The sequence below is a fragment of the Genypterus blacodes genome, unplaced genomic scaffold, assembly GCF_046128005.1.
Source record: "Genypterus blacodes isolate CSIRO-AG114 ecotype Tasmania unplaced genomic scaffold, CSIRO-AGI_Gbla_v1 ptg000032l_1, whole genome shotgun sequence".
NCBI classification, from domain to species: Eukaryota; Metazoa; Chordata; class Actinopteri; order Ophidiiformes; family Ophidiidae; genus Genypterus; species Genypterus blacodes.
In genome coordinates, this window is record NW_027466845.1 from 5,365,641 (window position 1) to 5,489,432 (window position 123,792).

The following is a 123,792-nucleotide window of genomic DNA, read 5'->3' on the forward strand; positions in this document are numbered from 1 at the left end:
TGAGTGTCATTTCTAGTTAATTTAAACCACCAGCCAGTTTCTCACTCGAGATCTCTCCTGTCAACTACCAGCCAGACTGGAGCCGTTTGTGTCCCACTTTCCTGCTCCTCACCTACACTACACACTGCACAAACCTGCATCATATCCTGTTTTTACAATCTGAACATAATAAGCAGACATACAGTTAACTAATGGATTTCAACCAAACTTTGGAAAGCTTCCATTTTAAAAAATTGGGCCCAGTTTCGAGATCAGGGTTCATTATAGAACTGGAGCACAAAAACACTGCACGCACATCAAAGGTCCTGCAATGCCCACTGAAACCCACACAGGTGCATTTATCCGTTCATTTAGGCTGATAAGTCCTCCTTCTAAGGACCTTGTGGGCGTGCACAGTTTGGCTCCCCAATGTTTCCCACAGGACATCTCGCATCTTAAACTTAAAATATCTAATGCTCCCAATACATATATTCAGTTCTAGTTTCCATCCAACAGCCACATCACAGGTTTCACCTTTGTTGAACTCAATTGCAAGTTCACACTCGGCCCAACGAGCACCTTTGATTCTGGACGTCATATCACATCATCATATGCTTGCAGTCAAATACAGATCTTACAGACAAACAAAAAGCCTCCCAAATACAAAACCAGCTTCTTGCATGATAACAAAGTAACAGATTGAAGATGGGCACCTGAGCGATACTTAGGTTTAAGCTGTGCCCACCATGCAGAGTACATCCAGTATATCCCTCACAGGAAGCAGGTATAGCCCAGAGTACCAGTCTGGGGAGCTAATTGCTTCAGCAAAGGAAACTTGGGCAATAAAACCCTTCCAACACGTTTATTTATTGCCCCTGTAAAGGAGCTGCATGACCACGGCAGAATAGAAGGCAGAGCTCAATATGATTGTGGCTGAGTCATAGCTTATGAATCCTAATTATCAATGGCGCTGTGACAGGGAGGCCTTGTTTAGCAGCACAGTTGTTTTCCGTAAACAGGAGAAATAACAGCTTTGCTTCTTAAACTCAGAGAAGTGTTCTCCACAGAGGGCTGCAGCAGTCGTTATGGCCGCCGTGTTTCCATGGTGGAGCATCCATCAGACTCCCATATTCTCACAATTACTGTCAAGGGAGGTGCGCAATAACGTGCTGCGACTACTATGGCAAAACAAGGTCACATTACCCAGCCTCCACATCCTCGCCCGCCCGCCCCGAGACCTCACCTTAAGTCACAGAAGTGCTGACACATCATGCAAACGCGACCTAACCCTTAAGTACTGTAAACCCCAATAAGTTCAGGGCCCATTTCCATAGCGACACACACGTCAGTGCAAGTGCAAGTAAAAATTGTTACAATAATCTGTTAAGTAACACAACTCCTGCATTTAGAGCAGCGAGGGAGACTGGGGATGGTTGTCCCATTGTGTCATTGGTTATGTCGATGCAAGTGTCATGCTTGACAACACTTTGACAGGCTCTCTAGGAGGAGCACGGAATTGAACCAGGAACCATCCAATACCTAGACAACCACTCAAAAATATGTTAAGTGAATCTCAGAATCATTAAATACTGTATGAATTCTTCCAAAAAAAATAGTATGACGCATAAATAGACAGGTGTAGTAAACGCCTCCTTCCTTCAGTGGTTTGAAGATACACACTGAACACTACACCATCCTGTAGACTATGAGTTCCACTTTATCTCTGATTGTGTGATCAAATGACTGTCATGATGATTTATCCCTCTAGAGTTAAGAGCGGCAGCAAAAGCTTCAAGTTTAATGGCTGATGAAGCGGTTTGAAAATTTAAGAATTTAAGATCCATTAGCAATTTTGAAGGCATCTCCCTCAGAGTGACCTCACACACATTCTTGTATTAGCTGCATCTCATGAGTGTAACAATTCATATTCACATCAGTAGGAGGCGCTACAGAGGCGAGGTATTTATCTACAAAAACGTATTTTTCAAAAGGTTCCATGCTGTGGATTTAACGCTTGAAGGCTCATTTGTCGTGTTCTACAACAAAAAAATAGTCTTTGTTAAAAAAGCAATGAACATAGACTGTCAAGGGTGGACAAAAAGTAAAAATAAATTAGATTCTTGCAGATTGTGGCATTGTTGGATATGTGTTGGTAGTTGTTGTTATTCTCATGATCTCTACATTGGCGTTTCAGAACTCAAATCCTTAACAGACTCAAATAGTTTAGTGACAGAGACACATGGATGTGTACACTGAGGGCCCCATCAGCGCACACACACACACACACACACACACACACACACACACACACACACACACACAGAGTTACATGTCTGTTTATGGTGTTTCATGAGCTCTGTGTGCATTCATAGAGAGCATTGTTGCATTCTTCTACCCAATGATGGTCAGCAGACTTCTTTCTACTACTACTACTGCAACTACTATGTCACTGCTATTATCTCCTAGAACTTCCATTCACTCATTTGAGTTAAGCAATTCTTGAATTCCTTTTGATTACCAATTTAATTAGCCGTTTGATTAACCAGTGGTATGACTTCTTTCACTAACCAGTCCCATTGTTGTTTCCAGGTCATTTCAGTTCCCAGTTTTGGTTCAGATCTTGGAGGCACCAACACCTGATACACACATACACCTGATTTAGCTACAGTACGCAGATGTGTGTGGAGTGAGGAGAGATGGAAAATGTGCAATGTTGTGGAAGTGCAGGAAGATCAGACTTGAGAGCCACTGCAAACCATCGTTCTTGTTGTGATGAAATATATCTCTAGCACTTAATCTGTGTCGATTTGTGAAATCAGAAATTAAGACATTCTTAGAATCTTGTCTGGTCTCTTACCCTTGTTTTACGCAGAGACTCTCTAGTTGGCGCTGGTGTTGACGATGAGCACTTCCCCTCTGCAAAGCAACTGACGGCTTTGCTCGATCAGTGCAGGATGCAGCCAGCAGGCATCACTCCAGTCTATGTAAAAGCATGCAATTTCTCGAATAATGGGCATAAAAATAGAACACCTTAAGCAAGAGCGATAACAGCTGGGATCAGTGGAGTGTGGCATGACGTCATCTGTGCCTTCTCAAACCTATTTTCTCGCTGTTATCACTGTTGTCACCTATTTTCTTGGCTGACGATGGAGACACTGATGTAATCTTCTCACCTTTAATCTCACTCTGAACGACATCACCTTCCATGAGCATTATCATCTTTTGAATATTTCTGGATCAGGAGATGATACGTGTCTGAACATCGCACCCAAATGGTGGATTGGGTACAAGAAGTACTGAAGTTCCAGGGGATCTGAATTACAGCACCACCCTATTGCATCTTTGTAAGCTGTGAAATGAGATTGCCATCTGTATCACCTCAGGGAGTTATGCGCAGTACAACAATATTAGCGTTTAAATTGGATATTTAGTTAAATAAACTTGTAATGTTTCTGCTGATAGAATAGAATAGCAACTTTATTGGGTCAAATCACACGTGCAAACACGTCACCATGCAAACACGGTAATCTGAAATGTGTCTTGCGTGCCCCTCTTACACACACACACATGCTTTTCAGAGGGTCCAGCACAGGGCTGATCCAGGCAGCCTTCACTACTTATTGGAGCTGCTCTCTCCTCAGTCAAAGCTCAACGCAATCCAAAGCGCTTAGTCGCCAGGTTACACATTAAAAACAGCTTGTTGAAGTCAATTTGACAGCTTGAGGGAAGGTGTATGGTTGCCATGGTTTCACCTGTGTCCCCACAGGTGTGTTATCGCTATAGCAATTATACACTTAAACATCTATCTCCCAAATATACTGCATCAATTGCGTCATGCCGAAATTAAAGCTTAATTTAAAGCCGACTCTCGCTCACCACCATGTTTCCTGTGCATCATGTCATCTCTCAGCTTACTTGTGATTTCTATTAATACCACGGTGCTAATTGGGCTCTAGATGCAGCGCCTGCTAATTCGTGACTCTTGTTGTTCAGCGCACTGTACAGTGTTTTGAGGCCATTTTGCCAGGCTGGCTGTCTCTGCGTCTCTGCGTGTGACGTGGACTGTAAGCAAGATACAAACTATCACAGCGGCGGTGGAGGAAACAAGTATTTTTAGACTCAGATGTTTGACCTGTGATAACTTTCATCACGTTGAATCCTTTGTGACTGATATAGAAACTTACTTCATGCTGTGCTTGGCAAGACAAACACGCAAACCGATTCAGCCTGTAACAAGTCTGATTCTAAGTGATGGCTGATACCTGTGGAGTGTCCATTAAAGACTGTTTGAGTCTGATTTGCGTCACCTGCCATCAAACACTGACATGATTGAGGCTCCGCCCAGATGAAAAGCCATTTCACACCCACCTTCGGCTCATGGCAGAAATACATTGAACGCATACACACAACATGTGATCTCAACTAATCATGCCTGACTGATTGGTTGTCAATTTGAATGCTGGTAACCAAGGAGATAATTGATGGCCATTCTTTATCAAGCCTATATTCCAATTTAATCAGGCACATAAATGGACCACCTTCTAGTAAATAGTCTCTACATAAGGTCGTACATAGAACTTATGAATCAGAAGGTCAAGTGTGGCATTATAGAAATTCTAGTGGCGCAATCGGCTAGCGGGCGGAACTTATGAGACAGTGTCGAGCAGAGCAAAAGTTTTTGAACAACAAGACTGTGTGTTCCTGTCTTTGACTAAGGCAGGAGGAACACAACATCTAATATCATCTCTAGTCAATGGAACAGCTTTGTAAATGTTACAAACCAAAAAAATATTGTCCAATATGAACTTTTTCTTAGTCACATCACGGCACGTTGTTCATCCTGTAATGTCATAAGACTTCCCTCTAAAATTCCTGTGCGCCTTTGATTGGAGCAAATAGCACAAGCAACTGAGACCTGAGACGTCACCCTGTCCTACTTTGTCCATTTGCCTGTCCGTCTGATCCCCGGAGGAGAGGCAGCTTAAGCGCAGTCACCTGTCTAGATATTTCATTATCATTTTTCCTTGGGCGCTTGTGATTCGCAGCATTGTGATGCAGTCAAATCCAGTCCACCTGGGATGCATATGAAGACAGCAGTGCTCCTACAACTCCACTCCTGACACACAGAATCAATGAGTGTTTTATCTTGAAAATTAGGAGTAAGGTTTGTGCATTGATTCGGTAGAAATATCATTGTTTGAGGCATTGGGGCGACACTATGTTCCTGTGATTCCATAAGAAAAAGGTGAGATCTGTGGTTTGGCCCACACAGACACAGTAAAGCACATAGCTGCTTTGAATAAATCATGTATAGTGAGTCTATCCGAGACCGGACAGCAAGACTTCCTATGGAAAGTCCAGGCACTCCCCCACCCTGGAGATGGTCACGGCAGCCATGCATCAATAAAGTGAGTCTGGTGTCTCCTGTCAGTCCGTTGACACTGGGCACGTTATTAATTCTGGCTTGAGCTGCATCTCAGGTTATCATTAGGAACGCATGCAGTGACACATGCCTGCAGTGTGTGTGGTGTTTGATGTCCTCCTCACGGTTTGGGCTGAAGAAAACAGGACATAATGATGTTGTGGGCGCTTTGCAAAAATTTGCTCCAGAATAACAAATTTAAGAAACCACCTACACTGCTTTGCTCTGCGGTCAGCGATGCGACGGTGGCTGTAGAGCTGAACTTAGAGATGGAACATGCATACTTTATGTGTGGGCCTGCGTTTATTCATTTGAGCTTCTACTTTAATGCCTGTGACCCAGACATCATCACACAGAATCTAGGAGACTGTTGAATGTTATATATACGTGTAGAATTGAATCAGTTTGTAATCTAAAGGACATTTTCTGTAAACTTCTCCAAACTGTCTCCAGGGAAACCAATGATATACAAAATGATATTTATAGCAAATATGATTGGTATTCTTTGCAGGTTCATATCGTTGTAGATTGTGATATATTATTGCGAGTAAGTGATAGTTAATTTCCTGTGCCTCCATCTGCACTGCACTCCTCATACTGCATAAGTTGTTCCTGTCAAGATTTCATGCATTTCATTCATTTTTGGTGTCAGAAATAAAAGGCCACCACTTCAATAATAACACAGGGAATAAATGTGCCAACACTACCTGTACTTTGACTCACAGCATTCATGCTATGACTAATCCAGCGTTATTGAACAAGAAAGATGTTGAATATAACCGTTTCCTCCAACAAGACTCTTTCCCAATGACTATATAGTATATTCAAATGTAACAATAACAAAACTAGGAATAAAAGTCAAGCTCATTGATTTTATTCTGAGAGAATTACAAACCAGGATATGTCTTTCTTGTGTCACTGCATCAATGGAACTAATGAACGCGAAACCCTAATATTTTCTATAGATGTTACAAAGGGAATCGAGAAGGATTGCCTAGCAACACACACTACCAACACTGCAGGGTGGCCTGTTAGTGCAGGAGCAGCTAGAGAGGGCAAGAAGTTCTCTTTTCTGGAAAGGGAGGAGTGTGTACAATATAGGCCAAAAATTAATCCCTGTGTCAATCCGCTAGTTTAGTTTAGTTTAGTTTCTCATTTTTTGTTCTATGGGTGCAGTATAATTCTCAGCGGGATCTAGTACAGTCTGAACCAACTCAGAAATGCAATGTTAAGCCCTGGGGCACGTGTGTTAGCAAGACTATTACTGTGAACCCTGAAGTATTAAACACCATCGTCGTGATCTGCAGTGGCCACCAAGAGTACACACCCAACATGTATTAGAAAACTGTATGTGGAAACTAACAAACTATATAATGTACATCCATCCACCATCTATCACTGCTTATCCAATAGTTGGTCGCGGGGTCACTGGAGCCAATCCCAGCAGTTAACGGGCGAGGGCTGGGTACAGGCTGGACGGGTCGCCAGTCCATCACAGACCACACATAGACACATAGACACACCAACAACACTCACTCTCACATTCACAGCTTCGGACAATTTGGAGTCACCAAATTAACCTCCATGTCTTTGGACTGTGGGAAGAAGCCAGAGTACCCGAAGAGAACCCACACAGTCATGGGGTGAACATGCAAACTAGACACAGAAGGTCTAACTATATAAGGTGAGAAAGAATTTTTAAAAGTCATTCATATTAAATGATCTCACATAATATGAATTGTGACTTTCCTGAAACCGCACTGATGCAGTGACAGCTGTAGAAATGGCTGGTTTTACACTGCCACCTGCTGTAGAATTGTGGGAAGCTAATCAGCAGCCTCTGCAATGGAGATGAGTAAAGCTAAAAAATAAAGCTCTGACAATTTTAAATAAATCTCATATGTTACCATTGCAGGTTTAAACCAAATAGGATACCACTTGTATGCTAAATTCAGATTTGAACATGACCCTCTTTTGCATTATTTGTATCAGTGCTTTTATTTCATCCTGATTATATTTCTTATTATTATGAATAAAGGGTTGAAGTGTTGATGGTGTAAGAAAAACATCATCTCTTTTAGCACAGCTATAGAGGCATTTCCGGTTTGTCTGTGGTCCAGCTTCCGCCCTGATGCCCTTGTAGTCAGCGTGCAGGTATGCATTATGATATTTTGCCCTTAATCTAGTTTTACAGGCTGTCATTCCTTGTTGGTGGTTATTTAACCGCTATTAAGCTGTAAAATCATGATGGACTTATACACACAGTCCCAAAGTCCACGTTGTATGTTTGGTATTTCTAAGAGAAATAGCTTAAACAAATTAATCAAGCTTCAAATAAAAAAGGCCACAGATTGGAGAATGGAGTATTGAGTCTGTGTGTATTGCTCTGTACCGGTTCATATTTTGCTTTGTATGGACTAATTGTCTGTGTACCGTTACCTTTGCCTCAAGTAAATCTCGATTCAACCTGTTTTGAGCAGTGAGTCGTGCTTTTAAATCTATTGTCTGTTGCTACCAATGTCACATATTGTGTTCTGACACATAAACTAAACTGCAATATGATATAAACAAAGCAAAAACATTACAACCGATAATAAAAAAAACTCATATAATAATAACAAATAATTAGTAAATATGTCTTAAGATATATCTCTGTTGTGGTAATTTGATTGATAATACCAATTGGTATTATCATATTTATTCATATCTACATATGATATAGTCTAGCTCAGTGTGGGAAAAATAAATTAGGTAATTATTTATTATCAATACAAGTTAGTTAACTCAGCAAAAAAACTAAAACTACGTAAAATCAGTGTACCACTTACTGCCTGTCAGACTTCATTGAGGGCTGCAGACTCCCTCTTAGCACTCGTAGCTATGGAAACTCGTCCATGGCAACATCCAGCAGGGTTGTGCCCTCATCCCGGAGCTCAGAGGTGCTGAGTGTGTGCGACTACAGCTGATACATGACAGCCTGCAAGATGGCGATGGGGCGACTCGTGGCTTGTGTTGTTCTCTATTCCAGCTTAGGTAAACCATTTTTCCTTCCTTCACGCGTTTATCCTATCTGTAGGATTTTCTGCGCTTTAAATTAAACATTAAATCAAAGCGGCGTCCGATAAAGCAGCCCGTCGCTGCTAGCAGAGGCGTTTTTTGCTAGCTAGACACGAACAGGTGAATGGTGAAGATTTATCGCTTGTGTTTTCCGCGGTGTTGTGATGTGTCGGATCTCTGTGAGCGTTGGTGTTTCTCCGGCTGTGCTAACGTAACGTTCATGTCGCCATTTCATCGAGAAAAAAAATTGAAAACGACGCGAATTTGCGTTGTGATCCCGTTAAACTCAGTGTCAATGTTACACGGTAAACTTCCAAATGCGCTGCGTTATTTCTCTATTTTTGACGACGTTAGCGTGTACAATTTTCATTAAGCTTAGGAGAGAAAATACATACATCTCTCTTAATGCATGTGTGTTTGTGTGTGAGAAGACAAACGCTTGTGATAGCATCTTACACAGCCTGAATCCATGTACGTTTACATTTAACATGTAGTGTCAAAGACTCATCACATTATGTAAACTCACTCCAAAGTTAAAGAGGCATTTCTGTCAAATCTGGCAGGTGTCCAGGCTCTGTGTGTGTGTGTGTGTGTGTGTGTGTGTGTTGAGATTTAGTGGTCACACTGACTGACTGGTGGAGGTCACCGGTCAGTCAGTGTGACAGGAGTCTCCAGGGTGTCTCCAGCTGTCTGAGGGCGGGGACAGAGGACAGATGTATGGATGGTCTCATCACGTCTGCATATAAATATACACAACAAACACGGACAAAATGCATCCCAGCCTATCCTAGCCGGCTCATACTGTCTGAACTATGTCAAATTTAATGCAGGAGTCATGATAAACATATAAAGTGCAAGTGAAACCTGCAGGATATTAGAGTTTATGTCAGGATCAAACTTCACAGCCTGCTTTTCTGCCATTTAAGGGGATTTTATTACCTAATGAGACTAAGTCTGTCCTTGTTTTAATCTCCTGCACTCATATTGCTCACTTAATCTGTCTGTTTGACCTTTTTATCTCCTTATTTTACTCTATATATAACTATTACCGCCTGGTGTTTGACATGGCGTGTTTGTAGGGAACAGGCAGGCGAGCGGCCGTGTTTGTGGGAGCTAATGGGGATCGGACAGGACAAAGCCACCAGCTGCCTGCTTGAGGTCGACCACAGAGCTCAGCGTGGATGATGGCGGGCAAACTCTGCCTCCACCCTTGGGTGTACTAGGAGTGGAGTCAATATTGCATGAAAGGGGTCATTAGACTGGTCCACTTCCAACTGGCAGGACGGATTGGAAAGTGTTGAGCTCGTGACACAGAGTCAAATGATTAAACTGACAGGCCAGGGATCATTCATATGAGGGTCAAATACAGTTTAGGTGTCCTGTTCTTGCTTAGAACAACAGCAACGTGCTCATTGTAATGTAATGAAGTGCTTGGAGGCCTATTACACAGTCAGTGTATGATTTCCCTGTGGTCTTTGGTCCAAACACACACACACACACACACACACGCTCCGCTCCGCTCCGCTCCGCTCCGTGTGTCCTGCAGCTAAATCTCGCTGCAGCATATTTGCAACGACTGCGCTGGAATGTCTGGGAAAAAAGCTTTTTTTAGATGCACTGGATCAACACTTTTGGTCTCTGCGATGGGCACGGGGCTGCGCTCGTGTTTAGCGCATAAGAGGATTGGTGGATGTGGCTATTTAAGAGCACATGTCTGTCAGAGGGACACAGACCTACTTTGGCTGCATGTATTTGGTACTTAGATGAATAAAGAGAAGCCTGCTGCTCTCTAGCCTACATTGTGGCACTGTGGGAGTAGCCATTGTTGTCTGAAGGCTTTTGTTTTAATGCCCTGTGTTGGTAATTAGCCGTCCATCGTCTGTTTAATTGGATGTAGTGATTCTTTCCCACGGCCTCCATTCATTTAGTTTGGTCTGTGAGGAGGAGGAGGAGGAGGAGGTGGAGGAGGAGGAGAGCAAATGTTGGGAACCTTGTAAGATTCACATCTCCATCACTGCATCATACCTAAAGTACTTGTTTGTGTACTTGTTACACCTTTATGTCACACGTACATCAAACATCTTTCAAAGTGCTTAGAAAGAACTCAATAAATGTCTCCTGTGAACCCAGAATAACACAGTAACAGGTTATGTTACCGTTCAGGGAAGTGATGAATGTGTGGAAATGTGATACTATGCACTGCACTTTGATCACCTTGCATCTAAAGAACATTTACTTATCTCTTTACTCTTTCCTTTTGGAGTGAGTGGCACAATCCTCTCCTCTCCTCTCCTCCCGACCTCGTACGAATGATTTTAACAATTTTTTTCCACTGAAGCACCAAAGGCTGCGCGTGTCTGCATGCACGCCAAGGAAGCATTTGTTGAGTCCTTGGCTTTCTCAGGATGTCCAGTCACAGCCGGGGTAAAAATAGCTGCTGATGTTCAGGGTGGGAAAGTCAGCAACAGAGAGACGGAAGCTGAGACCTGGGAGTCACATCTCATCTGCGTCCACAGCTGTGCTTATTTATATGAGCCCACGCTTCTCCTCAGGCTGTGGACGATGAGCTCGCCGTCTTTGATCGCACCGTAGATCTCTGGGTTATATAGATAGATAGATGGACAGATAGAGAGATATGAGGATAGATGATATATTGGCACCAAACACAAGCCACTAAGCGTGTTCTTCCTCAGATAAACACTGTTTATTATTGTCTAATTCCAGGCCTCCAGTCAAACCCCTCATTGTTCCCACACTGGGAGTTGGAACGCTCTGATTACTCAGCATGGGTGCTGTTAGCGGCGCGTGTAACCGGCAATTATTGCGTTTGGAAACGTTTGGTGAAATTACGTGGGGAGGAGACACAATACGTTGAATAAAGAGAGAGGCCCGGCGTCGTGCCGAAACGTGCTTATTTTAGTCTCACTCAGTGTGCACAGTGTGGAATTGTGTGTACACTTGGAATTGTAATTTCCTCGTATTTACTGCTTAAACTTTGCTGCTTGGTCCCGGCCCGGTTTTGACTAAAAAAAATAGGAATTATGTCACTTTCTGTTATAATCTTGACATTTGCAAAATAACACGGATTGCTTGAAGACGAGCACTGAAGCAGAGAAGTCTCATGCTCTGTTTGTGCCTGAGGGAAAACAAATTTGATGAAAATATCCTGCCTCTCTTCAGCACAGATTTTGTTATTTTTATAGCTCTGATTTGTTTTGTTTACTTGTATCACATAACTCAATTCAAATTAGTTGTCATTGTGAGATATGACACTGTTTAATCTGCCACATTAACTGAACTCTGATCACTGACGCAAAGAAATGACACATTTACCTTTAATGCTGGACTTAACGATGTTGTGGAGAATATAAATGTCTAAGTGCTCCCTGGAGTTCACAGTGATGACGCCGCTGATGCTCACATTCCAACATCAGACTTGCTTTTGGCAGTAATCATGGAAACATTGTGTCCGTCATCTATCTTGGACAGTTTTCCTTAACCAGCGCCTCTCATGTAATCTATGTGCAGTCAACTAAATCCTAAAAACAACCTCATATTGACTATCTGAGCCGTTCTCCTCCCTTGGCCTCCACATAGACGCGTCGCGTTGTTGTAAATGCAGTTTCTTGATGTATTATTGAATTTCAAAATCGTGTCATGAACCCGTGCCAATTTAATATCAGCACGGAGAGAACATGAGGCCTTAAATTGGAGGAAAGCCAGTGAGGGAACGGTGAGCTGAGAGAACATGAGGCCTGTAATTGCAAAATAAATCAGAGCTGTGAGACCCAACAGGGCGGAGAAACGTGGACCACAGCTCACTAATGTACAGCCATCAGTCAATCAGGACAAAGCTAAAGACAAAAAGAAGATATAACTGTTAGTTCTTCAAGAGAGAATGCGTCCAGTGAAGTGAGGAGCATATTTAAGAGTAAGGAACTATTTGTCATGTTTGGCCTCCAGTGATTTAACATTCAGCCCGGTGTCTTTAAACATGAATCACTGCCAGCGTCATGATATGGATAAATGACCATTATTACCCAATTAGCTGCTGTGAAGGAACTAAATCACATTGTGGAATCAGGATATTTGTATTTAACAGTCAGTTTCTGCCAAAAGACTTTACTGAGCAGCACACACACTCATTAAAAATGCATCATTTCTACATTTTGACCGCAGGTGCTTATCTTTTAAAATAGAAAAGGGCAGTAATTAATACATTATGTTTAACCTGAATCTGATCCTGCAGCGCGCACACAGTCTGGTGGTCTATATTTATCACTGTAATGCACTGTTCTGTTTATTAGGCAACACGCCCAGATCTTAATGTCTGCTAATGAAAATGCCTGCGTGTGCTCAGCACTCAGCGCTCAGCATCTCATTTCCTCTTTTCTTAAAGGCCACATCCCGTCATCGCTCGGGGTGATCCTCCGCACCACCGACAAGACCGTGTGGGCCAACGAGTTTGAGCGTAAGTTGCTGGACTCTGACACTCTGACCTCTTTAGCCGCAGGATATTCCCTTCTCTCCCTCAGCTGCTCTCACATGCTCTGTTTTCTCCGCAGCTATCGAACTGACCTGTTTGATAGAGTCTATCTCAACAAACAACCCAAGGATTGAATGGAAGAAGATCAAGAATGGAGTCCCAAGTTATGTCTACTTCCAAAACAAGATATCAGGTAAGCTGCATGCAAAGCCTTTTCTTTAGAAACAGCCTTCAAAAGCCAGCCAAAGCATTTCAAAGAGACGTCTTATGAATGCTGATTGAACATCGGCACCTCGAAAGAACTTTGGCTTCGACTTCCTGCCTTTCAACTGTGGAGTCGCTCTGTAGTTTTGAATGAGCGATTGTGAGGCGTTTTCTCTCTCACACAGGGGACTTGTTACACAGAGCACAGCTCAGAGAGCCCGCCAACATTCTGATCTTCAACGCCACCCGCTCAGACACGGCAGAATACCGATGTGAAGTGGCCGCCATCAACGATCAAAGGGACTTTGATGAGATACTTATTAGTCTTGCAGTAAGAGGTATCAGATTGAGTCACTTTTATCTTATGAAGATTATTTTAAAACATAAAAATGACTGAAAGATAATAGTTGAATCGTTTAAAAAGTGTGTCAGGAGATGCAGGAATTGCTCATCGGTTGATGTCTGTATATTCTTTGTTTCATTCTGTGTCTGTGTGCAGTGAAACCTGTGGTACCACGGTGCAGTGTGCCAGACGCCGTTACTGTGGGAACATCATCGGAGCTACGCTGTCTGGAAAACGAGGGCTTCCCCGCGTCGCAATATCGTTGGTTCCACGACAACGAGGAACTCCCTCAGGACCCCAAGACCACCCCCAAGTTCATCAACTCCTCCTACACCATCAACACCGACACGGGAAGTCTGGTAAGCGTTAGCATTCACAATACCAATCCAAGGACATTACGAACGAGGTGATGGAAAAGAATGACATTTGAGACATTTTTCCTCAACCAATTCCATTCTTACTTCTTGTCGCTGTTTCTAAAAATATCTTCTCAGAAATTCCGGCGGGTGAAGAAAGAGGACGCAGGGGAGTACTACTGCCAGGCCAAGAATGACGCAGGACATGCACAGTGTCCCCCACAAAAGATGGAAGTCTGTAAGAGACCACTATACATGTTTAGAGCGTTTTGTGTCTCTACAGTTAACATGAGGGCATAAACCATCTTTGTCATGTTTACATGTGGTCAGGTTCAACAAAAATCCTACATTACCTTTGAGTTGTCGGGTCTCGTTTCTTTTTCCCCCCGGTTTGCAGACGATGTGGACATTGTCGGGATTCTCCTGAAGTCATTCGGCGGTCTGCTGGCGTTCATCTGCGTGACAGCAGGGATGTGTCACACCATTAAACGTGGATGCTCCCCCAGTAAAAATCTCTCTGAAAACACGTGAGTACTGTCTCATGCTGTGATTTCTCTGACGCTGTGTCAAAGACAGGAAGTGTGAAGCCATTTTGATGAAACTTGGCGGGAGGGCAGAGCATGGCCCAGAAAAGAACCCTTTGATTCATGCTGCTGAACCAAATCCACTCGGGCGAGACAGGAGTCGGAAAAATGGGAGGTTAATATTGTGGAATAGAGCATTTTCCAGTTCTCTCAAAAATTTACCATAACACATCCCTACATTCAGGAAGTTCTCCTGCTTCTCACAGTTCATTCCGTTTTCAGGTAGGACTTATGGTTTCTGTGTAAGAGCCAGTTGTTCCACATGTGTTTTTTAAGGATTCTCTGCCTTCAGACTGCCTCAGCTCTGTGTCTCTGCTTAATTGGTTGCACCTGTTGTTTAAAAACAATTGACAGCTTCAAAGGATTTGAGCTTTAGCTGTCCATCATAGTCAAACTGCTTGCAACTTTTTCATTCATTCAGGTCCAGAAACCATTCAGACATTTCTCAGGCCTTCAGGCTTCATTCTTTCAGGCATTTTTCAGCGTTTACAAATTTTCAGAGTTTGCAATCACAGCACATTTTCTTCAGGAAAGGCATTCCCAGTTCTTACTATATTTCTAATCTCTCTGCCAGAAGGTCCTCAGTTTGGCAGAGGTATAAGATAGATTTTCTTTAAATTGTAATATTAATGAGAGGGGCTTTTGTGGGTTTCTGTCACCATCACATATGAGGGTGCATAAACACATGGAGGTGAAACAGCGCCTCCCTTAGACAACAAAAACTGAACACCACAAGCTTGACAAAGGCAGTATTCAATAGACTTGTTTTGTATTGGATTAGATTAGGTTTGTACACATGTATCTATCAATTTCTCTCTCACTCTCTCTTCTAGCTACAAACGGCCAGCACAGGACGACGGTGTTGAATACGGCGATGCGGATGAGGTAAACAAACAACAGAAACTGTGTGAACAGCAAAGAAAGAATGAAACTGATAGGAGCAGAAGCTGTGACTGCAGTAGCTATAGTAGTAGTGCTGCATATTAATTTTCCCCGTTTTTCCACAGGGCCATTTCCGCCACAAGTCGTCCTTTGTCATTTGACGCCAGGAACGGGATGAGGAGGGGCAGAAGAGGGGGAAAAAAGAGCTGTTATGGTTATTTTGCAACAAAGAGGCTCCACACAGTAAAGTCTGAGGCGTAATATGGCACATTATTCTCTGATGCACATCAAAGTAAAATCAATCGATTTGCCAAAGTAATTTTAATACAGCACTCATGTTTCTTACCGTGTAAGTTTGTTGTCTTTCCGTTGCTGTTCTTTTACATCCACAAGATTGCGTTTTGAGAATTCTTTCAGTATTAAGACCTTTCCCTCCTTTTCTTACATATTTTTTATGACGCACTCACACACTCACGTCATTTCAAAGCTGTGACATCAGATCGTCGGCACATGGTCTCATCGTTAAAGATGCTGGGAGTCGCGTTCCTTCAGAATCTTTGGACAAATTCTCTTTTTTAGATTCTAAATTTTTTACTCTGAAATGGTTTTACAGAAATCTTTTACATTGTCTCTGATCACGGGATAAACACGTTCTATGTTCATGTGGAGGGAGGGGAATCTTGTTTTGTATATACTGTAGTTATACAGGCAATAAGTAGCAGACTGTACAAGGCTGAAGAGCTCAGACTTATAAGGCACAATTTATCAGCCTTTATCATGTTTTAAGTGACAACAGCGATGTATGAGTACAAAGTAACCAGTGAATTTGAATACTGTATATCCCATTATGCTGCAATTCAATATGTACTATAAAGGTGGTAAAGTTTGAATATTTGAGTGCTGTTTATGTGTATAAGTGACCTTCTGTGCTTTACTGATTATTTTGTGAGTATTGGACATATTGTCCAGTTTTGACTCTGTGTTTAATGTATATAAACATACAATTTTTATTTTTTATTTTCATACATTACCATGCCATAATGTTCTGTAAATACAGCAATAAAACTGTTTATTGGAGGTAAATTGACAGTATTTACAGTCTAACGTGTACCTGCAGTGTTGAACCTGTCAGTAATAACGGTGTATACTTTCACACAAGTGTTTTCATTAGAAGGATTTCTGTAATAACTCAGGAACTGTTGTACAATACTCACTGTTAATTTGATATAACTGCTATGTTTCTCTTCCTGTTATTTTGTTTCTATTAAATACATTGTTAATGTTTTAAAGTTTTCATGTTTTAATGTCACAGTCTATGGTCAAATTTCAACAGTTATTATTTGATGAAATAATAAAAAATACTTGAAATGTAATGAATTAATTTTCATGAACTTTGGTGGGATTTCTTGGACATGCTCACACAAAGAACCTCTTAGATTTTGGTACAGGTCAGCCTGGTGGCGGCGCTGTTAGTCATGTCTACACTTTGGCCTATAGATTCTTGGGTTAATTTGCATCCACATAGCTGGACTTGAGAAGGTGTAGCACATTCCACAAAAAGTGCAGTATCACCTGAATTAGTCTACTCTTTTGTAACCCAACTTGGCATACATGTGCACACACGTGATAATATAAGAAAGAGACATACATTTTTATCAATAACTTGGTACAATCAATGGTAAAATTGCACAATTAAAAGTCTATAGACGAGTGATCATGGTTGCGTCTTAAACTGTTAAATTTCCTCTTTAAGAGTCAGCATTACACTCGAGACTTGTTAAGCCTTGGCGGAGGAATGTGTGCCCCATCATTGACAAACAAACAGACGTATCATTAAATTAAATACACGTGTCAGTTAATGTTATAGCTCCTGTTTCTTGACACATTTATTTTGACAGCTGATCTCAATTATTTGCTCTATTTCGTGTTTTCCGGTTTGTACCTTATTTTGAAAATCTGGTGGTCTACCCGGAACAAGTTTATGGGACTCTGGTGTCGTACATCCTGATCATTTTGACAACATTCAACATTTGCTCTCGCAGAAAACAAACATGTAAAATTAATCAAATCGAAGCTCGGCGAACTGCTTCTCACGGTGAACTCAAGCTGACCTACGCGGGGTCCGTCTATATCCTGGAGACGGCGAATGTACCACGCAGAGGCTCGTCTTCTCATGGACATAGACGCTCTCGCTGGTCTATTGCTCTTTGCTTCGTCTTCGGAAACGAATTTAGACATGTAACGTAGAGTTTCTGTGAAACATCGTCGATTTTTCATTATAACATCCTTTTGTTTTGCCCTGAAACTGAACTGGCTTCACGGCGCCCGCAGGCCGTGTGGACATTTTCTACTTTTACTACACCAAACGCCCGTGGGTCGTTTTTTTTTTGCCAAATAAAGACGCGCCGACGACACACAATTGCTCAACAGGACAAAAGTTTACACAACAAAAAAACGTAAAATGAGTTTCTTTAGTTTCGGCCAGAGCGCAGAGATTGATGTGGTGCTGAACGACGCCGAGACTAGGAAGAAGGCGGAACACAAGAGCGAAGATGGCAAGAAGGACAAATACTTTCTGTTCTACGACGGTGAGACGGTCAGCGGGAAGGTGAATGTGACGCTCAAGAACCCCGGCAAGAGGCTGGAACACCAGGGCATCAAGATCGAGTTCGTGGGCCAAATAGGTGAGAAGTTAAAACACATCGAGGCGCGCCTGAATGCACCTGACAGCTGGAGGCATTCGGACATGTTTACTGATGGGCTGGAAGAGCAGGAATCCTTAGTTTGAGCTTTTAAGTGATGAGAAATGAAGAAGAATGTGACATTTTTGGCAGCATGTGTGCTTCCATATTTATCACAGTAGTTTTTCCTGATCAAAGTGATTTTCTGACGGTTTTATGTGCAAACTAGGTCACTGTTATGGTATTTTTTCTAGTTTCTAACATTCTGAGGGCCTTTGAATGCACCCTGATTGAACCTTTAGCCCCTCAAAGCTGCTTAGCAATTTATGAGCAGTTATATATGTAGTTGATACAACCATGTTCAGTTTGACCCCGTAAAACGTCTGTATTTTCAATGATGTATCTCACTTGGGAATCCACACCTTAACGTTCAGGCCTCTACTCTTGCTGCCATGTTTCATAATCTGGTGCAAAGCAAAGTGGCTCCAGCTCCATAAACTGAATGAACTGTGGTAGTAATGTCATGTGGCACGTTTGTTTCCCTCATTGTCCTTCCACTTCCCTTTTTTTCTAGAGCTGTACTACGACAGAGGAAACCACCATGAGTTTGTGTCCCTGGTGAAGGATCTGGCCCGGCCCGGTGAGATGACCCAGTCGCAGACCTTTGACTTCGAGTTCACGCATGTAGAGAAACCTTACGAATCGTACACGGGTCAGAATGTCAAACTGAGGTAAGGGGAGGGGGGGGCAAAGCTTTACTGCAAATAAGTGATTTTAAATGTCACTGTTTAACTCTCTGAAGTTACAGCTGTTATAAACCCGCCGGCTACAAGCTGTAATTAGTCACTGTGCAGACAAACACTGTTACTGTTTACTGATATACAGACGGAAAAAGGCAATTTCTCGTCGGAGTCGTGATGTGAGATCAGACATGATAAGGTGGACTGACACAGAAGAATCAAGAACATTCTTCCACACTTGATCCATTATAATCAAAGAAACAATAACGGTGTAAACTCTTTAGGAGGTTGTGTGGTTTCCAGGCAGTGAGCCACGTGACGTCAGGCTCCAGAGGGTTAAACCGTGTTTACCATTAATCTGGCTGTCATGTGGTGTCATTGAGCTTGACCTGGAATGGAAGTTGCACACTTGAACACTTGTCGCTATTGTGCATTTGTCACAAATAAAGCATACGCAGGACACAGATTGTGACGGATAAAGGTAAGCGTCTGTTCCCTCTGCAGATACTTTCTCCGCGCTACGGTCATCAGGAGACTGAACGACATCAGCAAAGAGATGGACATCGTGGTTCACACGCTGAGCACCTACCCCGAACTCAACTCCTCCATTAAGATGGAGGTTGGTATCGAGGATTGTCTCCACATCGAGTTTGAATACAACAAGTCCAAGTAAGGTTTCAGATTTGTACTAGATAAGTGTGTGACCGGTACGTTCCACTGCTTATTCACGGTCTGTCCTGACAGGTACCATCTGAAAGACGTCATTGTGGGAAAAATCTACTTCCTGCTGGTGAGGATCAAGATTAAGCACATGGAGATCGACATCATCAAACGCGAGACGACGGGCACCGGCCCCAGTGTGTACCACGAAAACGACACCATCGCCAAGTACGAGATCATGGATGGAGCGCCAGTGAGGGGTAAGGAACACACGGCGAGCATTTTACATCATCGTCTCAGCCTCTGCAGATGGATCTCATCCCACCTGTTCCCTGTGTGTTTGTGTGTGTTTCAGGAGAATCCATCCCCATCCGCTTGTTCCTGGCCGGCTACGATCTGACTCCCACCATGAGAGACATCAACAAGAAGTTCTCTGTGCGCTACTACCTGAACCTGGTGCTGATCGACGAGGAGGAGAGACGCTACTTCAAACAGCAGGTGGGCTTAGTGACGAGTCAGCACAGTGTAATGGAGGCGACATGGACACGGAGATATGAAGAGGCGGCCATTTGAATTAATTAAGTAAAGTGTGTATCAACTGCTTGTGCCAAAGATGAGCAGGAGGAAGAGGAGGTTTCCCTGGATTTGCACTTTGGCACGCAAATACTTGCATATCAGCAACCAGCAAACTCTTCATCAGAAAGCTTTTAGTACATAATTTTGCTCTGTCTCAGGCCAGAGGAGTAAGACTTTCATGGCCTAAACTCTGTCAGCAGTCTTGTTTTCAGTATTTCAGGTTGATATTTTCACATTTCTTTGGTTTTGATTTAATGTCCGACGCCCCGAAACATCTAAACCTCAAACCTTCTCTCCATCCACTTGGCAGGAAATCACACTGTGGAGGAAAGGGGACGTGGTGAGGAAGAGCATGTCCCACCAGGCCGCCATCGCCTCCCAGAGGTACGAGGGCTCGGCCGCCTCGGAGAGCGCGCTGGAGCAGTGCGCCAAGGAGGAGAGCGGCTAGAGCAGCCGCCGTCCCGCCTCCAACACCCTAACCCCCCCCTTGTCGGCGGCGGCGGAGGCTCGTCGCAAAACAACATCCGGTGAACACAACTGTTGCTATTAAAGGAGGAAGAAGAAGAGGAAGAAGGGAGACCGACGTACATGTGAACAGGAGAAGACCCGGCTAGCCTGAGCCGCTCTACGTGGCCTCGGTCTGCTGCTCTTTGTCCTTCATCATTAATCCACTTCTGTTTTCGTCTTTACGGGAATCAAACTAATCGCCTGTTTTTCCCATCGTCCTCCGTGTTAAATCCTTTCCCAATCGCCCGTCGTGTTTAATAATAATTAACGCTTTTTAGGGTAAATAAACCATTTGTCCGATTTGTCCAAGAAAACGTATTTTCCAAACATTCCACATTTAACGTCGGAGATTTCCTAACGTTGTGTAAGTTTAAGAAATGTTAATATAACTGCACTGCTATATCTAATAACAACACGGCGACGTCATCGCGTCCTTTTCTCTTTGTGCGTCTTTGCACCAACAAATGAGCAGAAACTGGAATGGGAATGGATTTCTCTTTTCTTTTGAAGTATTAACCCCACGTTTGTTTGATCTGTAAATAGGACCAGCTACCTGTTCTCCTGTTGTGCCGTTCCCAGCTCGTGTGCGTCGACTCGACAGTACACAAGTGCCACACAAACGACCCCGTTGGTGTCCATGCGCTTTACCTCTCAGCATTCCAGCCGTGTTTAGGAGAGAGAGAGAAAGGCTGTCCAAGTGTTTGTGTTCGAGCTCCGACTCTTTGAAGTCGCTCTGTGTTCTTCAGTAGAGACTTGAAGGTTGTGCCTAAGTGTATTGAGCAGATTAAAATCCTCCTTTGCCTCTAACATAATTTTATTATTAGTCTTTTAACCAGAGAACGTTAGAATCTATCTATCTTTTGCAGAATGCTAATCAAACTATTCCTTGTCCTCAAAACTCAAATAAATTGATGCCAAATGGGAAACGTTGGACTTGATTGTTTGTCAGGAACTTCCATCACTTGATTCCATGCAGAGCAGAAAGTCGTACAGCTTTAAAACACCTTTAATCGTCTTCAATACAAAAACAAACACTGCAGTAAAGTCAATAAATCACATTTCACAGGTCGGTTGTGTCCTGAAGCCTCATTGCCACAAATGGCAGACGGTCCAAATCCTCACAGCGGCTCTTCGTCCTCCAGACTAAGGACAAAGTCAAACTCCTCTGCAGAGAAAACGCAGAGAGTGTTATCGTCACCAAACTACACACACACACACTAACTACACACAGGCTTGTGCAGGTTGTGCGTGATTGAGTACCCGGGGTGAGAGGCTGGACAGAGAGCCTGGCCCTGGTGAGCAGAGCCACGTCCCTCAGCGGGCCTCCTTTGGCACGGTGCTGTTGGTGATACTGCTTGAGCTCCGACAGAGGGATGAATCGCTTCATCATCCTCTCGTACTGGACGTCCACCTGAGAGACGAGGAGACAAGTGTGCTCTACGTCATTTGGGATTCTGAATCAGAGTGAGAACAGTGTTTGTGTAGTTTGTTCTAGTCTTGAATGGTCTCACCATGCTCCACTTTGGGTTATCTGCTTTGCTCTTGGCGTCGTAGTGGACGTCTTTCTTGTCGAACTGAGTGTGATCCACATACGCTTCTTTCACGATCTACAAACAGACACACAACTTTGATCACTTCTAAACCGTTTCTGAGGAGATTTATGTGTTCATTACAGTTCCTTCCAAATCAACACTATTCTGTTCATGTTCTTTTCTTGGCTGGTCCCAAACAAACTGATATCCCATCATCTGAGGTAAAGAGGATTCCAGCTAAGCCGGCTGGGAAGAAGGAAAAGTCTGCGGGGGGCAAATCAGGTGCTGAACCAATTCAAAGCCTCAATCTGAGACGGAAGCTAGTAAGTAAACAGGCTGAACGCTGCACGCTGGCTTAGCTTGTCATCAGACAACCTGCAGTCTCAGATTAATGCTGCTACCACATATCACCTAGCTTGTCTACTCCGTCATACGTTTGGCTCAGAACTGATTCATCTCCCCTTGTGCATCTTACTGTCATGAGTCCTGCAATTCCCGGTTCCTTACAGTTGCTGTGGTAGAAGAAGGCCACCTGCCCCTCCTTCATCTGCCTCATGAAGTTACGTGCCTGTAGGAGATGAGAACTGTTTACAAGAACGTTCCCATAGAAAGCAGACAAAACATGTGAGTTCCCCCTCGTCCTCTTGCTGGAACGCAGCGTCTTTATCTCGTGACTTCACCTGATAATTGCGAACACCGTCCCAGCAGTCGGTCTGACGGGGCAGAGCCTTCAGATCCTCGATCCCAAACTGTGGCATGGGACAGATCAGATCAGATCAGAACCTCTGTGCAGACTTGCACAAGACAGAAACTGTTTAACACCCTTATGAGCCGTGTTGTCCGTGTTTACCTTCATGTCGATTCCATTCTCGAAGCGGCTCTCAGGCTCAGACTTCATCAGCCAGTGACTGTACTCTGGGGGACCGTCGCCTGTGCTCTGCTCCTTCACACTCTCCCACGGCGGTGCTGTGGCCTTCCTCTTCCCACCGGGTCTTTGACCCACTGCCCTCTTCCTTGTGGACAAGGCCACTTCATTGTCACCTACAACAGTGTCTTCATCCTTTCCTGTGTCATTGAGGCAATAAATGCCATTTAAAAGTCCGGGTTAGTATTTTTAAAAAAGCAGGAATAACTAGGAAATCAAGGGGCTGTCTGTAGTAAAATTCAAAATCAGGAATGACGCTGGACATCTGGAAACTAGTTTTGGTTAGATGTCACAATATTAGGTTTGTTACATGATGTGTTTTTTAAATGAAAAAGGACATTCCAGAACTTTCCTTGGTGTCTCCTCCTCACCTGCTGTAGCTGCTGGGCTCCTTCTGACCCTTTTCTTTGGCGGCATCTCTCAGTCTGTTAGCAGTCATGCAAACACAGATTTTAAGTTATGGATGCATACATGAGTAATACAGGAAATGAGATTTATTTACTTAAGAACACCTCCCTTACTACTTAAAAATTGCCGTTTTTAAAGCTGCTGTTGTTCCATCAACTCAACAAGACAGTTAGCTTGAGCTTCAAAAACAGTCAAACTAACCTGATAAGCACACACACGCGGTTACAATGTGAGATATCTTCTCCGCTAAACCACAGAGCTTCTACCCGCGCAGGAGGAAGCCACAACACGTGACGTGACAGTCAGAGGACCCACGTAAATTCGCGGTTTCACGGTTTTAACAATAAAACTACAATTCCCAGCAGCCTTAGCGTGTCCTGTGTCGTAAGTTACCCCCGTGGAGGTAAACATGGCGGCGCGCGGAGCTGTGAGCAGACTGACCAGACTGAGCTCGAGCATCTGCAGGAGCAACCGAGTCACGGTGACCAGGAGCGAGCAGAGACGAGGAGTCTCCTCCTGCATCGACCGTGAGTCCCGTTACACACTGATATAGCTGCTTAGTGTGACCCGAGTGTGTAAGGAAACACACCTCAGGGTGACCGGTGAACGTCATTGTGTAACTTTTTAACCCCAGTTTCTGGTAAACGTAAACAAAAGCAGATATTGTACATGCACACAGACTATCCGGTGGTTTAGTTGGTTGTCATCGGTTCTTTTGGTCCCTGTAATCCGCCAGCGACGAATCAGAGGAAACACGTACACACACACCCCTAACACCGCCTCTCCTCACTGTATGACAATGTTTCTGGACCTGACTTTCCCTTTGCACCTATCAAATCTAAACTGTCCAACAATCCCAGCTGTGGTTTGGTGCCATGCCCAAGGGCACATTGGCAGCATTATTTTGGTGCAGAAAACTGAGAGACTTAAAGCAGCAGGTTTCTTAAAATGATAATGATAACAAGATGTAAGCAAATACATCAATGTGCAGATTTGACCCCGTCCGTGTTTACAAAGTATGTATTAACCCTTAAAGGACAAAAATCCTACAGAATGTATCAAATGTGTTCATAAATGATTCTGGGGACTTTCTCGAAATTGTAATTGAAGACTTTTGAATTCATTCCTAAAATTTCATCATTATCTGTTCCCAAATTCTCCCAGAAATTTGACTTTTTAAGGGTTAATCCTGAGCAACGCTGTTTTCCAAATGATTCCAGTCTTTTCTCGTTTTATACGTTGTTGTTCCACATATGTTTATTCCTCTGTTTTCACAACTTTGAATTTTTGTGCCTGTGTGTCGTCTTCTTCCAGCTTCTCATGGACTCACAGACGAGCAGAAGGAGTTTCAGAAAGTGGCCTTTGACTTTGCAGCCAATGAAATGGCTCCGCACATGGCAGAGTGGGACCAAAAGGTACGTGGTAGAAGCGGTGCACGGGTCTCAGGACATCATGATCTATCACCCTGTCCATGAACATTTTGCTCCGTCTGCTTGCTGTCCCACCTAGTGAGACTGCAGAGGAGCATCTTAAACACAAATGTAATCTTCTCTTCCCCTCAGGAAATGTTCCCAGTAGACACAATGAAGAAAGCCGCCCAGCTGGGCTTCGGTGGGATCTACGTGCAGCCGGACGTAGGGGGATCCGGCCTGTCCCGCCTGGACACATCGGTGATCTTTGAGGCTTTGTCCACAGGATGCGTCAGCACCACCGCTTACATCAGCATCCACAAGTACGAGCCAGCGAATATACGGAAAAAATTATCTAAGTCATGGTTGTGAATATAAAGATGGAGTGAAGTGATTTAATTCTGACTTTTCAGTATGTGTGCCTGGATGATTGACACGTTTGGCAACACTGAGCAGAGGGGGAAGTTCTGTCCTGATCTCTGTGCTATGGAGAAGTTTGCATCCTATTGTCTCACTGAACCAGGTGGGACCTCACACACATTTAAGGGAAGAATCCACTCAAAAACACATCACCAGTTAATGATGTATATGATTTTATCTTGTATTGTAAATGTCTGTGTGTCCTGTTTGTGTTCAGGCAGCGGCAGTGACGCTGCTTCACTCCTCACCAATGCACAGAGGAAAGGAGACCACTACATCCTGAACGGCTCTAAGGTCTGAATCCTAGTTCTTTGTTTTAATGTGTGTAAAAAGGTCCCATTGTTGCACCGTCAGAATCGTTTGAACTAGAAGGGTTTGCTCTGCGCTTCTGGGCTTTCAGGCCTTCATCAGCGGAGGAGGAGACACAGACATTTACGTTGTGATGTGCAGAACGGGAGGGAAAGGACCCAAAGGCATCTCCTGCCTGGTGGTGGAGAAGGAAACCCCGGGGCTCAGCTTTGGCAAGAAAGAAAAGAAGGTGAAGTCTGCTGGAGCAAAGAAAACATCTCTAGGCTCGATTGCACATTTATCTTGTTTGACCACAAGATGGCAGAATGTGTGCAGTTAAAGCATGGGCTCCATTTCTCCCCCAGGTTGGATGGAACTCACAGCCCACCAGGGCCGTCATCTTTGAGGACTGTGCCGTCCCAGTGGCCAACCGGCTGGGCGAGGAAGGACAAGGCTTCAGTATGGCCATGAAGGGGCTGAATGGAGGCAGGATCAACATCGGTGAGGGGGATTAAAAAGATGATAAAGGGTTTAGGAAGCTGACATTAAGCACACGTGTCAGAGGAACAACCTGGATGTGACGAGATGTTTTATATTTCCGTAAATTGCCCACAGCTTCCTGTTCTCTTGGGGCAGCACACGCCAGTCTGCTGCTGGCCAGAGATCACCTGTTGGTACGGAAACAGTTTGGCGAGACTCTTTCCAACAACCAGGTGAGCGTTTCACAACCCCACTGCGCCCCCACATGGATCACAGATCAAACTGAAATCTCTTTAAGTAGTGCTTTTCTTTGCCTCCTTCCCTCTTTGTAGTTTCTACAGTTCAAACTGGCAGAAATGGCCACCAAGCTGGTAGCGTCTCGCCTCCTGGTGCGCGAAGCTGCGACGGCCCTTCAGGAGAGCAGAGCCGACGCCGTGTCGCTCTGCTCCATGGCCAAGCTCTTTGCCACAGACGAGTGCTTTGATGTGAGTATCAGCACTGATAATTGGAGTATTACTGGGAAAAGTGACGCTGGTTCGGACTCGTTTGCACCTTTTTTTGAAACCTCTGTGTGTCTGTTCTCTTTCCACAGATCTGTAACCAGGCTCTCCAGATGCACGGCGGGTACGGGTACCTCAAAGACTACGCAGTGCAGCAGTTTGTCCGCGATATCAGAGTGCATCAGATCCTAGAGGGTGAGTTTCCATAGCGATGAAGAGAGTTTTTGGTTCTGGTGAGGACTTTAAATAGGTCATCAGACTGTGGCTGTGTAAAGCTGCTGTCTGTGGGATTGTAGATCAGGATGTCATGAAGGTTTGACTGTAGCTTTGTTTAGCCTCTAAGTTCTCCTTCTTTGTTTCCCTCTTCAAAGGAACAAACGAAGTGATGAGGATGATCATTTCACGTAACCTGCTGACAGAGTCCTGATGAAGATGCTTCACCGGGGGCCATGTTGTGTTGGTCTTATTGCTGTGAGATTGATTTTTCTGAAATGGCTTCTGCGTCTTTTGGCAAAGTTAAATGGAGCGTCTGGGTTAAGCTGCTCAGTAAAACACTTTTTCTAGTTTGAAACTTGATATAAAAAGCTGCTCGTCATCACTATTTCACTAATCATTATCTCAGTTATTCTAGAGAAACTGACAACGGTTTATTTTGCTGTGAAACCTAATCATGTAAAGCTCATGCAGTCTGAGAACCTCATTTATATGTCCATTGTTACTGAATTATTTTTCTTTTGTGTATTCTGTAGTATGTTTAACGGTTAAACATATTGTGTGTCCCATATTCTATGTCATGCAATAGAACTTTGCACAGTTCCTTTCCCCAGACACACTCCAAATAAAATCATCTCATGTTTCAAACCCAACAATCAGCCTCTTCACTCCTGTGCTGACTCAGCGTTATTTCCATATTCTGTTGGTGTTCAAGTGTTTTAAACATTTACTGGTAATTAATTCAATCACAAAAATGACTTAACAACTGAACCCTTTATTGAAAAACATTGTGTCAGGATTCCAACACATTACAGAACCATTAAACGAGACCAGCAGCAACCTCTACAGTCACCTCATGGTCTGTGTGTTTATAGTAACGATACCAAGTAACTAACAAAACAACCAGAAACCAATCTACTTAAACATTATGCTTAATATTTTGGTTACATCCCACGTACCATTACGGGCAATACCCTCTTGATTCATAACGATGTATATAAAGCAATCCTTATGTGAACAGGAGAAAATAATGGGTATAAAATAATCAAATCTGCTGAAATTCCTGAATTGTAGTTTTGCTGTTTTTGTTCTGAATAAGTGTGTGTAGCCTGAGAGAAGTTGACTGGATATATTCCAGTTATATCCAACATGTTAGATTAGCTTTTGCATAAAACGGCAAAACGCATTAGAAAAGTGTGCGAACTGCAGAATATTGGGACGGATCATTATGGCTTACAGTGTCTTGACATCGGATCAGATCAATAAAACTTTGAATAGTTCTGTATAACTGACGTGACCAAAGTGAATCTGTTTAGAAGCTGGAGGATCTTTGTCCTTTGAACCAGAAAGCAGCAAAATGAAAACTTACAGATAAACTGTAGCAAACACAAGTGAGCAGTTTGTCCTCACAAATCAAATCAGTCAAACTAATACATTTTCTTCTTTGTTTGAAAAAAAAAAGTGACAATCCAAGGCAGTTTTTCTCCATTCCAGAGTTTTTGTTCCCATGGCTACACCAGCGAGCCGGCTTGGTTCTGAGCCGGCACCATGACGGCCACGCCGCCCATACGCATCAAAGCCGTGGTGCCAATTGTCTTGACCACGGTGTCCAGCGGCGGCGGCACCTGAGGCTGAGCCCTCTCAGTCCAGTTGGGGGTCCTGACCGGCGGGCCCTGGAACAGTTGCGGGGGGGCCCCGTTGGTAACGGGAGGCTGCTTGTGTTTGCGTGAAGGAACACCCCCGCCGTTGTACCCTGGGAGTCCCTGCAGGGGGTTTGGCTCCCCGGGGCGCAGCTGGTAGAGGTTGCTGCCCGAGCCCGTGTCTGGCGTGGACGTGGGGGAGTAGGGGTAGAGGAAGAGGGGCTGGTGTGGGCCTGGGGGACGAGGGCTGGTGGCTATGGACGACACTGTGCCATTCTTCGACACTACATCTGAGCCGGTGTTGCTCTTTGCCCACGACACTCGCTTGGGTGCCTGAGCGTCCTCCCTGCAGACAGAGACGGAATCAGAACAAGACTAATCAGAATAATATACCATATATAACAATATATAATAATATATCTCAAAATTCAAATACTATTCCAAACTGTGTCACTTCCACGACGCAATTTTGAAATTCCATGACCAATCCTGGATTTGCTTTATGTAGGAACTTCACCCAACTAGCATTGCTAAACTGTCCCACTTAAACACACAGGGATGATAAACCCTCACTTGATCTCGTTGGCGATCTCATCCTCCTCCTCCGCCTCCCGCCTGCACCACCTCAGGATGAGTATGAGGAAGAGGACCGTGGCCACCAGCCCCACTATGGACCCAAACATGGCTGCAGCCATCATGCCTGCATTGGAGGCATAAGAAGCTGCAGAGGAGCAAAGAGAGGATATTCACACTGATGAAGAAATAATAATGTGTGTGTGTGTGTTTGGGGCATAGAGACAAAATGGCGGCGGTACGCACAGGTGATGACCTCCAGGTTGATGGAGCAGCTGTCGGAGCCGGCGGTGTTGCTGGCTCGGCACACGTACTTCCCCGCCATGCTCTTGGTGAGGTTGGTGAGCCTGAGGGTGCCGAGTTTCTCATCTGTAAGAACAGTGACACACACTTCACTGCTGCTCACAGGCCCTGGTGATGTTACTCTAACGGAAGTGAAATACCACATTCAGGGTCAATAGCGCCAAATATATGATTACATATGTAGAAATCATCTTTTCTGCAAGTGATGCAGGAGCTGAAGTTCTTCTTTATGCATCAGATTTACTCTTATTCTCGCTCATAATCCAGACTCTAATCCAGTATCGACCCCACGTTAAATGCTCACTGTGTGCAGATTTGTGTAAGGATTCTGCGTTCGTTACGCAATCAAGGTCTGCTGTCATTTCCTTTATTACATCAAAGGTCACGACCCCACAGACGGTACATAACCAAGAGGCTTCACAATCCATCTAGCTTCCAGAGGCCTTTGGTCCCATGGATCCATAAGGTCCATTGAAAGGACCTACAGACTTGGAGGGTGAACACATCAAACACTACCAAAGCGCTCCAGCTTGCAGTGACCTCGTTTTGGACGCGACTTTGTGTGAAATCACAGGTGTAGAACTTCAATGTGAGTTGCTGCTGGAGTTTCTCCCTCAAGCAACCAGATGAGATCAGACAGATTCTTCATCAGTGAGCAAACCGCAGCTCAATCTGCCAACGCTCCACTAAACAGCAAATAAATGTGGACCTAAATAACGACAATAAGTCAGAATCTGTCTCCTCTTTAGTATGAAATTACACTCTGTATAACTGACAGATCCAAGCTAAATACCTGCTTCACCTTTCAGTCAGAGTATTAAAGGTCACGCCTCAGACATCAGCATTAACTTGGGTGACACGTAAACCGCTGCACCCGTCAGATGCCGATTATATCATCTAGATTTGAAGCTGCGAACCGAATCCTGACAGATTTAGCGGAGCAGCCGTCGCAGTGTCGGGACGAGAACGTTACTCACGTTTACGTCGCCGTCACCGCGGCAAGGTCAGTGAGGCGCATCTGTCAAAGCTCCCACACGTGACGCACACACACACACACTAGCACACACATACAATGGACGTCTACGTAAAGAGACAATATAAAACATAATGGCAATTAATAACTGCATTCATTTCACAGCGTTACTCTCCTCTGTGTGGGTGTTTTTTATTCTTTTTCTTTTCTATTGTTTTTGTCTTTTTCTTCAGATGATCCAAAGATTTTTATGTCATAGAAACACTTAACCTGTCTGAGCACACACGGGGAAGAAACTAAACTAAACAAAGGCTAACAGCTACAATCTAAGAAGACAATAAGATTTAAAGGAAAAATTCAACCCATCCTCACAAAAAAGTCTTCATTATGGATAGATTTATATTTCCTAGAGGAGGAAGAAAAATAGGCATCTGAGGATTTTACAGTGATTACTGTGAAAAGGTGCCGTCTGCTCTCCAGAGGGGCGTCAACCTGCTCACGTCTCTGAGCCGAGATGAGACGAGCCGCTCGCTGTACTCACAGCTTTGGAGGCTAAATGTGTCAGTATCACAGCTGTAAGTATCACACAGGAAGAGAAGCAGAGGCACTATTGTTATGATAGCAGAAGGTTCACACATGCGCCCATAAAGGCTGGGAATGTACTTAGGAATGGTGTTCGTGACGTACAACCACTGTAGTTCACTTTTATCAACTGATAATTATTCCTATCGCTCATTTGCAGCCGTATGGACTGAAGATGGGTTGGTGTTTTTTTCCTTCAAAGCTTTTCTACACTGCAGCGTCCCCGTCTTCAGGCTCCAGAGACTGGGACTCCTAGGGGGCGGCGGGGTGAGCAGGCGAGGCTCGTAAAACGGGAGGAAGGAAGTGTAGGAGTGAAAACCCCCCCTTACCCATGAACCCGAGGACAAACAGGGGCTGTGGGCAGCTCCTCCATTCTGGTGACGTGCCAAGGGGAGAGATGGAAGACAGACAAGTGACAGTGCGGGTGTGGGAGAGACAGAGAGCGGGTGAGTGAGAGAGAAAGAGTGAGAGGGAGGGAGACATGGAGTATGAACTGAAGTGCGACATGTTAATGAGTGGATGGTTGATCAACACATGAAGGCACGACCACCCGGATGTCAGTGTGGTTCTGGATACTGTGACATCTCTGTTGTCGATCTGAGGTGATTCCCTCTTGGTGCAGCAGGGGAGCGACAACTTACAAAAACTTTTTTCTAAACACTGAAACAGCAAGAGACGCTCACTCACTCTGCATTGGAGGGAAGTAGATCTCAGATGCGGGCGCCATTTTGGTCCATTTGTACTGAGGGAGGGGCTTTCCCTGGCTGGACGTACAGCCCAGCGTCACGTTGCCCCTCACCGCCGTCTGTCCCGTCACTGTGCACACCGGAGGAGACGGGGGGACTGAGGACAGACGGAGGGAGACACGGCAGAGACAGCAAATCAAAAACACAAAAAACTAGAGACGCGAGAAGAGGTACTGGAGCAGATCATCTTTGTATGAAAGGTCTGCGCGCTACCTTTGACGTCCAGGTGAACCTCTCCGTCTATACTGAGCTCCCCGTGTCTCAGGACGATGCACATGTAGCGGCCCGAGTCCGACTCCTGCGTGTGGTTGATGTAGATGGAGACGTTGGCCGAGGGCATCGTCACGGCGAAGCTCACCCGCTGGTTGAAGTCGTTGGGGCCGTGACTGACCTCACCCCAGTTGTAGCTGATCACCTACAGTCACACACACAAACACACACACAGTGACCAGCTGCGTTGTGTTGGTACAATTATGAGAGGAACATTTCTACATTCATTTAGTTCTTTAAAAAAAATCAATAAGATAGGTTCAGTTGCAGAAAATCAAATGAAGTAGATACTTATGTAGTTAAAATGTACAGATTAACAACCTTCATAAGGATTATACTGATTTGTGCAGATGGTGGAGGTTGAATATTTAGGCTGATTTTCTGTTTGAGATAAGCTCACAGGCAATGCGCCGTTTAAAGTGTTTAGATTATAATAATCACTGGCTCACATACACCACACACACACACACACACACACTCACACACGTTGAGGGCAGATATGTTGCAGTTTGGCCTGAGAGCAGAGCCGTCATTAGTGGCTTCCTCAACTTCATTAATAACATCCTTCACTCCCTCCACTTAGACTAAGAAATATGAGGATCAGCGTCTATTTCACCTTCTCACACAGTCACACACACATAGCATCACCATAAATATCACTTCCTATTACATAAGCTCAGGAAGGACTGGATTATACTTACTGTTAAATAAGCAAAGGCACGAGCTCGGCTTCATCGCACCAACTACATTCAAATTTGCATAAATCAACGTGCTTCCTCTTCTCGAACATTAAATAAGTAACCAATAAGTAAGCCAGTGCAGGTATAACTGCTTCTATTCTCAGGTCTTTGCTTTCTTCATCATTTGTTGAGACACAAATCTCGGCGTTTTACAGGCACAAGATTCTGAGACGCTCTACTCGACGTGTCTTTGTTTGCAGATGCTGGATAAATCTGGAGAGCAAAGATCAGTGAGCAAACGTATCGTCTCTTTATTAATCCTCCCTGCCTGCTGCACTGGGGTCAAAAGTTCACCAGAAGTTTTGACAGCGATGCACTAGCATTTACACACAACTCTGCTTTTCAAATCCAGGATCTGTTTTTCAATATTGAGCATCACATTTGTGACGTTTCCAACAGTAATTGAACATTAATGTCATATATCATCTTTGGTAAACAACAGTCTCCGTGTCTCCGCCCTGTGTTTTCGCCCGCTCACCGGCTTGGACTCCCTGGTTTGGGTTCCCTGGTTAGCTGTGAAATGCCAAACCACAGAGTTTCTGGAGATGTCTGAGCTGGGGCTGTACCAGCCTTGCAGCAGCGCCGTCTGGCCGCTGATCGACTCCACCTCCTTCTTGGGGATCTCCACTTTCTGGGTGTCACCTGGAAGGGGGAAAGCATGATTAACCCATTGTGAAGTTTGCAAGTTCAACTTTTCTTGGCTACTGTGATTTTGCTGCTTTCAAAGTAATTACAACTCAGCAAAAGTTTAAACAAAAGGAAAAAACGAAAAAAAAATTCTTGATGCATACACAAATATAAGTTGATCTCAGGGTCAAAGCTTTTGGTTGAACTCAAACAATTCAATGAAACGATTGTATGGAATTCCACAAAAATAAACTACAAAAAAAATAAAAATAAAAAAAGGGGTATTCCGGGTTTTCCCTGTGTTTTCTTTGTGTTTTCTTGAAAAAGAGAGTCAAGCATCCACACAAACACATGCAGCACACAATTGGTAGAATCATGATGAACACACTCCTAGGAATGTAGTGTGTGACCGCGTGTTTTGATGACATTTACAAGAGGGAAACAAAATGATGTAAGAAAACAAAGAGAAGAGGCTGAACTCACAGGGCTCCCAGTCGCCCGAACCCGACAGCTGCAGCTGGATCAGCTGATCCCAGCAGCCGGCGTCCGCCTGCGTCGCCACTTTGAAGTCTTGCATCAAAACTCAATGCAAAAGAGCGAAAAAAGCAGATCCGACTAAATCGTCCGACTGCAGACGGAGCTGAAGACTTTACAGAGAGTCCATCATGGACACACACACTCACACATACACGGGTGATGTGGTAGAAGGCTGGATATGTGGAGGGACGTGATCCATACAGACCTCTGCACATCTGTCCAGCCAGGCACGCCTTTCTACCCTTTTCAGAGAATTACAGTGTGTGTGATTGGTGGGAGGAGGGTGTATATGTGTGTGCGTGTGTATTAGTGTGTACAGATGAAAAAGATGAGAGTGTGACAGCTTATGTGTGACTCAACTTCATTTTTCACCTTTAAGTGACTTGCTTCTTTCTTTGCTCCCATCAGGACGATGCGACCCAACCCCCCTGACGCCCCGTTGCCATGGAGCTCCTGCCCCCCTAAAAGTTCTGCTCTGGATCCCTCTGGAGTCCTGCTGACTAATCCTGCAACAATCCCAGGCTCAATCCTCTCGCCTCACGTGAGCAAAAGAGCTGAGCCGGTCATGGATATGATGCAACCACGCGGCTCCCTGCAGCCCCACGGACGCTCATGTTTACATTCAGAAAACACCATTAGCTATAGCTTTAATCGCTCATGTCGTGGGATCTCTGCCGGGGCGTTCCTGTCTCCAAATGAGGCATCTGGAGAGTTTCATGTGATATATAAATCATAGACAACAAAATGATGATTGGCAAATTGATTTATTGTAGATTTAACTCAAAGTCACCCAACCAGCTTCATGAACGTCTTCTTCAAAACCACACCTTCATTAAATCACGACCTGAATCTTTTTTTAAATATGAATTTCATCCAACTGCAACACAAAAAGAAACAGATTACTAAAATGGACCCAATTAACCTAAACAAACTGTTGCCAAAGGGAGAGAGCGCGAGTGACTGCCTGCTTATAAAGCTCATCAGCCAATCAGAGCAGCTGAATCTCATCTCCCTGACGACCCAACTGGAAAACCAAGAGCAACAGCACCACTCTGCAATCTGTGACCCCCCCCACTGTCACTCACACACATACACACACACTGAACCACCATGTTTCCATTCCACATGCATGCACAAAATCAATATCTGCGTCACACACATCAGTCTGACAAATGTCAACACATCCTGTTTCATTTGCAACAAATAAATGAATGTGTAAAACAATACACTCACAACACAGATATGACCTCACTGCTTTCCTGTGATTGTGACGCTTCTCTGATGCTGTGCAGTGACACCAGATTAATATACCAGGACCCAATCCAGAGGGATCAGGTTTCCTGAGCGTTGATAAGACTCTGGTGTCTTTATGTGAACGAGCGACAGCTGCAGAGGAGCGACGGGTGCAGGCGGTGATTCTGAACGATACATAGGATAAATCCCTGTATTCCACTGCCTCCAGACGACTCCTGTGCTTCTTTGAGCAGGTTTATCCTCAGAACTGTGTCATTCGATTGTTTATTAAATCAAAGAAAATCTTCCCTAATCCGTGGCCGTCTCCATCTGGGACATGTGTGTGCGTGTGTGTGGCTGCAGACGCAAACCGACAGTAGAAATGTACACATCTTGAATTTGTCTCTACAAGTCAGCGTGAATCCCTCACAAGAAGAAACAAAAGGAGACGCAGACATCACGCGTCTCCTCTGTAAACTGCTTTGCATCCTTGTTATATTTTGCCAGAGGCCTCTGTTCAGTCTGGCCACGCTTTGGCTAATTGGATTCTTCTCTTTAGAATAAACACCAGCTTTGTTTTCCTGGAGGATGCAGCGGCTGGTGGCGTCTTGGCTTCCGTCCGCATCTCTGCGAGAGCAATTAAGGTGGCAGGAGAACGGCAGGCTCTGCAAACCTACGTCACATTATCAAAGGAGGTCAACCACTGCCACGCAGGTCTCGCTCGGGCACAATTATAGAAATCCACGTGAATTCGCTGTAGTAACCTGAATAGCCAATAGGGGGCAGCACATTCATACCATAGAACCATACCAAAGATCTCGTGTGATTATGGGTGAAAGTTGATCTCATGTTCGTTGCCAAATTGCAGGTTTGCATGTTAATTATGGCGTAATCAAAACGGTGCCAGATCTACAGAATTAATTATTATTTTTGTGTTTTTTTATTGATTTACATTTCATTTGTATTGCATTATTGACTTTGCATGTCTTAGAAGGCGTTTGTAGCCTTATTCCACTGTTTGTGTGATCAGGTGTGGGCTGAAAAGTGGGTCCCTCTCTGGAAACCCTCAGGGAGCCTGTGTGAAGATAAACTGATCCTCTTTAACCGGCGCCGCTCTATCTGCCCGACTAATCTCTCTCTCTCTCTCTCTCTCTCTCATGCAAGCTCGTCTCTGGGGCTGACGCTTTAGTCGGCGCTCAGATTTACTCTCCCCTTACTCCTCCTCCTCCTCCGTGCGACATGGAGGGTCCCAGGTGCCTTTAAACCTACCTGATAATACGGAGGAGGTGAAAGCATGCAGCAATGGGTCAAAGGTCACCATGGGTGGGTGAGTGAGGGGGTCCGGGCAGAAGAGATGCTGCTCTGTTCTCATGTGGTTTCATAAATACTGCACATTCCTATTACAAACATACTACAATACTATCAAAGTTTGATAAAATGTCATTTACTTTTTGAGTTTTCTTTGTATAGACGGTATACTGTAGGTCCTTTGATAGTTGGACCGTCACACACCATGTACAACACACACACACACAGAACAAATGTCAGCAAAGACAATTGCAATTGCCGTTCAGATTGGGGATTTTGAGGGGAATGTAGGACAACAAAACATCCTTATTGGCATGAAAGTGCACACAGGCCTCAGCCTACAGGCCTCAAGCAGATGGTGCTTCAATAATAAATATTTGGGAGAAGGCTCCTTTAAATTGGATCGCATTAGTTTGATCTCGGCGGCTATTTTAAGCCATCTGATTGTTGTATCTCATCACGGTGGCTTTAATCCCTCTTAACTTATGATTGTGGTTAAATTGATTCGCCACACACACACACACACAGTTCAATTCTCCTACAAACTCCCCCTTGTTCTTTCACAGGGACTTGCTGTGTCTTCCACCCACCCACGCACAAACATGAAACATTGTTCTGCGACCCGTCACATCTGAACTGAACTAGACGAGTGTGACATTTTGGGAAATAAGTACAAGATGCAGTTCCTTACTTAACAGCTCAAAATGAGACTCACTAAATGTACATAATGTCAGCCTTTGTCCTTAAACGACAGCTTGGCTCTTGTTCCATTTGTCCTACACCGCGATGAGGGAACGTAAAGGATTGTAATCGACTTAAAATAAAAGAAGAAGAGGAGTAGCATCGATCCTTCGTTCCCTCGCCAAGCTATCCAAGCTTTTGTCTCGGCTGAACGGCTGAGGTTTGCGTGGGAGGTAAAACCACTGAGGCAAACGTGCTGCCATATATTATGAAGCCTCATCTGATTAGAGATTTTTATCATTTCTGCAGCTATTTTTGGTGGCAGGATTATTGCCAAAGCAACCTTTGATAATGATTTTTCCATTGATCGGCCACAAGCTGTGGCCCAACTTATGGCACAACGTTCAAACTAATAGCTGTATAAGTGAAAAACAAAGTTCACATTCATGGTGGGATTGTGTGTATGTGTGTGTGTCTCCTCTCTATCTATAGGAGCACATGACTCCTCTGTGACCCTTTGAACCCTCTCACATGCCCGCTGCTTGTCCTTCGACTCTCCTTACAACTTTCAGTTTAGGTGAATGACTGTGACCTGGCGGTGGAGGTGGCATGTGTGCCTGCTTGTTCCTGCTGAGCGCCGTACATATTTACAGGCATTGTCACACATCGTCAACCGAACACAGCGACTCCAGGCTTCAATCGCATTCAGAAGGGAAACAGTGGGGAAATACTGTAGGTCTTAATACCCTCAATAAATAAACAAAGAGTTTTACTCAAACTTAAATACAATGTACAATGTAATAAAGTACTTGTTTCTTACTTTGATATCTCTATATGATGGGTTTACACAGTGTCATGATTTATATTCAGGAATTAGTTCTGCCAATACTCTTTTTTCCAACTCTGTATTTGAGTTTGGTGAAAAGCTTCATTTTTGTGATTGATTGATGATTTTACATGATTTATTAGTTATTGATTTAGGTTCATTTAGGTGTAATTTGACAGTGAAGAAGCCGTCAACGTGACTGCAGGAGTTTAGTGTCTTTTGGTGGTGTAGGGTTGTGTGGTTGTGCTGGTCATCCTGGCTTGGCCTGGTGGATGTCACTGGTCTGTTCAGCCCAGTTGTCCATCACGAGTCCCGCTGTGCCCTTCCTTCCCTTCCTTCCCTCCTTCCTCCCAGTGAACCCTTGGGCCTCAGTGTGAGGGACTGAAAGGCAAACTGAGAGCTTAAATGGGTCTGCAATGTTGCACTGCCACACCACCCTGCCACCCCTCACGCCGTCTCAGGTCTTTGAAGAAGATATTTATAAACCATTAGTGTAGCAGCGGGCCGAGCGTCGGCCGTTTCATCTCCCAGATCTGTCGCGTGTTACCATGCAAGAGTGGAGCGGCGCTGACAGAGTGACAGGCTGAGCGCTGATGGGTCTGACTCTGCATCTGAGGCCCTGAACGCCTCCCCACTTCACCACCTGTGGGACACGAAGGCTTAACGAAGTGCCACTGTAATTAAGAAGTTGACTGATCTGATTTTAGATATGTAGCAAACTCTCATTAGAGCGGTATTACAGGGCGAGGCCTGTAATCTGTATCCAGAGCCTGGTGCGCAAATGCATCCCAGCTCATCATGGGAAAATGGAATACGGCACAGTAACTTCAAAACTTCTCCTTATGAACTTTCTAGTCTGTTGATTATACACTTAAATAAGCTTAAGCTAACTGATTATGTGGAGTACTTGGGTATGAAAACTAAGGGAATTAATGACACTGTATACTTGTTACTATTGAAGCATTTGGATCTGTACTAATAGAGATATTGCAGTGTTTCCCCATCCAACCAACAGTGCCTGCAGCAGCCAGCCCAACAGGGGGCACCGCCAGGCCAGAGGATTGCCTTTCATTAGAGAAATATGCTGGCTCAGACACACACATACACGTCATGGGATTTCAGCGGGCGCAGTCACAATGATCGCTCCTGCTGGCTGTGCCGCTCGTTTCGTAGCGTGTTGCCGAACGACGCCAAGACGTCTGGCGGGTGGACCGATTTTGAGTTGAAACTTAAGGCTCTGGCACATCGGCAGCACTCAGAAGGTGCAGGGGGTTTCAGACTATGACTCTCTGGAAATGCTGCTGGCCTCGAATTTATCCACGAGATATCACAATTAGCTTGACCGCTTTGTGTAGCACAGCTCAGGAGCAACAACAGGCACAGTAAAATGGGATTTGATCATGCTGGGCCTGTACACTGCCGCTAATAGGTCGCCTCTGACTCCCACTCCTATAGATTGCCAGTACATTTGCAGCTTTATCGCAGAATTCTAGCATTGATTGATAGCGCTGACTGCCAGGCATCTGACAAAGCGGTTCCACTTCCTCCAAACAATCTGTGGTTAATTCTTCCTCTGGAAGCTTCTGTGTCAGTAGCACTTCCCACACTCAAAGCCCTCACATAGACTGTGTGAAAAGAGAAATCCAATCCATCTAACCGAGGTTTTAGGTCCTAATCGATATCAATCAGCAGGATTCTTTTCATGGATTGTGTAAATTTTTCTAAAGAACATTCTCACGCATCTGGTATCCTAACAACCAGAAAATGAAATGTTAAAATAAATTGTATACACACACACAATACACATACTGTATGATATTGTTCATACGTTTTCTTCTTCAAGTTCAATTATATGAAAGAGACTTTGAACCCAAAGATTAAAATAAATGTTAAGGTTACATTTTTATAATCATAAACATCATTTCAAAGACAGTCTAAATCGTTTTAAGTCAAATGTATCTGTGAAATTCAGTATAATCCAGTAATATCATTGCAGCGAGGCTTCAAGCTCTACCTACAGTATACCTTAACAACAGGAAATTAGGTCATTAAAAATTTACATCACCCATTGCACAGGCATTACATAGGCTAAATCAATATTTCAAAAAATGCCTAATTTTAGCACGACATCTCAGCATGTGTTCAGGACGACGAGGCCTATTTCATTTTGCTCCACATATCCTATAGGAGAGCACAGTCGAGGCGCAAGGCAGGCAAAGGTTTGTTGGACATAAGAGAGCACATTTAAACACAAGAGCCACTGTAGATCTGACACAACTATGGTTTTAAAAATGTACTACACAGCTAACCTCATCTCAATAGAGAACTGGTTAGAAATTTAACCTGGTGTCCACAAAATTCCTCACTATGGTCCAACACACTGCAATCCAGCTTGTATTTTTGGGACGATGGTTATTTAACAGATGACCTAATTATGATAACACGAATAAAACTTTAGTTTATTCGAGTTTATTCTGAATGTCTATTTCAAGCATGTAATCACACACACACACACACACACACACACAGTCCAGATTTGGACAAACATTGATTGATTTGTCCAAAGTGTACTAATGCCACTTGTTGGACATGCAGTAAACACATTTAGCATTTTTTGCGTTTTTTCAGTTGATAATTATACTTTTACATTTTGATTCCAGACCAAATCATGTAAGATGGAGATTTAGAGGATGCAAGTATGTGATGAGATCATCCAGTGTGTGCAGAATGAGGAGGGCTCAGATGGTCAGCGGTGCCCTGGCTCACACGGATCTGCAGTTACATTACATTTGACACACACTCACAGACACCCCAGTGACCCAAAGGACACCTGGGTGACCCACTCCCCACATGTCCACATACAGCGTGTCTCCCACCTGAGCCCGTGCACAGTAGTTCAATCATACAGTAGCTGTCACGTGGATATTGTGGTAATCCAATGTTGTTATTGATCAACATTTTGCAGACAGGCCAGCTTCGTAAAGAGATGTGGGAAAATCCGTAAAGACACCGACATGAATTGTGATGAATGCTGCTTTAGCCTGTTATCTACAGATCACACACATTATTACTGCCAAACACTTAAGCATGATGCACATTTCATTCATGTCTCACACAAGTTTCAGAGCTGATAAAAGTAAAGTGGCTGGAGACGATTAAACAAACACCAGGATGAATCTTACTCTAATGTCTTTTAGCATCACACAAAGAAGCCACACGATCAGCCTCCAGGGAGCAACTGGGCTCCATATAATCCCACCATCCAGGGGAGCACTTTGACAAAAGCACACTTTATAATGCATTCACGAGCCGACACCGGAGAGGCCTTAAAAGCCTATCTTGCTTAATCTATCATGTGAGGCTGAGGGGCCGTCGAAACCTTTTACACTTTCATGTCATCCATGTTGACTGCAGTCCTCTCACCTCTCCCAGTTGTGTGGAAAGCAAGAAGGTTTCATCTCATTTTTCACCTTTTCCATTGCTCAACCTCTACATTTCTCTCTCTACTGTGTGTGCATGACTCATTCCTTATACATTCATTCATTCGTTATATTCACCTTAACATAACTACATCAGTCAATATGATGATTTTGGTGCCATTAGGAAGCAGTCTAACCACCTCTGCTGTTGCTGATAAGAGACACTGCTAATGCAAGAATCGGGCTTTTGTCCTTCAAACAGAAGTAAAGTTGAAGCTCCTGCTCCTGCAACCATCCCTCAAAAAGACACACAATCTTTACAGCTGCTGTTCTGTTCCTGACCCTGCACTCAGGCCAGGCCGCAGAAAGGAGAATTTCCCCACTGGGATCCATAATGTGTCACATTAGAGCAGGGAACGCTCAGCGGGAAAGTAAGAGCGAAAATTACCTGAGCAAATCGCTGCTCCCCATTCATCACGGCTGCGATTTGTGCGCATGCCAAACAATGGACTTCGCTGGGCTGTAAAATATGTGACGAGCGCACGCCGCCTCCGCCTGCGAACCAAAGCAGCAACACCGTGTGGGGTAATAACCCCGACATCAACCCACAGTGCTGATGGACTCGTGATTAGCACAGAAAACACATTGCTTCACCACCAATGACTTCTTTTTGAGTTTTTACCCACAAATGCTTCTGAGCTGCAGTCCGCAAAGGCAAATTTGCATATAACTGTAATTAAAATACAATACTAATAACGGCACCATCTGCTTCATGGAGCCACAAACATGACAGCAGCAGGTCCATGTTTTTATGCAGAGGAAAAGGAAACATGCATTTCTCACGTGAACGATATTTAGAGGCAAACCAAACACTTTGCATAGAATTATAGTCCAAGTTGATTCTCAAGTCTTCATAAAGTCGCTCAGGTCTCTGAATGCTGACCATTTAAATGACAAAGCACAAGATCATTAAAAAAAATTAATTGGATTCATGCATTTATAAAACGGAGTCCCTTTGGTGCTTTTCAGAGTTTTATAAACTAAATGACATAGTTCTGCAAAGCCTTGTGCACCAAAGAAACTAAAGGCACTAAACAAGGACACAGAATTCAAATGTGGGCGTCAAACTGCTTCTCCCACCTCGTTATTTATTTCCTGCTGTTGGTGCCCAAATGCTCAATGACTCACGGGAATGAAATGATAGTGCTTGCATGGTTCAAACTGCAATCCTCCTTTAAAGGGTCATTCTATACCATCCTTAAGAATACGGCCATCTCTTCTGTAACATATCTTTACTCCAAGAATTAGGGCTCCAGGCATCTTAAGGCTATTTTCAGCTGGATATTCCATCATGAATCTTACTTTAAAAAATGTGTTTGTGCAACAGATGCGTTGTGTTTATACTTTAAACTCAAGTCAAAATTAAAAAAAATTGAATCAAAGCCTTTTCAGTATCAGACAAGTTTTTATAAAGAAATTTTCCAAGTTTCGGAAGCTCCTTGATCAGAGAATTTTTGTGCGGTCGTTCTGCGACTTGGAAGCAGCGGCACATGAGGCTTGCTGGCAAGTTCCCGCCTCTATATCTCTGGCACTGTTAAGATCTCGGTAGGCGGCTGGCAACCAAGGGGTTAAGCCTTTAATTCTGCCTCAGTTCAACAGAGCATTGATTAGTTTTGATGGATGCGCTGCTGTGATGAGCCCACTGATGAGGGGGGAAAGTTTGCTGTCTCGTGTGGAGGAGGCGATTAAAGGCGGACAAGTTCGGGCAGAGTGTTTGTTTATGTGCATGAAACAATGAGGAGTGTATCATGAGATTAGAGTGTGGTAGTGCCTACTGGTGTGTGTCGTTCTTCTGGGTGTGAATCATAGGGCTGGGAAGGTCTTGTGATGGACCACAGTATCTTTAATAATGGTCTGCGGTTACCTTGACAACAACTCTTCAAAGGTGGGATAATGGCGTAGGTACAACATCACAGAGAGTGTTATACTTTTATCGATTCAGGACCATGCGGGGCGAAACCTCCGTTTACTTACGCTGGAGCGACTGAGTGGATTAAAGCTGCTCTGTGAAATCAAAGAGGGGCAGAGCTCAAGGACTTTTAGAGCAGGGGTCAAACAAAAGCCACTACAGTATAATATGAGAAGGCTTATTATTAAGTTAGATATGTAGTAAATAACCGGCAATACTCCATGTAGTACAGTTTGTGTCATGCTTATTGTCGATTGGTGATGAAATCTTGATCATTTTGGGCCCTGAGTTAAGAAGTCAGATTGCAAACCAAAACTGCATACCTCTTACTTTCTGTTTTGTAATAATGTTTCTATGTTGACATATATTCATATTTGAGAATAGAGCAACAGTACCCTGACCCAATCTCACCTCCGAGGATCAATAAAGCACCCAAATGCATCAAGTGCTGTAATTACTTCCTCTGAACTGTGAAGTGTGATGTTGCAATGATCCCTCGAAGGCAGCATGTGAACTCGCATGTGTACATGTGTTACATGTGTATGAAGTATTGATTTGTCAGCGCTTCACGTTGTCGGTGTGTGTTAGATAAGCTGCTTTTATTACGCCACTGTGTTCCATTGAGCACTCAGGGGACGCAGGCAGAGACCCTGACACGGACTGGAGCATAAAAACAGTTTGCGCCGATGCGCAAGATGTCATCGCCTCTGTGCTGCTTTAGAGTTGTGGTCGTTCCTTGATCCATTTTGGTCAGCGGATCTGTGTCATAATACGTTTTGAATCGCCAACCAAATATTTGTTCAAGATAAAGCTGTGATTGTTAACTTTTGAAGGAAATAAATCATTTCTGTCTTTATGCTATTGTATTCCATTATATTGTACCTATTTAACTCCATCCCCTTGGCTCAGTGTATTGAGCAGCCCAATGTCATGCTGCTATGACAAATCTCACAAATTTCCCTTGAGGCATAAGTATCTGATGTTATCCTTAGCAAGTCTACAGATTGATTACTGGCATGTCAAATAAATCAAATCTATCCAAACAAGCAAAGTCTATCCAAACGTGCGATGACTGATTGGCTTTTGCTGCCCTTTTGCCCCGCCACTCTCTACTGTCGGAGTCCTTTTCCCAGTCATGTCTATCTGCAGCAGCCTGGGAGATAAAGGATGCTGCTTGGCTGTTTCTTAGTCCAGGTCGCTAAATCGCCTCTCCACACTCTAATCTTATTATCAGCCCAAGCTGGCATTAGAGGGGAGAGACAAAAGTCGTACACAAGAGGACATCATAATGTGACCACTGTGCTCAGGCTGGGGAGACAATTGCATTAGAGAGGGACGGAACAGTGGTGATTGTGTGTTTGCATGTGCGTTTCATTAAATAAGGCTTTTCTCAGGCTTTTCTCAAACTCTGCAGTTACGATTTAATCTGAGATGTAGGCAGGAAAAATAAACCACTTCCATTTGGTAATAAACATTACAAAAGGGACTGAAAAGTTGGACTAATGCAGTAAAATAAAATGAGTTCCCTCGAGTACACTTGAATCTCAAGTCCACAAAGACAAGATACTGTAGTTCAGTCTTGAGTCTAGGCACTCAATACACCAGGTAAACACTTCAGTTGAATTGCACTGCCGAACAAAAACCTCTTTCAAAGATGTCCTTCGATGGTTTCCTGAAAGATTTTATATTCTATATACTTTGTTTAACAGGTGTACTTAGGTACAGAGAGAGAGAGAGAGAGAGAGAGAGAGAGAGAGAGAGAGAGAGAGAGAGAGAGAGGTCAAGAACAACCGAGCCTTATTCAAAAATAGAACTGAAGAACAAAGAATACCTCAATCTCCCTGTACTTTGTTGTTATTCTGACAACAAACACATCTAAGCATCCAGCCTCAGAGCCTCAGAGCACTAACCTGATCAATGTCTAACCTTTGGCTCAAAGCCTTTTTCAAGCAAACGCTCTTCTGGGAAGTAAAGAGAGCTCCTCGGGCACAAACCATTGTCCAGGCCTTCATCTAAAAGAATTAGGTCTCCGCGTAGCTTAATTGCTGCCGTCCAGTCAACTCTGTCAAAACATCGATACACCTGTAACAAGGTAACAGCGTTCACGTTTAGTCTCAATGCCATTCCTACCCTTCGTTTGTCTGAAGCGGGTTGTGCACGCCCAAGATGCAACACCTGCAAAAATGTCAACTTTTACGTATTGATGTCAATAGCGTGATGACTTTGGTCTTTGGCCTTTGTTAAAAGCAGATCTCTTCACTGTCCCTTCACCATCTTTGTTTACAGTGTTGAGTGACCACAGAAGTTGCTTTTCAGAAAGCCTTAATAATATCTCTTTACATATTTGAGCTCTGTATCTGCGGTTACAGTCATTTTCCCCAAAAAATCAGTGCAGCTGACAACCGCTCTGATTAAAAGATAGAAATGCATGAGGATTTCATTGAATGTTCCAGTAGAATCTCTCTCGCCATTTTGTTCTATTTTGGTGCAATTAAGTCTCAGCAAGCAGGAGAATGAATAAATAATGAAACACGGCTTCAAACTGTTTTAAAACCAGCAAATGTCGTGTGTGAATCAAAGTAATCACACATTGCATGAGATGGAGAGAAAATAGGAGAGTGGTGGGTGTAGTTGTAATGGTCTGAAGAGGCATTTTGCTTTGACAAATCAAGGATGCATCAGTGTAATGAAGTCATTTGTGATCAGTGTAGGAAAATTGTTTTTTTTACAGTGGAATGTTTCCGTCCTCGATATTTGTGGTTGCAGAACACCAAGAGGCAGAGGTGAATTTACTAGAAAAATACAAAGACAGGCAGACTGGCTGGATAAGGGCTTCTAACCCTTAACAATGCTCAGACTGACTAAGAAACCAAGAGAGTGCGAGGCTGGTAACGACTGGCACACACAGGCTGACAAACTGACAAACTAGCAAACAGGGCCATGCACACTCACTGGCTATAAGTGGATCTCCTGATAGCAGATGAGAAACAGGTGAAGATCAGCCAGGTGAGCACCAGCTGCAATCAAGGAAAGAGAGACACAAACCCACACTATGGCGCTGCGACGTCGCTAGCAATCAATGTTTTAATTGGAAACAAGATCCTTCTCAACTGTATGTCACTGTCATTCACTGTCATAGAAACTGACTGATGATTGACTGAAATAAAGGGGTCAATCAGTGCAGAGCAAGCTTTATAGAAGAAGGCCTTAAAGAGACGGTACCTAAAATTGCCTGTTCTCTTTCAGTGTGCACAGTGGTGTTGCAACAAGGGAGAGTAGAAATTGATCGATTTGGACTATTTGGGCCCATGAATGCACAGCAAATGTTTCCTAAATGAAAACAAAAGCATGGCGAGCTTGACAATAAAACCCGTTTGAATTTAATTCCAAACAGGCAACAAAGAAAATAAAGGTCACATCTTGTTTTATCACATCACTTTCTCCCAATAGAGCAAAACACAAACATGTGTTCAATGGGTGAGCAAATTCAGTTAGTTGCATTAACCGTTGACATGTCTCGTCCGTTTAAACCAGCAGGCAATTCAAAAAGCTTAGGAAACAGTTAAATACAACTATGAGTTACAGTACAATAAACACGAGTGACCAGAGCTCACATCGTTTGTCCGACATCTCATCATTTTCCGAATATATTCTGTATTTGATATTTTTTTCGGAGCAGATTTGATAGCGACTTCACTTTCCTATCTGAAATGAAGCATGATGTCTGAGCTTGACCTGAAATGTGCTGTGGCTTTCTGGGCCTTATCAGTTCTGAGCAGCCGTGCTCGCAATATCAATTTAGACCAACTAACTTACCTCTGGGCCTCCTCCTGAAAACCTAAAAAAATTAGGTACTTAACTCACTGTATAGAACATAATATCTGTAACCTAATGCAAGACGACCTCCTGCCTCGTTTCTGCCTATTAGGCAGGAAACTGCTTAATGCACCGCTTAATGCACATAAGAAAGCTGAGAAAGTTATGTTTCCATTTGCAGTCTGCTACAGGCCCATACTGAATAATAACGACGTTAATATGAGGCGTAAGATGCAAATCAAACATTAATTCCGATCTAATTTTATCACAGCAGTCACATAGGAAGAGAGGAGATAAGAATCACATGTAGGACCACACGGGACCCCTCAGCCTGTAATGGGAACATGGCACAAGTTGAAAACAAACCTCAACGCCTCCGAGTTACTTCTTTCTATGCCAGGCTGAGAATGTATCACACACATAAACCTTGCAGAAAGGATGACATTTGTGGCAGGGAAGAAAAAAAACATCACTCTGGTCAAACTAATGGTATCTGGAAATGCTCACACACAGCAGTGTCACTTAAAGCGACGGCAGCGTCATTATCTTGTCTGGCTTTCCAATTCTCAGTATTTCCACGGACCCAATTATTCTCTGGTTTGACAGATCAGTGACATTATAGAACACAATAGAGTTTGGCCGCTTACTTGGCTTGGTGGTTGCTTCTATTTCAAGCGTCAACACCCTGAGGTATTAATTCTAATGGCAATCACACCAGCAGAGGGACCGACTAGGCGGAAGATTTGATCCACCAACTAAATTGATGTTACAGTCACGATAAACACTCGAGGGCTGGAAAAGCAATTGATGGATTTTATGATAACAACAATGGCCTTTTCGGGAGGATTTGTGGGTTCCTAAGACATGATGGCAGTGAGGGAAACACTAACAGATGCATTACTACATCAATCTATGACTAAATAAGAGAAAACATTTTGAAAACCGAATATGGGTGTTTTCAATCACAGGAAATAAAGCAAAGCCACAATCTTTTAGAGTGCATCCTTCTATAATTTGAGTTGTTTGTGCTTCACTTCGCTTCATTTCCTCCACCATCACGGATCGGTTCATTTTCGGAAATTCTGTCAGCACTCGTGTTTTTACCTGGGGACTCGGCTTAAAAGGCGTCCGTGTCGATACTCCACATTAACCCGCATCTTCTGACCTGGCAGCCGTTTGTCTTGTCACACTTCTAGCGGACCTCGCAAACGTCGTGTGCAAAGCTGGCAAAGCACATATGCTACAGCAGTGTGGAAAGGGAGCACACATTTTTTTTCTAGAACTGTAATGCAGAGGGTGATTGACATATTATCAGTCAAGTAAAGAATTGACTTCAAATATTGTATTTGAACCGATTTAACCTAAATTTCACTCTTTTTTTTGTAGGTTTCAATCTTACCCCACAATAATCTAACTGAGACAACATGACATCGTCTGTGTAGCATTTTAACATTTGCAAAAACATTTACAATCATCTTCCAATGAACCCAGTTAATTTCCCTCACCACATTGGCAGTATCAAAATCATATCAATGGAATGGTTGTTGTAAATGTTGTAAACAAAGTAATAATACAACATTTATATCAAAATCTATGCTGTTATTTAGTTATCACATATGGTTGACCTGTGCGCTGCATGGGTATGTTCCCCTATAGTCACATAAAAGGGAGTCGCAATATAATTCACCTATCATCTGTTAAGGAAGAATAACTGCTGGCGTGTTGATGAGTTGCTTCAGCCTGGAGGGACCTTCAGTAGCCTCAAATAACCACGGCTGAGGCCTGTAAAAGCAGGTTACACCTCAAACCAGATGACAGCATTAATCTGGCCACAGGAACCCTCCCCTCCATCTGGCCCCACACAGTCCAGCAACAGGAGAAAGGAGCGAAGATGCCTCTCACTCCTCAATGAATACTAATCCCTCGTCTCCTCTCAGAGGGACTCATCCCTTTCCCTCATTCCAAACCATTCTATCCTTTCAAACATCCACTGCAGGTCTGGGGCGTATCATCCACAATTTCAAAACTCACCAATCTTCAGTGCAACTTCCCTTCAATCCCATCAAAACCAGTGCTACAATGGGGGGAAAAAAATCCCATTTCCTTTAGCTCGACTATAGCAGCCACACAGGACTATAATTTTCTGTCTTCTTAGTGCAAAACCCATCCGCTGCCGGCAGACAGCCCATTTCCTACCTGCTGAAATTCAGAAGAATAAAGGCGTTCTTTCACGGACCAGCACTTTTTACGCCTTTTAGCCTTGAAAATCAATTTTCCTCTTTGGATAAAGGCAAAAAAAAATGTATAAAGCTGATGAAACGGCTTTTAAAACATTGCTTTGAACTAAAATGACTTCATCTTAATGAGCTCTGGTGTAACATCTCCCTCACAATTACATTTCTGATGATGCTCGACAATTGCGAGAAACGGAATCATTTTGATGAATTGCAAGAAACATACAGCAGTCTCCAAAATCAGCGACAATGTAAAAATATCTATATAAATACATCTTTGCACATCAAATGTCACCGAGACAATAGCTGGCGGTCTTGTGTGGTATGTCTGTATTACTTGTCTCTGAAGCTCACACACTGCTCTACCAGACGAAAGGTCTCATTTAGAGAGGAGATGTGCAGCACCTCATTAGTGTGTGCCGTTTTCCCAGAGTGCACCTGGTCTAAATCATCACGGCCCCTCGCCTACGCCTGCGGTGTAAATGACACTCCTCTGAGATACATCATTTATGTGCTTTGCTCAGCGGGGACACCGAAGGATTGTATGAATGTAACACACCTCATTTAGATGTGTTTCCCTCGCAGAACTCTGATAATTCTCAGCAGCAGCCGCCGCTGAGGTAAGACTGTGCTGAGGCCAAAGCAAAGCCACTTTCTAATTGGCAGAGCAGGGAAGACAACGGCAAATCTCTGCGCCGATAGCCTCGTTTTCCCCGGTGGCCGAGCCAGATCGGTCACTGCCGGCGACATCATTAGTCAGGCGAGGATGGAACGCGGATGGAGAGGTGATAGGGAAGCGCACTCGTCAGTCTGCAGCGCCAGCAGCTCGACTTCGCTAACTCAATCACTCTGTGCTGTGGTGCAAGTCGCTGCACTCAATCTTTAATTAGTCTTTCATTATGCTACAACCTGGATTTCACTCAGACACAAGATGGATTTGTTTAGCTCCCAAAGGTGTATAGTTTCTTGAAGCGTTTCTCACACAGGAATATAAATTGTATCGAAAAAGGAGTGTGTATTGAAAACAGCTTAGTGAACAGTGACATCGCATGAGGTGAAATACTGACTGTCAACGTGGGAAGCTGTGGTTTATGAGCACTATAATTAGAAAATAGCCAGGAGTTAACCTTCTAAGTGATTCATGCTACAAGGATCCATCTGCTGTGCGTCTGTGACAATTTGCTTTAACTTCATATTGAGATCAGATCAGAACATGGTATTATTGAACAAATTCAAATTCCAAATTCAACTTTGCCTAATTCAAATTGAAATCTCTTCAAGTCACTTTATTTGTACAAATCAATATCAAACGCATTCGTACTTACAGATGCCTCAGAGGGCTTTATACAATTCCCCACTAGCCAGAGCCAGGAAACCTTAAAAACCCTTTTAAAAACCCTGAGATTAACTTACTTCACTTAACTTAACAGGCAACCTGCAGTGACAGGAAGCAGACTTCACCCAATGCCATGAAAAATATGGTGTGTAATTAAAACATAACGCAAAAAACTCCTTGTGCCAGCTAATCAGCTCATTGGACGTGACGGCAAATGCGGGAAGAGGGTAGAGAACCGGCTTTACAATTCAGAAATCATGTAATTACACTTAAGCAGACCCACAGCTCACTTAATTACTTGGAAATTGTTTTGATCACCTGCCTCACCTCAGAGTCACATTAGCTTAACGAGCAAGCAAGACACGCTCCGATCAACACCCGTCAACCTCCACAACTGGGACCGTCGCTGAAAATTAGACACGTCACAACAGCTGGAAACTCTGGCGATCCTTGACACGTCTCTGTTTCTGTTTTACACCAGAGGATTCTTCAGGTGAGACACATCGTATACATTCTGGACTGGTTTGTAAACTCTCAAATGTCATACCTCATATCTGGTAGACTTGTAAGCAACACTAAAGAATTGTGAAAACTATAAAATACAATCTTTGCTTCTGAAAAACAGCATAAAATGGTTCACACGTGTTCCAATACAAGGGCTTATTGTGCGTTTGTGGTCCAGAGAGCAGAATGCTGTATTGTAGAAACGGTGCTAAGTCTGCTAAGTAACATACTCTGCATGCAGGTCACGTTAATCCAGGCAAACAGGCTTAATCTCATCACTACAGACCAACGAGTGTGTGTGTGTAAAACAGTCATATGTATTAAGAATAGCAGGGAAATTAACAGATTTTAAGTTGCTTTTTTTTTTCTTTCCAATTTAAACGACAAACTGGATGGTGTGACTGGATGGTTTCTGGAGCTTTTCATGGCTGCCACCATCGCTCAGATCCATGAAACACCCACATGGACGGATGCATGAGCCTGACACACACAGCAGTCGTATGGCAGCTATACTTTATTAATAACCTGTGAGATTAATAAAGTATACGTGTGGCTTTGACCTCATCCTCGCTGCGTGGGAGTGGTGGGCACCCGCAGCGTGGTGTATGTTTAATGTAGTTACTGTGGAAGAACCTACATTGACATGGAGGAGTTGTGTCTCGCTGGGCTGCTCACTGAGAGACGACATCGTTACCTGCTGATCCACTGAGCCGCTCAGGGACACAAATGGGATTTTCTCTTTCTTCTTCTTCTTCTGTAGATGTTGTGGTGACTACAGAGACAAAATGACTGTAGGTGATTGAGGAAACTAAGATGGTAAACGCTTCAAAGCTTCCTGACACACTGGGATTTACCTCAGCATTTCAGACAAAAATTCGGACAATGACATTCTGCTGACCAGAGAAATACACAATACAATCCAATATAAATCCCAATTATTCCAAAATGAATTCATCTGCTGTTCTCTCCATTGTTATTGGGAATACTTTGGCCTCTACTGTGACCAGCTGAGGTTTGGCGTATTCCGCTCCCAGACCAAAACAATCTATAATTTCTAGTTTTGTTAACAATCCCACATAAAAATTCAAGGACCTAAACTCCGACACCAAGTTAGGAATAAACTGTCGCTGGCTTTCAAGCATCAGCTGACACCAGAGCCAAGTGGCTGCTCGCCTTCTTATTATAAACCAGCCCTCAGTCGCACAACGAGCCGAGGACACGGCAACATTTTAACAGCCAGACAAAAGAGGACGGCATGTGTACACCAGAGGTGAAGCTGGCGAGATAAGGGGCTGCTTGTCACTGTGCTGTAAGATAATTCCAACCATCTTTGAACCCAACACACTGCTGATCTGGGTTAGGGGTAGAACTTTAAAAAAAGCTTTGCATCTTCGCTCAAATGTCCTCAGATCATCCAAAAATGAAAGGAACTCTGACAGCAGCTATGTATTAACAGATTTACTTCAGCATTTAGAGGTCTATTAGCTACGGGTCTCCTCCTGAAGTCTGCTTTACTCTTTTGAGGCCCTACCAGACGGTTTATTTCCGCGGTTTCTCGACGCCTCCGACAGGCCAGGACTGGCTTCTGACGGGCTAAGCTGTTGTCAGAAACGCTGACGTCAAAAGAAATCCATCATGCAAATTGCGGAATCCATTTGATCATCGTAGCGGGACGTCTGAAAGAGCTGAAGCTGGTCCTCAAACTCAACCCGTCCATTCATCTCATCCCATTTAGCTTCAAAGCACAGTGCATGTCATATCAGAGCCCATGGTGCTTTCTGTGCAAAACTCAACAAAAGACTCTGCTATGTAAAATGAATGAAATCTTACTCAAAAGTCATACATTCAGCATCAAAAACTGAATAAGCTTTGAGGCTTTGGGTGCAGATGCCCTTTTCTGCTCTCGTCTCCTCTGCGTTACAAACTGACCACATCACACCACAAAAGCGCAGTTTGTTAACACACACCACCAAGAAAGCTGATGTGTGTGAGGAAACGATGCAGGCGGCACCGCAAACAGGAACACGATCGGCCCAGTCAGAGGAGCCTAAAGGGCCCCGGGTGATAGAGAAAGACGTGGGCGCCGGTACCAACATGAAAGAGGAAAATAAATCACTTTTGATTAATATAAGTGTGTGTGTGTTATTATGCAAAATACCAATTTCCATTTAAGAAAGTAATTCTCACATTTTGCCTGAAAATTAACAAATTACATCCAACTAGAGTGAAATATAAGCATAATGAAACAGTTCATGCTCAGATAAGATTTCCTATCCACTAAACCAAATGCTGCCTTCACTTGTCAGTCCTTAGTTTCGGGTCTTGAACCTGTGAGCTTCATCCTGTGGTTTCCTTTTAATAATTCATAATCTCTCTGTGTGGAGCTCTGAGGGTCCCACAAGGGAAAAGAACAATAACAACAAGAAGAACATCTCATTCCTTTCAAACTCAGTTCAGACCATTCAGCCATGCAGCTACATGAAGGTCCCCTGTAAGGAGCTCAAGCTGGAGCCTCTGTGGACCTCAGTGGAGATGTCATCCTTCATGACAGCAGACTCATTCCTGCATTTAAGTTAAATTGGCTCTTCAGATTCTCCCAGACACGCGTGTGATCGCGCTAATAGCTCCTCATCAGCATCAATGAAGGCTTCTGGGAATTAACACGCGGCACCAGGAGTCATTACAGCGCATTTACAGCGTCTCAAGCAGAATGCGTCAAAATCTGGCGTTAACACAGCCCGGGTCAAAGGTCGCACAGGCATTTTATTCACCTACTTAACGACCCAAAACTATAGATGAATCGATTGTTTTGTGTTTTGTTTTGTTGCTATGAAACGTGCGTCTCTTCTTAATAACAAGTGAACTTTCTAATGGACTTTGCGGGGCTTAAAGTATGGAAGCGGCAACCTGTTCACCCCGGGAGGGTTTGGGTCTCCGTGCGCAAAGGAGACACTTAACGCGGCCATCACTCCTCCAAACTGGCAATAGTTTGCGCTTTCCCTCAAAAACTACCGACAACACCAACGCAAGACTTTACCAAGGTGGAATAACGGAAGTGTCTTACCTCGGAAAAGCCACAGAAACATCAACAAAGCTCGGGTTGTCCTCGTTCCGTCCATGGCGCAACATCCAGCAGCTCCACCGGCGACTTCAAAGTTGTTCCCCACCGCACACACTCACTCCTTCTTCCTCCTCCAAGCTGCTTCTCCTTCTTCTCTCCTCTTCCCCCTCCAAACTGCTCCTTCTTCTCTCCTCTTCCTCCTCCAAACTGCTCGTTCTTTTCTCCTCTTGCTTAATTACTTTCACGACACAATTAGCCGGTCAGCTCAGCAGCCGCAGAGCGAACGGAACCGTCGCCATGTCGCCACGGCACAGAGCGCGATCACTCTGCGATCGAAAGACACGACCGCTTTAGTTCGAGTCCCTCCTTTCTCGTGTGGGTTCTTCCTCAGCTTTACTTTCTTCTCTCTCCTCCTCCTCCTCACTCTGCATTTTATCCACCTGAGCCGCTACTTGGTTCCGCCCCCTTCCAACAAGCAACACATCCTCGACTGCCAGGGGCACGATTAACCGATTATTAGGTCGGTAATCGATTAACCATGACGCCATGTCTGTACTTTAGTGTTCATTTAAGATATTAATATGGAAATAAGGAGTTTTTGATTAATAACAGTAATAGTTGTAGTGGTGTAAATATGGAAAATGAGCAAATCTTGCAATACTAAAACTAAAGTAAACTGAACTAGACTTAACTAAACTAAACAGGCACTCTTATTATGTAAGTAGGTTTATTGTGTGTGTCTGTAGTCGAGAGTACAGCAATGAATACAGCATCTCTCAACAGTCAGAGCAACAAAATGGTGAACATGATCTCTTATTTTTTCCTTATTAATATGATCAATCCTATCTGACCGAGTATTTAAGCCAAAAATGCAAACAAAACTGTTTAAGCCTTGAACTTGTGAGCATTAGATAGCAGTAATTTTATACGTTTTAGAAAAGAAATCCCTCAGCAGAACCCTCAGATACACTTTGGTCCGTATAAAAGCATTGTCAACTCAATTACCCTGCATTAAATGATATATTACAAAGTCTAATCTGGAGTCTGAGAGCTGAATCGAGTGTCAGGTGGAAAGAGAAATCCCCACAGGAAGCCACAGTGCAGACGCGTGTAGGAGAGAGCGAGAGCTGCTGGGCTCTTACATGGTAATGTAAGTCAGAGGGCCTGGCTCCAATCACAATAAATGGGACGTCAGGTGAAATATTAATGTAGGCGGGTCGATGTGTTGTATTAGTAATGGAATATAATGGATTTGTTTCACCATGTTAAACCTCACATGTTCTCCGAGTGCACTGGCATCGCCTCAACACAATGAAGAGCACGGTAACACACACGTTACACACATGTAACACACACGGTCAAAGATACCAAAAGGGTCGGTGTGTGTAGGTTCACTAGACAGATGTATTTATGTATATTTCATGCTGTGTGACGGCTGTCTTGCTCAGGTTATCTGACTTTTTCTAAAATTATATTTTTTATGAAGAATACGTCAAATGTGACTTAACGCTGAGGAAAAGATGGCATGAGGTCATCACATCACTAATTTAACACATTTTTAAACAGTCTTGGACTTTATTTAAGTACATGTTGTTAAGTTTGTGTTTGTAACTTGCTGCACAATCAATCGCCCTTTGGATACAAATATAGTCTTTGATTGCTTCATTAAATGATTAATTGATTGATTGATTGATTGATTGATTTTCAGCTGCTAAAGCAATTTACCAATAATACTCAAAACATAAGGAAAATCCTAGAAATGGGTCATTATGTATTTAAATTATAACCAGAAATAATTAGACTCATGGTGTGTAGGTGTGTGCGTGCGTGCGTGCGTGCGTGCGTGCGTGCGTGCGTGCGCGTGTCTGTGTGTGTGTGTGTGTGTGTGTGTGTGTGTGTGTGTGTGCGTGCGTGCGTGCGTGCGTGTGTGTGTGCGCGCGCCTGTGTGTACGTGCGTGTGTGTGTGTGTGTGGTGTGTGTTAAACACAGACAGACGCTGATGAAACTTGATGTCAGGACCACGTCTGAATAATTGATTCCTCACACCGAGTGTGAAATTGCCCAGCTTGCATGTTCTGGACCTTCTCCCATCTCATCCACCTCGATACTCCGCGTTCACAGTGTTGGGGGCAGATTTTTTTAGAAGTGAGCTGAACGCCATGATGAGGATTTATCACCTGTGCTTTCACGCTGAGTAAAAGTGATGAATCGCCGCAGGAGACGTCCCGGAATGACGACCTCTAATCTCCTGCGGGCTTCGGGCCAAGAAATGTTTCTTCAGTTTTGTGGCAGTTTTAGATGCTATCTATAGGAGCAAACACACTCCCTGGGTTCACTATGAACAGGTCCATTGTTAGAAGGTTTTATGGTGGAGATGCTGTGGTTATCACTGCCAGGTGGGGGACCATGATTTGGCCTTGAGACTGCTAGATAGCATAACAGGTCTTCTTTGTGGAGACCCTTTCCTCCTTGTTGCACTTTGTTGCACTGTATTTTACAATAGGCGAAGAGCACAGAATGATGGATTTCCAGTGTGAAGCACAGAGTTTGATTCATTACTGCCATCTAGTGGACCTTATGTGAGCCATTATTCATCTTCTCCACCTGGGTTTTGTGGTGGCGGGTGGCTGAGTGGGTGTGAGTCCATCAGAGGGCTAATCCAGACAGACATGATGTTTACACCTATGGGCACGTTCAGTCTGCACTCCTGACCTGCATGTGTTTGGACAGTGGGAGGAAACACCCAGAGGACCCAGAGTTAACTTGTTGTGGAATGAGTCATAGAACATGCAAAGCCCTCTGAGAAAAGTTGTTTGTCCTACAACCGTGTCCTCTCCAACACCCGTTATCTTTACCCTAGAGCCACATACAGCCTACACTCAACAGCAAACATATCTGCAGATTGCTTTGCTATCACTCTCCCTCATTGACGCCATAGGATCTCCAAACCCACTGACACGCAACAAAAATAAATTTAAATGTACATTTTATTGATCCCCGTGGGGAAATGTGTCCTCTGCATTTGACCGCCGCTCAATACCGAAGCAGTGGGCAGTCACAGCGTGTTGCCTGAGGTCACACTCGGCCTGTACCGCCTCCCTCAAGACAGGATTGAAACCCAGGACCATCTTACTGTGACCTAAATGTGGCAGCACAGAAAGAAATTACAGAAGTGTCACTTGTAAGACAGTTTAATTTTTGCTCTTACCTACATTTCTTTTCCTATATTGGTGTCTCAGAGAGGGTTCGTGATTATGCATGAGAAGCATTTACATTTCTAGTCCAGAGAAGCTGGTTTCCTCTGACAGGCGGCTCACCTTTCCGCCCAGCTCTGTCGTTGGAACACACACCTATAGGCGGGATGATGATAATAGTAATGTTCTGTGATGGATGACTTTTGTGTATTAAATCCACCCACATGAAAACACTGTTGCTGCCTTGGTGGCCTCTTTAACAAAACAGCTGTCAGGACTTTATAAAACACTGCAAACTTTGAGGCAGATTCTCACAAAGAGACACCAGTGTCATAAAAAAAAAGATATTTGCGAAGCAGTGAAACTAATTGCAATAATGATTTTTGTTCTCATTGGAAGTGAATGCAAAGAAATTGGGTTAGGGTTAGGGTTAGGGTTAGGGTTAGGGTTTTGTCTTTTTGCTCAGTGAACACATCACAGGAACACAGCAAAGCGGTCTATCCTTCCAGCACATTTCAAGCTTCATATTGATGGTACGTTTGCAAATTTAATCCATATTTCGTGTTATTGATCCGATTGTTGAGGGTATTGAGGCCCATTACAGACTCACACCAAGGAAAATATCAGGCACATGATCTGGACACCTTTCTTATGACAAATATAACAACAACGCCCTTCTTCCCCCTGTCTTCCCTCTTCCACTTCTCTCTGTCTTCTTCTGCTACAAAACATTCTTGCGCTTTCATGCCTGACTTGAATTCTCAGTATGGAATCTGAGTTATTACTTCACGCTGGACACCGACTGATTCCCTCCTGCATTTCCATTAAAAATTTAGGACACGTTGACACACTGGAGTGGTGTCGGTGGGGAGACAGGCAGTGGAGGGCTGTGACAGTGGGCTGCTGGTGAATAATCTCAGTGTGCGAGTCTGGATCTGTGCCACATGTTTGGTGATATGAGCCCTCTGTGTAACGGGGCCCTCTGTCGTTTATCACATTTTTTTTCAAAGAGGGGATTAGATTCTGACGGAACATAAAAAACGGGAACACGACCTTGACTTAGCCTGACACGCGCATAGAAGATGCAAAAATGAAGAGATAATGCAATATTCCGCTTGTGCAACAGAATGATGCATTACCCAATTGTTGTACTGTGCGATTGCGAACCCTTTCAATCCTCTTTTCAGCCAGAAATATACAAATCTTAAAAGCCAGATCGTGCTGGGAATCAGCGGCGTTCCTCATTACATTTCTTTCCGAAGCTTGGAAACAGTTCAGATTTAAACTTGATTGCAAATATGCCCCCACGCTAGCTTTGCATCTGCTCTACACGTGACTTTTGTTTTATAGCTATCACAGCATGGCAGACAGCTACTAAAGCGGAACTGTGTCCTGATGAGAGGAAGAAGTAGATTTTACATTCAGACATCAAAGATTGGTGATGGTGGTGAAACAGAATCCAAGCCCTGCAGGAACAAAATTGTGTCCTTCTGGAAACAGAGGAAGTGGATGAAGATTTGTTGTTACCATGACTGTTAAAGCATGAAAAAATCCACATTTCAGGCTCAGTTATATCATTTCACATCCAAAAAAAGGACTTCTCAATCGTTTCTAATGATGGCAGCCAGGCACATAGGCTCAGACGTGTCCTGTCATGTTGAAATTCAATCAAAAAGGAGGACGACACCAAGTTGAGGCAGAAAATGAAAAATATGCTGCAAATGCAACAATCAAAGATTATTTTTTTTTACTGTTACATGATCCTGTGATGATGCAACACAGACGCTGCACCGGCAAGACGACACAAGACCCGTAGCGGCACGAGGGGCTGAAGTGAGACGAGGCTGTGAAGCGAGCTCAGAGAGGATTTTTGTCCTGGAGGGTTTTTCGTCCACTAAAGAAGTAGTAGTAGTAGTGAGAATAATCAGAGTCAAACGTTTTGGACTACATTCAAACAAAGTGACATCACAGTAAGGTGACCACTGAGGCAACTGATTGTTTCATTGAAATCGCATCAAAAAGGGAGGGAAATCAAATCTGTGTAAAGACTTTGGTGAGGTTGAACACACAAACGGGCTTCCTTGAGCCAAAGTAAACCATCTTCACAGTGTTGACTTCTGAGGAGGCAGGAGTCCAAAGATAGAAGAGATGAGAACGAGGACCGTCTGTAGGCATTAACTCTCAGCAGTCGTAGGTGTTTGTCAGCGCTGAAGATGACACAGCGAGTCGTGTTGGTAAGTGAGAAGGGAACGACGACAAATGTGGTGGGAAAGTGTGAAATGAAGGTGTTACGGCAAAACGAGTGGGAGATGAGAAGGAAGAGTGGGAATAAAAACACAGAGAAAACACACCTCCAAACATCCAACAAACCATAACGGTCACAACCAACAAACATCCAAACAAAACATGAGGAGCAAATAAATAATAACAAATAGAATAAGAAGCTGGAGGAGGTGATTCTTTCTGACTTTAATCCAAATCTTTATAGATTATTAGATTTAAGGTCAGCCATTGTTTTGTTAAGGCCTCTTTTTTATGTTTGAAGTAATTTTTTCTTTGTTTTTCATCATTTTGTTGTCTGGTCTGAACAAGGGGATCAATGTCTAAAAACAAAACCATGATCCATCTCACTGCTCATGGGGAAACGTGTGTATGGGACAGCCAGCAGAGGGCGCTGTGAGCCTCTGCATGAATCAGCTGCAGGTCTGGACATTATGATGGATCTGACGGAAGTTTTTTGAATGCCTCTTACTGGCTATAATTGGATAATGGTCAGACTATGATCCACACACACACACACACACACACACACACACACACACACACACACACACACACACACACACACACACACACACACACAGAGAGAGAGAGCGCACGCATTACAAAGCATTGTGTGTTAAAATACAAACCCGTACAGACTCATTATGTTGTTCGATCAGAGGCGGCACGAGTCCGGCTCCTCTGGGGATCTTTCAACTGCGTATGCAACTTTCAGACAAAATGATGCTGGCATTTAAGAGCATCTCAGAAGAGTAATCGCACCGCCAAATACTGCTCCCTCTGCTGGCAACTATCCCACACACAAACACACACACACACACACACACACACACACACACGCACACACACACACACAAAGTAGGCCTTAAAGCCAAATGTCGCTGTGATAGTTGCTGCTTACCTTAGCACTCCGGTGCACTGGATGTAAATGAGTTGCTGCTGGCCTGGACTGTAGTGACACAGAGTCTATAAATAAACAGTTTGAGTCTTCCAGGCTATCTGAAGGTCCTTCGCACTCGCTCCCTCACACTCACACACCCACACATTCACCACGGGAAGACAAAAGCTCTGTTCCTGTGACTAAATTAAATCCGCTGACAAGGTAGCGAACAGGTCAACAGCTACGACCTTTACGTGTAAATACAGAGATAACAGCAGATCAGCGGAGGCAATTAGTGACAAAAGCAGGAGAGGCCGGTGGCTTTTAGCAACGCTGAACATTTGGATTTACTTACAGTGACGTATGCAGGACTCACATTCTTTACTTTACTACATGATGGGACGAAAAGAACACAACGTCAAAGAAAATGTTTAAGTGCATGTTGTGAAGAATGAGTTTTAAAATATTTAGATGTGCATTATCTGGAATGTACCAATACATCAGGAATGAAAATTGTATATTTATAAACCTCCATCTGCAGTTTGGAGTTTTAGTATAACATTCTATTATAGTTGGAGACAAAGCTACAGAGTTTTCACCTATTTTACCTGTGCCAAACACTACAAATAAAGATTTTACACGATCTTCTTGGCGTCAATATGAGCTGTTGCTTGCTTCCAATTAAGCAGCATCGATGTGTTAAATGTTAAACTTTATCCTCTGAAAGATTTCGCACTGTGTTTGGATCCGTAATGCCTCGTAAAGTCTCGATCAGCGAAGTAAATATAGATTGCAGATACGTGCGGCAGGAGTAAACGGTACAACCTTCGTCCCGCTTGAGTACTTTTAACCTCTGTTTAGTAATTGCTGTTGCAGCCCTGCAATATGGAGTTTGTCATAATGAGATGGAGCCAGACGGCGATCAGAGACACATAAGGTCAGAGTCCAGGGCTGTGTGTGTGGGTGTGTGTGTGTGTGTGGGGTGGCGTATGGTGGGCCAGGAGCCGACAGCTGAATCTCACATTCTTCACTGCAGTCAGACAGACTGCCACATCCCTCCATCTGTACCTCGCAAACACACACACACACACACACACACACACACACACACACACACACACACACACATTACTCACTCTCACCCACCTACAGCACGCAAAAGAATACGACAGACCATTTGTAGCGGACCACCTGCACTGTCACATGGTTGAGCACTCAACAAACACAGACACACACACACACACACACACACACACACACACACACACACACAAACACACACACAAACAAACATACACAAACTTTAAAAGCTTTATATGGTTTGGGTGATTCCTCTCTCAAATGAAGCACAGCTCAGGGAAGGAATCATCAGATGATTCATATTGTGTTTATGAGGCTGATCTGGATATTTGGCCCTCATGCGACAGAGTACTGGACTGGAAAACCGCTTATTTAAAAGTGGTAAACATGCCCGAGCGGCGGCGTTCCAAGGGACAACAACCGTCAAAATGCTTGGATGCTTCCTTTACTGGAAGGATTTCGTTAGTCAGCTCCAACTGAACTCGGCTCAAAGGATTCCATTTAATTTGAGTTTACTTTAGTCGCTAAAAGAGGATCGACGAGGCACAGAATGCAAGAGATGCGGCTCACATATCAGAAAGAATTGTTGCACATGTTACAACGTGTGCAACAATTCACAAGGGCTTTTAATTTTGGTTGATGGCACATCCAAAAAGGAGGATAACAAAAACAAGGGGTGACGCAACAGGGCGGCAATCCAACTACCTACATTAGCAAAGCCACATTAAGGGATCTGAGAGTATCTGGTGACAACATCTTTGAAGCTTTGACTCTAAAATAAGACCAGCGTGCCCAACTGACACCGCTATGACTCCGACCACACTTCTGCTGCAATGCTTTTATCTTACGCCGTTTAGCCTTTGTGGCCCTTAATAAGCTACACACTTTCACTGAAGCTGAGATTGATGCCATTGTGGCCTCTCATTGTGTCACGGCCCGCAACAGACATCTGGACTCCTCTTCTGTTGCCCAATTTCCAGTGCTATTGAAGGGAACAAAGGGGAGCAGGCGCCTGGTCGTCCGGAGTCGCTCTCCATCATGTTGGGGCTCTCGCACACTGACACAGAGACAATGAGGCAGAGGGCGAGAGGCAGCGGCTCCGAAAACAAATCTGGTCTGGGGGTGTTGCAGTGAGAGTGAAATAGAGCTCGCACACCCCCAAGGGAGCTGTGTGTCCACCACTCCCCGCTCCCCCACAAGCAAACCAGGGCACTGGAGGCTCCAGCAGGGCCAGATTGTTTATCGGTGAGAGGGAGGAGTGGGTGTGAAACAACAGCTGGCAAAGAAATCACCACAGAATCTGACCGCAATGGATAAACGGCGCCACTACAGCGATCTGGACGGACGGTTGTTATCCATCTTCATCCTATATCAGGAGAATCTTGATGAAGATAGCAGCAATGATGGTGGAAAGGAAACTGAGAAGAATAAACAACAGGATTCATCACCTTTGTTAAGGCACAAACACAAAGTCCAGAGGTGTATTAGGCCAGTGAAGGATCAGGGGAAAGCTATTAACTTGATTGCTTTTCAGAATTAAACTGTTCTGAGCCTTTACGTGGCTAAAAACAGTGATAAGAGCCAAATGACACACAGTCCTGACAGATGTTGTAACAAAAGCAAATAGTTGCATTGTTATACATTCAGCAGACACAGAGCAACATTACCAACCCACTTGTGTTGTCCTTCTCCAATGTATTCGCTCTCTCTCTTTCTCTCTGCTCAGTTGCCACTAACTCCTGACAAAATATCTGGATCATCAGTTTGTTAGAGGCTCAACTTTCTTCACCAAACCTTGTTCAAAATATGTCTTTGCTATTTGGTTTGTAGGCAGAAGTATTGTGAACTTATCAGAGTTTATCAAGAGTGTTTGTAAAATATATTCATATCTCAGTCAAGCGGTAGCAGTGGATGATCACAAGCAACACACACACCGGCATTCGATGATGTCATTATTACATTTCTGATCAATCCAGGTATAAATCTGCTGGACTGGTCATTATCTTTACTCCAAACATGGACTCAGATTATATTTCTGTAACATTTCTTCATTATAACCCCAAAGAAACACACAGCTTTGATAATTTTAATGCCTTAACATAATAACACTGAGTGTATTTCTGAGTTTATAGGCTATGATCATTTTAATGTCTTTAAACATAATAATAAAAAGCGAATTTACCAATTTCATAGCTTTGATATCCTAATTTAGTTTTTCCTAATTTGACTGCAAGTATCTGTGACTTTGTTTATGCCCTCATACTCTCTTAAAAATCAATAGTCTCTCTCTCTCTCTCTCTCTCTCTCTCTCTCTCTCTCTCTCCCTCTCTCTCTCTCTCTCTCTCTCTCTCTCTCTCTCTCTCTCTCTCTCTCGCACACGCACACGCACACGCACACACACACTCACCGCGCAGATGTCGCTCTGTCTCTTTAAAACACTGGCTCCTGGAGGTTGGGGAGGATTTGTTGCGGGTAGCCGGGAGTAGAAGCATCCTCTCCACCGCCGCCTGCCTGGACCGACACCGGGGGGAATATTCTTATTGATGACCAGGCTAAACATAGTTATTAACCCTTTGTTCGGCGGTGTGTTTGGACTTGTTTTCTCTCTATTAGTTGCTGTGTGAAGTGACTGTTAGACGGGTCTTTGGTTTTGCACCCATGCCGGGACGGAGTGATGGTGCTGAGTTGGGTCGTTAGGTTTGTCAGGGCGGTGCTGACGCCGCTGCTGTCGCGTCTCTCGGGCAGTTACGTCAAAGTTTCACACTGTGCCGGAGCGACATTTGTGGCCACTGAATGTGGCCGCAGGTCCGATAGATTCTAAGATCAACACTGCTTATTGGACCCGAGTGGACAGCAGGGACCTGCCGAAGACACAAAGAGGACACGGAGAGGGTTGGAGATGAACTTTGGACATTTACTACTTGTGACTGTCACATTCATCACCATCACGTCAGGTAAAATATAGAATTGCAGACTCTCTCTCTCTCTCTCTCTCTCTCTCTCTCTCTCTCTCTCTCTCTCTCTCTCTCTCTCTCTCTCTCGCTCTCTCTCTCTCACACACACACAGCCCATATGGCGTGACTTCTTCTGTGTGTGTGTGTGTTTGAAATGTCTTATTTCACATTCTGTTCTGCTTTTTCTTCCACACTGATGGGGATGTGAGGATCTGTGGGCCGCACACGCAAATCGTTTTATTCAGATGCTTAAATGGTCATAATAAGAAAGATGAGATGCACAATTAACACACACACACACATGGTAATGGAACAGGGAGGCTACGTTTAGTAGTGATCAAATAAATGTTGATCCGTATTTAACCTTGTTTTGCTTTAATAACAGCAACAGTCTTGAGCCAGGAGGTTCAGTTTTCAATTAATAGCAAATCTTCCTGACAAATCTGCTTTTCTGCTGATGTCAAAAGTCAAAGCTGCCACCTCATCTTCCATCTTTTGGATCATTTTCATCCTGAGCCATGCAGAGATGTGTGTGTGTGTGTGTGTGTCTCTCTCTCTCTCTCTCTCTCTCTCTCTCTCTCTCTCTCTTTTTCTTTCTCTCACACACACTCTCTTGCTCTGCCATGTTATTATAAACGTGCCACCCTTCAACATGAAAGGTACTTTTCATTACACACAGCACCTGCCCGCATTCAGCTCTCCACCATGGCTTATTCCTCCTCATTCCCAGTCTCTATTCCACTCTTGGTGATCTTTATTTCTTCCATAGATGAGCGTTCAGGTTGGATCTGTGGGCTGTGTGTGAAATGATATAGAAAGATGTAAGCGTTTACAGGCGTGTTGGCGTTTGCAGTAGAAAATCATGAACTCTTCTCTTCCGAGTTGATCATGAGATTGTGGGCAGGACACAAAAAGCCTCACAGACTGGTTTCCCCTCACAGCTCTGTCACTCTCTCCCCCACACACAAACCCAAATCACTCCTTTAATTAATACAACAGTTGACTTAATGTGGCTCATTGAAATTGCAGCTATCTGGAGCCGAAATTCCAGCTCAGCTGTTGATGTGCTCTGCGTGCAACTAATCAATGTTAAACAACCCTTAACTGGTGATTTGCTTCCGCTCTGTCCTCCCTCTCATTACTTAGTGATAAGCAAACGGCTGAGGGCTGACTAAAGCCTTCCACAGTCCCACTTGACGGAATGAGTGTGGATGATGAAACCACTGCAGAAGCCATTTAGTCACCTAATATGCTGCTGGAACAGGCAGCAGCTTGAGTCATATCACTGGATGTTGATGTCCTACTTGTGGTAAACTCGGTGATGAAATCAGTGAGATCAGATGAGGACGTGTTGCCAAGCAAAAGCACCAATTGCCAAAATCAACCTAACTTTCTTCCTCAAAATGCATGTTGGTTTGGCACGCTGTCACCCACCCACAGTGGAAGATAGAGAATTGTTTTTTGGGCCTTTTTACTTATGTAAATAAGCTGAAATTGAAAAGACAGCGATAAATCTCATCAGGCAGCAAACCGCACTTTGGACAAGCTGCCAGGTTTTGGCTTCTGTGCTGTGCCTTGAAGTTTAAATGGAGTGTAAAGTTAAAGTCTCTGAGCTTCGTGTCTAAAAGGTAAATTGCTGTGATCAAGCTGTGAGCTGAATTCAGAGAGAACCTTGGATTTCACCAACCCTGCTAGACACCAAGATCTGAAGGGACAACAGTGCAACAGTAGTTCACTTTTAGCCCACGCAAGCTGAACATTTGTAGATATTAATTAAGGAAAGCATCATGTCAACGCCACAGCTGGAACATGAGAAATGCCAAATATAGCCTGGATCAACAGTGCTCTCAAGACAGCATCTTGATCATCCTCTTAACTCCTGCCCTGCTGTCTCTATCTGTGAGATGAGGCGGAACTGTGTGAGATGCTGCGAGCAAACGTGGGTGTGTGTCAGAGTGTGCAATTAGGACCAATGCAATGAGTTGTCCGTCAGAGCCGCGTGCTGCGCTAATGGGCCTTGCTCTCCATCTGAGGATATTTTGTTTTCCCTGTCAAGAAATGAAGAATTTATCGCAAATTACACACCATTTTTGCAATTAATGTTTCCACATACACACACACACATTATAATTTATTATGCAATAATAAGGCATATCTGTCATGCGCTGCCCCCTAGCTAAGCTTCCATCCATGTGTTTGTATGCTAATTTTCATACATTGAATAGAAAATGTCCTCTGGGTGACACAGGTTTTAGACTGTCAGCGTTTTCAGGCTGTTGAAGTCGATTGTAAATTGAAGCAGAAGACTTTGTTGAAAAGATTGAATGACCTTTCTTGATGAACGTGTGTAGAAGTTACAAGCTGGCCGCACTGGAGTCACTGCTGCCACCTAGTGGTTACATAAAAATAATGCAGAAAAGAAGAAATGCGGTGGGTCTGGGATCTGGAACATTTTCTCAATTGTTCCTTGGCATCTCCACAAAATTAAACAAAATCAATATGTTTTTCGGTTTTCTTGCTAACATCCTGGTAACACACACACACACACACACACACACACACACACACACACACACACAAACCAAAGCAAAACGTAAAGAACGTGATGGTAGCAAAAATCTGTCCGTTTTATCCAATTGCAGCCTATCAATGGATCACATTTACCTGCGTACGCTGCACCTGCTAGATAAGCTTTGTTACATTTGCCTCACTAGCCTAGTTTGTAGTAGTTCAAGAAGTTTTCAGTTTTGTCTGACACGCTCCTTCTTCCTTGACATTTTAAAGAGTTCGTTTTTTTTTAGTTTTTATCACATTTACAAAGCTTTATTTCATGGGAGATGCGCTCAAGCTAGCAACGGAATATCACACGATACAGATCATGAAAAATATAGAAAGTAGCTTTGTGTTCTATCACTTCTCCAAGTAATCTGCTGACTTTTCTGTGGAAGAGTTGTAGGATATGAGCTCAGACAAAGATGCAAAGTCTGCAAAGTCTCCCTCAGCCTGGGCCACATTGACGTCACCGCATCAGTCTTAAACATTGTGCATCCTTGAGAGGGTCGATAACCTTGCGCGAAACCAACACTCCCTCGTTCACAATGCTTCTTGTATTGAAAGAACGACGGCTCAAGGTTGACATCCATTCACTTTCATGGATTATCTTGGCTGTGCTTTAGCCTCGTGCTGAAGGTCTTTGAAGATTGCCCGAGTGAAGATGTTAAGTGCAGGATCCCTCATTAAAGCTCTCTGATTCGAACTCGGCACACTGGCAACTGGCATAGAAAAAGCCACAAAAGTGAAGCTTATTTTTTGTGTGTTACTACACCGATGAAAAGGTTTTTGTTTGAATAAACAAGGTGAAGTTGTCGAGTTTTACCTCATCTCAAGTGAAAACACATCTATTGATCGGTGCAGCGCTGCAACTGTTGACTTGTTCTCTACGTTTTGAAGGCATGAGCTTCATTCTTGTTCACTTTGAATAGCAGCCATTTCCTTTTCAAATTCGAGGAGATTCTACAGCTTTTCTTGCTTTGTTTTGAAACTTTACATCATGAAAACCAATGTCCTCTTGTACAAAGTAGTTGGTTGTCACCTTTTTAATTACAAGCAATCATTTCACAGCAGAATGCCCCAAATTCCTGTTTTTTCCCTTGACGAAACTTAGCCAGGCCATGAATTGCTTAAATGCGCTTTGATATCTCCCAGGACCCGCTGTTAGCTCTAATGGGCCGTGTTGATGATCCGACTCAAACATAACATTATAAAGCTTCCCGTTATTGTCACTGTTGATGTTTTTGTCTGTCACAAACTGGAGCCGACAGAGTTTTCTTTCTGCTGAAAGGTGTTTCAAGACGAAGCTCCGCAATCTTCCTGTCATGGAGCAAACATTACGGCAAAACGGAAAGCATATCTGTTTTCGTAAAGGAAAGGTGTTTGTTTCACTTCCAAGGTGGTGCAGACTTTTCACTGATTGCACAGTTGTCACCAGGGTGGATCATTGCTCGCCATTTAGCCACCTGAAGCTATTTGCATCCCTTTCTTTTGACAAGACTACTTTCTCTGTAATAGGTCGTCACGGTGCTGCATTGATCCTATTGAGTGATAGTCGTGGCTGGAGCAGTAATTAACCGTTATTAGCAACCCCACAGGGTTAGCTTTAGAAAAGTTCCAATTTTCTTCTTCTAGTAAGGAAAATATTGACTTGCTTAATCAAATCAACACAAAAATGCAATCACAACGCTGTTCAAATGATTTGTGGTCTCTAAACACTTCCAGGGTTTCATGGTATGTGCTGACACACCTGGGACAGAGAGAACTGCAGATCAAATCTCGATGAGGTTTGCTGAGGCACAAGGGTAACATCCTGATTCCTTGACTTTGCAGTTTCAACTTGCTTAATATTCCCCATTGTGACCAATTCATTGAAAGCGATGCTAGAGAATAGGTGGATTCCCCTTTAAAACAGTTTACCTTAAGGTTAAGTCAGTTTCCAAAGAATTCCAAAAGGTAGTGTCAAGCAAATGTTGTTGTCTTAACACACACAGATTTGTCATTTTGCTTATTTATACTGTGATGATGTAATGATGACATGAGTGTTTGACTTATAGGGACACTTAATCTTACAATTGAATGGCAGTTTGTCAAAGAAAGTGAACAAATGTGAAATCAATAAACAGCGCATGAGAGGGGATTTGATGGATTTATGCTAAATGAAATCTATCACATTTAGGATGTTGGCGGTATCCCGGGATTCCAATGAGTTGTGTGACAGGATTCCCAGAGGAGTGACAGGGAAGAGCACAGCGTTCCTCACCCTGCCCTGCCATTACACGCGTGTGTGCTCTCACATCCGATCACTGCAGTAAAATATAGCTTAACAGGAAATACATGATGATATCTATTAAGTGGAGGATTAACTCACTGGTACAGAAAAGATCAGTGTGCATTTATTTGCGCTTAGTCTACTTTTTCTAATCAAAGTGTGTGTTGTGCTGTGTGCTGCATCACGCTTTTAATGGCTGGAGTGCTACTCGTCCACATCCTGCATTAGCGCCCTGAGCCGCCCCTGTTTGTGTGTTTGTGAGCTGAGAGGCGCTGAGATGCCTCTTTAGATGTTTACTCTGGCTTTATGGCGTGATGGCGACCCAGCCGCCACCGTAGATCAAATCGCACAAATCTGCTTACAGCTAAAAGTGGAGGATTTAGCCCCATGCCACAGATTGAAGTCTAATGTAACAGCAGACATGTGTGTCATTAGGTTACTCCTGACTGCTCCTCTCCAACCTGCTCCTCTGATAATGGAGGATTTTCATGCAATCTAGATTATAAAGTGAAAACAGTGCTTCAGCTGGACCGGCATGATAATCAGTGGCACAGTGACCGTTTCATTTTTTTCCCTTCTTTCCAACGACCATCTGTTCCCGAGGACGAAAACTAAAAGCAGCAGCTCCTGAATTATTCATTTTTTAACTGTAAAACATTGTTAGAGACATTTGGTCCTGCTCTAAAAGCTTACCTTAGGCCTTGAAGTGGGTGAAGCCTTCCCTCATAAGCCAAGAGACAACAGTAATGGATCCCCAGAGAGAGAGAGAGAGAGAGAGAGAGAGAGAGAGAGAGAGAGAGAGAGAGGGAGAGATGGGAGTTATCCATACCTCCCTGCCTCTGTCATTCTCCACACTTAGGTCTTTCTCCTCTTAAATGCACAGGTCTGCTCCCCTCGGCTTCCCACCATCCATCATCGCTACCAGGCAGCCATCCTGATTGACAGAGAGATTGTCCATTACCATATCACATGGGTGATCGCACGCACCGGTACAGGTGGCGTCTGCTGTGAAAAGGCTCTGCAAACAGACATGAATCTTTACCAGCAGGCAATATGGGCACGCTGCATTGTGCACCTTTTGCAGAGTATAGCGAGAACAGCTGGATATCAGATTCTATGAGCGAAGGAACCACAGCTTGTTATTGCAATACATGTCAACAATTCAGTGAATCTCAAAACAGAGATTACATGAGCTCCCTCCTGGCTTTGCAACACACCGGCATCGCTTGCACCGGATATTCGTGCCTGGGCGATATCTGTCCTGTTACAAAGATAGCTGTTGCTGGATAGATAACACTAACACACCATCCCTCCCTCTCCTCCCTGCAGGATCCCGGGCAAGGCTTGAGGACGGCGCGCCACGGATTGTGGAGGACCCCTCGGATTTGGTCGTCTCCAAAGGGGAGCCCGCCACCCTTAACTGCAAGGCGGAGGGCCGACCCGCTCCCAACATCGAGTGGTACAAGGACGGGGAGCGGGTGGAGACGGACAAAGATGACCCTCGCTCTCACCGCATGCTCCTGCCCAGCGGCTCCCTCTTCTTCCTGCGCATCGTGCACGGACGCAGGAGCAAACCAGACGAGGGCATTTACACCTGCATCGCCCGAAACTACCTGGGGGAGGCCATTAGTCGCAACGCTTCACTGGAAGTTGCGAGTAAGTAGTGCTACACCATCGATCACAGTCCTGAAAGTGTGTTTGTGTGTGTGTGTGTGTGTGTGAGAGAGAGAGCGTTGGTGTGCGTTCATTTGCATTCTATCATGATGTGTCTTGGGTGCGTGTGCTTTACAGTTGTGGGTCCCCAAATGTCCCGGCGGTCGTCTCGCACCATTAAGGAGGTGCTCTGGAGAATTAACTGTTCTTAATAATAATGCTGTGAAGAATCCAATCTGCCTTCGCTTTAAAACGCCTGCGATGGGTGAAACTTAGTGCAGAAACAAGTCAAAGCCAGTCAGTGGGAAAGAATCTATTCTTACTTCATTCTCTCGTCTCTGAGAGGTTGAAGGGGTGAGCTAAAAAAAAACAAAATAACAAAATGAACTAAGCCAAATATTAATATGTGCCTACTATGGCTCAGTGATATATTGGAAGAAACCAGAGCAAATATATCAGGGAATCTTGATCATATAACTCAGAGGCTGTGGTGCAGTGGAAGTAGATCAAATGTATTTTCTTATGTTACGTTTCTATAACTAATAATCTTTTTCAATTCTGGCAAATATGACTCAAAATCCCCCTGGAAACACCTTCAGGATCAAATTGATGAATGTAGCGGTGCGTAAAGAAGAAGGAATGGATCAGCGGTACACAGTGAGTGTCACGCTGTAAACCTACACCCCATCAGGTTGAGGTAGAGTGAGAAGGCGAGGCTGGCAGGAGAGAGATGGAGAATAGGCGCCGCTGTGGTCCCCGCTGACCACGATGGAGAACACATGGCTGTCTGCATTATGTTTTAGAAACGCAGCACCCAGCGTGACCTCACCTCGCAGTCGTGCTCCACTAGGTCACGTGTGTTTGTGTATCTGCACCAAAGTAAAAATCCTCCACTGTCCCTTATTTCTCCTCCTCCTCCTCGCGAGCGATTGTCTGCCTTCCCCTCGCCTGAGCCGGGCCCTGAGCTCTCTTTTGCAGGACTTAGACAGATTAGTCAGCGCGTTGATTACGGCGCGGCGCATAACAGATTAGCGAGGTCGAATTATCCTTAAGAAAAAAAGAAAAAGAAAAAACCCCAAAACAGGCAATTTGAGCCGGCCTTATCTTCCGCCGCACTGACGCTTCTTCCTCCTCTCTGGCTGACCTCATCTGCAGCTCGCAGTCCAAAAATAGGGAGAGCCTCCTCGGTTATATATTAGGCAACATAAGAGGCGGCAGCTAATGCAAATATTCAAGCTGGGGGGGGGATAAGACATAAAGTAAAGTAAACCAACACGTCGCCTCTTTTTAAAATCGTAACAATGCCATTTTTCATGTGTGTGTGGCTGGAGATTACAGTGCAGTAACAATGTTAAAGGGATAATTCACCTGCAGGCTCTGAGTGACTAACAGCATTAATAAGTGCCTGTTTTCCTCTAATCCCTGTGCCTCCGGCTGGTCGGGGCATATGCTTAAACAGCATGGTGGTGGTCTTGAACTCCCCCCTGTTCTCCCTGTGAAGCCGTGCTGACTATCAGGGTAAATAGTGACCCAATTAGCCCCGTCGGGGGTAGGGGGGATGGTGTATGAGGTGTTAATGAGGGGGCAGTTTTTAAGCCGGTCAAAGAAATGAGGGAAGGTCGTCTGCGGTATGTGTGTGTGTGTCTGTGTGTGTGTGTGTGGTTGGAGTGTGAGAGACAACAGGTGCGAGGAGAAAGAGCTTTAACGTCTACGCTGAGCCGCGTTTAATGCCGATGCATCTGCTCCTATTGCTGTTTGGCTCGGAGCGGGGAAGCAGAATTGTTGATTTAACCACAACGATAGAAGCAATAATGTCTGAAGAAAAGAGGAGAATCGTGAAAGGAATGTGTCAGAGGAAGAAGCAGTAGTTGGAGTCTTTTTGAAGGATGTGTACCTGAAGATTATGATGATGATCTACTACTGCTGGTACTGATTGTTATTTATTGGTACCTTTCACCACTCAAGGTCTCTCTAATAGAAAACACTCTGAAGCCATTTAAACGTGGGAGGTAAATTCGAACATTACTTTTGTTTTGTACAGTAGCATAAAGGTCTAAAATCAGAGGGGGATCAGCGTTGCCTCTGCTACACGTTACTGCTTGGTTCATGTTTTCGTCTTGTTTGTCACGACGCAGCAAATCCATTCCCGTGCTTGCTGTCCAAGCGCATGTTTCAGCCCACCGGAGCAGCGTCCACAACTAATTGGACCTATTGATCACGATTTATCTGTGGAAAAAGCCCAATGTCATCCACTGTAACGGGTGTGTTACTGTGAAAGACCTTAACAATAGTCTGCCTGTCGCACACTGACACTTTGACTTTGACCACTCAGGGACCAGTGTATCATGTGCACCTGCAGCATGGAACGCAACAACGAACGCACAACAACCCTGCAGTAAATCTTATATTTGTGAAGCTCCTAATGTTTAGCATTAAGTGTAAACTGTGCCGTTAACTTGACCAAGGAGGCGAAACAATTTAAACGTCACGCCCTCCAAGACAAACTGGCTTAAAAGTCACCAGTGTGTGATTTACCTCAGGGGCTGTTGTAAGCCATTGCTAATAAACTGATGAGGTGGGCAAATATGAGTTAATCTATCAATAAATCCATGTAAAAGCTGATTCCTTACAAGCACGCCAGGATTCAAACAGATTTATGTCGCTCTTTGTTCCATGGAGCGCCCCTCAGATTCACATTTGCATCTTAAGTGATAGTTGTTTCATGTTCAAATGCTTCTCTCGCACCCCGAGGTTCTGAGTTCGCACACAGCTACAGTTGCTGCCGTCTGGAGCTCTGCGAAGAAATGCAAGCAGCAGTAATTTTTCTGTTCTCTCTCCTCTCTTTTCACCTCTTTCACTGTGAGCTGCCAGTGACCGGCTGACTCGCTTTTCACCCGTTAAAAAGACAAGAATAATGAGACGACAGGAGCGGACTATATTCCATTTCTGCGTCCTCTCAAGCTGTCTTCTCTGCCTTGAAAAGAGGAGTATTGTAAACTGTAAAGAGGGGTCGATTTTACCTAATTCAGAGTTGTGGCTGTGAGTGTGTTTCCTGTGCGAGGGAGGAGCCGGTCACATGCTCGTGTCGGGATTAGAATAAAGTGGGACAAGTAAAAAAAAAATCAAAGTTGCTTGAAAGGCTTGAGAGGCAGATGTTCCTCTTGCTCCTGACGAGGGATTATGAAAGAATCAAAGTTCTGCTCGCAGCTTGTTTTCTGGGTGTTCTTCTTGCTCCACATTCTCTTTTCTCTGGAGAACATCTGCAGATAGAATTCCCGCACTGTTTGAAAAAGATCTTCGCTTTGATGCAAATGATCCGCCTAATTTCGACGGTGGGTGTCGAAATCGGCACAGCTAGCGCGTGTTTGACTCCGAGCCTTTAATATCGCCGTGAAAATAGTCGTCTCCAAGGTAAAGTCTTTACAGCAGTTACGGAACAGTTACTGGAACACTCTCACTTCGTTTTTGGGAAGCAAAAGAATTTATGGGCAGCAGTGACCCATAAAGGCTTCTATCATCCTCCATAAACACAAATCAGACAATGGAAGGATTAAAGCAATCGCTCTTCTGTGTAGGCAAAGCCTCCATTAGCTGTGCTGGGCAGTATCATGGCAATGGGATTAGACCACCAGCTAACAGCTTTACTGCTCTCTGAAATAAAAGAACAATGGCCGATAGGAGGAACAATCTGCCAAAGGTCCACTCTCCCTCCTGTCCTGTAACCTTCACCTTTCCACCTCTCCACCGTGCATACACCATCCAACCAATCTAGGCCGTCTGCTCCGCCTGCCTCCCACACACGCTGTCACCTTCAGGACAACTCTGCCTGCCTCTTTCACACGCACACACGCACACATGCACACATGCACACACACACACACACACACACACACACACACACACACACACACACACACACACACACACACACACACACAAACACACACACATGTTCCCTTAAACTTGCCTGGTGTGTCACTGTTACATGAAGTTGTTCCTGTAATTGGCCTTCTGGCTGCTTGGGTCTTATGAAACAAAACAAAACACCCCGCATGCCACATTAAAATTAAAAGTATTTATCTTTCCAAATGTGTTTGCAGGAGAGTGTAATGTCTCAGAATGATGCAAAAAACCTGTCATGCTCTCGTTCTCTTCTCTCATCCTTCCAAACGCACTAACAGATGGCCTTTCTGCAGTCCCAAAGCTGTTAAGGCTGCTAAACGGCATATGAAAGAGATAAACTTCATTTAAAAATCAAACGATGAATATTCTCTAAGAGATTAAATGGACCTAATCTGTAATTCCCTTAAATTTTTGTTTAGTTATCCCCAAGTTGTGAAAATAATCAGGGGGTCTCTCTGGGCTGTGCGCGTGGAAATGCTGATGAAACTGCAGAAAGCTCTGCTTTTACAATTATTTACACTCCCACAAGGAGCCTGTGGGAGTGTGAGAAGGAAGAGACAGAGCTCAGGCGCCCGGGTGGACACCTGGGCCGTCTCTGAGCTGCGTTTGACGAGGAAGAAGGAGACTTGGTGGCATTGTGATAGATGATGAGCTAAGTTAGGGCGAGGAGGAGGAGGAGGAGGAGGAGGAGGAGGAGGACATTTCTGAGACGATTCTGCGATGGGATTGTAATCACGTATGTACACGAGTGTGAAATGCTGTTTAGCACGGCACTCTTTCATGTTAAACCAAAGAAGGATAGCATTACCTTCAAAGCGTCTCTGAGCTCGGTCCCAATAGCGTTTGGGGATGTGAACTGAGGAGCATCTTCCAGCTCTCTGGCTTGTGTTTCAAACCCTCTTAATGTCCCAGTTTCTGCCAGAGTCTTGCACTCAAAGGACTCTGGGTTTCTCGAGGTTGTGTGTGGGTGTGGATGCCTGTGTGTGTGTGTATGTGTGTGTGTGGATTTGTATCCATGCGTGTCTGTGTGAATCCAGTTCAAGGATTAGCTCGACTCTGCCCAGAATGTTTTCATTTCTGCCACCGTAGCAGAGAAGAAAAAGTGTGCTTGCGTCTAATCAGGCCTCACAATGCAGCACATTCAATTAGACCCTCAGCTCAGCGGAGAAACGTACGGAAGCAGGCAGCCAAGTGAGCAGGGTCGGGGTTCTTTGGTGAAGCAGGCATATGGGGAGGAGTGTGAGCGGCTTTACTCATTAAAGACGACCTCGTGCCTTTACTAGAGATCCTTGTTTATTGTGAGGTGCAGCTCAAAATGAAGGCCTTCAGCTTTAGATACTGACTGAGTCATCGGAGCTGCAGATTTAGCTTTAACTTTCAATTATCAGCAGTAATTATATAATGTTACTTATGGCAATTAATCAAACTCCAGGTGCTTTCTGGTTAATATTAAAACGGTTTCCTGGTGTGTGATTCCTTCTGATTACACACAAGAACATTATATTTATGTAATTAAGTTTGGCAAATTTGTTTGCTAATTCTAACTACTTCAGGAAAAAATTGTAATTGTTATTTTTCTGGCCAGTACTTTTTGATTGTGATTATATTTAATAAACTTCGCCTTAGGGGAGTCTACATCAGTGATTGATCAATCCTGCCCCTGGAGTCCCCACAGCCCTGTGTATTTATATTCTGTCTTTCTCTGCTCGACACACACGACACACACGTGATTATCCGAGCACACCGCGTTTCCTTGATTGAATGTCCCTGACCTTCAGCTCTTGATTGGCTACAAACACCTGATTTAACCAATCAACGGTATCATTATCTGTTAAGTTGAATCAGGTGTGTGTGTGTGTGTGTGTGTGTGTGTGTGTGTGTGTGTGTGTGTGTGTGTGTGTGTGTGTGTGTGTATGTGTGTGTGTGTGTTTAGCAGGGGATAGTGGGACCTAGTAGCGTGCTGCGGTTCCCCTGGGAGACTGGAATGATTGTGCCTTTAGTCCTCCCGGGGTGCTGAGACTCGCAAGATGTGGCTTTGTTGGAAACAGTATGAACATTGTGTGGAAATTGCTTTTTTCATTATTTTCATCTTTCTGTGGGTCAAAAGCAGCGTTCTTATTCAGCGACACAAGCAGCTACCCACACACATCACGCGCTTTGGTTACGTAAATTTACTTTATTTGTCAAAGGTTGGAAGTGCGGAGAAGTTTGAAAGTTTCCTGCTCGGAATTTTGATTTTATAGTGGTCGTGATATTTATAATACGATATGAAGACATCGGCACCAATCTGTCTGCGCACCAGTTCAACACACACACGCGCACACACACACAAACTAATTATCCATTTCTGTCTGCAAAGGCCCATCGTTGCCACATAATCTCCTGTATCCAAGAAGCATTAAACGTAAATGCTAATTAAGACATCAGCGTGACATAATGACAAACACAATGACGTTCAAGAGGTGAGCATTTCTGAATGGAATGCTCATGTTCATTCAAAGCCTCTATACTATCGGTAGCTTTAATGTCACAGCATTTTAAAGAAAGAGAAGATTGAGCTACCGCCGGTGACGAGTGACAACACTGACTTCATTTGAATAAAATTCACTTTTAAAGGGCCGTAAGCTGGTGTGTGTCCCTGAACGCCCCGTGTGACCCGAGCCGAAGAGAGAGATGACTGATGTCCACTTCAGTCTCGATGAGGACGTGAAGCCCAGACCTGAGGGAAGACGGTCTGCTGCCGCCTCGCTATGTTTGGAATATTAATATGCATTTACCCAAGATAATTACAGCCCCAGAACCAGGCCAAGAAACGCCTCCTTCATCTTTCAATAAGAATGATAAAGTCGCTCCAGATGAGATTTTACTCAAGCCTGGTGGGCCTGAATATTGATGGTGCGTTTAAGGTCCATGCAGACATAAACCTGTCAGGTATAATGCTGGGTAATTAATGAGGCATAGCTTTAGTTATGTACGTAAAGTAATGGTCTAATTTAACACGGATTGAACAAATTTTGAATATAGTTAAAATTCTAATTCACACAACTTTGTCAGTGTGATGATAATGATCGGGGCGATGGAGGTTAATTATCGCCGCGGAGGAGCTTATGGTTTTGATCGCAGATTTCCATGGAACTCGGTGGGAGGTCGGGAGGCGCGGCCCAGGGGAGGAAGGTGTTAAATGGCGCCGATCCAAATCCAATGACGGATACAGGATTATTTAAAAACGTGAGATTGATGGGCTTTCCACCACAAGTAATCTAATCTCAATCAATCTGACAGAAACTAAATCGGGGACATTGATCCCATGATGGATTGTCATTGTTTGCACTTCTGACACATGCTGCACACCTCGCAGCCGTAACATCACAGCTTCAAACTCTGAGCAGAACCTCCTGCTTTGTTTTAAAGTGTTCAAGGTTATAAATACGTGTTGTCTTTTTTCAGCATTGGCGGAGGAATGTGCTCTAATGAGCCCTCCTCCCGTGTTTACAGTGAAGTAGACAGTCGTGCGCGTGTGATCAATCCATGAAATATTAATGAACGTGTAAAAGGAGAATGTATTGATTGATTAGTCTGAAATAACATAATAATAACATTGGGTTGCGAAGAAAAAAAGGCCGTAGGCTGAGCTACAGGATGTGGTGCTAACTGATGAGTGGAGTGTGTCTGTGTGTGTGTGTGTGTGTGTGTGTGTGCGCACGCGTGCGTGCGTGTGTGTGTGTCTGTGATTGAACATTTCAGCCTGTCAGCATGGTATGAGTTTCCATTGTACAGCAGGTCTCCAGAGAGGGCGCCGGTTCACGGTTGGCGCTGTGGCTTTCATCTGTCAGTCACAGCACAAGATTAAAAGATATCAAAGGTCGCCGTGTCAAACCTCTCATCCTGTCTTCATCCACCGGGTGGCAGAAACTTCAGGGGTGAAACGTTGGAGTTATACAATGTCTTTCACTCTACCGATGTCATTCTCAGTCAAAGCGCCGCCTCACATTTGCATCAGAGACACGGGCCTTTCATTAATGCAGAGGCCATTTTTTTTCCCTCCCTCACATGGATTAAATTATGAATGCACTGTTATTTGTTTACTCCATGTTGGATGGAGAGAGACGTGCATTATTCATCCGCTCCGACAGGCAGGGGAGACAGCAGAGTGGGACACAGGCGGAGGAAACATTAAAACAGCGTGCAGGCAAATCGATGATGTCGGGGCTTTGAGCGGCCACGCACACGCTAGCGTAATGATTGACTTTGACTCGCCGAGCTTGTTTTCGCCTAACCTTCAGTGAGGAGACGTTGTAGTTGCATCAAAGCTTAGCAGTAACGACGATGAGCCAGCTACAAGTAACTTAGCTACTTACTCTAACTAAGCTACAAGTAACTAAGCTACTTTTTTGTAGCTTGTCCCAGGAACTTAATAAACTACTGCTGTCATAATTATTCCCAAAGTTTATTAAAAACACACACAAACGAAATTCCCAAACACACAGCGCTACTCTCTTTAACATATCCCAGCATGCATCAGTGTTTTCAATCACGTCTCTTAGCCTCATGGGAAGTAGTCAAGAATAATAATGTTTTCCATAGAAACCAGTGTGTAAAAAGGAAACAGGCGTTGCTTTTTGAAATCATGCTGTAATTGTTGTTGCTCACAGTGTATTGGAAACACTCTTTCTTATACGGTTTTCTAGTTGTTTCCTTTGAGAATAAAACAGCAGAAATGTTGAATAATTCATCTAAGTGACTTTATTATAAAGTACCTTGGATGTAGTGATGTAGTAGCTACTTTAAATCACGAGTAGCTTGTGTTGCTCCTTCCAGATCTCTGGCTTTGATGTTCCGTCTTTGTCTTAAACAAAGCAGACAGATGTAGCCTGTAATGTTGGAGCCTAATTAGATTTCTTTGTGCTTTGCTTCGTCAGTCCTGAGAGATGATTTCCGCCAGGCTCCGAGCGATGTGGTGGTGGCTGCCGGCGAGCCTGCTGTCTTGGAGTGTGTGCCTCCACGCGGTCACCCCGAGCCCGTCGTGTCCTGGAAACGCAACAACGCCCGCGTCACTGCCAAGGATGACCGCATCTCAGTGAGTGCAACCCACACGTCACCATACATAAATAGACACTGATTAAAGTATTCTAGGCATAATTTGGGTATTTTTGCCAATATAATGCCATATTTTTTACTACTATTGTCTTGAAGTCAGATGATGTCACCTTCTTGTCCAAACTCTGTCATCCTGCTCTTTCACATTCATCACTCCGAGCAAAATCCCCCCTTTAACATGATGGAAAAGTTACAAAGTGCTCCTTTAATTTTTGCTGATGATGACATCATCTCATCACTGGGGTGTTTTCCAGATGCGTGGGGGCAGACTGATGATCTCTCACACCAGGAAGAGCGACGCCGGCATGTATGTGTGTGTGGGCACGAACATGGTGGGAGAGAGGGACAGCGACCCGGCCGAGCTGGTGGTTTACGGTCGGTATTTACTGTGCTCGCCCATTGGTTTGTGCTGCTGATGAAGTAGGACTCAAACCAGTCTTCCTTTGCCCACCGCAGAGCGTCCTGTGCTAGTGCGTAGGCCGGTGAACCAGGTGGTGATGGAGGAGGAGACGGTGGACTTCCTGTGTGAAGTCCACGGAGATCCTGCTCCCACGGTGCGGTGGCGGCGAGAGGAAGGGGAACTCCCCCGCGGCAGGTGAGAGGGAGCGCCGACTGTTCGGAACGTGTCTGTGACATGAGCGTGTGTTGGGTTTCGCACGTGTGACCCAGAAAAACAAATGTGGAGTGATGGTGCATTCATTTATAGCTTCAACTCATCAATTATCCAATCTGAATCCATACATTTCAATGAACTAATTCCACAAATTCATTAGTTGGCAGAATCCTCATGTGAACACTTTCATCCATGTTCCTTCCTAAATTCAATCATCCACGTATAGTGTGTGTGTGTGTGTGTGTGCCTGTGTGTGCGCGTGCGTGCGTGCGTGTGTGTGTGTCTTAAGCTGGAAATACTGATATAGAAACCAAGATTTATCCAGTATTGTATTTGAAGGTTAAATCTGATATCTATGTTCAGTTATTCATGATATGTCTTGTGAATTCAAAGATTTATGCAGTTTATCTCTGTATTGTGTCTGTTTTCCACCCTTAACTGCTAATTAAATCTGCAAACTGCTCGTTTTCTTAACATAACGTGACAACTCATCCAATCAGATGAGACCATTGAATGTTTCGGATTAGGTTTGAGACCTTTTGAAGGATTTCCTCCGCAGTATCCACAGCCGATAAGACAGACGGTTCCTCTTGTTTCCAGATAATTTCACTTGATTGTGGACCAAAAATCCCCGCAACAGGTTGATTGGCAAGGGCAGCAAATAGCGTTATCTCGTCTCGCCGACTGATTCTCCTCACTGGGATCAAACGGGCGAGATGGAAGTTTTGAGGTTTCTTTGCTGATAGATCGCTCGTTATCGCTGCTATCATCTCCTTCTTCAGGTTCGAGATCCGGAACGGCAACAGCCTTCGTCTGTTCAGAGTGAAAGAGCAGGATGAAGGGACATACACCTGCACGTCAGAGAACAGCGTGGGCAAGACGGAGGCCTCGGCCATGCTACAGGTCCACGGTGAGCGGCGCCTCATGCATTTTGTATGTGAGGAATATGCAGTGCATGCAGATGTTACGCACACACGCACACACACACTTGGCCATGCATAGAATAAGCTACATGTTCATGCATACCAGGTCACATGGCAGCAACCTCACACAATTTTCCTGCACAAGGTTGTGTGTGTGTGTGTGTGTGTGTATAAGTGTATGTTTGTGAGCTGCTGTCCAGCGGTGCTGTCAGGAGCTTATGCTAAACTGTGTGGATTACGCCCTTTGACAGATGTTTGGTAGACGTTTGCTTTAACTCACTGCCAGAGAGAAGTACAGTATTAATAAGACATGACTCTCTCTCGCGCTCTCTCTCTCTCTCTCTCTCTCTCTCCCTCGCTCTCTCCCCCCCTCTGCCCTTCTTCCCTGCGTTGTGTCTTTTGTCAGATGTGCTGACTCCCTCCTCTAACGCCTTTATCATTGTAAATGAAATCCAGCCCAGAGTATTTTCCATTCTCTCCATATTCCTTTTGTTCTGTTCCCCGCAATCTCCGCTTTTGTTTGGTAGCTGTGCGTTTTATCCACCTCATTAATTTTAAATCTCTCTCCATCATGTTTCCAACCCTGTCGTCATTCCATTTAGCCCATTCTGCATGCTCATATTCTCTCTGTTCTGCACGCCGCGTCTTTATTTAGAAAGTAGAACACCGTTTTTCTGTAAATATAATGGTTTCTACATAAACAATGGTTAAAATAGCTTCTTCCGTCGGGCACAGAGGCGTTGACGACACGCTTGTTGCTGCAGTCTGGCGCTGATTAAGCCTCCAACACAGCAACTTAGTGTACAACAGATTACGCGCGTCTATCAAACACACATCTGTTGTTTTTAAGCAAGTGTGTGAGCATTGTGTGACACCGTGTAAATCCCCCTGGTTTAAGATGCAGCAGCAGCAGCATTTTAATGACAGCTAAAGGAGGTGTTATTTTTCAGCATTAAAAATACGCACACACTTATCCTTACTCATTGTTGACCTCAAACATCGTCCTCTCTCGTTTTTGCCTCAATTGTTATAGTAGAAACACAATCCCATAGTGTGTGTGTATGTGTTTGTGTATCCTCTCCGAGCAAAACAAAGTCTGTTTAGGTCTTTAACTCACCAGGTTAGGGACTCAGTTTTATCGTTTTAATTTACTACACTTACTACTATGTAATTAATGCCTTATTGCAGTGAATAAAACTTTTCCTTATTCTTGTCTTACTTACTTATATATATTGTCTTAACAACATTTATTCTCCTGCCTCTGTGCTGTTTGGGCTCAGTAGCCTGTGATCAAATTCTCACCTGAAATGTAAAAAGAAAAGTAATCTGTTTCTTGTCTAGAAGCACAAACAGTTGGAGACGATTTCCCTCACAAATCAAAGGAAATGTTATTATCCCAGAGTCGGCCTGTGCTCGGGAACGCACTGTGACACTCTGCTAATAAGAACGCCACGACACCACGCAGATGACTCAGCTCCCATGTGTGTGTGGAGGCAAACATGTGTCTGCATGATTGTGTGTGTGTGTGTGTGTCTGTGTGAGTGTGCATGTGCTGTGTCAAGGGGAGAGTGGGGATGCTGGGCAATCTGGGCAGTGTAACTTTTGGGACCTTTCCCAAAGTAGCTGTGAGTAAAATGTCACCAGAATGCCATCGCTCCGGGCTGTGATGATTGGTTGCTTTCAAAGTACGCAGAGGTCATGTCTCTCTTTCAACACAAGCTGAAGAGAATATACAGAGCAGCTATAGATCACAAACCTGCTGCGTCTTGGCCGTAAAGATTTGCAGACCAGCGCTTCATCACACGATTCAGTCATAAACGAGCAGCGGTCGATTGAAACCTGCTTGACTGCTGGACGTCTCTTCTCTTTTGCAGTACCGCCACAGATTGCCACCAAGCCTCGCGACCAGATTGCCACCCAGGGGAAGAGTGTCTCCTTCCAATGCGGCACCACAGGAAACCCTCCACCTGCCATCTTCTGGCAGAAAGAGGGCAGCCAGGTAAGAGACCGGAGCCAGAGAACAGGAGACTCTACTCTGCGGTTAGAAGCATCCAGCACAGCCTAAAGTCAAAGCTCATGTTTGTTGCTCCATTTTGAGGGTTTGTGCTGAAACCCTGGCACCATTACTCATGCTCTACTGTGCATTATTCCAGTAAGCAGACGTGTCTTCTCCCCTTTCTTGTATTAAAGCTGAGGATGATTCACCGTGACACAAACAGGTTTTGTCTTGACACTTTCTTTTGGGGGGTTCCCACACTTTTCAAGACACATCCACCGAGCAAAAACAGGCAAGACACGAACGCGCACCACACTTGCATTTGGCTCAGAGATACGAGTGCAGATAAGTGTTGGAAGACTTTGCTGTATTGCGTTGGCGTCGACATTTTTCGTTCTCTCTCTCGCTTGCAACTGTGGCGCAAGAGAAAAGTGATGGAAGGGGGGGAGGAGATGAGCGAGAGAGGTAGGAAAGGAAGGAGGAGCTGCGTTAGAGGTGTTAGAGGTACACCAGGTGTGGAAAGTGCTTCTTCAGGGCGAACCTGCAGAGAAACACTGTCTTCCTTCCACATGGCGGCCAACAACTATAAATTCCCTGTTGCACAATAGCAGCTGAGCTCCACGAGTTTACAGTGCAAACCTGAAGACGTTTTAGAAACCCTTTGGGGGTGGGCATGTGATCCGACGCAGCTCTTGTGAATAAGCTTCTGGATGTTTATAGAGCCGTTTGGCGTATTTGCTGGATTATTTGTAGCCTTACAACCTTGAGTCCCTCTGCTGTCATCTAATCTTCTTAGACGAATGAAACGAACGGGTAAATGGGTTGATTCGCCTCCCTTCCCACTCGTTCTCATTCATCCTGCTCGCTGAAACAGAGTGGAACAGCTATTAAGCATCTGTTCATGCATCGTCCCCATAACGCTGCTCTGCTGTGTGTTTGCGTGTGTGTGTGTGTGTGTTTAGATGTTGCTGTTTCCTGGCCAGCCACCGTCACAGTCAGGTCGTCACTCTGTTTCCATGAGCGGCGTGCTGACCATAACTGATGTCCACCCGGAGGACTCAGGCTTTTATGTGTGCCAAGCTATCAGCGTAGCAGGAAGTGTGCTGACCAAAGCGCTGCTGGAGGTGGAGGGGGGTGAGTCTTGTTGTCGAGTTGTCGAGTTGTCTCCAGACTCCAGAACAGATGAGTCATGTTTTGAACCTTGGGGGGAGAATTTATTCTCATCGTAAACATCTGGATATTACAATAAAAGTTATTTAATTGCTTCGTAGGTGCTCGACAATAATGAACATAAAGAGCCGGATCGAACTCGGTACCACCTACTGGATAAGTAATGCGTTTCGGGGCTTTGAGCTCGTCCCCGGGCAGCTTTTCAGCGCCCATCATGAGGCTTTTCTTGCTGTCTAAGCACCTATTTGTTTTGTAAGCAATTAATTTTTTTTACACCAATTGAATTATGGAGTCTGGCACTGAGGCTCCTTCTCCACAGGCATTTTGTAAACATTATTAATCTTGAGATTCCACCACTTGTTTTCAGTGTAAGATGAATCAGAGAAATCAATAATAATTTGAATAGTTTTTACTTAATTTTATATTATTTTGCCGTCCAGGGATTAAAACATGACGGCAAGACGGGAAAGCGTAAAAACACAAAACAGCAACAATTTAGACATGGCATAAGATATTAATTAAACTTGGATTTAAGAAGGAAATGTGCATTGAGGCAGGGGCTAGAATCACATTTAATTATAAAATGATTGACACCTGCATTTAAGTGACAGAAAACCTATGTGTCATGTCAACATAATTGGAGAAAAGCCTCTGGGGACTCAACGTCCTGCCTTCTTCTAACCCCCTGACTCCACAGGTCCCTCAGGCCAAGTCCCGCCCATCATCCGCCAAGGCCCAGCCAATCAGACGGCGTCGCTGGGGTCGGCAGTGCAGCTGCACTGCCGCGTGATCGGAGGGCCTTCGGTGGAGATTTCCTGGGAGAAGGACGGAAGTAGAATTCAGGGAGACAAAACTCGGCTGAGCTTGATGGAGAATGGCACTTTGCAAATCACCAACATAAAGGTTTGTGTGTGCATGTGTGTGTGTCCCTGTGTGATATATAAGAAAGGGCATAGAGGTGAATGTCCTTTAAACTGAAGAAAAGTAGCCCAACAAACTATCTTGCCTGATTTCTCACCTCCATTTACTTTATACCCATTGAAACGTCTTCTGCAGCACACACACACATTCACAAACACACACACACACGTTTTTCCTCATTCTTCCATTATTTACTCTGTTATCGTTCCTAAAAAATTGAGGTGAGACTGCATTTCAAAGAGAAATCTCTCTCGGGCAGCGCATATCTCACCAGTGCAATTACGTGCTCATGTAGTGTGTAATTGTAATGTTAATGAAGGTGCTTGTTTGTTAATGCTAATGCACTCGGCTTTGATGAAAGAGCAGTCAGCAGGGCCTTTCTGTCTCAAACCCAACCTGGAGGTCAGGGAGTATGCCTGGAGGACAGAGTATCTTTCCCGTTAATTGATCGGAGATAGATGATTAATCATCTAACGGGGCTTTAATTAAATCTCCTACCCGGTCTGCTTATTCACTTCCTTTCTCCTTTCCCTTTTTACTCCGGCTGTGCCCCGCTCAGCAAACTCGCAGCATTAACGCTCGGCCCCAGGGCGCCAGCCAGGCGGAGGAAATCTGCCACGCCATTGTGCTCGATGGAACAGAAGAGATGCATTAGTATGGCACCAAGGGGATGACAAGGGAGGGAGGAAAAGAAGAGGAAACGGAGCTGACGAGCCAGGGACTAAAAATATTTACCCCCGCTGCCGCCCCCTGACCACCATCAATATTTTAGCAGTCGTTCCCACTCATCCGATGTTCACCTGCCCCACATAAGGTGCTGTCTGTCAGGCAGAGGTCAGCACTGCAGTGAATGATCTCATGTGTTGGGATAATGGTAGCTTCAGCAGACTGGCTCGCCGCCCCGACGCGAGTGAGAGCTGAACGCCGGCTGTGCCAGCGAAGCGTGTAGAAAACATACAGTTCACAATGTAAATGGATGGCAGGTAGTGTGCGGTGTGGTGCAGCAAAGCTTTTAGGAGAGATGCTGGGTCGTGATGTATACAGAGAGAAAAGCGCTATTGTGTAATGTCGGTTTGGATGGGTAACGTCTCAACCTGAAGATGACAGAGAGAGGCCGTGTACCTGCTGGATCTTAACATGCTCGCTTCTTTCATTTGTTCTCTCGCTCTTTATTTCTTCGGTCTATTTAAAGGCTCTCCCACACAAACGCAGCTTTTGCAGCGCATCTCCAGCCCCCTTGGCCTTGACAGTGTCGCGAATGAGTCAAAGAGTTGAGAGAGACTTTATTGTCGGCTGGAAATCAGTGGAAAAGAGACATCAAAAACTTAAAACACGAAAAATTAGACTTAAAAGCAAATGTTTAAGAGGAGCTGTTATGGGCAGGCGTTGGCAGTATGCAGATGATCCACCGCTCTTATTGTTTGTCTCTGAATCGCTGCTGTCTGAAAGGGACTGTCTGAAAATGACACTCACAGTAATGAGGTGTCTGAGACTAGAAGACTTTTCAGAAACGCAGGCTTTTGTTATTTTTTCTGGTAGGTATTTAATGGGTCCTTGGACACAACATGAATTGCAAACAGAATCATTTTGAAGAAGAATTTATTCAGAATTTGCAAGGCAATAATTTGCTCCACTAGACGACAGTTTCATGGCTTCACATTCTCCAGGCTGTTACAGGCCAGCATGTCCGACTTATGTGCACGAGGGCGTCCTTTGATGGGTTTGTCTTGGCTGTCTCACAGGACACAGACTCTGGGATGTACACGTGCACCGCATCCAGTGCCACAGGCGAGTCGAGCTGGAGTGGGATGTTGACTGTCAGAGGTACCCAGAGAACTCATTAGAACCATCGCACAATGCTTCAGTTTGTCATTTCCAGTCTCGTCATCGGTCTGTTCTTAACGTTACGCGGCCTTGTCTCCTGTTTTGTGTGACAGAGGAAGGAGTCACCCTATTATCCAGGATCTCTGAGTTCATCCAGCTCCCGGGGCCTCCGCAGAAGCCCGTGGTGACCGAGGTGACCAAAAACTCGGTCACCCTCACCTGGCAGTCCAACCCACACGAGGGCGGGGCCGCCGTGACCTCCTACATTATAGAGGCGTTCAGGTATTCTATCTATTTTGTTAACATTTTTGTTCACTTACAAGGCTAGTTAGGATGCGTTGTTATAAAAAACTGCTACAGTGTCAGTTTCACTCTTAATGCTTTTATAGTTTTCCTCATATTCCCAAACAAGAAATGCCTTCTTCATTTTGCATCATTACATCTCAGTAATGACTCATTAATACCCGAGGGAGAAAGACTTGGCGAAAGTGACATCACAAGGCATTTAAACGCGCCATCCAAGATTGCAGTCGTTGGCGTCGCCATAGCAACCAAGTGGAGTTTGGTAAGAGCAGAGATAGAGTGAGACAGAGGAGAGTTATTGCAGTAGTCGGTCCTGTCCTGCGGCGATGGAGGTGGGGAGGGGGTCATTACAGAAACAGGAGAGAGGGAGCGGGATGAGTCTCGGCCTGCATATACACACACACACACACACACACACATACTAGTGCAGTCGGATCAGGCTGGGAAGATTCTGTGAGGCAGATTTGTACGCAGACTTTTGGTCCCTATTAGAGAGCCTGAGCAAGAACTTTAGATCCACTTACTGTGGCGCCGTTACAGAATGTTTATCTGCCGCAAGCAAGAACGCAGTTCCAGCATCCCTCAGCGCGCTTGCATTAACGCCTGCTACTTTTACAAAGAGGACAAGAGATGCTTGATGAGGCATTTATGTTAAAGCATTTCCCTGCGGTTTCCCATCCAAAGCCATTTACAGGTGTAACAGCACGAAAAAAAAGGGCCAGATAATTCTTTTTTAAATGGTAAAACTCCGGTGAGAAAGATGGCAGGGGGGAGGTAGAGAAAGGGTTGATGGAATAATGCTGCCGCTTGCTTTTTGTAATCACCTCCTCATTTTCTCTTCTACTGAGTTAAGGAAATTGTTAAATGGTGCTCGTGCCGTTCGAGATGGTCCCCGGCCGGGCGCCTCCTCGCTGGGCCCATTCAAGAAGCCGTCGGTGTAACTTCCCGCAAAGAAAGAGAGAATAAAACGGGATACTGTTCCTTTTGAGAACTCAGACTGACTGTGATTGCAGGTTTTTAGACGAGCAGGGGCCGAAATAATCTGAGAAATGTTCAGTAGCTGCTTCGTTTGCTCACTCGCTCATACTCACTCGCCTGTCTGCACTCAGTTGGATCCTCCGCTCTCCTCCTCTGATTGCAGTCGTAGCACTGTCCTTGTTTGTTCCGTTATCGCATCAAACTTGAGATCTCGCACAATTTCTGCTGCGATCATTTAGATAAGTTGCTGAATTCACAACACACAGTGACATCACTGCCTTTGTCATCTCTCTAAAATAAAAAGCAAGATCTTCACCTTTTTTTCAGTTTCACCTCTGTCTTTCACATTATCAGGCTCATTATCAGCAGTGGCTCCAGCGCTTTGATCAAACCCATTAATTAGTCTATCTCTGGATAACACAGTCATTACACTCTGCTCCTGAGATAACGCAGCTGAAAAAGAACACACACACAACCACACACAGAGGACGGAGCCTGGTTGAAACTGCCGCTGTAAAAATGAAGTCGCCGTCTTGACAAATCCATTCGTTACTATCTCATCGCAACCGCGGTGGGGGGGGGGATCAGACTTGAAACGATTTTGTTTTCATATCTTTGCATTTTCACAGTCAGCGATAACGATTACTGACTCTCCTCCGCAGCCAATCGGTGGGCAGCACTTGGCAGACGGTGGCGGACCACGTGAGGCAGGAGAGGCACACCGTCGTGGGACTCTTCCCCAACACCGTGTATCTATTTATTGTCCGTGCCATCAACTCCTATGGCCTGAGCGACCCCAGCCCCATCTCTGAGCCTGTCAGGACGCAGGGTAAGGACGCAGAAACACACATCGTCCATCCTTTCCTTACTTGTATCATTAAAAACAGCACTAATGCTAAACACAGGAATAATTAAAAATGAGAACTCTTGCTAGGCAGAAAAGACGGGTGAGACCTGATACTGGATGTGAGTCATTTTGTGTGCAGTCTCAAAAATTAATTGCTTTCCCAGTGTGATTCTCCTCTGCCTCCAGCAATGTCGAGTTTAATGTCAAAGCTTTTTTTCTCTACCTAGAATGGCTTCAATGTGTTTTTTGTGTGATTTTTGACCTAGACTGAATGCAAATGTTTGTTCATGTCAGATGGGAGTCCTGCAGAACAGGGCGTGGACCACAGGCAGGTGCAGAGGGAGTTAGGAGAGGTGTCTATCTATCTGCAGAAGCCCGTGGTTCTCTCTCCTTCCAGTGCCAGGATTTCTTGGATGGTGAGCAGAACAGTTTGGCTGACGAAACATTCTAGTTTTCAAAGTCAGCTCGCAGTGTGGAGGACACACTAATCCTCCGATATTAACCTCCTCCGAGCGTTACGCAACACAAACAGATCAACTTTTTGAAGTCACATACAGATTCTGGTACTGGGTTCTGATTGTTGATGTGAATGCTGAATCGCTGTTTTTTTCCCGGGGGGGTTTTCAGGTGGCACGTCAGTCTCGCTACGTGCAGGGATACCGTATATTTTACCGCACTATCGGCAGCTCTTGGTTGGTGCAGGATGTGGAGGCCACGTCTGACCTCAGCGCCATCTTGGTGGACCTGCAAGGCAATGCGGAGTATGAAGTCAAGATCCGGCCGTACTTCAACGAGCTGCAGGGCCACGACAGTCTGATGGTTCTGCTGCGAACTCCTGAGGAGGGTAAGAACTGCACAGACGAAGCCGACTGGGAATTGATATTGTTGTACTTTAATCAATGCTATAGCTGAAATTAGAAAGGGATTTTTGTTTGGGCCCTTTTCTGGAATTATTGGGTTACATCGTTAATACAGGTATCATTTTTCTTCTTATCTGCCTCTCCAGTCTTGTGTGCAGCACCACAGGCTGTATCAGTGGTGCAGCTCATTAATACCTCCAGTATCAGCGTGTCCTGGGAGCCTCCACCACATAATGTTCAGAGTGGGATCATTCGAGAGTACAAGGTGAGACTGCAGACCTACACAACAACAACAACAACAACACAAGCAGATTTTTTTATTTTGCTTCCAAGATTGCCAGGCGGTGATGCAAGCTGTAGGCTGTAACAAATGAATGAAAGGATCGCATGGTGTTTTGAAATGACACAGCCAATGCTCAGATTAGTTGTTTTGATACTTATGAAAAACACTGAATTTTATTTTTATAATGTTATTAGTAATTGCTTACAGCCTTATACCTGCTGCTGAAACAGACTCGTCAGATTCTCAGCTGAACACCGACTGTCCCCTGTCATCTGCTTGCTCTGTGAAAAACAGAGAGTTCCGATTATGTGTCCTTTAGTGTGAGCACAACACTGACTACTAATCATCTCGCCGCTATTCCAGAAACAACATCAAACTGGAACACAGAGTTCTATTGTTTTGGCTCGTCCTCCCATCTGCTTCTGGGCGCAGCAAGTTATGAGAGTGTGATCGTGAAATTTAGGATGCTTTTGTTTGTGGCTCATCAGCACAAAGATGCTGCGTTGTGTGCAAAGCATGATGAATATGAAAGATTAAATTGATTAAATGGGATTATATATCCATAGTGTCAAAGCATTCAGTCTGTTTGTTTGGATCACGGACAAAACAATTTCCTCACACAGACGTCACAGACAATTTATTAATAATGTTTTCTTAGATGATGCATGCATGGTCGAATCCACACGGAGCATAAAACCAACTCATGCATAAAATCACTAAGCAAAGCACCATCAGGGTTTGAATCTGTGACCGCATTGCGTTGACATCAGTCCATCTTTTATCTCTGTCTTTGCTGTCATTCTGCACGCCACACTATCAGATAATGCATCAATGCCATGACAACCAAAGGGAAAGGTTTTCATTTTAATCACAGGCACACATCTTTGCACGGGGGTGTGCTGGATGAATACTTTCTTCATGTGCGTTGACATCAAATTGAATGGTTAACCCTTTGTGCCTGGTGTGTTATCAGATCTGGTGTCTGGGCCGCAGTCTGGAGGAGGGGAACCAGATTAACCGAACTGTGGATGGAGCTGTTCTGTCCATCCTGCTGACGGGCCTGCTGCCTGACGTACGCTACGGCGTGGCGGTGGCTGCTGTCACCAGCCTGGGTGTGGGTGCTGAGAGCCCGCCTGTCAGTCTGCTTCTCAGTGAGTCATTCAAAGTGTTACCGCTACTACACAGGGAGAAATATGGCAGGATACACTCAGAGTGTACCGAGATTACCACAGGTTAAAGCCGTGCAAAAGACTTAACACCGCCACCTCTGCAGCATTGACAAGTGTGATAAAAAAAGTAAAAAGTGTGAAACAGCGATTGTGAAGTTATTAAAGGGAGACACAGCTGTCAATGGCTGTGGTCTAGCCATGATGAAGACTGTAGGGGACGGCACCTTCGTCCTCTAGTTTGGACCCACCCGCGTGAGATTTGGCACGATGGTTTCAGAAGTAGAAAAGCTGAAAGATCCTGCACAGAGAACATCCAGAGAGCCAGAATCACTGCGTCTTCAGTCTCTACTATAAAGAAGCATGTGGCTTCTGCCTCTCACAGTGGAAAAACAAGTTTTGGCTGTCTGGAGATATAAAATCCAGATGAAATGTATTAAACTACTTCACGCATTTTTCCATTCACTCATTATGAATTAGGCCGTTATCCTTTTAACATTCTCTTAGCCATGCCATTGGACAAGTCATCTGTGGTGAAGAAGGTCAGACTCAGTCTGTCGGAGCAGATCGCCACTGTGGTTCGCCAACCGGCCTTCATTGCAGGACTGGGTGTGGCAGCGTGGATGGTCCTCATGGGCTTCAGCGGTTGGCTCTACTGTCGCCACCGCAGGAGGAAGCAGCTGGGACACTATACCACGTCCTTCGCATACACACCTGCAGGTGGGTACTTAAGTGGGGTTTCGCCTCATGTCACGTATTGCACGTTTGAGAGTATTAACTGGCAGGGTGGTGCGTTTATGTGCTGGCACAGTTGGAAATATTGTTCCGGTGCAGTTATAAAAGGCACACTTACCATGAAGAATGACCTATAAAATCGAGAAAAGGTTACAGTGGCAAGCTGACAATGAATTTTCAATTGTCAGACATCCTGCCACTGCTGAGTGCCTGAGTGGCATTTTAATCTGCTAAACGTCACATCTCATTTATTATGTCTCTCCTTCATCAAAGGCAGGAGTAAGAAAGAAAACACTCTTAGCCGTTGTTATTGCTTTGTAGACTAACGTGACATGTTCTGTTTTTCAACAAATGAAGTGATGAAGTTGATAACAGACCAACAGGGAACATCTCCAGCAGTGATGAATGTTTTCAATTTTAGCTCCTAGTTCCCAATGCAATGCATGCACTTTCGCTGCATATTCAGTTAATTAAAATGTATTTATCCCCACGGGGCAATTTCAATTCATAGAATAAATGACAGGTTGAATGCACACACCAGTGTATGCAAACAGCAGCGATTATATACGGTTTATTTTAGAATATGCCCTTTGGCACATAAGTACATAAACACATAAATTGTTCTCTGACTTGGAGTTATATTTGTTCATGTTCACAAACGCCCAGGGCCATCCAATGAGCATTTTGTTTTGATTAAATTCAGACTGACTATTATTGCCGTATTCAAATAATGATCATGTCTGTGAATATACTGCTATTGCTATTGCACTTAAAAATAATCCATACTTCACTTTATAATATACGGCTCCTATTATCATGTTATTGGAGATCACACAGAGGCTGCACCTTTAACGTCTGTCTTGTAGGAAGAACATCTGCCCTTAGATGTTACGCAGCCGTCTCATTTATGTAGGTCAACGCATGTGTTCTTCATAAAATATCAACTAAAATCTACATATTTTAAAGCCCATGTGGGGGAAACTGTGGAAGCCAGGGTAATTCAGCTGAATGTCACACATATCTTCTGTGTAATCGTTCTGAAGACTCTGCTGTAAAGTCAGATTTGCAGTTAAGAGCGTTTTCTTGTTTGGTCTTCCAGTTGGCTTTGCTCATGGTGAAGGATCTGGAATCATCAATGGAGGGTATGTTGCAGATTATGATTACATTTAAAATTATACTAATAATAATTAGTTTTACTTTACACTGTGAAAATATCTGACACAAGCTCTGCTGCATTTCCAGTCCTGGCATGCTTGGATCAAACATGGGCAACTACCCATGGCTGGCTGACTCCTGGCCAACATCTAATCTCAGCCACAACAGCAAAGACTCAGTCAACTGCTGCTCCAGCAATCTGGACCCAGACCGATATTACAACAGTAAGACTGTTGTGACCTTGAAAGTCGATTGCTTCGTGACATACTGTGAACGCTCCTCAGTGAATGCATCATCGCCATGGTTTTATTCAACGCGATTCTTTCCCATTGCAGCTGTCGACATCATCAACTACCAGAACCAGTCGGAGAAACACAGCACAGCGTCCACGGACAGTCCAATCTACAGCACGATCAACACTGCCGCTGAGGAGGACTTACTGGCATACTACGACACCTACTCCACCACGTCCTATAACAAGGGTCCAGACCTGTACAGCAGCAACCCGGTACTATCAAATGGCAGCCTGGTGGTGCTGGAGCAAGACCTGGACCACTGGACCATAAAATCTGGTCAGTCCGCATCTGAATATGCCAGACTCCAGTACTGCAAGAAGACGAATGGTGAGGGCTTTTTTATCTCTGGAATCAACTTTTATTTTCATGGAATGGTAAATGTACTGGAGTTCCAAATGTAACATATACTATATAATTTGCATACTCAAGCAGTAGATGTTGCAAGCGATGTCATAATGTCTCAATTCATCACGATACTCTTCATAGAAAAACTGGTGAAGCTGAGATCTCTCGGGCCCACGCCTAAGCCTGCACCTGCACCACTCACCTGGGTGGACGTGCTGTCTTTGCCTTTGCCAGCCAACAAAGATAGAGGTCACGCAAAGACAGACCGAGCACTCGAGCCACGCAGGTGAGCCTTCTTTCTGAAAACGTGAAATGCTTCCCAAGTTCAACATCAAGGCTGTCTCCTCCCATAAAGTCTTGATAGCCCTCCATCAACATGATTGCTTCTTGCGCCGTCTCATTTGCATCCGGTAAATAGTCAGGGTTATTATTAGAGTCAAGGCCTCTGACTTCACCTACTTGACACAGAGAGGTAAGGCAGATAGGTATCAAACCTGCCACATCACTCAGGTGTAGCTGTCAAACAAACCTTGCGTCAGGTTTAAAGTCTGAGGAGGTTTTTTGGATTAACATTTGTGTCTGGAGGCAGTGAGTAGATTGCACTTCGGGGTTTTAAGAAGGGAAGCATCTCCTCTAACACGCTCTGACAGATAAGATTGCAGACATAACAGGGTGGGATTGGAGGGCTGCTCTGACTGTGTCGTGTCTGTTGTAATGACGTTAGCCGCCATCTGACAGGCTGGATTAGCAGCTTCCATTTTCAATGACATGTCCATTATTAAATTAGCCCTGATGGCACTGATGTGACAACATAAATCATGGAGGTGGTTCACGTTCTCTAACCCTAGAATGCACTGAGAGTAACAGAATGTTCTTTCGTTCTTGTGTTAAAAATCCAACCTTTCATTAATGAGTATTTTACTTTATAATCAAGTAGGTTTCACATGTTCCCTCTAGAATACACACTCTGCTGTTACTTCCTCCATTCTTAAGCTCTGAGGAGGACGACGAGGACTGGTGTCCCCCGCTGCCTGCCAGAACTTACTTGACGGACACGTCTAGGGAGGAACTCTCCAGCTTCAGCTCCAAAGCAGATGAGATGTCCTACAGGGTTCAGTCCACAGCTACGCTAATGCCTTCCCCCCAGCAAGATGCACACACGCCCGGCGACGGTCCAGGGGCTCCGCACTGTGATCTGTTGGCTTGGCAGCATTCAGGCTCCCAGGTCACCCAGTCCAACCCGGATCTGTTCATCAACGGCAAGGTCCGGGATGTGATCGAGGTGTACCACACCAGCCAGTGGGCAGATAACTTCAACGGGGAAAACGCCGGAAATGGTAAGAATACCTTATGGGGTTTTGGCGCGCAACCTTGACCGACTTCTAGTGACGCAACATACAACCACACAGTATCACACAGTGTTTACTTTACAGTGTTAACAAAATGGTGTTAGATTTATTCAGAGTACTGCTCAGTAGTGATGTGGGTGTGCTCTCTCCTCAGGACAATCTCTCGCTCCCTCGCTCGAGCTGAACCCTGCAGCCCAGGTGCACAGATGCAGGACCAAGAAGAAAACCCCCAAGGACGGACTAATCCAACGAGAGCCACGCAGCCCAGCAGGTATGACACACTGCAGCTTCTGTGTTCTACTTTGGCCACGCGAGCAAAGAAGAAGAGGGAACATTCCATGTTGTCAAACAACACCTTTCAGGCATTTCTCTGAAAGTCTTCACACTTAGATTTATTACAGACGTTTTAGAGCAGTGTTTCTCTCTATGATCAAACATGCAGAGCTCCCCCCGCCACCTGCCCCTCCCCCCACAGACAACTCCATGCAGCTCCTGGCCGATGTTTTGGATTGCAGCCGAGCAGACGGCAAACGGAACGATGGTAGCGATCCTGCTCATCTTCAGAGAGGCTCTACAAAGTGGATATCACAGGGTACTGCAACTATACCTGCATGTATTAGTCCTAAACACTGCTGCTGTTAACGCAACACTACTTTATACTACTATGGCTTGTACAGTATGAATCAATCAGAGAACCAAAAATAGGTACGTTATGTTTTTGTTTTGTATGTGGGTAGTATTGTTGTGATGATTCATATAGGATCATCCCCCTTGGGCAGTAAATGAAGCTAAATCCATCTCAACACACACACACACACACACCCACACACACTTCTATATCCCAGTGAAGACATCTGTGTGAAGGTTGGACAGTGGACACACCAATTATTTTTTCCCAAATAACAGTATAATCTCAACACACAAACATGTCTTGGTCTTTTTCTGGTTTTGCTATTCTATTCTTTTTTGGGGCTTTTTATATCAAAATACATCCCTACATTCAGGAAGTTCTCCTGCTTCTCATGGTTCAACCCGTTTTTAGATCGGACTTACCCATTTTGTGTGAGAGCCAGTTGTCTGACATGCAGTTTTCATGCATCTTCTGCCTTCAGACTGACTCAGCTCTGTTTAGACTTAATTGGCTGCACCTGTTGTTTTGGCAGCTTCAAGGGATTTGAGTTTAAGCTGTCATTCAAACTGCTTGTAACTTCTTCACTCATCAATGTACAGAAACCACACACACACACACACACATAATAAATACCACAGCTGCACGTTTTAATCATTAATTCTTTTATTTTTTCCTGTGCAGATGAGAATGTAATCACATATGGTCAGACGAACTTCATGCCCAAGGTTCAGATGTCAGCCTACGGGTCCCTGGGCGGGCAGCTCGTCCCGCGGCCTTCCACTGGCGGTCGCAGGAGAGACGAGGTATGACTAGACCTACAAATATAAAAATTTGTTAATCGCACATTGAAAAACAGATGTGTAGTCTACATTTCCAGCGTTATATTTTGATCTACAACTGCTCAAAGAGCTTCTGTGCTCCTGTACCTCATTACCCTATCAGCGCTGTGATTTGCATCCATACTCACTTGGTTGTGTTTGTTTCTTTCCAGAACCTCATGTAGACCGAAGCAGATTATGTGACATTACATCCTCTTCTCTCCTCGATTTCCCGTCTTTGCAAACCAACCTTCCAATCTGTTACCATTGCACCTCATGAAAACTAAAGACAAAGTGGAAAAAGCGTCAAAGGTTCGGCATCTGCCTTTTGCCATTTGTATTTATACATTGAAAGATTTATTCCTTATTTATTTTTGTGATTTTATTCCCCCACCTCCGTGATGTACATAGACATCTTTACAGTTTTTTAAAGGCGTGATCAGATGTTTTGCTGAAATAGGTCCGGGGGAAAGCAAATGTTGTATTTTCAGGCAATCATCAATATAAAGTGAATCTAACATTACATACTGTACAGTGGATTATTGAATGTAGCCTTCTGTTTATGCTTGACAGTGGATCCATGATGACAAAAAGAAATGAGTCATAAAGTCTGATAATAACCCATTGTGTGTGTATGTGAGAGTGTGAGTGTGTGTCACTGCAGTGTGTGTTACTGACTTTATCCCTGTGTGATCGTGAACTGTAAAACCCCCAGTGGATCACCCGTGTGTTAGTTCTGATGTGATTTTTAAATCGGCCAATAAAATATTTGCTACAAAAGTGTTTTTGTCCGTTTGAGATTTACACACAGCATATTTGCAGCAGGTCTTTTATATGATCATAAAAACGGTGCATCGACAGGAAACCAGACAGAGAGAGCGAGAGCGTCAGCGAGGATACACAGAGAGAGACAGAGTGAACTTTGAGCTCGTAATGTAATCTGGTGTATTCCCAGCAAAACCCTGATAGCCTCTGTGCAACAGTATGAGTCAATGCCTTCCTAGAACGCACTGAGGTATTTGAATGCAGCATAAGCATGTGTTGTTGAGGTTGACTTCATTGTTTCAGTAAATATTGGAAAATTTGATGCTTTTACACCATTACAGCAGACAGAGATGGAGTTTGAAAAGGCTTTCTTCCTGATGCATCCTCCACATCTCCTATCATCTGTTTGTCTCCTCTTGTGCGGCTGAAAGCAGAGCCAATGTTTGGCAGTGAAGCAGTCAGATGGCGCAGGAAAGTGAGCTGGATTCAAATGCCCACCAGGTCCCAGCAGGCTAAGGAGAATAATGGTAATCCAATGCAATTTAGAGGGGTTCAACAAATTCATGCTTTTAGGGCCTGTTGCACGGATTTAAGGTCGCCTTCTGTAACTCCACCCCGACATCACACACACATCCACGTTCACACTCCTAAACCAATTGCATTCAACACCAGCACAAGGGTGCGTGGGAGTGTTGTTGCTGCAAAAACACAAACAAATACATTTTTAATTGTCATTCATCCATTGCTATATCTATGTATGTAACAGCTTTGCCAGCTTTTACGAGACAGCGTTGTTAAATATGGGTGGAATAATTAGACCTTAACGTCTTTCAGCTGCGGGTCCGATCCTCTACAAAGGATGAGAAAAGTCCACAGCTGTCATCAATAACCTAATTAGAATGTGATTGAGCAATGTGATGCATTGTACTCACAGACCATGAACTATAATGAATCATTCAGTATGTTTATATGAACCTGAACATTGACCAACAACCTCATTATTGCCTGATTGAGCAGGTAAAGACCATGGCAGCTGAAGATGAACATGTTGCATATACGCGACAATCCAACATAAATCAAGAGTTGATAATAGGCGACATCTAGTGGCTGATGGAGGAGGTGCAACCACATTCTGTATTATACCTCAGCCTATGTTCCATAATTTGGGACCATTAAAGAAGACAGACGTATGTGGTCAAATTTGACCCCTAAGAATATATATAGTTGTATTTTTGTATGTATTTTGTTCTTCTAGAATCACCATTCTAGAAGAACTCCATTCTATCCTTTTCCTGGCTAACTACTCAATCTCAACTGTGACAATCGTTGCAGCTTCTGTCCGAACAATAACACAAAGCACACTGAAAGCTCCTGCTGATTGCTTATTGTGAGTATGAAATTCCCACAAAAGAGTTTTGCTGTTTTAAGGTAATTGCCTACATTACATACTGTGGTGTTGTGCTGTTGTGCTGTTGGCTCCGTTGTGTTGTTCATTGAATTGCTGAAGGTCAGAGTGATTTTTCATTTGTAATTTAATTATTTACTCTTTGCGGGGTGTGTGGCGAATTACAAGACTGGAACTTGACAATGTGAAATGAAATGAAGCATTAAATATTTTGCTCCTCTGTTATTGTGCAGGGTTGAAATATATTAAAAACGCAGCAGTGGGTGGAATTCCCAACATTCATATAACATTCTCAAAAAAACCCCATCTCAAACTTGATCACGAGCAAATAGCACAACATAAATTATCATAATATTTCACATAAACTGATAAAAAAAACTAAAACATCTTTCAAAATGACACAAATTCAGTTTTGAAAGTTTTACCAAGCTTTTTATTCTTAAATACTCTTTATTAAATGAAATTCTCCAGCCATACTACAGCTCAACCTATTGCAGTCCATTGGTTTACTGTGGTTGGTTGTGCAGCATTTTGAATTAAAAGCCCTGTGTCATCAGTAATGCCGGGATGTGCACAGCACTTTGCCAGTTTTGTATTTTCAGCAGATTCCCTAAAACACAAAACTCATTCTCTGTGATTGGTTGTGGCTCAGCGTGCTCTATTGTTCCATCAGCCGGTTTGTTCGCTCGGGTTCCTACGCAAAAACAAAACTTTCCTGCCACCCCAGGCAATATTGGGCTCCTCTGTGCTTTGACAACCTGAAATATTGGCATCTTCTGATTTATTTCTAAGGGAAAAAGATAAAGGTAAGACATCAATATTTACCGCACTGAGGTGAAAGTCTGCATGTTTTTGAAACTGGAAATATTGAAACACAAGATGCAATGTTTCTTTTTAAAGGATCACATCAAATGGAAATAATGTAGCTGTCTTCATTCACATTTCACATGCCCCCACAATGCAACATGATGTTTTGGTAACTTTATTTACGATATAAAGTTAATTTGTGTAGGTTTCAACAATGTGTGCTCGCTAAAGTTGCCAATATAACTGTTGCTACCTTATTAAACGTTGTTTTTTGCTTGGAAACACCATGTTGAGAAACAAAGATCCCTTTTTCACAAGCGATACAATCAAAACATTAGAGAGGAACAAGAGATTGCGAGTGACAGTGACTCTAAAATTTCAAAGCGGCTTTCACAAGAAGCTGATGCCTGAAGCTCTACAATGTCCACAGTTCCTCATCCATAAGTCCGCAGCATCTGGAGGAAACAGTATTAAGTATGGCTTGTGTCAATCCCAACCACAAGATGCTCATATAGGCTCCTGCTGAATGAATTTACACCATCTTTTTGTTTTATTCATGACCAGTGTTGCTCCACGCTCTGTAAACAGGAAGTATCCACCCTAATTGGTGTAGTGGGGGCCCAGATGTGGCAACACTCCTGACACGCTCAGTTCCTCTGTGATTGTCAAGTGTGTATTTCGGCAGGATGTACAGCTTCATGGGAGGAGGGTTGTTCTGCGCCGGGGTCGGGAACATACTCCTCATTGTCTCCACGGCAACTGACTACTGGATGCAGTACCGTCACGCCAGCAACTACATGCACCAGGGCTTGTGGCGGTACTGTGTGCCCGGGAAATGCATGACTCACACAGACAGCATTGGTAAGAGAGACAAAGACTTGCCGGGTATCTTGGCGTGTTCATAGACCGCAGATCCTCATTGGTATGCAGTGGTGTGCTTGCTATCAGTGCCTGCCCTTCGATGTCACCCTAATGAAGACCAGTGTTCCTTCGCCTTTTCGCCATTGTTGTGCTCGTAAAAGGCAAAAACATGAGTAATATCTCAAGGTGGAGTGTTATATCAGCATTATGCAAGTATCTTTTAAAAGGCGAATGATGCGCTAAAAGGCTTTGACGATTGGCTGATTTGTACCCAGAGATGTATGGATGATACGAGGGGTGAATATGAGTTGGAAATAGAGGATGACATTGGGGGGTGGGGGGATCTTCTGGCATGGCTCTCAGTCTCACCTTGTATTCTCTCTCACAGCCTACTGGGATGCGACTAGGGCCTTCATGATTCTATCCCTGCTGGCTTGCTTCGTCGGCATCGTGATCGGCATCATGGCCTTCATCCACTACTCCTCCTTCGATGGGTTTGACAAGACGTTTGCAGCCGGCATCCTCTTCTTCATCTCCTGTAAACATCTCACACATCGTGTTTAGCCACATGCAAAACTGTCCCAGAATATTTCAATTTTCATCCTTTTTTATTAGGTTTCTTTGTGTTGCTGGCGATGGCTGTCTACACTGGAGTGACGGTGAACTACTATGGTAAACGCTACGGAAGCTGGCGATTTTCCTGGTCCTATATAATGGGCTGGGTGGCAGTGGTGCTCACATTTTTCTCAGGTAGGCTTAGTTACAAGGAGCACCTTATTCTGATGTTCACATTCATCTGATGAGCCTATGCACCATTCTGCAATGTGTAGCATTATTTTAATCTCTCTCTCTCTCTTCTAGGTATCTTCTACATGTGTGCCTACAGAATGCATGAATGCCCCAGAAACTCTAACTCACGCTGATATTCCAACACACACTGGTCCATAATTTCATGGCCTTGAGGAACCAAGACCTGTGAACTGTCCTAAACATCGTGAATGGCCCTGAATATTCAGAAATAAGCTAAATAGCTCCTTAAAATTTAATAAAAAAGTAGACAAATTTGTTTCAACACCTACAACTTGTATTTGCATTAATAAACATCTTCCAAGGTGCAGAATGAGTCAGATATGATTATTTATGTTGTAAGATAGAATAGGAAACCTACTGCGGAAGTAAATGCTCTATCTGAGTGTGTGTGTGTGCGTGTGCGTGTGCGTGTGCGTGTGCGAGTGGGGGGGTGGGGTGGGGGGGTAGTCATCATGTTAAATGTTACATTAAATCTCATAGAAAGATCCGTTCAAAGACTGAACATCTTTATTAAGGATTGAGCAACCACAACCGTTAAAACCACACAAGTTGACTGATCCCAAAAAGCCACAGATAAGATTTGAGCCCTACATTGACCCAAAAAGAGAGAGTAATGAATCTGAGTGAATGATATCTTATGATGACTTCTCACACTGAGTCAGAGGAGAGAGAATTTCAGACGCCATCTTGTTTAATCAACCTCTTCGATGGTGGGGCCAGAGGGGGCTCCTCCACCTGAGGCACCTGCAGAGAAGCCTGGCATCCCTCCTGGTGCTCCCCCTGTGCCCTGGTACAGCTTGGTGATTATGGGATTGCAAACCTTCTCCAGCTCCTTCTGTTGATACTCAAACTCCTCCTTTTCTGCAGACTTAAAGGTGAGACACAGTCATTTTCGACAACTTGCACACCGACTGTTGCCCCAGCTATCCACTTAATTCCTACCTGGTTTCCATCAAGCCAGCGGATGACCTCATTGCACTTGTCCATGATCTTCTGCTTGTCGTCATCGCCGATCTTGCCCTTTAACTTGTCGTCGTCCATTGTAGACTTCATACTGAAGGCGTAGGACTCCAGGGCATTCTTGGCAGCCACCTTTTCTCTCTGAACATCGTCCTCAGCCTTGTACGTCTCTGCCTCGGTAACCATACGCTCAATATCCCCCTTGCTCAAGCGACCTGACCAGAGGCACAGTTTAAGGTGTCATTTTATAAACAGGACGCCGACAAATAAACACAACACATAGATAGATCTTATTCACTGACCTTTGTCGTTGGTGATCGTGATCTTGCTCTCCCTGCCAGTGCTCTTGTCCTGAGCAGTTACATTCATGATACCATTGGCATCGATATCAAAGGTCACCTCGATCTGAGGGACCCCTCGAGGGGCAGGAGGGATTCCAGCCAGCTCAAACTTCCCCAGGAGGTTGTTCTTGTCGGTCATGGCCCTTTCACCCTCATACACCTGGGGGAAAAATCTCACCTCAGCTCATCAACGTACATTTAGGTGAAAATTTTACAATTAGTGTGTGATGATTACTCAAAATTGTCATGTTTAATTGACCAACCAAAATGAAATCTATGTTAAAGACAAAAATAGTACTTGCACCTGAATGAGCACACCGGGCTGATTGTCTGAATAGGTGGTGAAGATTTGGGTTTGCTTTGTTGGGATGGTGGAGTTCCGTTTGATGAGAGAAGTCATAACTCCTCCGGCAGTCTCGATGCCCAGGGACAGAGGGGTCACGTCCAGCAGCAGCACGTCTTGCACATTCTCAGACTTGTCACCTGACAAGATGGCTGCCTGCACAGCTGTAAAACAAATGTGGGGATTTCTGGTTTTATGAGGTGGTTTTACATCTGAATCATTTGTGGCATTCACACAATATACCTGCACCATAGGCCACTGCTTCATCTGGGTTAATGCTCTTATTGAGCTCTTTGCCGTTGAAAAAGTCCTGCAGCCGAGACTGGATCTTTGGAATACGAGTGGAACCTCCCACCATGACAATTTCGTGGATTTGGCCCTTGTCCATTTTTGCATCACGGAGAGCGTTTTCCACAGGTTCCAGTGTGGCACGAAACAAGTCGCCATTCAGCTCCTCAAATCGAGCTCTGGTGATGGAAGTGTAGAAATCAATTCCATCAAACAGGGAGTCGATCTCAATGTTGGCCTGGGTGCTGGAGGATAAGGTGCGCTTGGCCCGCTCACACGCTGTACGCAGACGGCGCACCGCCCTCTTGTTGTCGCTGATGTCCTTCTTGTGCTTGCGTTTGAATTCTGCGATGAAGTGGTTTACCATGCGGCTGTCAAAGTCTTCTCCGCCTAAGTGGGTATCCCCCGACGTGGACTTCACCTCAAAAATGCCGTCTTCAATAGTCAAGATGGAGACGTCAAAAGTGCCGCCGCCCAAATCAAAGATCAGGACGTTTTCCTCAGCACCAACCTGCGATTGAAATAGATTTAGATTAGATTAGATTCAACTTTACTGTCATTGCGTATGTCACAGGTACAAGCAACGAAATAACAACATTCCCAGCAGATATGAGTGAGAGTCTTTAAAACGTGAGACATTCATTGGATCCCTATCATGTAATGCACTATTGTACAACCACCAATAAGCCTTTAATATAAATGGTTAAATGAAAACGATGTAGTAGAACGTGACCATTTTTAAAAACCTTTTTGTCCAGGCCGTAAGCGATGGCAGCAGCAGTTGGTTCGTTGATGATGCGGAGGACATTGAGCCCTGCGATGGTGCCTGCGTCTTTGGTGGCCTGGCGCTGAGCATCGTTGAAGTAGGCAGGCACGGTCACCACGGCATTGTTTATGGACTGCAAAAGGGAACATGGTTGCAAATATGAATACTAACATTTCTTGTCTGTCTACTTAAATAACCGCTTCACAAATTAACAATCCATGAAATACTCTCACTGCTTGTTCATACTGTGATTCATGAGCTGTTTTTACTTTTGTGGACATACAGAATTCCACAGGGATGTAGATGTTTCTGTACCTTTCCGATGTAGGCCTCAGCAATCTCCTTCATTTTAACCAGCACCATGGAGGAGATCTCCTCTGCGAAAAACGTCTTGGTCTCTCCCTTGTAGTCCACTTGCACTTTGGGGCGTGACGAGTCATTAATGACGTCGAAAGGCCAGTGTTTCATATCTGCCTGGACAACGCTGTCTTCAAAGCGCCGTCCAATTAGACGCTTTGCATCTGAAAGGACAAAAAGCGATGTGATAAGTGAGCAGAGTTGACTACCTAAACGCCATTTGTGTAGACAAAAAACATTTCATACCAAACACTGTGTTGCTGGGGTTCATGGCCACCTGATTCTTGGCTGGATCTCCAATCAGCCTCTCTGAGTCAGTGAAGGCAACATAACTGGGCGTGGTCCTGTTTCCCTGATCGTTGGCAATGATCTCCACTTTTCCATGCTGGAACACCCCCACACAGGAGTAGGTGGTGCCCAAGTCGATTCCAACAGCTAGTCCTTTAGACATGGTTCCTGGGATAATGACAAATAACACAGTTTAAACCAAGGAACTATAGGTACAACATTGTTTACCTATATACCTCTGCCAAGGCCAAATGTCCTCCAGTTATGACTCAGTATCTTATGAATGAGATTTTACTGTTTTGGCAGCCAATGAAAAGTGGTCAACTGTCAACTGAATTCTGAATTGCAGAAGATACAAAAACTGTTAGGCAAATATAATATGGGTTAAGGCAAATACAGTGCCACCATCAGGCGAACCAATTTTATGGGTTCTTCCCTGGATCATGGCCAACCTACCCACTGAGTGTCATTGAAATGTGTTTGGCCTTGGTCGAGGTAATGAGATTACCTTGGACCCAAATTGAATACCTGCAATTGCTTCAAACTACTATGAGTATGAAAATGTATATTATAGATTGATTGTCACAGACCAGAAACAAAGCCTCACTTGAGTTTTTTGGTAAGTTGGCAACATTTCTTTACAGACTCAAAAGCATGGCCAACACATCACAAGGCCTTCTGCTTGCAGGACAGACCGGTTCCGTGAGACGCCTCATTCCTGACTTTGACTAGTTGAGAAGTTTGTTGAGCATTAAACTGAGCTCATTAAACTGAGCTTATTACGTTGAGCGACTACATGCTGCTCGGGAGGCGTTGCATAACCGTGTTGCTTCAGGTTAACATACCAAACAAGTCCTGACTCGCATTGCAGTGCAAAGTGCACAATTTTTTATCAGTCACACCCCTAAATGGATAAACTTTAAGCAATCCATAATCAAATGTTAGTTAATCTTGACATAATTTACAAAAGGTACTAACCCACAACACCCTGTAATGACACTTATGCCCTGCTATGCTTTCATATCTCATCTGGAAAAATGCACCACTGCAGCTTTCGTTTCGGCTTAAATCACTTAACATATGTCAGCTGTTAACACCAACAACAAACGGTTAATATCCTCAGTTTACAAGGAAACGCCCCTGTTAGGCCTGTGGAAAACAATAGCATTTACAATGCTACCCACACTCACCTCGGTTGAACTCCAGAAGTGTTGTTTCTTGGGGAGTTTTGGGTCAGTGAAGGGGCGGGACTTCGCTTCACTAAGCAGGGTCAGGCGAAAGTGTACTCTGCTCTCAGGTGTCTGTGCGTGTGAAGAGGGTGAGGCTCCAGCAGCTCTGGCAAACCTGCGTTCTCACAAGAGACATAGGAGGAGTCACACAACTCATTCTCATGCATGGTTTTCTGGTGATAAAGTAGATCAGAATGACGTGAAATTAAATAAATTATAACTTGCTTGGATTCAACCTGCATACTGTCTGCATCTTGTTATACTGAGCTCATTCTGAGTCACTTAGCAACAGAACAACCACAGTATATCTTCTTTTTCTGAAGAACCATCAAGTATCTTTAGTCACAATTCTGCAATATTCTAAGGTGACCATGTAAAACTTGCAGAAAATGAAATAGCATCATAAAAAATCACAATACTTTTTACGGTATGTGTAGATTACAAGAATTTTGTGACAACACAAAAAGGTGTTCCTCCAGTGCCCAACATCAACATAGATAAAAATGGGTCAGATAAATAGTCATATGCAGTGGAAAGTTGTTTTGATGTATGTTCAACAGTTGTTACACAAAGTTTTCTCTGGACATCCATGAGGAGTGTGCAATACTTTAGATAAATAATCTATATCAGCTGTAACTAGTCTGAAGTTATCTTAGTAATGTAGGCTATCTTCCCTCTAGTTCCCGATTCTGCTCACTCTCATTACTTTATTTCGGTTACATTCATGAACAAGCCATAAATGAGTACCTGCACCTGGAGTACAGACAGACGGGAATCACCCATGAAAGAAACTAATTTAATTTAATGTAAATGTAAATAAGATGCATTTTTGATGCAGGTGTCGATCTGATATTGTATCTACATAATTTATTTGTTTAATACTAATGACTTTCTTTGTATAATAATATCTTTATTTGTATAGTACCTTTAAAGTGAGTTTACAAAGTGCTCTGACAGACAAAGCCAAGCTGGAAATTCTGGCAATATATGGTAAAAGGTGGCAAAAGAGATACAAGGCAAGTATAAAAAGTATAAAAAATAACATAAAACAAATATACAGTTTACATTTTAATCTTGCTTACTTTGTTGGTTCCTGTCATTTATCTGTTTGTTGTTTGACAGCCGAGGACCTAATGGTTTTTGCCGTCAGCTTGTACTTCTTTGTTTTTGTACCTATTAAATAAATCTTTGGACCAAACCTCCTGCCTTTTGTTGTTCGTCATGTGGATTCAGCTAAGCCTCTAATCTTACACTATCGCTCAATGATGACTATGATTTAATAGGTCATCACCAACACACATTGATAAACACTTATGAAATGGAGACGTTGAGCAGTGACGCACGTCCTAGATTTAATGAACAGCTTAGAGGAAGACACAAAGACAAACGTGTGAGCTTACTGTCAGGTGAGCATGATTATCACTGATGACTGAAGAGGCCGGTGATCAGTGATTCCTTTAAAGAAGGGTTAATCAACTTTTGATGATATTGTGTAACTTAGTGACAAAGTCACAGAGTGTTGTTGTTTCAGCGTCACCATCAGGATGAGTAGTGTTTCACTTTGCACAAGTGATTGCACATGTCTGAATTTGGTTACGTAAGACTGATTCATTCATGAGACGTGACACTTTAGGAAGAATGAGCCATGCCTCAACTCTGGCAGTAAATTATAGCAAAGGGGCAAGAAGTTATCTTTATCTATTTAATTATGTGATAATTAAAAAACTGTGGGGGGAGATACAAAACTGGGTGTGAATAGGCATATAAAAGCGGATGTAGACAGACTGAAGGACTCCAGTGAGCATGCTTTGAATTACTGTTCAAAGCTAGAGACCAAAACATAACAGCATTAACTACAGTGCCACCATCAGGCCAACTGGTACCTACATTTAATGGCTTCTTCCCTGTATGTCGTTCAACCTGCGCACCAGGTTCAAAAGGAGTCGGTCTGTGGCTTTTTTAGACATCCTGCTGACAACAGATTGGAAACATGATCTCCCTGGCAGAGGTAATGAATGTCTATAGATGCTTGCATTCCTCTTCAGCTCGCTCAACATTGTCTATGTTCTATTGGAAACATTAGAAGTCAAAGTCATTCTCCTAAAATTGCTTGACAAATTCTTAACATCATGGCCCGTAATTTCCACAAATTTCACACTTCATGTGTAGTCTTGGATCTTTCTGCCTTCAAGCGACAACAGGTCCTGAATTTTATTCTTCTTTTATATCTTTTTCAGCAGGTTCTTCTTTCCAACCTTTTTGCGCCATTAAACACCCCACGGTTCAGGTAGTTCTCCTGCTTCTCACGGTTCAACCCGTTTTCAGATAGGATTTATGGATTTTGTATGAGAGTTGTCGACAGTCTTCAGACTGACTAAGCTCTGTGTCTCAAACCATTCAAACATTTTTCTTTTAGGGTTTATTCAGCATATACACATATATTTAATGTTTCATTAGGTAGCGCCAGATTAAAATGCTTCCCATTTTAAAGGTTTTCCAGCAATTCCCTATTGAAATACATTCAAATTCCCTTCAGGTCTTTATACTTTCACACCCTTCTAACTTGTTCGTACTTTCAGGTACAGAAACCATTGAAACATTTTTCAGGCCTTCATGCTTCAATCTTTCAGACATTGAATTAGCATTAGGCAACAATTTCCAGCAGTTGCAATCACAGCGTGTTTTCTTCAGGGAATGCATTTCTCGTCAACAACCTTTGACATATGATTATGTAACCATGCAGAATGGTCACGAGGTGGCATATAAGTATATATACATTATATCCCTCTCCCTTGGCACATCTTATCGCATTTTGTGTGGGATCCCAGGGCGTTACCGGGGCGGATGGATATATAACAGGATATATGATCCCTCTGACACAATCTCTGGGTTTACAATGAGTTTAAAACTAAAACAAAAACAAACTGGGTCACAGATCATCATGTTTAATACCAAGCCTTAAAAAGAAAAAGGGCCCTGCCTTTGTTGCTGTCAGGATACATTACACCCTGCTCAGGTGTTGCTTGTGTTTGGGAATGTGACTCTGTCATAACAGCCAAATTTTGAACAAAAAAGCCGAACAGATAAACAAAAAAATCAATAGTTTTTATATAAATTTGATCCTATAAACATGACACATTTACCCACATGGCAACAGAAAAAAGTAAGGCAAACGTGAAAGTGTATAAAATAATTTAACACTTCTCATTTTATATGATGGTCATCTGGCTCCCTGCGGTGCTATACAGTGTAAAGTAATTTGTAACATGCTTTTACCTTCAACCTTTAATTTCAGTTGCCTATAGAGACACTGTATGTGGGTTTTCCCTAGACAGCTACATAATGAACAGTTAATGTAATGTAAGTAAAATCATATAAAAGTACTGCACTTATGGTTGTGTACACTTGTGGTAAAGATGTACTCTTTCAGTGCCCCTTAATTCTTAACGAGCATCTGTGTTTGTGGGTCCTGACCCAAATATGCCACAGCCCAGCATTGGGATGATTTACTCGGTCTGGGCCAAGTTTTGATGAAATGTGCCTGCGGTAAATCTCGCAGTCTCCAGGTTCCACCATTGGCATGCCTAGCAGACAAATTGTTATTTTGACAACAAAGACTAGATTAAAACTGGCATTTGACATTGGATACCTCTCAAGTAATCTAACATGCACCTTTTTAGACTGTATCAACACAAGGTATTGTAGTGGTGTTCTATGGGGACCAAGGGAAGCTAGAAGACTGTTTCATGTCATGATGCTACACAAAGACCCTGGATTTCACTCAGATAGGTGTGTCTTCTATTCACACACTGTAGGACAGTAAGGATATCTTCTATTTTCAATTTAAAGCCTGAGGCGAAAACAAAAATCGGAACTGTGATGAAACTCGTACCCCAATGAACAATAATGACACTTTTATCTACCCGAAAGATCTTGGATCTCTAATATCATTTATATTGGGAGGCAGTAGCTCAGTGGGTAGAGCTTCCGCTTGGGAACCAGAGGGTTGCGGGTTCGAGTCCCTGCCGGGGTGCCCCTGAGCAAGGCACCCAACCCGCAATTGCTCCCCCCTCTGCGAAGGGTGGTAATGTAGTGTAAGTCGCTTTGGATAAAAGCGTCTGCCAAATGATCGTAATGTAATGTATTTCAAGTGTTTGTCTGTGGATACATTGTGGTTTTCTGAGGTTACCCACCCTGCCTATACCTAAGACAACAATCATCTATACCTAAGACAACAATCATCAATGTCAATGTCCATTACCTATCATTCCTGCCTATAGACCTTATGTTATTCTATAAACGAAAGGTATAATGCAGCAATGCAGCTTTGGTGCAACCAAGTCAGAAATTATTAGTTTGAACACATATTTACATTATGTGATTTCTTAAACTCTCATAATAAAAATTCTGGTTGAAACCTCAGTGCAATAGCCCAAATCACCTCACTGGGGTCACCAGAGTGTTGCAGCAAAACGGATGCCATGATAATGTGACACCCTATCAGGTGTGGGTTCTGACCTCATTATGAGGTGAAACCAACAAAACAGAATGTCTCTGCTGGGATCAGTAACATATGGTGTAACATTGGTAACATTGCATTGGTGTAACCATGCAACAGCATATGGTATGAAATGAATCATCCTGCCACTAAAAAATCAAAAGAAAGTAGAGTGGAGTGGCTTCTGGTTATTGCGATGATGGAGAAAATTCATTTGGAATCATTTTAAAACATTACATGTATCAGTGGAAAGTCATCTAACTTTTTGTGACACACACTTATCAGTATTAAGTAAAAAGACCATTGGACAGGATTTTGATATTTGACTAATATCATAAATAAAAAATCTTATCCAAAAATGACAATATTCATCCAAGACAACACAACAGTCAGAGGCGCTTGATTCTCACTGACCTGAACTAAAAAACACTAATTCCACTGTGGCATACAACTACATTATATATAGTATAATAGAAGTATACTTCCTACGAATGATAATGATAATGATAATATAAACCAACTAATTTCCTGTTTAAAACAATGTTAATCATATTTTTTTTCTTACACAAAATTGGATCAATTGTTGTGTGATGTAGAGATGACACTGGGTTTGCCAGCCAGATGATATTAATATTAATTATCATTGAAGAGTATAAATGTGAAATACAGAGATACACAAAGTTGTTACAGACGGCACTCATGTTACACTATTATCTGAGCAGCTTACTGTCCCACCCCTGTGTTGTTGTGAGGACAGTATAAAAAGATAGATGTGGCGACAGATAGAAAGACACAAAATGAGGATTTACAGGTGAGTCCCTAGAATTACTTAGTTATACCTTGATCTCTGCAGTATAGATGTATTGATAGCATTGATAGCATTTTAAAAAATTAACTATTTGTACTACTACCTGTGAATATCAGTTTTACTGTAAGTATCTGTCTGGAATCTCAACAACAATGGAAAGAGACTTTTTACAGGAAATGTTTGTTTTGTGAACATCAATTTAAGCCATTTAGAAAAATCTGTGTTAATTTGGTAGTCTACCTGTGATCTATCGTGTCAGATGGAACCTGGTATTATGGCTAAAAGAATCAATGCAACAATAGGAAAGTCGTTTAGTGAAAGTTGAGATTGTGTTTTTTAATTATAATCCTTAATTTCATGCATTGTCTTTTTCATGTGAGTTGAAAAGAGATGCTCCTTTACGAGCAGAGGATGTTTTTATTTATTTTATTTTTTTAAATGCTTTCAACCTGAAAACAGCCACATTGATCTCCTGTTGAAGAATTTTAGAAAATGGAAATGCTTTTACAAAGTAAATCAAGATTAGAAACTAAACTAGATTTTTTTTCCTAGATTGTTTTACTTTCCACTTCTGTTGATCAATGTCAATTAATATTTGAAGATTATTTAAGGAATCCAACTGTATCCTCTTTTTTCTGTATTGATTATGCCAAACAGATCCACACAGAACCCACAAGTGGATGCTAATGTTACAAAATGACTTGGCTGTAGCCATTAACTGTGATGGCTTTGTCTTCATGTAGGTCAATCTGTGGTGTGCAACAATAAAAAATGTGCCCGAGTCTTTCAGATCCGTTGCCTCTGAAAGAAGCCGGGAATGCCTTGTTGTCTATCGTTTTGTTGTGTTTTCTCACAGGTCCAGAACAATGAAATTGGTCATCCTTGTGTGCCAGCTTGTCCTAATTGTGAAGGTTGAGGCCCAGGTGCCAGCCGCTTGCGTTGGACACTCGTCATTCAAAGCTCCAGGCTGGTGTTATTTTCTGTCATTATATCTATATGTAGTCACAGACCAACTCTGTAGAATGAATTTTGGCATTATTATGATTATAACGGCTCCACTGCAGGTTTGATTTGTAATTTTTTTCCCTTACCTCTCAACAGAAAGCAGTGACATGACTGTGATATGTGGCACACAGTACATGGAGATGGACATCTTAATTTGCCCAATATACCACTCACGTTACAACGAAACCCTGATGGTCCTAAATGGTCAGGTCAATATACCTCATTGTTATGGGGTTGCTGACATGACTGCTGACCCACCAGTCCTAAAATTTAAATTCCCCATAAATGATAGTTCCGGGGGTGTCTGCGACAACAAGATTCAGGTATTTTTCACAACATATCTTTCAAATATAAAAGTAAAGATGAATGCGCCTGATTTTATTTATCGTGTGAATAGAATTGAACAGAATTGACATTACCATTTCAGTAGACCTGGTAGAAATCACGGATTTGGACTCTGAGAGAATGATAAATCAAATCATTGAACTGAACGCAGCAACATATACATTTTGTTATTCAATAGATTATCAATGGACTTGGAACTGGATACTTCAAGGACTTTTCAAACATTCAGAAAGTCAATGTCTCTGGAGTTGTTTCCTCTGTGGACCCATCCATTGGTACAATCACCTATCGCTCGCAGGTTTTGTACATGTTCTCCTGTGAGTATCCAATGCAGTACCTGATAAACAACACTCAGCTGGGCGTGTGAGTATGTTACCTGACTACAAGTGGACTGAATCTATGTTTATTTTTAGTATTCTAACACACAATTTTGCCTCCGTTCATTCTATACAGATCTGGTGTGAGTCTTGCCATTAAAGACAACAATGGTAGCTTCATCAGCACACTGACAATGGACCTATTCAATGTAAGAACTGCTCTAGATGCTGAATTTGCATCTAGTATCCATAACGATGGCATGTTAGTCTGATAGCAACGTAATATGAATTCTTCTGTGCCATAGGATGGGCAGTACACTCAGCCACTTGTTGTGCCACAAACAGGACTCAACCTGAAGACAAAGATTTTTGTTATGGTTAAAGCCACCAATCTAACAACGAGGTATCCAAGACAGCACTAGACTCCACATTATGGTATACACATTAAAAATGCACTCTTTAAATTCAACTGTCTGTCTTTAAAGATTCAATGTGCTGCTGGATAGATGCTTCGCAACAACAACTCCAGCTCCCCAATTGTCACTTGAATTTTATGACCTTTTTGTGGGGTGAGTCACATACATGTAGTTATATTATAATGACTTGCATTCACACTGAACCTTAATTCACATCTTGCTGTGCCTCTACACTCTCTTTTCCTGAAGGTGTACTCAGGATCCACAAACCAAGGTGATCATGAACGGAGATACGCAGCGGGCGCTCTTCGAATTTGAGGCCTTCAGATTTGTCACGCACAATGATCAGAAGGTTTCGACTTTCTACCTGCACTGTATCACCAGGCTCTGTGACGTGAACACGTGTCAAAGTCTAAAGCCTGTGAGTCTCAAAAGTTACTTCACTCTCAATTTATTTCACCTTTGTGATTTTGACATAGCTTGTCTTCAAAACATGTTTAGGTGTCGTGTTAACAGCATTTGCAGCATTATAAAAACGTCTCGTCTAAATGGGGAAGCCAATAAGATGTTGAAATACTTTGCTTCTCAACATTAACGAAGTAAATATTGGGATGTAGCCAGCATCAGTTTCACAAAACCCTTTTACAGTTATTTTACAAAGCTGTATCACAGCTAAAATTCCTTGAAGAGTTTGTCACATACATCACTATAACTTATTTCATGTGGGTATTCAATAAGGTGCTGTCTATTTTCAGAAATGTGATAATACTCAGAGAAGGAGGAGGGATGCTGAGGATGTGTCATCCAATGTTACAGTCACCTCTGAAGTCATTAGAGTGTCCTATGCAGACAGTGGTGAGTCTTGAACTGACAGCGTTTGATTCAAACTCAATAAAATCACTTTATAATCACATTACACTGGGAATTAGCATGCAGATATTAATGTACTTTATGTACTATTGCACACCAGGCCGTTCATGAAGAGGGGATATCTGTTTGATTTGCCTTTCCCAAGCTTACTTCCTTTTCCTTTTACATTAATGTTTTTGGGAATGTTTCCTTGTCTTCCAATGGAGAGCCCTCTGCTGGGCTGGGAACCATTTGTTGTTGTGAGCCTGTAAAGCCATTTAAGAGATGGGATATGATATGATATTCATTTATCATATCATATATAAGTATATGATATTGGGTTATACAAATACATTTCATTAGATTTTACCTACACTGACAAAACGTGTACAGTCAGTGAATAATCGATTGGTCCTTAGACTGCTCAGTTTACCATGTGTCATCTGTTCAGTGGAAACAAAAATCGGAAAACAATTTCCAAGACCTCTTTTTGAAGATTTATTTATGTATTATTGCCCACTCAGAAAAAAGAAATGAGTAGTGTACCCGCAGCCTTTATGCCTCTCGGTTTGTGCAGTGCATTGTTTTACCTATGGTCCCATGTCTTTCCATCGTTGATTGTTTGCTTATTGCTTGGGACACATGTGTTACCGAATGTACAATGTCATAGAATTTATCAATGGTGCACTTTTACTCAGTAGCCCCATACAAATAATTCCCAGCCATTGATATTCTGCTACTCTGCTTCTCTGCATCAGGCACTTTACTTTTGTGTGCAGTGATGTGCAATGTAGCAGGTTGCATGTAATCTGTTATTCTACCACATTCTTCTTCTAAGGCCGGTAACTGTCACCTGTAATCTGGTCTCTGTATACCATTTTCCCCCTTTTCTTTTCCTCTTTTCCTCTTCTGCTCAAATGCAGCTGGCTGTACTTGTCCGCTGTTCTCATCAAACACTTTCATGAGGCGTATTTGATGATCAGTGACACTGTTATAGGATAACGGATTTCTGCTTCTTCTGCTAGCTGCTTCTTAGACATAGCGCTTCTACAAGTTTCTTGATAGGGGGGAAGATCCTTTACTTGGATGCTGCTACCACCACTGCTTCCTGGTTGAGTCACTGGTTAGGCTTAGGCTGGTAGGTTGGAAAGGTTCAAGCAGTTGAGATCCATCTCTTCCTGTGACTTGAGCACATTGTTTAGCACGACGTCTCTCCCTATCCTTCTGTCTTTTTCTTGCTTCAGCTTTCCTTTTCCTCTATGCAATCTTGAGGCTGCAGCGTTTTCTGGAAACCCACAATCATCCACCTAGCTTCCTAACTGTTAGACCTGATAGAATCTTTTTCAAACATGATCACACAACCTGTAATAAGAGTTCCATCTTGAGACTTCTCCCAGAGGCCCCATTGAGTTCTTATGTCCCAACAGTAGAATTGAATCTTTTTCACCTTGTAATTTATGATTGTTATTAAAAATGTGTTGACCAAATTACCTCACAATCTTATGTAAATTATTTTGCTGGGGTTAACTCTGAACTAGAGAACCGGTTTGATGAAATTTGAATGGTCCTACAGAATGTTCCTTTTGATTTTCTGTTTTAATTTCTTGATAGGGTTAGGGTTCAGATTAGGGTTTAGCTCAAGGTTGGTTGGCTGGCGTTCCACAGAGTGTGCAACTGACATCCTCTGATCCTCTGAGACTTGTTTACACCTTGGGCCAGGTGACTCCTTGGGTCGCACTGCAGTCATGTTAGAATGTTGGAATCATTATGAGGGGGTGGGGGTGCAAACTGCTCTGCAAAAGATTTGAAACATTCGTTCTTCAATACAGAGCAGAGTTAATTAAGGTTTACCTTCCACTAACTTCGCTCACCTTCTAACAATGCTGTCCTAGCATCTCTACCCCCGGTGTTTGCAGTTTACACCTCCTCTCATCTGACAGCTGTGTGGCTTGCGCAGTGACCAAACATTTAAGTGATATCGAGACATGATATTGAAACATGATTGCACAATAAATATGAGCAATTCTGCAAAAATCACAATCAAACAATGCCAAACAATTTAACATGTTTGTTCTATTTCTCAACAGATACAGTTAACTCAGCTCATGGTAAGAACCTGCATTGGATGTGATATGTGTCTTGTGTTTATAGTGAAGTTTTTCTGTCTATGAGGAAGGTGGCCCTGTCAATCAACTCTTGTGGATTGATTGTACATTTAGTTGTGAAGTTGTTTTACTGCTGTATATATATACTACATTTTATGGTATTGTCTTAATACTCCTCATCTTCTACCCATCCAGGCACATCAGTCCAGACCACCTACCCTATGTCTGTCTTTGTTTGCATTGCATTGTTTGCATTGTTGTCCTTGTAACTGTTACTGCTGCAATAGGTGTTCTTTGGTTTTTACATCTGACACAGCAAAGCAATCATCGCTTAACATCCTCTGACTGAGGGCGGAGTCCATTCACCAGCTCTATACATTATGGCCACTGTGTTAATAAGATAGAAACATCAAAAGAAACTCTAGTCAGGAGTATCATACTCTCATAGCGTAGAAAACGAGCTAGTTAGCTGAACATCACACTTTTGCATTTTACAAAAGTAGCATCATAACAAGATGGTATGAGTTATTTAGGACCATAGCATGTAATCATCATCAAGCACATAAACTATTGTTGTGGAGATGAGGGCGCAGAATCTGTACAATAAATGTGTATTATAATAATTATATTAATAATAATGCAATTCTAATTAACTGTTTGCTGTAGTCTTGTTGGAAGAATCATATGAAAGAAATTCAGGGTTGATTGGAATTTTTGTAATCAGAATTTACAATGTCATTAAAATCTTCATATATTTGCATAAATCCTGCTCAAAAATGTTCTTATGTTTTGTCTTGTGTGTTGAATTTCTTACATGTTGAGGACAGGGATTGCTACGCAATAAGAGAGACTTCCGCAGCCTCACATTTTTGTCATTTACATTTAAATTTAGTCACTTGGTAGATTCAATTCAAAGTTCAATGTGAATCACCATCACCATCATCATCATCTAAGCCTCATAAGGACAGAAAAGAAAAGAAAAGAAAGACATCTGTTTTGTTCTCATTCAAATAATGTTTGACCCTGTTTTGTATTCTGGCATTTTATTTTCAATAAAAAAGAAAGTTTGGATTACATTTTTTATTCAATTTCCAAAACATCAGCCACTGTTGAAGAGCTTGGATCCTCGTCCCCACTGACTTCTTCATTTCTTCAATTTTTTTTCTTTATTTATGTATTTATTAATGATAAAACATAGGAACCATACACAACTTATCTTTTGTTTGGTTGTTTTTACAAACTGAACATTCAATAATTTGGTAACAATAATATGTCTAGCTAAAAAAACAACAGCAAAACAACAACAACAACAAACAATACAAAACAATGATATTCTTGCTATGAAAACATCATTGCAAGATTTATTGGACCATGCATTTATCAGGGTCTCAAATATTTTTGTAAAATAAAAAAACAATATATTAAAATAAAATAAAGCTCATCTTCTACTTGTATCAACCGACTGAGCTATCAAGAAAAAGACACACAAACAAACACACACACACATAGACCTTTACAATACCCTCTCCCCAGTAATAACATTAGCCCTCAAGCAATTTATGTAGTTTATAAACGTTTGACTGTGATCAAACAGCATGTTCTCTTAAAGCGACTGAAAATCTAATTTGACTAGAGAAACGTGAAGATTACAGTCTCCGCTCATGTTACATTATTATCTGAGCAGTTCACTGTCCCACCCCTTTGTTGTTCCGAGGGCAGTATAAGTAGGTAGATGTGGCCACAGATAGACGCAAAATGAGGATTTACGGGTGAGTCCCTAGAATTACTTTGTTATACATTTCCATGCAGTATATAGATATATTCATAACTTTTCTTTTCTTTAACTTTTTCTTTTCTTAGTTCTTGGATTAGTACTACCTCAATAAATATAATTTTCCTGTTGAAATGAATTTAGTATCTGAAAAAGAAAAGGTTTACAACAGAAAGTATTTGTTTTGTGAACAGTATTTTGAAGATTTTGTGTTAATTTGGAAGTCTTCCTTTGATCCACTGTGATCAATGGATCTTATGGTTTCACGGCTAAAAGAATCAATGCAACAATAGAAAAGTCCTCATGTGAAAGTCCAGGGCTAAATTGTTCATTTATAATGTAATAATAAGATGCAAAGATTGAGATTGTGTTTTCTTTATTTATAACTTTTACTTTCATTTTCATGTGAGTTGAAAAGTGAGATGTGTGGGCTTTGTCTTCATGTAGGTCGATCTGTCATGTGCAACACTAAAAAAATGTGCCAAAGTCTTTCAGATCCCTTCCTTGTAAAAGAAGCCGGGAATGCCTTGGTGTCTGTTGTTTTGTTGTGTTTTCCCACAGGTCCAGAACAATGAGATTGGGCATCTTTGTGTGCCAGCTTGTCCTAATTGTGAAGGTTGAGGCCCAGGTGCCAGACCGTTGCATTGCACACCGGTCATTCAAAAGTCCAGGCTGGTGTAATTTTCTGTCTTATGCAGTTCCAGACCAACTCTATAGAATGAAATGTTTATTCATTTGGCATTAATATGATTATAATGGCTACACTGCAGGTATTTTTCCCTTACCTTTTTCCCCTACCTCTCAACAGAAAGCAGTGACATGACTGTGAAATGTGGCACTGAGTACATGGAGATGGACATCTTACTTTGCCCAGTATACCGCTCAAGTTTCAATGAATCCCTGATGGTCCTAAATGGTCAGGTCGATAAAAGTCATTGTTATGGCGTGCCTGACATGGCTGCTGACCCACCAGTCCTAAAATTTAAATGCCCCATATTTGACAGCATCGGGGGTGCCTGCAACAACAACATTAGGGTATTTTTCACAACATATCTTTCAAATATAAAAGTGAACATGAATGGACTTATATTATTTATCATAAGAATAGGATAGGATAGAATTGACATTAGCATTTCAGTAGCTCTGGTAGAAATCTAGGCTATGGAATTTAATTCTTGGAGAATGATAAGTCAAATAACTGAACTGAATGCAGCAACATATACATTTTGTTATTCAATAGATTATCGATGGAGTTGGAAGAGGAGCAACCTCTGACTATTCAAATGTTCAGAAGATCAACGTCTCTGGAATTGTTAGCTCTGTGGACCCATCCTTTGGTACAATCACCTATCGCTCAAGGATTTGGTACATGTTCTCCTGTCAGTATCCAATGCAGTACCTGGTAAAAAATGCTCCGCTGGGCGTGTGAGTATGCTACCTGACTACAAGAATACATTTGGACCAAGCAGCCTTATCCCCATTCTTCCAAGTGGACTGAATTTTTTTTTTTTATATTTAACTTTATATTTAACAATTTTGTTTTGTCTTTCACGCCATACAGATTTGGTGTGAGTCTTGCCATTAAAGACAACAATGGTAGCTTCATCAGCACACTGACAATGGGCCTCTTCAATGTAAGAACTGCTCTAGATGCTGAATTTGCCCATACTGTATCCGTAACGATGGCATGTTAGTCTGATAGCAACGTAATATGAATTCTTCTGTGCCATAGGATGGGCAGTACACTCAGCCACTTGTTGTGCCACAAACAGGACTCAACCTGAAGACAAAGATTTTTGTTATGGTTAAAGCCACCAATCTAACAACGAGGTATCCAAGACAGCACTGGACTCCACATTACGGTATACACATTAAAAATGCACTCTTTAAATTCAACTGTCTGCCTTTAAAGATTCAATGTGCTGCTGGATAGATGCTTCGCAACAACCACTCCAGCTCCCGAATTGTCACTTGAATTTTATGACCTTTTTGAGGGGTGAGTCACATACATGTAGATACAGTATATTATAATGTCTTCCATTCACACTGAACCTTAATTCACATCTTGCTGTGCCCCTACCCTCTGTCTATTTTCCTGAAGGTGTGATCATGATCCACAAACCAAGGTGATCATGAACGGAGACACTCAGCAGGCGCTCTTCGAATTTGAGGCCTTCAGATTTGTCGAGCACAATAATCTGAAGGTTTCGACTTTCTACCTGCACTGTATCACCAGGCTCTGTGACGTGAACAAATGTCAAGATCTAAAGCCTGTGAGTCTCAAAAGTTACTTCACCTCCCTGTGTTTGTCTTGGTGTTGTGATAACAGCATTTGCAGCATTATAAAAGCATCTTTTCTAAATGGGGAAGCCACTTACAGTGGAGGAATTAAGTATTTGCAGATTTTGTAAGTTTGCCCACAAACAAAATTAACCTACCATTAAAATTTTAGACCGTTCCTTTCTTTAACAGTGAGAGACAGAATACCAAAAAAAAAATCCAGAAAAATCACATCATTTAAAAGTTATACATTGATTTGCATTTGATTGAGGTAAATAAGTATTTGATCCCCTATCAACCAGCAAGAATTCTGGCTCCCACAGACCGGTTGGATTAGTCCTCTCGCTTTAAGAAAGTACTCAACTCGTTACTTGTATAATAGACACCTGTCCACTGAATCAATCAATCAGATTCCAACCTCTCCACCTTGGGTAAGACCAAAGAGCTGTCTAAGGATGTCAGGGACAAAATTGTAGACTTGCACAAGGCTGGAATGGGCTACAAGACCGGAATAGGCTACAAGACCATCGGCAAGCAGCTTGGTGAGGAGGAGACAACTGTTGTTGTGATTATTTGAAAATGGAAGAAACTCAAAATGACCATCAATCACCATCGGTCTGCGGCTCTATGCAAGATCTCCCCTCGTGGGGTATCGATGATCATGAGAACAGTGAGGGATCAACCCAGAACTACACGGGAGGAACTTGTTCATGATCTCAAGGCAGCTGGGACCACAGTCACCAGGAAAACCATTGGTAACACATTGCGCCATAATGGATTATAATCCTGCAAGGCCACAAGGTCCCCCTGCTCAAGAAGGCATATGTACAGGCCCGTCAGAAGTTTACCAATGAACACCTGAATGATTCCAAGGAGGCTTGGGAGAAGGTGATGTGGTCAGATGAGACCAAAATCGAACTCTTTGGCATCAACTCGACTTGCCTTGTTTGGAGGAAGAAAAATGCTAACTATAACCCCAAGAACACCATCCCCACCGTCAAGCATGGAGGTGGAAACATGATGCGTTGGGGTTGTTTCTCTGCTAAGGGGACAGGACGACTTCACAGCATCATGGGGAGGATGGATGGGGCGACAACCTCCTTCCCTCAGCCACAGGACACAGAAAATGGGTCGTGGATGGGTCTTCCAGAACGACAATGACCGGCCAAGGCAACAAAGGAGTGGCTCAAGAAAAAGCACATTAAGGTCATGGAGTGGCCTAGCCAGTCTCCGGACCTTAATCCCATGGACAATCTGTGGAGGGAGCTGAAGCTTTGAGTTGCAAAGCGACAGCCTCAAAACCTTAAGGATTTGGAGAGGAGTGGACCAAAATCCCTCCTGAGATGTGCACAAACCTACAAGAAACGTACTAAGTCATGTTTTGCTAGGGGTGGGTTTGTTTTTTGATAAGATAAGATAAGATAAGATAAGATAAGATAAGATAAGATAAGATACCTTTATTCGTCCCACAACGGGGAAATTCACATGTTACAGCAGCAAAGTGGATAGTGCAAAGCAATAAAGGGCATTAAGATAAAGATAAAATAAGAGCCTAAGAAAAGTAAAGAGCCTATCAAAGGTACAACAATACAACCAAGTACAAAAAAATTTAGTAAATGAATGACTGAATGAATGAATATGTTACATATTGCACATAGAGGATATTGCACAGTGTGATCATTAGATCGGGTATCCTGGGAGAGGTGCTAAATTGAATAGTCTGACTGCTGCAGGAAGGAAAGACCTGTGGTATCTCTCTGTGAGGCACCGCGGGTGTTGGAAACCCCTGTAGGGGATGGGACATGTTGTCCAACAAAGCTTGGCCATCATCCTCCAGTCCCCCACAACCTCGACTGGAGTCCAGAGGGCAGCCCAGAACAGAGCTGGCCTTATTCACCAGCTTGTTTAGTCTCTTCCTGACAGTGGCTGAGATGCCACTGCTCCAGCAGACTGTTCAATAAAAGAGGGCTGATGCCACCAAAGAGTCAAAGAATGACTTCAGGAGAGCCCCCTCCACTCCAAAAGACCGGAATCTCCTGAGAAGAAGGATCGAGAAGGATAGAGAGCAGTGCAATTATCCGACCAGTCCAGTTTGTCTTTCAGATGAACACCCAGGTGCTTGTAAGATTATACAATCTCAATGTCCTTTCCCTGGATTCTTTCGCCTCCGGAAGTCCACCACCAGCTCTTTGGTCTTCCCCGCATTGAGTTGGAGATGGTTCCTCTGGCACCAGACTGCAAAATCCTGCGTTTGATATTCTGTCTCTCACTGTTAAAATAAACCTACCATTAAAATTATAGACCGTTCTTTGTCAGTAAGCAAACTGACAAATCTGCAAGGGATCAAATACTTATTTCCTCCACTGTAGATGTTGAAATACTAATACTTTGTTTGATAACAAAGTAAATATTGTGATGTAGCCAGCATCAGTTTCACAAAACCTGTTTACAGTTATTTTACAAAGCTGTATAGCACCCCAGCCCCATGACCATAGTTTGTCAATGGGATACATCACTTTCACTTATTTCATGTAGGTATTCAATAAGGTGCTGTCTATTTTCAGAAATGTGGTGATCAGAGACGGAGGAGGGATGCTAAAGATGTGTCATCCAATGTTACAGTCACCTCTGAAGTCATTAGAGTGTCCTATGAAGACAACAGTGGTGAGTCTTGAACTGATTTGGTTTGATTCAAACGAAAGCAGTCATTAGACTGCTCAGGTGCATCCATGTGTCTTGCCTTCATTGAAAAATTGAAAGACCTCTTTTTGAAGAGTTGTTGTTGTTGTTATTGCACACTCAGAAAGTTCATATGAAAGTTTTGGCTTTTTATTGTTGTTCATGTTTTCCCTTTACAAACTTTTTTTATACTCTATTTACACACTTTTGCTTGACCTGGGAAAAAAAGAAAGCACAGAAAACTATTGTTGTTTGGAAAGTAAAGGCAGCTACATTTGCATCTGGACGACGTTTTTCACTCACTGAAGTAGTTTCTTCAGTTGCGTTTGGCATTTTCATAAACCACCAAAATCATGTAAAACCCCAAAAGTATTAGGATAGGGTTAGGGT

General features: G+C 43.5%; 10 protein-coding genes across 11 annotated transcripts; 7 read left to right on the forward strand and 3 right to left on the reverse strand.

Moving 5' to 3' along the window:
- The first annotated feature begins 8,356 nt into the window (after positions 1–8,356).
- jam3a (junctional adhesion molecule 3a) lies at positions 8,357–16,625 on the forward strand. Its single transcript, XM_076146356.1, has 9 exons — positions 8,357–8,434; positions 12,858–12,929; positions 13,024–13,137; positions 13,334–13,486; positions 13,648–13,850; positions 13,986–14,085; positions 14,245–14,374; positions 15,265–15,316; positions 15,439–16,625. The coding sequence occupies exons 1-9, from the start codon at positions 8,371–8,373 to the stop codon at positions 15,472–15,474; spliced, it is 924 nt and encodes a 307-aa protein (XP_076002471.1). The 5' UTR covers positions 8,357–8,370; the 3' UTR covers positions 15,475–16,625.
- A 641-nt stretch (positions 16,626–17,266) lies between these two features.
- Positions 17,267–21,403, forward strand: LOC142995161 (vacuolar protein sorting-associated protein 26B-like). Its single transcript, XM_076146097.1, has 6 exons — positions 17,267–17,997; positions 18,569–18,725; positions 19,239–19,403; positions 19,479–19,654; positions 19,750–19,892; positions 20,281–21,403. The coding sequence occupies exons 1-6, from the start codon at positions 17,775–17,777 to the stop codon at positions 20,416–20,418; spliced, it is 1,002 nt and encodes a 333-aa protein (XP_076002212.1). The 5' UTR covers positions 17,267–17,774; the 3' UTR covers positions 20,419–21,403.
- Positions 21,404–21,465: 62 nt separating this feature from the next.
- On the reverse strand, positions 21,466–23,652 carry thyn1 (thymocyte nuclear protein 1). Of its 2 annotated transcripts, none has more exons than XM_076146100.1 (8): positions 23,544–23,652; positions 23,306–23,359; positions 22,860–23,074; positions 22,690–22,758; positions 22,485–22,577; positions 21,989–22,084; positions 21,738–21,888; positions 21,466–21,642 (listed from the first exon to the last, which is right to left on the reverse strand). In XM_076146100.1, the coding sequence occupies exons 2-8, from the start codon at positions 23,349–23,351 to the stop codon at positions 21,596–21,598; spliced, it is 717 nt and encodes a 238-aa protein (XP_076002215.1). In that variant the 5' UTR covers positions 23,352–23,359; positions 23,544–23,652; the 3' UTR covers positions 21,466–21,595. The 2 variants fall into 2 exon arrangements, with proteins under 2 accessions (XP_076002215.1, XP_076002213.1); XM_076146098.1 differs by having other exon boundaries at positions 23,456–23,652.
- Positions 23,653–23,732: 80 nt separating this feature from the next.
- acad8 (acyl-CoA dehydrogenase family, member 8) lies at positions 23,733–27,312 on the forward strand. The gene is made up of 11 exons (XM_076146528.1): positions 23,733–23,869; positions 24,657–24,757; positions 24,905–25,074; positions 25,165–25,274; positions 25,389–25,465; positions 25,572–25,709; positions 25,825–25,960; positions 26,075–26,172; positions 26,272–26,424; positions 26,532–26,634; positions 26,811–27,312. Exons 1-11 carry the CDS (start codon positions 23,752–23,754, stop codon positions 26,864–26,866), a joined length of 1,260 nt encoding a protein of 419 aa, XP_076002643.1. The 5' UTR covers positions 23,733–23,751; the 3' UTR covers positions 26,867–27,312.
- Positions 27,313–27,809: 497 nt separating this feature from the next.
- esamb (endothelial cell adhesion molecule b) lies at positions 27,810–54,208 on the reverse strand. Its single transcript, XM_076146529.1, has 7 exons — positions 54,034–54,208; positions 32,958–33,121; positions 31,683–31,884; positions 31,411–31,566; positions 29,112–29,234; positions 28,866–29,013; positions 27,810–28,638 (listed from the first exon to the last, which is right to left on the reverse strand). The coding sequence occupies exons 1-7, from the start codon at positions 54,086–54,088 to the stop codon at positions 28,164–28,166; spliced, it is 1,323 nt and encodes a 440-aa protein (XP_076002644.1). The 5' UTR covers positions 54,089–54,208; the 3' UTR covers positions 27,810–28,163.
- A 10,158-nt stretch (positions 54,209–64,366) lies between these two features.
- LOC142995270 (roundabout homolog 2) lies at positions 64,367–97,294 on the forward strand. The gene is made up of 26 exons (XM_076146260.1): positions 64,367–64,421; positions 70,573–70,899; positions 79,719–79,876; positions 80,151–80,271; positions 80,353–80,491; positions 81,292–81,419; positions 83,307–83,431; positions 84,391–84,562; positions 85,296–85,501; positions 87,262–87,343; positions 87,457–87,625; positions 89,287–89,453; positions 89,766–89,887; positions 90,099–90,315; positions 90,478–90,596; positions 91,588–91,765; positions 92,288–92,500; positions 93,615–93,657; positions 93,758–93,894; positions 94,006–94,293; positions 94,453–94,597; positions 95,305–95,648; positions 95,815–95,931; positions 96,103–96,252; positions 96,973–97,094; positions 97,283–97,294. The coding sequence occupies exons 1-26, from the start codon at positions 64,367–64,369 to the stop codon at positions 97,292–97,294; spliced, it is 4,056 nt and encodes a 1,351-aa protein (XP_076002375.1).
- Positions 97,295–99,708: 2,414 nt separating this feature from the next.
- lim2.3 (lens intrinsic membrane protein 2.3) lies at positions 99,709–102,096 on the forward strand. The gene is made up of 4 exons (XM_076146379.1): positions 99,709–100,947; positions 101,336–101,485; positions 101,563–101,697; positions 101,809–102,096. Exons 1-4 carry the CDS (start codon positions 100,773–100,775, stop codon positions 101,868–101,870), a joined length of 522 nt encoding a protein of 173 aa, XP_076002494.1. The 5' UTR covers positions 99,709–100,772; the 3' UTR covers positions 101,871–102,096.
- Positions 102,097–102,285: 189 nt separating this feature from the next.
- Positions 102,286–106,443, reverse strand: hspa8b (heat shock protein family A (Hsp70) member 8b). Its single transcript, XM_076146377.1, has 9 exons — positions 106,291–106,443; positions 105,059–105,268; positions 104,771–104,976; positions 104,436–104,588; positions 103,645–104,200; positions 103,363–103,565; positions 103,020–103,218; positions 102,700–102,932; positions 102,286–102,625 (listed from the first exon to the last, which is right to left on the reverse strand). The coding sequence occupies exons 2-9, from the start codon at positions 105,261–105,263 to the stop codon at positions 102,449–102,451; spliced, it is 1,932 nt and encodes a 643-aa protein (XP_076002492.1). The 5' UTR covers positions 105,264–105,268; positions 106,291–106,443; the 3' UTR covers positions 102,286–102,448.
- Positions 106,444–112,501: 6,058 nt separating this feature from the next.
- LOC142995271 (zona pellucida-like domain-containing protein 1) lies at positions 112,502–114,584 on the forward strand. Its single transcript, XM_076146261.1, has 8 exons — positions 112,502–112,601; positions 112,737–112,963; positions 113,164–113,348; positions 113,439–113,511; positions 113,608–113,705; positions 113,788–113,871; positions 113,968–114,139; positions 114,474–114,584. Exons 1-8 carry the CDS (start codon positions 112,502–112,504, stop codon positions 114,582–114,584), a joined length of 1,050 nt encoding a protein of 349 aa, XP_076002376.1.
- Positions 114,585–119,014: 4,430 nt separating this feature from the next.
- On the forward strand, positions 119,015–123,398 carry LOC142995273 (zona pellucida-like domain-containing protein 1). The gene is made up of 8 exons (XM_076146263.1): positions 119,015–119,114; positions 119,252–119,478; positions 119,684–119,868; positions 120,005–120,077; positions 120,176–120,273; positions 120,356–120,439; positions 120,545–120,699; positions 123,271–123,398. Exons 1-8 carry the CDS (start codon positions 119,015–119,017, stop codon positions 123,396–123,398), a joined length of 1,050 nt encoding a protein of 349 aa, XP_076002378.1.
- The last annotated feature ends 394 nt before the right edge of the window (positions 123,399–123,792 follow it).

Bases quoted from the DNA above. Each gene is read 5' to 3' on its own strand.
- jam3a (XM_076146356.1), top strand. From the start codon at position 8,371: ATGACAGCCTGCAAGATGGCGATGGGGCGACTCGTGGCTTGTGTTGTT. The intron at 13,487-13,647 runs GTATCAGATTGA...GTCTGTGTGCAG, and splicing joins TATTAGTCTTGCAGTAAGAG to TGAAACCTGTGGTACCACGG. The intron at 15,317-15,438 runs GTAAACAAACAA...GTTTTTCCACAG, and splicing joins AATACGGCGATGCGGATGAG to GGCCATTTCCGCCACAAGTC.
- LOC142995161 (XM_076146097.1), top strand. From the start codon at position 17,775: ATGAGTTTCTTTAGTTTCGGCCAGAGCGCAGAGATTGATGTGGTGCTG. The intron at 18,726-19,238 runs GTAAGGGGAGGG...TTCCCTCTGCAG, and splicing joins GGTCAGAATGTCAAACTGAG to ATACTTTCTCCGCGCTACGG. The intron at 19,893-20,280 runs GTGGGCTTAGTG...TCCACTTGGCAG, and splicing joins GACGCTACTTCAAACAGCAG to GAAATCACACTGTGGAGGAA.
- thyn1 (XM_076146100.1), bottom strand. From the start codon at position 23,351: ATGCCGCCAAAGAAAAGGGTCAGAAGGAGCCCAGCAGCTACAGCAG. The intron at 23,075-23,305 runs GTGAGGAGGAGA...TCAATGACACAG, and splicing joins GAGCCCAGCAGCTACAGCAG to GAAAGGATGAAGACACTGTT. The intron at 22,759-22,859 runs GTAAACACGGAC...CCCATGCCACAG, and splicing joins AGAATGGAATCGACATGAAG to TTTGGGATCGAGGATCTGAA.
- acad8 (XM_076146528.1), top strand. From the start codon at position 23,752: ATGGCGGCGCGCGGAGCTGTGAGCAGACTGACCAGACTGAGCTCGAGC. The intron at 24,758-24,904 runs GTACGTGGTAGA...TCTTCCCCTCAG, and splicing joins TGGCAGAGTGGGACCAAAAG to GAAATGTTCCCAGTAGACAC. The intron at 25,275-25,388 runs GTGGGACCTCAC...GTTTGTGTTCAG, and splicing joins CTATTGTCTCACTGAACCAG to GCAGCGGCAGTGACGCTGCT.
- esamb (XM_076146529.1), bottom strand. From the start codon at position 54,088: ATGGACGGAACGAGGACAACCCGAGCTTTGTTGATGTTTCTGTGGCTT. The intron at 33,122-54,033 runs GTAAGACACTTC...TCCCCCTTCCAG, and splicing joins GTTTCTGTGGCTTTTCCGAG to GTGACACCCAGAAAGTGGAG. The intron at 28,639-28,865 runs GTGAGGGTTTAT...CTCTGTCTGCAG, and splicing joins GAGATCGCCAACGAGATCAA to GGAGGACGCTCAGGCACCCA.
- LOC142995270 (XM_076146260.1), top strand. From the start codon at position 64,367: ATGAACTTTGGACATTTACTACTTGTGACTGTCACATTCATCACCATC. The intron at 87,344-87,456 runs GTACCCAGAGAA...TTTGTGTGACAG, and splicing joins TGGGATGTTGACTGTCAGAG to AGGAAGGAGTCACCCTATTA. The intron at 95,932-96,102 runs GTATGACACACT...TCAAACATGCAG, and splicing joins AGAGCCACGCAGCCCAGCAG to AGCTCCCCCCGCCACCTGCC.
- lim2.3 (XM_076146379.1), top strand. From the start codon at position 100,773: ATGTACAGCTTCATGGGAGGAGGGTTGTTCTGCGCCGGGGTCGGGAAC. The intron at 100,948-101,335 runs GTAAGAGAGACA...TCTCTCTCACAG, and splicing joins GACTCACACAGACAGCATTG to CCTACTGGGATGCGACTAGG. The intron at 101,486-101,562 runs GTAAACATCTCA...CTTTTTTATTAG, and splicing joins CATCCTCTTCTTCATCTCCT to GTTTCTTTGTGTTGCTGGCG.
- hspa8b (XM_076146377.1), bottom strand. From the start codon at position 105,263: ATGTCTAAAGGACTAGCTGTTGGAATCGACTTGGGCACCACCTACTCC. The intron at 103,566-103,644 runs GTATATTGTGTG...TTTGTTTTACAG, and splicing joins AGCAGTGGCCTATGGTGCAG to CTGTGCAGGCAGCCATCTTG. The intron at 102,933-103,019 runs GTCAGTGAATAA...GCCTCTGGTCAG, and splicing joins CACGATCACCAACGACAAAG to GTCGCTTGAGCAAGGGGGAT.
- LOC142995271 (XM_076146261.1), top strand. From the start codon at position 112,502: ATGAAATTGGTCATCCTTGTGTGCCAGCTTGTCCTAATTGTGAAGGTT. The intron at 113,872-113,967 runs GTGAGTCACATA...CTTTTCCTGAAG, and splicing joins TTTTATGACCTTTTTGTGGG to GTGTACTCAGGATCCACAAA. The intron at 114,140-114,473 runs GTGAGTCTCAAA...GTCTATTTTCAG, and splicing joins CGTGTCAAAGTCTAAAGCCT to AAATGTGATAATACTCAGAG.
- LOC142995273 (XM_076146263.1), top strand. From the start codon at position 119,015: ATGAGATTGGGCATCTTTGTGTGCCAGCTTGTCCTAATTGTGAAGGTT. The intron at 119,115-119,251 runs GCTGGTGTAATT...ACCTCTCAACAG, and splicing joins CCGGTCATTCAAAAGTCCAG to AAAGCAGTGACATGACTGTG. The intron at 120,274-120,355 runs GTATCCAAGACA...CTGCCTTTAAAG, and splicing joins GCCACCAATCTAACAACGAG to ATTCAATGTGCTGCTGGATA.